Here is a 110,494-nt window from a genome sequence, read left to right as displayed (position 1 = left end):
AAGTCACGGAGCCTAACAGCCTTACGTAAATTACACTATGCGCCCACAGTACTCATTCTGTAGAGCACAGTCAAGTCATGACGCCCAGGGAAGACACCAGAAGGGGTGCCTGTGGGAAGGGGAGTGGGTTATGGGGATGAGAAGGAATCATTAGTTAATAGTTGAGAGTCTGAGTCAATGAGTTGAATATAAACACAGTGGGAGGATGGGTCATGGATGCTGGATCAACGGTGCATGAGCCAAGGAATACAGTTACCTCCGCCTCCTGCCCATGAGGCCCTCAAAAGACAGTGAATCAAGAGGGAACTCCATGGCCATCCTTCTCAGACACCACTGCAGGAAGCTTGGGCCGTCGCCTAGGGACAGGATCCACACTCGGAGATGTGGACTAGGGACAGAGCTGTTAGGGAGAGACCCCCACCCCCACGGGCGCAAGGGCAGCAACAGTGGCTGAAGAGCTCACTGTGGGATGTAAGTGCCAGCCGGACACCAGTGGTGATGCTGCTGGTGCCGACCCAGTCCGGCTCCGTGGTTGCTGAGTTCGGTTTGGTGAGCGTGAGGTCCTGGCTATGAGAATCTCGGTCCCCACCAAGGTTGTGCGGACCCAGCTGGATGTTGGAGTTGCCGCAGATGAGCACATCTCTCCCTGCCTCAGCACGCCCATGCGGCGGCAGGCTCCCCTCATCTGAGCTCCCACCCGAATGTCAGCCGCATCTCATTTCCACGGCAAATCCATCCAGTCTCATCCCCTCTTCAACTTCCGCTGGAAACCTTTCCGAGGAAAGACACTCCCCTTCTACTCAGGCACCACCCCATAGATGAAGCCCCGCCCCCAACTCAGGCCCCGCCCCTAAAGTCTATGTTCCGCTTCAAGAGCGCACACGGGGCGGGCAGTGGAGTCCCTCTCCTTGCAACATGGCCATGTTTGGGTGTGGTCTGCAGCCCCTGCCGTTAGTGATGGGGCTTTGGCCGGGCCCTGGCCTGGACGCCTAGAGGCTGGGTCAGAGCACAAAGTGTGGGAGTCAGGGTTCAGGGCGGGGCCAGAGCTCAGCGGGTGGGGTCAGGACCAAGGAAGGTTCAGGAAGGTGAGGCCTGGACACAGTCACCAGTCAAGAAAGCCATACGTTAGGACACCTCTTCTGCACCTCTCTCCCCCCACTCCTCGCCTATCCCCACCCTCAGACACAACAGTTGCAAAACCTGCCTGGGTGCACATGGCATCTCACATTCAATCCCTTTCCCTTGGCAACACGGGTCCTCACCATACAAGAGTCACGGGGGAGTCTCAGGCTCCACCGAGTCTTCAGGTGAGTGCGGGGCCTTTAGCTCAGGCCTGTCCACCCCCCCCCCCCCCATTCTTTCACTGTTTTCCAGGAGATCTCTGGGCTAGAAAATTTCTGTCACTTCAGAAAAGTTCTCTTACATCACTTCCCATTGTTTCTACACCTACTCCTTTCCACCCCATGATTAGTTTTGTCTGTTCTAGAATTTCATATATAAAAGGAACCATACAGGATGTCATATTTTGTGTCTGGCTTCTTTCACTCAGCATAATGAGTTTTGAGCTGCACCTCCATTGGTGGGTCTATCAACAGTTCATTTCTTTTCATTACAGAGTAGCATACCATTGAATGGCTATGTCCTAGTTTGTCCGTTCAGCCTTGTATATGGACATTTGGGTTGTTTCCAATTTGGCTATTATGAGGAACTTCTATTCTTCTATGAGGATGATGTTTCTCTGAGCATTCTTGACTAGTCTATTGTTTTTTTTTTCATTGCTCTTACATAAATACCTAGAAGCCAACCTGCTGGTCATGGGGTAGAGGTATGCTCATCTTTTTCAGACATGGCCAAACAGTTTTCCAAAGCAGTTGTACCATTTATGCCCCCTCAGCGAAGTATGAGAGTTACAGCTGCTCTACATGTTAACCAACACTTGGTGTTGTGATTCTTTTTTAATTCCAGACATTCTGGTAGATGTATCTTTTGGAAGGATGGTATATTCTTCAGATACTGGGTACAGGTTCTATATAGAAACATTAAATAGAGGTTTTTAAAATTAACATATAATATATTATTTGCTTCAGGGGCTCAGGTCTGTGAATCATCAGTCTTACACAGTTCACAGCACTCACCATAGCCCATACCCTCCCCAGTGTCCATAACCCAGCCATCCTGTCCCTCCCCCGTCCCCCCCCCCCCAGCTTGTTTCCTGAGATTAAGATTCTCTTTTTTTTTTCTCCCCAGATTTTTAAAAAAAAATTTTTATTTTTTATAAACATATATTTTTATCCGCAGGGGTACAGGTCTGTGAATCGCCAGGTTTACACACTTCACAGCACTCCTCCCCATAACCCCACCCCCCTTCTCCCAACCCCCCTCCCCCCAGCAACCCTCAATTTGTTTTGTGAGATTAAGAGTCACTTATGGTTTGTCTCCCTCCCAATCCCATCTTGTTTCATTGATTCTTCTCCTACCCACTTAAGCTCCCATGTTGCATCACCACTTCCTCATATCAGGGAGATCATATGATAGTTGTCTTTCTCTGCTTGACTTATTTCGCTAAGCATGATACACTCTAGTTCCATCCATGTTGTCGCAAATGGCAAGATTTCATTTCTTTTGATGGCTGCATAGTATTCCATTGTGTATATATACCACATCTTCTTGATCCATTCATCTGTTGATGGACATCTAGGTATCTAGGTTCTTTCCATAGTTTGGCTATTGTGGACATTGCTGCTATAAACATTCGGGTGCATGTGCCCCTTTGAATCACTACATTTGTTATCTTTAGGGCAAATACCCAGTAGTGCAATTGCTGGGTCATAGGGCAGTTCTATTTTCAACATTTTGAGGAACCTCCATGCTGTTTTCCAGAGTGGTTGCACCAGCTTGCATTCCCACCAACAGTGTAGGAGGGTTCCCCTTTCTCCTCATCTTCCCCAGCATCTGTCATCCCGAGATTAAGATTCTCTTATGGATTGTCTCCCTCCTGATCCCATCTTGTTTAGCCATTAAATAGAGGGTTTTTAAAAAAGATTTTATTTATTTAGTTGACAGAGAGAGAGATCACAAGCAGGCAGGCAGAGAGAGAGGGTTGGGGGAGCAGGCTCCCCACGAGCAGGGAGCCGATATGGGTCTCAATCCCAGGACACTGAGATCATGACCTGAGCTGAAGGCAGAGGCTTAACCCACTGAGCCACCCAGGTGCCCCTAAATAGAGTTTATTAATCCTATTCATCATCTATGTCCTTACACATCTTTATCTTTTTCATTCTATTGTTTTCTTTCTTTCTTTCTTTCTTTCTTTCTTTCTTTCTTTCTTTCTTTCTTTCTTGTAGGCTCCATGCCCAACTCAGGGCTCGAACTTACAACCCTGAGATCAAGAGTCACATGTTCTACCAACTGCACTAGCCAGGGGCTCCTCTTCTATTATTTTCTAAGAGCCATCTTTAAATCCTCTTTTATGAGTGGGAATTTGTTTACTTCACTTTTAGTTATTTCACTCCTTACTTTATGTATTTTGAGGAATATCTCCAGATGAATAGATTCCCAAATAATATATTTATTAACTCGTTCTTGAATAGACATTCTTAGCAGTGTATTCTTATGGATATAATATATCAACGAAGAGTATGATAACAATTCCAAATATTCTTTTTTTTTTAAATTCCAAATATTCCTGGGCCCTCAGTCTCCCACCATCTCTGCCCTCAGTCTCTATATCTCTCCGTGATCCTTCCCATCATGCCCCAGTTACAGCAGGAGGATTCTGAGGCAGATTCAAATGAAAAGTTCTTCGAATGCGTTTAAGAAGACAAAAACAAAACAGATTAACCAAAGTTAAAAACAACAACAACAACTAAGCAAGAAAATCTCATTAACTGGCCATTTGCTGACTTGGCTTTTTTGAAATTGGACATCCACAGAATCTCTTAACCTCTCAAGCGTATCTCCTCCCTTGGGAATCCAGTGGCTCTCCTGGTTCCCAAGAAGGAAAAGTTATTTGTTGGAATCCTTTGAATAGGATTGGAAGCAAGGAGGACAGTTCAAACAGAGCCTGAGATTCTTTTAAATTTTTATTTCTGGGCTTAAGAGAAGAGGACAAAAAAGATGAAAAACCAACCCCCTCTGCCACTGGTATGGCTGGGTCAACATTGTGCCACTAGGGGGCACTGTGTACAGGAAAAGATTCTTGTGGGACTGGATTCTTGGGGCTAAGGGAGTAGGGAGTTGGGAGTGTAGACTCCTGGGTCTCAGGCAGGAAAGCACTGGACACCCAGGGTTCTGAATCCCTTCCGCAACATATACTGGGGGCTCGGTTTCTTGGGTCCAAGTCCCAGGAGTTAACTGTCCTGGATGGTTTTCTGTATCCAGTCAGTGAACTTGCAGAGGTTGGTGTAGACGCCTGGCACGTAGGGTAGGCCACACTGGGCTTGTCCAAAGGACACGAGGCCCTGCAGGGACCCGTTGCAGACCAAGGGGCCCCCAGAGTCACCCTGGTTTTGGAGAGAGGAAGAAAGAGAGAATCCAAAACACAGAGACGTGGAGACATATTGAAACCAGAAAGGAACCCAAAGACACCAAGAGACAAAGAGGGAAATAAAAGACAGTGATGTACACCTTCAAGGCCCCTTCCAGGGCCCTGACTACATGGAATTCTGCTCCCTGAGGTTCAACGGCTGCTTGATTCTCCTGCATTTGTTGTTATTCTGTCTCTCACTCTTTTTTGTTTGTTTGTTTTATCTCCCCCTATGGCTTGTTTCTCGGTCTCTGACTCCCAAAGTCTCTGTGCCTCTCTGCATCTCTGGTATACTCTGTTTCCCTCCCCCTACTTCTCTTTGCGTTTCATTTCTGAGTCTCTGTTTCTCCCTGAGGTGTATCTCTGTGTGCGCCTGAGCTCATGTCTATTACTCTGTTCTCCATCCCTCTGTCTCCCGGGGTGGGTTTCTCCCTGCGTGCCCCTCCCTCCCTTCTCCATTGCCCCCTTCCCTCTCCTCCCCTCCCCCATCTCTCACGTTGCAGGAGTCCTTTCGGTCCTGTCCTCCGCCAGCGCAGAACATGCTATGGTGGTAGACGGGGGCGTAGAAGGCACTGCAGATCTCCTCGGGCACCACCGAGATATTCACGCACTGGAGCACTTGGGGCTGCCTGCCTGCGACGCAGAGCTCTGGGTTAGCCCCCTCTGGCTGGGACGAGAACCCTTCAGGGAGGGCGGCAAACGCACGCTCAGGAGCTCACCATTCACCAGCTGACCCCAGCCAGAAACGAGGCAAGAATCCCCAGCAGTCGGGCACTGGGAGGCGATGCTGATGTTCTGGATGGTGTCAGACCCGGACACCGACTCTTTCAACTTGATGAGCATGAGGTCGTTGGCGATAAAGGGTTTGTTGTACTCTGGGTGCTGTATGGAGAAGTTGGCCTCCACCATCCGGCTGCCTGGCTCTTCGTTGGCCTCGAGACTGTGCAGTCCCAGCCCGATTGTGTAGGAGCTGAGGGACACGGGCGACCGGTTAGTTTTGTGGCAACTACACCGTTATCTCCATGGCCACGCTCAAGCACAGCCCGATCTCCACCCACCGACCCCAACCTCATCCTCCTTGTTAAGCACGACGCTAAGAGATAGCCAGCCATGATCTCAAACCTTCATTCATACCATCAATAATCCAGCCATAAGAACTTGTCTTAATTCACTAGTGACTCAGCAGCTGAGATGGGATTTCGACCCGACTCTTTCCCCCACTTCCCGAGCAGAGCCTCGCTTCGCAGACGTTTCGGCTCTTAGCATGGAGGCCGAGCCTGATATTAGGACCCTCCCCTCAGCGACTGTACTGCCCGGTCCGGTCCGCCCCCCCACCCCCACCCCGCCCCGCACTCACTCCTGGAAACAGTGTGCCGCCGACAGCACCCATTGCGGATGCACCAGAACACCCCCGCAGAAGAATTCGTCTTCCGTGAACAGTGCCGCCTGCCAGGGCTGCGAGTGTGGGCTGCAGTCTTCGCCGTTGATGATGTGGCCGCCGCCACCCGAGGCCAAGGATCCTGAGGGCGGACGAGGGCTAGGGGCGGGCTCAGGGTGGGACCAAGGCTCCTGGGGGCGTGACCATGGGCTAGGGACGTGGTTAGGGCTTCGAGGGTGTGGGCAGGACTGGGGATGGTCTCAGGATGGAACCAGGGCTCCTAAGGGCAGGGATCGCTGCAGGGGCGTGGGCCAGGTTGGGGGGGGGGAGGGACAGGCTCAAAAAACAGGACTAGGGTCCTGAGGGCGGGGGTGGGGGAGGTCTCGGTGAGGGTGCGTGACCAGTACTTCGGGGGCTGCTATGGTGCCAAGGCGTGATCAGGGTCTCATGAGTGCAGTCAGGGACCCTGAGGGCAGAGTCTGGCTCCTAGGGGCGGAGTCAGGAATGCTAGGGTAAGAGCAGGAGGTGGGACCAGGCCTCCTGGGGGTGGGGTCCTGGCGCAGGGCTTTTATGGATCAGATGACGTTTCTTGTGGTGGGCTGGGAGTCCGGAAGACATCAGAGCAGAGGAGAGGGGTCTCTCGTCGAGAGGGATGTTGCAGCTTTGAGCGAGTCACGCCCACCTCCGAGACCCATTTGCTACCTTTGTCGGTCTTTCTCTCCCTCCCTCCCCGCGCGCGCCCCCCCCCCCCCCACGAAACACGCCAGGCTCGTGCACTACCCGGGCCACGGTCCCCCAGAACAGGGGACTCAAACCCTCAAACAGGGTGCAGAGACAAGGGTGACGCAGCCAGACGCTCAAGCAAGCAGTGTCGCTCTCTGTGACCCTGAATCCCGCCCCGCAGTCGCACCAGCAACAAGCCAGTTCCCAAAGAAACCCCATCACGCCGTCCTTGACGTGGGTCCCCGGGGATCCCTGGAACAGAGGCTCAAAAAAGTAGGCACCGATTCCCCGCAATGGGTGACACATCCAGAAGCACAACCTCCCTGTTCGCGGCCCCCTGGGCTTCTCCTGTCCTCACTGCATCGTCTGCCGCCCTTGTTACTCCGAATCCTCCGTCCCTAATGCACCGCCTTTCACTGGTTCGACCACAGAGCTCAGCACTCTGTGTCGCACAAAGAGGTGTGCAAAGCCACACACTCACAGTGCACCAGCAGCACACACACAAACTCCCTATGATACAAGGAATCACACGTGTTTAACCAGAGAGCATGGTCACGCGGCAGTCACACAGGCAGCTTTAGTCACACAGAGGAGGACTCTGAGTCATACCTGCATACCCCTAGGCACTGACAGACACACACATACACACTCAGATACCTGTGACACCAAGGATGAGGTACCCCAGGAAACAGCCCCAGGGGTTTCCTGCTGTGGTCATGACCTCGGCACCTGCACAAGACGGTCAGTTTCTGATGAGTCTGGGGAGACCTACAGCTCAAATCTCTCCCTCTGTCTCTGTCTCCCTCTTTTTCTGCCCCCTAGAATATTATGGTCAGACTAGGACCCCTACACCACCTCTGCCTCCCAACACACACATGGTAGGTCTGAGATCTTGGCTCAGAGCCCCAGAACCTAGAGAGACTTAGAGAGTGAGAGATAAAGGGAGAGGGAGAGAGAAGTGGAAGGAGAGAGAATTTCTAGGAGCATGGAGAGGACAGAGACAGCACTTTCAAGAGATAATCAGAGACAGACTGAGAGCCAGAGTCATGGACAGAGACGTTCAGAGAAACAGAGAGACCAGGGGAGCCAGAGAGAGAAAGGTAGAAACTCCTAACTAAATAGAGACCTCTTGGAGAGGAGACTGGGAGGCACAGGGTCCTGAGGCTGAAATTCACAGTGGTGTGGAGTTGTGGGGAGACTGTGCTCTTAGGGGGGAGGGTGGAGCGCGGAGACCACAGGGATGCTCACCTGGCTGCCTCTGGGCTCCGGGATCCTGCGCTGGGCTGCACTCCTACTGGATGCTTCCTGCAGGGGCCCCTGTGGGACTTATAAGCATTCGCAGCTGGGCCGGCCTACCCCCGGGGACACATTCCTGGGGTCAGGTGCTGCACAGTTCCAGCTCAGCCCTAGTGCCAGGCTACTAGCTGGCGGGGGGGGGGGGTGCACGCAGAGGTGCTGGGAGCAGTGACCCAGCGGGGACATCCTGGACTCAGGGTCCCACTTGTTTTTTGGTTCTCCCTCTCTCATCATCTTGTGTTCTTATTCTCTCTTGTTGTCTTTCATTTTCTCTCTCTTGTGTTCTCTTATTTTCTCTCTATTAAATCTTTCTCATTCTCCCTCTTTCCCTCTGTCTCCCTACTATGCTTCCCCAGCAAACCTTCCTGGGCTCAGAGACAAACTGAAAGCCAGAGTCATGGACAGAGACGTTCAGAGAAACAGAGAGACTAGGGGTCTACCCTAGTGGGGTACCTTTGGGATACCTGCTCTCTCAAGTTTCCTACCTTTGGAAACTTGGGGTGACTGCCTCTCTCTGAGCCTACCTTTTCCCATCCGTAAAACCAGGGAACTATTGTTCCTCACTCCAAAAATACCCATCCAAAAAGAGAATGCAGGGAAAGAGCCTTGGCGCAGTGTCAGGCATGTAGTAGGAGCCCAGTAAGTGGGAGCACGATGAAACCCTTGCTCAGAAAAAAGCAAGTACGCACCTGCCATGCTCCGAGCTCTGCTGTCTGCACTTGAGATGCAGGAAGAAACCAGCAAATTCCAGGGCTCATGGAGCTCACATCCCAGTAGGGGAGACAGACAAACAGAAAAACTGAAAGGGGGTGCCTGGGTGGCTCAGAGGGTTAAGCCTCTGCCTTCTGCTCAGGTCATGATCTCAGAGTCCAGGGATGGAGCCCTTCATAGCACGGGGCTCTCTTCTCAGCGGGGAGCCTGCTTCCTGCCCCCCACCCCGCCCTGCCTGCCTCTCTGCCTACTTGTGATGTCACTGCCTCTGTCAAATAAAATATTTAAAAAAAGAAAAACCGAAAGGAAATATCTGATAGTCACCTGTGTGAAGAGAACACAGGTGATGGTAGATTGACTGGAACAGTGGGGTTTCTGCAGACAAGGTGGTGGCTGGGGAGTCAGAGGAGGAGACATTTAGGCTGACAGCCACCATGCCCCATGAGCCTTGCAGGAAAAAGCGAGAACTTGGTGAGTGCAAGGCAGAATAAGGAGAAGGAACAAGACAGACTGTGCAGGGTTTTGTGCTGGGGAAGAAGTTTGGGTTTATTTAAGTGCAATAGATTTTAAGCATAGGGGTAGAGGGAGTAATATGATCTTATTTACTTTTAAGAGAATCTTGTGTGGAGAATGACTGGAGGGGGAGAAGGGAGCAGAGACTAATACAGAGGTGGGAGAGCAGCCCAGGTAGACAATGCTGTGGTCCAGGGAGAAGAGCCAACATACTCACCAAGGGGTGGCAAGTGGGGAGGGGGGGGAGGAGGCAAGGCTTGGCCTGACCATCTGTGGCACCCTTTGTGGAGGCAGGCAAGGAGATGTGGGGGCAAGGGCTGAGCTGGGGATGCCTGTTGGGAGCCAAGTGGTTGGGCGCATGGGCAATCAGAGGTGCAGACAGAGGTCAGCGCTGCTGAGAAGTGGTGGGGAGTCATAGAGGAGAGGTGGTGTTTAGAGCCATGGGGTTGGGTGAGATCACCTAAGGAGCAGGTTTGGATGGCTTGATGAGGGGTTGGGCGACAGATGACTGTGATGATGAAGCATGAATGTCTGTGCTTCTCTCTGCCTCTCTCTGGCCTCGTCTCTTTCTGACCCTGTCTCTCTTTGTAGCTCTCTTAGTGGCTGTCTGGTTCTCTAGCTCTGTCTCCGTTTATCTGCCTGCGTTCAGTCTCCTGGTGACACATGGACACCCGCCCCCCAACCCTGCCCTGGTCCTAGGACCAGCAGCTCTAATCACAAGGACAGATGAGGCATGGAGGAGGGGCGGGGGCTCAGGGTGGGCTCAGGTCTCCCAGCCGCCCAGACGTGACTAAGTCTGGACAGCGGCAGGAGGCAGGTTGGGGCCAGTGCTGGGGCCCAGGGCTGGGCAGCTGAAAGAAAAGAGAAGGAAGTAGACGTCACGCCTCTCTGTCCCTGTTTCATGGTCTCTCCTATGCCCTGTACTGTCCGAGGTAAAACAGAAGTGATCCTCTTATTAGGTTATGGGTCCAGGACAGAGCTGTGGGAGAGTTACGCCGTGGAGATGCTTCTGGCCTGGCAGGTGGGAATGGTTTGGAGTGTGGGCCAGGGAACCGGGCTCCCTGGCTCAGAACTCAGGCTGGGGTTGGGGGAGGGTGGACATAGAGACAAGGGGAGACAGAGATGAACAGAGAGAGAAATGGTCACAGAGCTGATGAGAGGGAGAGGAACAGAGACAAGGAGAGAGAACAGGGCGAAGAGATAAAGGCAGAGAGGGACAGAGACAAGAGAGCCGGAGACCGAAAATGAGACAGACAGACAGATTGGGACACAGACAGAGAAATTATCTCACATTCTGGAAGTCATTTTTTTTTTAAGATTTTATTTATTTGACAGACAGAGATCACAAGTAGGCAGAGAGGCAGGCAGAGGGTGGGGGGAAGCAGGCTTCCTGCTGAGCAGAGAGCCCCATGTGGGGCTCGATCCCAGGACTCTGGGATCATGACCGGAGTTGAAGGCAGAGGCTTAACCCACTGAGCCACCCAGGCACCCCTGGAAGTCATTTTAAAAATGTAGACAAGGGATACCTGGGTGACTCAGTCGATTAAGCGTCTGCCTTCAGCTCAGGTCATGATCCCAGGGTCCTGGGATTGAGCTCTGCATCGGACTCTCTGCTCAGCGGGGAGCCTGCTACTCTCACTGCCTCTGCCTGCCACGCTACCTGCTTATGCTCTCTCTCTGACAAATTAATTAATTAATTAATTAAACCTTAAAAAAAAAAAGTAGACAAAGGGAGTGTGAATTTCTCCCAGTGTGATCCATCCTAGGCCCAGAACCCATTCTGCATAAGCGGCACCCCATTCACGAGTCCCCTCTGGTTCTCTGCTCACCTGCAGGCCCCCCAGGCAGCACCTTCTCAGAAACATAATTCAGACCTAGCAGGTCACCTGCTTCGCCTCCAGACCCTCTTCACTCCTACTCGTGCCTGCTTCTGTCTATTCCCAGAGGGACGTGGCCCCAAGCCCTGTCTCAATTAATAACTAAATCTACATTGGGGCAGATTATATTACCTGAAGAGAAGTGAAGTGTTTTCCTCCTTTATTAAGAGCACAAGAAGGGGCACCTGAGTGGCTCAGCGGGTTAAAGCCTCTGCCTTCAGCTCAGGTCATCAATCCCAGGGTCCTGGGATTGAGCCCCACATTGGGCTCTCTGCTCAGCGGGGAGCCTGCTTCCTCCTCTCTCTCTGCCTGCCTCTCTGCCTACTTGTGATCTCTGTCTGTCAAATAAATTAATTTAAAAAAAAAGAGCACACAGGGAGGAGTACCTGGGTGGCTCCATTGGTTAAGTGTCTGCCTTCGGCTCAGGTCTTGATCCTAGGATCCAAAGCCATGCATCCTTGCTCAGTGGAGGTGGTGTGTGTGTATGTGTGTGTGTGTCTGCTTCTCCCTCTCTCTCTCTCTCTGCCTGCCGCTCCCCCAACTTGTGCTCTCCCACTCTCTCTCTCTGTCAAGTAAATAAATAAAATCTTAAAAACAAAACAAAACCAAAATGAGAAGCAATGGGGGATTCAGTAGGGAAAACCTCACAAAGGCTCATGGGAGCATCTCCCTTGCCTGTTCCTGTCCCAGGCAAGGGAGAGGCCAGAGCTGACCGGGCCAGTCCTAGGGTCTGCATGGACTGGAGGAGAATGGAGGGAGAGGGTTTTACTGGAGAGAGAGAGAGTTGTAGCTTACCCTAGCCTGGGGAGCGACAGAAAATGTACCCTGACCATATGTACGATGGGAGGATGGCAGGGACCACCATGGGAGGCACCTCCTGGCCCTCCTGTCCGTTCTGCAGCAACAGGGTTTGGGAAGGACCTCAGCAAACATCCAAGGGGCAGAAATTAAGATGGCGCCCCCCTGGACCAAAGGCCTGGACTTTCCTCCATGTTTCTAGCACCAGCCAAGCTGAGTTCTCTGTCACCACTTTGCAGAGCAGGATAGGGAACCCCAGAAGTGACTGAGACATTTCCTGCCTGGTGGACTCAGATCTGCTTCACCCAATACAACAGCCACCAGCTAAGCGTGGTTCCCGAGCCCTTGAAACAGGGCAAGTGTGGTTGAGGAACCAGCTTTTAACTTCTATTCAATTTTAACTAATTTAAATGTAAATACTGGATCTCCCTTCAGTTACTGGAAAGGTTTTAAGTACATTTGGGACAATCTGGGTACATGAATCTGCTTTTCCAAGTTGAAGTTTCATAGGCTGCATAGAGATCAGTTATGTCTGATGAAGATTTAGTGTTTGGGTGGGGATACCACTGTAGGTGTAAAATATTTGCTAGATTTTGAAGACTTGGTATAAAGGGAATGTAAGCTATCTTATTATTAATGTATACTGATTACATGTTGGAATGATCATTATTTGGATATGTTGGGATAAAATAAAATATCTCTAAAATTAAATTTTTACTTGCTTCCCACTCTTCTTTAGTGTGGCTACTAGAAAATTTTAAATTACGTATTTGCCTCATGTTAGATTTTCACTGGTTAGGGCTGATTTGGAGAAAATAGGAATCAAATCAAATGGGATCAAAGCTTAAGTGCTCAAGTGATCTTAAGTGGAAACTGCCAGGAGAACTTTTTTTTTTTTTTTAAGATTTTATTTATTTGTCAGAGACAGAGAGAGCACAAGCACGGGGAGTGTGCAGGCAGAGAGAGGGGGGAAGCAGGCTCCTCGCCAAGTGAGGAGCCCAATGTGGGACTCGATTCCAGGACCCTGGGCTCATGACCTGAGAGGAGGGCAGATGCTTAATGACTGAGCCACCCAGGAGTCCTTGTCAAAGCACTTTGTAAACTGGTTGTGGAGATGGGGGAGTGGGAGCAGAAAAAAAAAAAAAGCTCTAGAAACAGATCCTTGGCTGGGCTGATCTACAATGACCCTTAGCTATATGAGAAAATTATTTAACATGGTCCTAAAATCTTGTGATCACACTCAGAGTAGAAGCTAGAATTTTCACCTTGACCCAAAGGCCCACTCATGATCTCTCCCTTCTTATTCCTGCTTTGACTTCATCTTCCTCCTTCTCCACCTTGCTCACTCCAGCAGTACCTGCCTCCTTGCTGTGTCTTAAATATGTAAAGCATGTTCCCACCTCAGGATCTTTGCACTTGCTGCTGTTTCTACCCAGAATGCTCCTTGCCCACATATCTACTTGTCTCTGTCATTATTCAGGTTTCTTCTTAAATGTCCCCTCCCCAGAGGATCCTTCCCTGATGGCTCCCTGTCTAGCTCCACTCTAGTGGCTCCATTCTTCTACCCTTACTATCAGTATATATACCCTAATTATCAGTATAAAACTTATTTTTGGTTTTATAAATCTATATCAATTTCATATTGCTGCTGTAAGAAAATATCACAAATTTAGTGGCTCAACACAACCCAGATTTAATCTCTTATAGTTCAGAAGGCCAGAAGTCATAAGGCAATCTCATTGGACTGATTTCTTCTGGAGGCTCTAGGGGAGAACCCACTTCCTTGCTTTTTGTAGCTTCTAGAGGTACCTGCGTTCCTTGGCTGGTGGTCCCTTCCTCCATACTCAGAGCTAGCAATGCATCACTCTGACCTCTGCTTCCACTGTCACATTGTTTTGTCTAACTCTGATGCCCTTGCCTGTCTCTTAGAAGAGCCTTTGTGGGGGTGCCTGGTTGGCTCAGTGGGTTAAAGCCTCTGCCTTCGGCTCAGGTCATGATCCCAGGGTCCTGGGATGGAGCCCCGCATCGGGCTCTCTGCTCAGCAGGGAGCCTGCTTCCTCCTCTCTCTCTCTGCCTGCCTCTCTGCCTACTGGTGACCTCTGTCTGTCAAACAAATAAAATCTTAAAAAAAAAAAAAAAAAAAGAAGAGCCTTTGTGTAATCTGGGTTAATCATCCCATCTCAAGATCTTTAATTACATCTGCAAAGTCCCCAAGTAAGCTCATATATTCACAAGACATCTTTGCTGGTGGGCATTATTTTATCCACCATAAAATCACATGACACTTTAGTGATTCATTTGTTCCTGGTGTCTGTCTCCTCCACTGGAACATAAGCTCCTCCATGAGAACAAAACTTCCCAGCCAAGTTTGCCATTGTATGGCCAGGGCCAAGAGAAATGAATGCCTGGAACATGGTAGGTAGTCAATAAATATTCACTGAGTGAACAAATGCCCTCTGGGAGGGAAGAATTAATGCCCTTACTAACAACTAATTTACAGTAACAGAAACAACTTCCAAACTGATTTTACACTGATTAAGAGACAGACTCTGGAGCCCAGGCTGTCAGGGTTCAAATCCTGGCTCTGCATTTACTAGCCGAATGACCTTGGGGACATTACCAAGTCTCTCTGAGCCTCTCTTTTTTATCTGTGAAATGGGGACAAACATGTTACTTATCTCACAGAATACTGAGAAACTTCATTCAGTTCATACCTATAAAGCAGATAGTCCAGAGCCTGGCACACATGGGAAGTACTTTGTAAGTATTCACTCTTGTTAATATTAATATTACTTTGCAAATATCTGAAACAGTGTTTCACAAAATGTGATGCTAACCCAAAGATAGGAGGTTTCTGTGTAGATCAAAATGGAGACAAACAATTTCAGGGGGTGCCTGGGTGGCTCAGTCGGTTAAGCATCTGCCTTGTGCTCAAGTCCTGATCCCAGCATGCTGGGTTCTGTGTAAGACTCCCTGATCTGCAGGGAAACTGCTTCTCCCACTTTTTCTGCCCCTCCCCCATGCTTGCAAGAGCTCTCTCTCTCTCTCTCTCTTGCTCACTCTCTTTCTCTCAAATAAATAAAGTCTTAAAAAAAAAAAAAAACCTCACTAACATCTTGGAGGACCCTTATAGCACTCATCTTGGTCATCAGAAACTCACCAAGTGAGAAAATACAGTACATAGAACTCAATCAAAAACTGAATCTTGACTTCACAACCTAGCTTAGCGAACTCAGCTGCCAATTTATTTCCTATTAGGAACATGCGAAATCCACTCTTGAACAAAAAGTCTTGTTCAAGTGTGTGTTGGTGGTTAGCTATCCCATATAAGTGTAATTGTGCAGTATTTCTGGGACTGGCTTATTTCACTTAGTACAACATCCCTCAGGTCCATCCATGTTGTGACAATGTCAGGATTTCCTTTTTTAAAGCAGAATAATATTCTATTGTGTGGATGTGCTCTATTTTTCTAATCCATTCATCTGTTGGTGGACACTTGGGTTGTTTCCACACACAAATAAATGTCTCTTGGAGACTCTGATTTCACTTCCCTTGAATAAATAACCAGAGTGAGATTGCTGATCATATGGCTATACAGTACAATTCTATTTTTAATTTTTTGAGAAACCACCATACTGTATCCCGCAGCAGTAACACCATTCGTGTTCCCACCAAGAGTGAACAGGTGTTCCAATATCTCCACATCCTCACCAACCCTTCTCATCTCTGTTTTTGTTGTCTTTGCTTTAATAACCTCCATCCTAACAATTGTGAAGTGATATCTCCCTGTGTGTGTGTGTGTTTTTAAAGATTTTATTTATTTATCTGACAGAGAAAGAGATCACAAGTAGACAGAGAGGCGGGCAGAGAGAGAGCAGAGAGCCCCATGCAGGGCTTGATCCCAGGATGCTGGGATCATGACCTGAGCCAAAGGCAGAGGCTTAACCCCCTGAGCGATCCAGGTGCCCCGTCCCTGTGGTTTTGATCTCCATTTCCCTGATGATTAGTGATGTTGATCATTGTTTCATATACCTGGTTGTCATTTCTATGTCTCCTTTGGAGAAATGTCTATTCCTGTCCTTTGCCCATTTTTGCTGGAGAATTTTAAGGGCATTTTGTTTTTCAGAGCATTTTTACAATAATCATCTTGTATAATGTTCTCGTGTCCTTTTTAAAAATATTTTGTTTATATACTTATTTTACAGAGAGAGAGAGAGAGAACATAAGCAAGGAGACCTGTAGAGAGAGAGAGAAGCAGACTCTTTGCTGAACAGGGAACCTGATGCAGGACTAGATCCCAGGACCCCAGGATCATGACCGGAGCCGCAGGCAGACTCTTAACCAACTGAGCCATCCAGGTACCCCTACCTTTGCCCATTTTAAAATTAGGTTATTTGGGGTTTTTATTCTGTTTTGTCTTGTTTTGTTTTTGCTTTTTGTATGTTTTTTTTTGTTATTGAATTGAAGGAGTTTCTCATATAGTTTGGGTATTAACCCCTTATCAGTTGTATGGTCTGCCAGTGTTTGCTCAAACTCCATAGGTTACCTGTCACTGGGGATATTCCCTTTGCTGGGCAGAAATGTTTCAGTTTGATATGATCCCACCTGTCTATTTTTGGCTTGTGTTGCCTGTGTTTTGGTATCATATTCAAGAAATCATTACCAAGATCAATATCATGAAGATTCTTTCCACCCTTTTTTCTTCCAGGAGTTGGACAGTTTCAGGTCTTCTGTTTAAATCTTTAACCCATTTTTAAAAGATTTTATTTATTTATTTGAGACAGACAGAGAGAGAGAGAGAGCACAAGCAGAGAGGAGGATCAGAGGGAGAGGGAGAAGCAGACTCCCCTCTGAGCAGGGAGCTCAACTCCAGACTTGGTCCCAGTGTCCTGAGATCATGACCCGAGCCAAAGGCAGACGCTTGACCACCTGAGCCACCCAGTTGGCTCTCTTTAATCCATTTTGAATTGATTTTTATGTGGCATGTAAGATAGGGATCCAGTTTCATTCCTTTGCATGTGGATATCCAATTTTCCCCCACACCATTGGTTAGAAAGGCTGTCCCTTCCTCCTTGTCTATTCTTGGCACCCTGTCCAAGATTAGTTGACCACATATGGGTGAGTTTATTCTGGGCTCTGGATTCTGGGCATTTTTTTAAAAAAAAGATTTTATTTATTTATTTGAGAAAGAGATAGCTGGGGGCGCCTGGGTGGCTCAGTGGGTTAGGCCGCTGCCTTTGGCTCAGGTCATGATCTCAGGGTCCTGGGATCGAGTCCCACATCGGGTTCTCTGCTCACCTGCTTCCTCCTCTCTCTCTGCCTGCTTCTCTGCCTACTTGTGATCTCTCTCTGTCAAATAAATAAATAAAATCTTAAAAAAAAAAGAGAGAGAGATAGCTGGAGCAGGGGAGTGAAGGGCAGAGCCAGACGGGGAAGCAGGCTCCCGCGTGGGTAGGGAGCCCGATGTAGGACTCTATCCCAGGACCCTGAGATCATGACCTGAGCCAAAGGCAGGCACTTAACCCACTGAACCACCCAATCACCCCTGGGCATTTTTTTTTTTTTTAAATTGGCCACCAGCATTGATGGACCAGGAGATTTCAAGCTTCTCCTGAAAATCAACATTGTGTCTGCATTCCCACGGACATTATCCATCAGCAGCCGGCTCTGAGTGGCCAGCCCCCTGAGGGCAGGCTGCAGGGTTTCCTGACCCACACCCAGAAGCTTCCCGCATCTACATTACCCGCCTGGCCCTAGGAGGCAGCAGAGTTCATGACCCCAGTGAAGGAAAAAAGGAAACGTGGACGCAGAAAGACTCAAGACACAAAGCGATCAGAGAAAAACAAGCCACAAAAACCAGTAATGGTCATACACTGACATTATGGTTATGGAGAACCTACATATAAACCTCCCTATAGGTTGTACAGATAGTTCTCACCTTGCTTCCTTCCTCACAAATGTTAACTGGCGTAATCTCAACATCCTCTGAAATAGGAACTGTTAGATTCCCCTACTGTACAATGAAAAAAGCGAAGCACAGAGAAGCTGAGAGGCGTTTGTGGATCAAGTTGGTAAGTGGCAGAGCTGGGATCTGAGCCCTGGTCCCCACACCATCCCCACTGTGTGCTCCCAACCACTGGGCAACACTGACCCCTGGTGGAGCCGGAGACACACACAGGGAGACAGTCCCGTTGTGGAAGTAAGGAACAGAGAAGGGGCCCCAAGCTCCCCGGAGTGGGTCACTGTGGGCCTCAGCACCCAGTTATGGTGCTAGATAGGGGACAGAGTGGCAGGTGTAACCCAGGTAGCGACAGAAGGAGGTGGCCACCTGAGCTTTGCCCCTTGTGAGCTCCTGTCCTGACCTTGAGTCTCTAAGGTTTTAAAGGGAAGAGCCAAGAGTATGGCCTCTGGGGTCAGACCCTGGGCGAGAGACTGAGTATTCCTGCCTCAGAGCTCAGCCACTGGAACCTCCAAGGATGGCCAACAATGTAATGATTTAATAAGTTGGAGAAATCGGGCTCCCTTGGCTAAGCATCAGACTCTTGATTTCCGCTCAAGTCATGACCTCAGGGTTATGAGCTTGAGCTGTGAGGTGGGCTCCAAGCTCTCCATACCTCCCTACCCCCAGTCCTTTCCCCTTGAAGGACCTCAGTGTGAGAGACCTCTCTCTCTCTCTCTCTTAAATAAATAAATAAATAAATAAATAAATCTTAAAAAAAAATAAGTTGGAGACATCACTATCATTTGTTTATTCTTGGGTCATGGTGATCTTGGTTGTCTTCTAGAACCATCTCCTCTGTGCACCCGGATACCCAAATAATGATCTTGATAAGAATAATAGTAATAATAAGGAGTCAATCCCATTTACAAATGTACCCAAAACCATAAGATACCTAGGAATAAACCTAACCAAAGAGGCAAAATCTATACTCAGAAAACTATTACTCATGAAAGAAACTGAGGAAGACACAAAGAAATGGAAAAATGTTCCATGTTTATGAATTGGAAGAACAAATATTGTGAAAATGTCTATGCTACCTAAAGCAATCTATACATTTAATGCAATCCCTATCAAAATCCCATCCATTTTTTTCAAAGAAATGGAACAAATAATCCTAAAATTTATATGGAACCAGAAAAACACCTCGAATAGTCAGAGGAACATTGAAAAAGAAAGCCAAAGTTGGTGGCATCACAATTCCAGACTTCAAGCTCTATTACAAAGCTGTTACCATCAAGACAGTATGGTACTGGCACAAAAATAAACAAATAGATCAATGGAACAGAATAGAGATCCCAGAAACAGACCCTCAACTCTATGATCAACTAATCTTCGACAAAGCAGGAAAGAATGTCCAATGGAAAAAAAGACAGTCTCTTCAACAAATGGTGTTGGGAAAATTGGACAGCCACATGTAGAAAAATGAAACTGGACCATTTCCTTACATCACACACAAAAATAGACTCAAAATGGATGAAGGACCTCAGTGTGAGAAAGGAATCCATCAAAATCCTTGAGGAAAACACATGCAACAACCTCTTTGACCTCAGCCGCAGCAACTTCCTAGGAACATCGCCAAAGACAGGGGAAGCAAGGGCAACCATTGGGACTTCATCAAAATAAAAAGCTTTTGCACAGCAAAGGAAACAGTTAACAAAATCAAAAGACAACTGACAGAATGGAAGAAGATATTTGCAAATGACATATCAGATAAAGGGCTAGTATCCAAAATCTATAAAGAGTTTATCAAACTCAACACCCAAAGAACAAATAATCCAATCAAGAAGTGGGCAGAAGACATGAATAGACATTTCTGCAAAGAAGACATCCAGATGGCCAACAGAGACATGAGAAAGTGCTCCACATCACTCAGCATCATGTAGATACAAATCAAAACCACAATGAGATACGACCTCACACCAGTCAGAATGGCTAAAATTAACAAGTCAGGAAATGACAGATGCTGGCGAGCATGTGGAGAAAGGGGAACCCTCCTACACTGTTGGTGGAATGCAAGTTGGTGCAACCACTCTGGAAAATAGCATGGAAGTTCCTCAAAAAGTTGAAAATAGAGCTACCCTACAACCCAGTAATGGCCCTACTGGGTATTTACCCTAAAGATACAAATGTAGTGATCCAAAGGGGCACGTGCACCCGAATGTTTATAGCAGTAATGTCCACAATAGCCAAACTATGGAAAGAACCTAGATGTCCATCAATAGATGAATGGATCAAGAAGATGTGGTATATATCTACAATGGAATACTATGCAGCCATCAAAAGAAATGAAATCTTGCCATTTGCGACCACGTGGATGGAACTAGAAGGTAGTATGCTGAGCAAAGTAAGTCAATCGGAGAAAGAGAACTATCAGAAGACCTCCCTGATATGAGGAAGTGGAGATGCAATATGGGGGGGGGGTAGGAAAAGAATAAATGAAACAAGATGGGATTGGAAGGGAGACAAACCATAAGAGACTCTTAATCTCATGAAACAAACTGAGGGTTGCCAGGGGGAGGGAGGTATGGAGAGGGTGGTGGGGTTATGGACATTGGGGAAGGTATGTGGTATGGTGAGTGCTGTGAAATGTATAAGTCTGGCGATTCACAGACCTGTACCCTTGGGGCTAATCATACATTATAAGTTAATTTAAAAATTTTAAAAATTTTAAAAAAGAATAATAGTAATAATATAATAAACAGCTCATATACATCAAGCAATCACAGTCATTGTTTTACTTGTGTTGTTGTACTTAATCTCCTGGGATTAAATCATGAAACTGTCTTTAAAAAAAAAAAAAAAACCCAGAGAGATAAAGAAATATGAGGGGTGGCTGGGTGGCTCAGTGGGTTGAAGAAATATGACTTTCTCATTATAAATAGTAATAATTTTTTTTCTCAGTAGAATCTTCACTGGCCAGGTTCGTTAAGATGGCAGCGGAAGGTGAAAAGAAAGTACTTTTTTGTTTTTACTTATTCAGGGGGAAATGTTAAGACGATGGACCAAAGTCTGCTGAGCAAATGCTCTGTAAAATTGTTTTAAGGGCTTTGCATGAATTAGCATTTTTTATTTTTTATTTTAAGACTTTTTTTTTAAAGACTTTATTTATTTATTTGACAGAGATCACAAGTAGGCAGAGAGGCAGGCAGAGAGAGAGAGAGGTGGAGGAAGCAGGCTCTCTTCTCTGCAGAGCAGAGAGCCCGATGCGGGACTCGATTCCAGGACCCAGAGATCATGACCTGAGCTGCAGGCAGAGGCTTTAACCCACTGAGCCACCCAGGCGCCCTTAAGACTTTTTAAAAAGATTTATTTATTTGAGGTAGAGAAAGAGAGAGAGCAAATGCTGGCGCATGTGAGTGGGGAAGGGGGGAGGGAGAGGGAGAACAAGAATTTCAAGCACACCCTTCGTTGAGCTTGAAGCCTGGGCTGGGACTCAATGTCACCACCCTGAGATCATGACCTGAGCCAAAATCAAGAGTCGGACACTCAGTCAACTGAACCACTCAGGCACCCCCAGATTAACTTTTTTTATATTCCCATAAACCTTGCTGCTATTGCTATCCTCATTATAAGCAGGAAAAACTGAGGCCAAGTGACATTAAAATTATTTTCCAAGGTCACAGAATAAGAAATAACTGAGTTTGGGGGCATCTGGGTGGCTCAGGCATTAAGCGTCAGACTCTTGATTTTGGCTCAGGTCATGATCTCAAGGTCATGAGATTGAGTACCCCCCCCACACACACACCACCATCAGGCTCTGCACTGGCCATGGAGACTGCTTATTAGGACTCTCCCTCTCCCTTTGTCTCTCCCCTCCCTCTCTTTCTCTGAAAGAAAAAGAAATAGCCAGTGTTTGTTGTTGTTTTTATTTTTTTAAGATTTTATTTATTTATTTGACAGACAGAGATCACAGGTAGTCAGAGAGGCAGGCAGGGAGAGAGAGGAGGAAGCAGACTCTCTGCGGAGTAGAGAGCCCAACGTGGGGTTCAATCCCAGGACCCTGGGATCATGACCCGAGCTGAAGGCAGAGGCTTTAACCCACTGAGCCACCCAGGTGCCCCAGAAATAGCCAGCTTTAAAACCAGAGAGACTTGGATGAGAATCTATGTGTGTGTATGCAAAACATCATTTCTACTTAATTTTTTGAATAGGTACTATTCTCACATGTTACAAAAATGAAATATGTTTATTTAAAAACTATAGGGGCACTTGGGTGGCTCAACCATTAAGCTTCTGCCTTTGGCTCAGGTCATGATCCCGGAGTCCTGGGATGGAGTCCCATGTCAGAGTCTCTGCTTGGCAGGAAGCCTGCTTCTCCCTCTCCCACTCCCCTGTTTGTGTTCCCTCCCTGGTTGTCTCTCTCCATCAAATAAATAAATAAAATATTTTTTTAAAAAAGTATAGAGTGATAAATCATGACCATATCCCCCTTCTGTTCTGTCTTCACCGCTTCTTCAGCTAGAATATATTACTTGGGTCATTTTCAAGAGTTTCGTTGCACATAAACTGGCAAGTGCAAAGTTGGGTTCTTCTTTTTCCCTTGTCTTTAGCCTTTGGGCTGGGCTCCCAGCAAAGTAAGGCGTCTCCTGGTGTTCTAAACACTTGGTTAATTCTTTTTCCTGTTATAAGCATGGAAGACCTGCCATGCCTGGGTAGTTTCAAGGTTTGTGAAATACTGTTTAGATAATTACATAAGTTGTAAAACAATGACTGGTGTGAAATTTACAGATGAATCATAATTATATCTGTGACTATAAAACTTTAGGTTGGGAAGTCTTTCAGTCTGGGAGAATTTAGTGGGAGGCAACATTTTTTTCCCCTCCCCAAGGGAACTTGTTATTCATTTTGTCCAGCTTAGAGGTTGCCAGAAAAGAAAGAAAAGAAAGCAAATAAGACCGGATGAAAGGTGTACATAGGGAGATCTAGGACCATAATGACTAACGCTCATTGACCTCTTCCAGTGTGCCAGACACGGTTTTTAGTATAACATTTTATTTTGAAGTTGTTCAGGAGAAGTACAGAGAATTCTCACAGAACCCGCAGCCAGTTTCCCTCAATCACACCTCTCACAACCATAGTCCTTTGTCAGAGCCAGCACGCTGACTTTGCTACAACAATAGAAAGTGGGGGACAGATCTTACTTGAATTCCGTCATTTTTAACATCTCTCTCTGACTCTCTCACCACCACCCTCAGGATACACAGCTGTTGCATCATCAGGAAGAAAAGTGTCACGTGCTCTCCCTTAGGGACCACACCCTTCCCCCACCCTCTGGCCCCGACAACCACTGTGACTTTGAGAATGTTATATAAATGGGATCATATAATAGGTACCACTCTGAAATCGGGGTTTTCCCTACTCATCGTAATGCCCTGGAGATCCATCCAGGTTGTTACGTGTATCAATCATCTGTTCCTTTTATAAGCATTTAAAAAATATTTTGTGCATATCTAATCACTTACCTTCACAAAAGCCTGAAGGTTGTAGTTTCTAGTCAATATTCCTATTCGCAGATGGAAAAACTGAAGGCAGAGAAGTGAAGGAACTTGTCGAGGGGCACATAGCAGGTAAGAGGTAGGGCTGAGATTTGAACCCAGGCATCCTAACTCCAGGGACACTCATAGAAACAAAACAAAACACCCCCCCCACACTTAAAACTAATGAAACTTGATACCTCCTTTTCCTTTTTTATATAATCAAAGACCCCCTAATCCCACTTGTGGACTTCCGGTTATACATATTCGAAAGAACTGAGAGCAGGATCTGGGAAATATATTTGCACATTTCCTGTTCATAGCAGCATATGGACAACAGCCAGAAGGTGAAAATAACCTATTGATGGATGAATGGATAAACGAAATATGATGTATGCATAAAATGGAACATTATTCAGCCTTAAAAAAGGATATCCTCTCACATGCTATGTATGGATGAACCTTAAAGTACATTATGTGAAATGAGATAAGCCAGTCACAAAAAGACAAGTTCTTGCATGACACTTCTTAAGAGGAGGTGTCTAAAATAGTTAAAATTCAGACAAAATAGAACAGTGGCTTCTGGGAAGGAGCAAGGAGGGGGGATGGGGAAGTTATAATGTGCAATGGGTACAGAGTTTCAGTTTTGCAAGATGAAAAATTTCTGGAGACAATGTGAATGTACAAAAATATGAATGGACTTAACACTACTGAACTGTACTCTTAAAAAAGGATAAGATGAGGGATCCTGAGGGGCTCAGTCATTAAGTGTCTGCCTTTGGTTTGGGTCATGGTCCCAGGATCCTGGGATCCAGCCTTGCATTGGGCTCCCCGATCAGCAGGAAGCCTGCTTCTCCCTCTCCCTCTGCCTGCTTCTATTCCTTCTCTCGCTCTCTCTCCCTTTCTCTCTCTATGTCAAATAAATAAATAAAATCTTTTTAAAAATGGATAAAATGGGGGGAAAATGGATAAGATGGTAAATTTCATGTTCCATGTTCTCTACCACAGTTAAAAATAAAATCTTAACAAAAGACTCCCCTAATGCGTGAGTTGGTTATAAAGTTTGTGACACACCATTTAGTCAATTGTATAAGTTGTAAAACAATGACTAAGTGTGAAAATTAGTAATGACTCTCTTAATTGTTATCAGCGGAGGTAAATGATACAGCCCTGCAGCTCCCTGGCTTATTTCTTAAAGCACATTGTTTTAAAAACCTATTAAAACTCACCACAGACTCCTAATTGTGGAGATGAACAGTTTCACTCTTCTTTGTCTATGGCCCAGAGGAGTGTTGGGTTGAGGGATTTCCCGACAATTTTTTTCTTGAAACCCAAGCCCACACTCACAGCTTTGTTGGGTATTATGTTCAGTTATCCTTGAAATGACCCCTTGATATTGTACTGTTTTTTTGTGTGTGTATGGGTGGTTTTTTTGTTTTGTTTTGGTTTTTTTTTGTTGTGGTGGTGGTGGGTGTTTTTTGGGGGGGGGTTTGTTGTTGTTGTTTTTTGTTGTTTGTTTTCTTGCCATTTCACACACATTCAGTGCACAGTAGAGCTATGTTTAGGGTCAAGCAATTTGGCTCCTGCAAGGATTTGTGCTTACCATCCTGCTATCCTGCCTCATGGAGGAAACTGTCAACACTGGTTTTCTCTGGCTGGTGAGATCACAGGATGGTTTTGTTTCCTTCATGAGCCTTCCTTCATACAGTTCATACACTTCCTTTGTACACCTCAGTGTTCCTCAGGGTAACTGGTCAGTCTCTCGCACTCGCATAAGCCCCGCACAGGGAGACGCACAGGTCTCAGGGCCAAGGTCGGAGGGAACCTGCCCTTTCCTTCTGTACCATTTCCAGATGTGTCTGGAACGGCTCCTGCCCGGAATGTTCTCTTTCCTTTTGCTCCCAACAGAATAAAACATGATAAGCTCCAAAGGATCTAATCCAGGTTAAGCAGCAAAGAGAGAAAACCTAAAGCCATGTGCTGATGTGCACAATAGCACGTAATGAGAACATGTAGGAGAAAAAAGGTGCGCGAGTGCATTTGAGAACACAGAGCGCTGGTGTGGGCATTCTCCTTTGTAGAAAAGATGAAGTTAACAGTAGAAAAATATAGTCTGGGGTGCCTGGCTGGCTCAGTCGTGGAGCATGCTATTCTTGATCTCAAGGTCGTGAGTTCGAGCCCCACGTCGGGGCGGAGTTTACTTAATGAAAAAATTTAAAAAATATATATATATTCTGGTCAGCTCTGAAGGTTTGGAGAAAAAATAGCAGCAGCAGCAGCAGCAGAACAATAACAGTTTTACCTGGTGGGACAGTGAGATGTGTTCCTGGCTTGAGCTGAGTATATTGAAGGCAATAGCTCATCCTTGTAGAGCTAACTCCTGGATGGTTTATTTGCTTGAACTTCCCTGGTGACCACAGGTTTCTTACGATCATCTACAAAATGGGAACCATTAGAGAAGACGACGTTATGCAAACTTTGTTGACGTGTTTGTTCTAGATAAGTTGTAGCTGTTAGAGTGACTGTTTTAGAATATTTCGTGTTTTCTGAAAGTTAAGAGCTATGTTTCCAGATAGCGGACAAGTGAAGAGAGGCTCAGAATCATCAACAGTTCGAGACATGCAAGTCTAAGACGCAACGCAGGGTATTATTTCACACCGGTTAGATTGCTGGGGAAGCTGGGGAAGCTGGGTCATGTCCAGAAGCAGCAGTGACCTGAACTCCAGGGATCCTCGGGTTCTGCCCATGGAATGCGGAGGACAAAGCCACTCAAGAGAGTGACCTGGCCCTTCTTGCTCAGATTACTGTAGGCCCACGCTATCACCCAGTAGATCCACTCCTGGGTCTAGATGCTGGATAGCACCCATTGCTAGGTAGCAATTCATCCCAAATGTATCAGCTTAACACAACAAACTTAAGAAAAAAAATCTCACACAGTTTCTGAGGATCGGGAATCTAGGAGCAGCTACCTGGGTGGTTGTAGCTTAGGGTCTCCCACTAGATTTTAGTCAAGATGTCAACCAGGGCTGTAGTCACCTGAAGGTTCCACTGGTGCTGGACGGTCTACTTCCTGGATGGGTCACTCCAGGGGCTGTTGGCTGGAGGCCTTGGTTCTTCACCATGTGGGCTGAGGAGTGTCCTCAAAACATGGCGGTTAGCATCCCCCAGAGCAAGTGAGCTGAGAGGGGAAGGGAGACAGAGAGAAGGAGGGAGGGCAGGAGGGCAAGAGAGGGTGAGAGAGAGAAAGGGCGGGAGGGCAGGAGGAGAGGAGAGGGTGAGAGAAAGAGAGGAGGGAGAGAGGCAGTGCCTTTTACTAACATACAATATCACTTCTGCCACATTCTGTTCATGAGAAGTGAGTCAGTAAGTCCAACCTACACTCAAAGAGAGGGGAATTCAGTTCCAACTTTTGAAGAGAAGAGTGTCGAGAAGTTGTGGATATATTTTGAATCTCCACAGATCCCAAAGAAATTCTCACACAGATTCTAAGGAGACATAAAAAGCACTGCTCATGGAAGTGAGGAGTAGGAGGTAACTTCTGTATCCATCCCTGAGGTAGTGGAGGGTAGGATGCGATGGGTGCCCCCCCCATTCCATGGGGAACTGAGCACCGGTTAAAAACACGAGATTAGGGGGCACCTGGGTGGCTCAGTGGGTTAAAGCCTCTGCCTTCGGCTCAGGTCATGATCCCAGGGTCCTGGGATCGAGCCCCGCATCGGGCTGTCTGCTCCGCGGAGAGCCTGCTTCCTCCTCTCTCTCTCTCTCTCTCTCTCTGCCTGCTTCTCTGCCTACTTGTGATCTCTGTCTGTCAAATAAATAAATAAAATCTTTAAAAAAAAACCACGAGATTAGGTGTATACATATCAATCATGGACAGATTTTAAGGGCTCCGTCTTGAGTGGAAAAAAAATTAAGGTGTGATTTGGGGCCTATAACCAATATGTATATGCATTAAAAACATGCACAGGAGGGACACCAGGGTGGCTCAGTCGGTTAAGTGTCTGCCTTCGGCTCTTATCATGATCCCAGGGGCCAGGAATCAAGCCCCAGATCAAGATCCCTGCTCAATGGGGAGCCTGCTTCTCCCTCTCCTTCTGCAGCTCCCCCTGCTTGTGCTTTCTCTCTCTCTGTCAAATAAATAAATAACATCTCTTTTTTAAAAGATTTTTAAAAATAGTTCATTTATTTATTTGACAGAGAGAGAGAGAGAGATCACAAGTAGGCAGAGAGAGAGGGGGAAGCAGGATCCCTGCTGAGCGGAGAGCCCGATGCGGGGCTCGGTCCCAGGACCCTGGGATCATGACCTGAGTGGAAGGCGGGGGTTTAACCCACTGAGCCACCTAGGCACCCCAATAAATAAAATCTTAAAAAACAAACAAACAGGGACGCCTGAGTGGCTCAGTGGGTTAAAGCCTCTACCTTTGGCTCAGGTCATGGTCTCAGGATCCTGGGACGGAGCCCTATACTGGGCTCTCTGCTCAGCAGGGAGCCTGCTTCCCTTCCTCTCTCTCTGCCTGCCTCTCTGCCCATTTGTGATCTCTGTCTGTCAAATAAATAAATAAAATCTTTTAAAAAATGGTGACAATGATAAAAATTTAAAAACAAACAAACAGGGACGCCTGGGTGGCTCAGTTGGTTAAGCAGCTGCCTTCGGCTCAGGTCATGATCCCAGCGTCCTGGGATCGAGTCCCACATCGGGCTCCTTGCTTGGCAGGGAGCCTGCTTCTCCCTCTGCCTCTGTCCGCCTGTGCTCACTCTCTCCCCCACCTCTCTCTCTGATAAAAAAAAAAAAATCTTTAAAATAAAAAAATAAAAATAAAAATAAAAACAAACAAACAAACAAACAAACAAACCAAAACACATGCCCAAGTTGATGGAGCATCTGACTCCCGATTTTGGGGCTGTGAGTTCAAGCCCCACACTGTGTGTAGAGATTACTTAAAAATAAAATCTTAAAAAAAATAAAACATATGCACAACTCCAACATCCTTACACATTTTGTTAATGTGTAATAAATAGCATTGGGCTGGCATCTGTCTCCTGTTCTTGGGAAGGAAGCTCTGAACCTTTGGAGTGATAGAAGTGTCTTTATTACATATGGCAGGCCCCCAGGGCCTCACTTCAAAGACCAACCAAGTGTTTAGAAGGCTGGGGCTTTGGGCCACTTGGTATCAGCCTAGGGAGGAAAGAAGGCTGGACTGAATTCAATCGCATGGCCCATGATTCGATCAACCACATGTCTGTAATGAAACCCCAGTAAAAACTCTGCACTCCAGAGCTTGAGGGAGCGTCCCTGGTTGGCAATACTCTTTGGAAACTGTCACCTCTCTGATGCTGGGAAGCTAACACATCCCTGAGGTTGAGGAAGGCCTCACACTTGGAACAATCCCCTACTTCCCTCTATGCGTGTCTTCTACTTTCTGTCTTTTCGCTGTAATAAAACTGCACTTGGGGCGCCTGGGTGACTCAGTGGGTTAAGCCTCTGCCTTTGGCTCAGGTCATGGTCTTGGGGTCCTGGGATCGAGCCCCACATCGGGCTCTCTGCTCGGCAGGGATCCTGCTTCCTCTCCTCTCTCTCTGCCTGCCTCTCTGCCTACTTGTGATCTCTCTCTGTCAAAATAAATAAATTTTTTTTTAAAAAACTGCACTTGTAAGTATGGTGCTTTCCTGAGTCCTGTGGCTGTGATCTGTGAAACCTGAGGGCGTCCGTGGGGACTCCAAGTTTGTAGCTAGTTGGGCTCTCAGCGGGGGGTGGTGGTGACCCTGTGGATACCCCAAATTGCAGCTGGTGTCTGAGACAAGGGCAGTCTTGTGAAGAACTGTCCGCAGATCCAGTAGCTTGACACACTCACAGAAATAGAAACACGAAAAACACAAAGATACGAATGAAGCGTAAGAGGGTGGTTACCTTCAGGAAAGCTCCCAAGACCAGGAGTTGGGGGGAAAGAGGGTCTTGGGCATAAACATAAGCATGCACCAAAAGCCTCAGTAACCAAGGATAAGTACTATGCTAATGCAGTGTTTTAAAAACTCAAAATTAGGGGCGCCTGGGTGGCTCAGTGGGTTGGGCCACTGCCTTCGGCTCAGGTCATGATCTCAGGGGTCCTGGGATCGAGTCCCGCATGGGGCTCTCTGCTCAGCAGGGGGCCTGCTTCCCTTCCTCTCTCTCTGCCTGCCTCTCTGCCTGCTTGTGATCTCTCTCTGTCAAATAAATAAATAAAATCTTTAAAAAAAATAAACTCAAAATTAATGCAACAATCTAGGATGAACTGAACACCAAGATTTAAAATAAAGACCATATCCAGCGGGCTTGGGATTAGGGCGTGCCTTGCAGAGCCAGATCCCTGTGTGGACTTGTCTGTGTTCATTTTGACTTTTAAAAATATTGTTTGTCTTGATTTCTGAGGTTTTGGGCTACTCCCTAAACGTTGCTTCTGAGGCAAAATACCTCATTTGCCTCTAGTTTTGGTCCAGAGGAGGAAGGGAATAAGAACAGGGGATGTGTATGGGGGGGAATAGATTGGAGAAATTATATAATAAAATAAGATAATATAATAAAACAAGAAATAAGTCTTGATAATAAGGTGTCAGCAAAGGTGCCATATGATGAACACAACCTCTTTTACCTTTGGTCTAAAGTAAAAGCAAATAATAAACCATACTTAATAGAGAATATTGAGTTTGCTCTGGAATCCGAGAGAATCTGACTCAGGAATTTATGGACCCACTTGATTTACTCAATGTGTGTGTCTAGGAAGTGTTCTTTATTAGGATTTTTCATTTTTGCAAATTTTTTCTTTCTCCCCCCTCTTCTCCTCGTCCTTTGCAAGTGAAACCAAAAGCAATTATAAATAATTTATTATTTTTTTTAAAAAGCAAACACTCTTCATTTTCAGTTCTCCAAGGGATTCCCAACTCAGGTCTCAGCTGGGGCATGGGGCAGAGGAGTGCTGCCTGACAAGATTGGAAAGTGGGACACTAACAAGGGCCAGACCATGTCAGCCTTCATAGGCTCTGGTGACAAGTTTGGGCTATATCCTAAAAGTAGTGGGAAGTCATCATTGGTGTTTGAGGGGAAAAGGGACTTCAGCCAAGTTCTCCCCTGGTTCCCATGAGTAGTTTCAGCCCCATCATCTACAGTATCTCAGAATCCAGCTGTCACCAGAAGGGACACAATTTTGGATTTCCACACAGAAGCCTGGCCCAGGCAGTCCCAAGTTTAGGAAGCTTATAGGTGGTAGGGTTTGCCAAAAAGGGTCATCTTCCAAGTGAGGACTTCAGCCTTGAGCTTTCAGCATGCTGGTTCCTGAAAGACCCTCCAGATCTCCCATCCCTCTTCTAGCTGCACTGCTCGCTCCTCTTTACTCTTCCTTGTCACACCTCTCCTCCTCCACATTTACCTGCTAGACACCCACCCAGGGACCCTCAGTTCTTCTCACTATGAAGCCAAATAAATGATCCAGCTTCTTCCATCTTCCATCTTCCATCCACCATCAAACTCCACCACAAGCCCTACTCAGCCTCACAGTCCCCACCCCAACCTACAGAACAGAAGGAGCCTCCTTCCCTGTAAACAATCTAACCCTCCTCTGTTTTCTGTGGGAGAACAGACGAGGGGCAGAGCAGGGCAAATAAATGCAGAAACCAGTGCAGGGAAGTGGAGAGACTGTTTGCAACAGTCCAGTGTACCTGTGTCAGCCACACATCCTGGAGGATCCCCAATCACCCCCATGACTCCCTCCCTCGCTGCTTCTGGTCTGTGGTCTTAGTTACTTCCTAAAGAAGCCTCTCCTGACCAGCCAGTGGGAAATAACACCCCCACCCCTACGGCCAGCACCCTCTATCTTCTTACCCAGCTTGCCTTATTCATCTTCATAGTATCTAATGTTCCCAATATTACATAATTATTCATGTCTGTCCTTCTCCTCCTATAGGGAAAAAAAAAACCAGCTACACAAAAACAGACTTTCTCTGGCTTATTCTGTGCTATGATCTGGAAACCTAGAATAGTGCTTGAAAATAGTAGGTGCTCAGTAAGCGTTTGTTGAATGGATAAATGAATGTCTAGGGGAGAAAGAAGAGCAGCTCCAGCTAAGGTGATGACAATTAAGATGGAGAAGAAATCAGTTACTGCAATTCAGCTAGACACATGTCTGGTTTCCCCCTCAACACTTATATTAGGAACATTTTTAAACACACAGCAAAATCACAAGACTTTGCAGCATACCCATATACCTGATACCTACATTCCACCACTCACAATTTGCTATACTTGCTTTATCACATGTCTGTTGATCTTCCATCCAACCATCCATCCATCCATCCATCCATCCATCCATTTGTCCATCCGTCCGTCTGTCCATCCATCTATCCATCCATCCATCCAACCATCCATCCGTCTGCCCATCCATCTATCCATTTTACATCTGATGCATTTCAGAGTAGGTCACAGACTTCAGTATGCCTCATCTTAAACTCTCAAACACATGTGTCATGTACTACAACTCAAACTTCATGCTTCTTTTTTAAGGTAAAATTTACATACAATGAAATGCGCAAAATGTAAGAGTTACCTTTCAGTGAGTTTTGACCAACACACACACACACCAAACCCCTTGCAGAACACAGAACATCCACCATTACCAAGCAAGTTTCTTCACATCAGTTCTGTCCATCCTCCACCCCAAGAGGCAAGCAGCATTCTGATTTCTCTCCATCATAGAGAGAGCTTTGCTTGTTCTGGAACTTCCTGTAGATGGAGAAGTAAGTGTGTACTCTTTGTGTAAGACTCCTTTCATCTTGAGTTCCCTCAAATAGCAGCAATTCCCCCCTAGTGATTGCTGAGGCATATCCCATTGTTTGCATACACTATGATTGGTTTATCCTTTCTCCTGTTGATGGACACCTGGGTTGCTTCCAGTTTGGGGCTATTACACATAAAGCTTCTATGAACATTTGTGTTAAAGTCTTTGTATGGACATGTGCTTTCTTTTCTCCTGGAGGAATACCTACTGGGGGACTGCTTGGTAGAGTAGATAATGCATTGTAAGAAGCTGCCGGAGCTTTTTCCAAAGTGGTTATACCAATTTACACCACTAGCAACAATGTGTGGGAGTTCGAGTCGCTCTACATATCATCTGCTACATTTGGGAGTTTGGGGGGAGGATTTAAAAAATTCTTTTTTCCAGTCTGATGGGTGTGTACACATGTCTCATTGCAGTTTTAAGTTGCATTTCTCTTGTGACCAAAGACGCTGAGCATCTTTTTGTGTGTTTGTTGGCCGCTTGTATATCTTTGGTTGTAAAGTAGATCTGTGTTTAATTTCTTCCTCTCATGGAAAGGGTTCTTGAGATGTTCTAATATCCTTATCTGACTTACACAGAAGATCAACTTTCCCATGTGTAGTAGTTTCCTAGGGCTGCTGTAACAATGTTCCATAGACTGTGGGCTTAAAACAACAGAAATGTATTCTCTTACAGTTCTGGAGGCCAGAAGTCCAAGATCAAGGTGTCAGCAGAGCTGTGCTCCTTCTGGGACTCTGGGTAGAATCTTTCCTTGCTTCTTCCAGCTTCTGTCAATGGCTGTCAATCCTTGGCATTTCTTGGCTTGCAGCAGCATCACCCTGATCTCTGCCTCTGTCTTCACATGACCTTCTCCCCTGTGTGTATGTCTTCCCTCTTCTTATAAAGACACCAGTCATATTGTTTTAAGAGTTCACCCTATGCCAGTATGACCTCATGTTAACTAATTATATCTGCAATGACCTTATTTCCAAATAAGGTTACACTCTGAAGTCCCAGGGATGAGAACCTCAGCATACCTTTTTGGGGAATACAATTTAGCCCAAAACACTATGGATTCAGTGGTCTGCCCTCTAAATGATGCCCAGGCTTCTCAGAAACCGTGGTGCATTCTGATAGCGATAAGACATTTTTTTCAGCACCAACTCTGCAGCAGTCACCGTGCATGACGTGCTGTTGTGATCTCAGTATTACAGGTAAAAAGTGTCACTTAGCCATGGCTCAGAGAGATCAGGTAACTTGTCCAAAGTTCCAAAGTTAAGCAGCCTGAGAACCGGCACCCAGGGCTGTGGTATTCCAAGTCCACGACTTTCTGGAGTCGTGTCTTCAACAGGCCTCAAGGTGACGCCCTAGAGCAGGTGGTGGATTCTCACACCACGGGTTTAAAATTCCTTCTTCCTGGGACGCCTGGGTGGCTCAGTTGGTTTAGCCGCTGCCTTCAGCTCAGGTCATGATCCCAGGGTCCTGGGATCAAGTCCCACATCAGGCTCCTTGCTAGGCAGGGAGCCTGCTTCTCTCGCTGCCTCTGCCTGCCACTCCGTCTGCTTGTATGTACTCTCTCTCTCTGACAAATAAATAAAAAATCTTAAAAAAAAAAAATTCCTTCTTCCTAGGTGCTTAGGGGCGCATCTCAAACGCAAAAGTGCATACGAATCACCAGTAGATCTTGTTAAGATGCAACTGTTGATTCGGTTGGTCTGGGGGTGGGGTGGGGACAAGAATTTACACTAAACAAGCTGCGGATGTGGCACAACGGCTCTCTTTGCACCTGTGCGGGCTGCTCAAGAAACTCCAGGACAATAGTAATAATGTCATAATAATCACAGAAACTACTATTTTACACGCCCTTTCAATGGCAGGCTCTGTGCCCTGGCCTTTATGTGCATTCACTCCTTTAATGCTCAGAATTGGAAACAGACACAGATTTGAAGCCAGCCTGTCTGCTCTTTGGCACAGGAGGGACATTCTCTGGGGAAGGTTGGGGTGGTGGTGGGGAAGCTCAGACCAAGGCCTGAAGGAAAGGGCCTGAGGGTTCTCGAGGTCTAGCTGCAAAGCCTATGGGTGGGGTGGGGGCACTTAGGTGTCTAAAAGTTGGGGGAGAGTGAAATTAAGGGTCAATAAGGGAACCTGGGATTTCCCAACCATCCCCTTAAAACTGTCAGTGCAGGGATCCTTCCTTCCTTTCTTTCTGTCTCTCTGTTCCCATCTTCCTATCTATCTTACTGAGTCCCTCTCTCCATCTCCCCTAGGTCCTTCTTCAGAACCTTTCTCTATGGCTCTCTTTCAGGGCCCCTCCTTCCAAAGTTCCCCAAAGCTCCCTTGGTTTCTGAGTCACTTCACATCTGAACTTGTCTTTAAATCTCTTTTGCTCTCTTTCTGTAAAGCTCAGTCTCTCCCCCTCCTCTTCCCCACCCACTCTTTTCTTTTGTCTCCTCAGCCGCTCCCTCTCTTACCACTGTCATACTCAAGGCACCCTGGCTTTGGCCCAGTGCCCCTGTGTTTGCTTCTGTTGGCTGGAGCACAGTGTGGTTTCGGGCATAGGCTCAGGCCTCCTACTCCCTTGATTCATATCCCGGCTCCCACATGTAACAGCTACAGAAATTGAGCCAAATTCACCCAACTTGGCTGCCCCTCAGCTTCCTGATTCGTTGAGGGCCTCCCTCCTGAGGTTGCTGTCATAGCTGGGAGAGACGAGGCATGCAGTAAATGCAGTGAGGTGTCAGGCACTCAATAACTGGTTGCTGTTGTCATCATCATCATCATTATGATTACTAATAAAAGGTAAACCACAGCCAGCCTCTCTGTAGCCAACAATTAGATGCTTATCTGGTGTGTGGAATGCATGGGGAAGATCCTCCCACTGACAAAATTGGGGCCACTCCCTGACCTCGGTTTTTAGCCAGGACCAACCACCCCAAGAGCGAGGGCACCGGGTGGAGGACACACCAACTTTCCAAGCCACACCTGATGACAGTTTTGTACCTGAGTCGTACCCTCTCTGAGGTCCTGAGCCAATTCTGCGCATTGCAGGGGAGTGTGGAATCAAGCAGGCACCACTTAATGGGTTACATGAAGCGTCCGATTTAACAATTCAGGGATATAGAATAGTATCAGAAGGTGGCCACGGTGAGCCAAGACATGCAAAATGCACACAACTTTCCTAGCCCCACAGAGGGGCTCAGCTTCTAGACACCGTCCATGCAATTTAACAAACTTATTTTTTTACTCCCTTCAGACCTTAGGTGCAGAGGTTCAATGCTAAATGCATCATTATCATCACAGGTTTGTACAGAATCTTTCTTTTCTCTCTCCTCCCTCCCTTCCTCCCTGTGTCGCTCCTTCGCTTCCTTTCTTCCTTCTCTTCCCCCTTCCCACCCTCCCTCAGTCTTACAAAATGCATAGTGTGGTTCTTATGGCCTGTAATTTTAATTTATGCAATTGGGGTTGGATTATATATCTCATTCTATTCTAATTCGCTTTTCAAACAGCACTGTTTTGAAGACCCAACCACATTGCTGTGGTCACACGGCCCCATTGCATCAAACTCCACGATGGGCGTCCACACATTTAGTCAACAATCCCCCTTGGGGTGGACACATGGTGGCTGCCAACTGAGAACACCACTGAGAACACTGCAAGTCACATCCATGTGCATGTCCCCCTGTGTGTGTGGAAGAAATTCTTTGGGATGTATAGCCACTAGAGAAATTGCTGGGTCCTAGGGAGTATATATATTTCATTTAATGAAACAGTGCCAGATCCTTCCTCAGAACTGGAGGCCCCACACTAACCCCAACAGCACTTGAACATTCAGGGATGCTGGTACATCCCTGACAACACTAGACATTACCCATCCTTCTCATTTTCTCCAGCCTAATTAGTGTAAAGTGGTATCTCATTGTTGTTGAAATTTACATTTCTCTGACAATGAATGAATTTGAACATCCCCTCATATGCATGTCAGTTCTTGGATTCTGCTTCTGCAAATTACCTGTTCCTACCCTTTCCCTATTCTCCTCTAAGGGTGCCCATCTTTTTTCCTATTAATTTACAGGTGTTTCTTGCATATTATAGGTATTAGTCCCCTCCACATTATGAGTATCACAAATAACTTCTCCCATTCTGATAAATGTCTTAATGATCCATTTTACTCTCCTTTCAATTTTGACATAACCAAACTCATGAGTGTTCTGTTCTAGGATCTGTGCTTTTGAAGTCTTAAGAAGCTGTTCTCTGTCACAGAGATGTGAAGATAATTTCTGTGATTTCTTTCTGTTTGCTTTATAAGAGTATCTTTCACATCTGGAGCCCACCTTTGTGTGCGGTGTTAGATAGAAATCTAGGTATATTTTTGTCCACACAGGGAGCCGTTTACTGCTTCCCATCTTCCTCCCATTAATTTGGGTTGCTATTTTACCATGTTTTTTATTTTACTGTATTTTATAACTCCCCATATAGCATATCATATGGAGTTCTGCACTCTCTCTTCCGTCTCGCTGAACCATTCTTCTGTTCTTGTGCTAATAACACACTTTTAAAAAATACATTATTTTGTGTTGCAGCCTCTCTTAATATCTGGTAGGGCAAGAAGCTTATTTCTTGCATCAGCACCATCTCCTCACCACTTACATCACCATGCAGGAAGTACACTGGTCCTCTCCACCCTTGACAGGAACCATTTGCTGACATGTTTCCTCCTGGTTCTGGAGCAAGCCTTCATACTGAAAAAGCACATCCTCATCCAGGAAGAGAAAGCTGAACCTGCCCAGTAAAATCTGCACAGTATCTTAGCTCAGTTTTTGTTCCTAGAAACTTCATTTCTCCTCATAAGCATACTTAAAACCAACCACAGTGGCCCAGATACTGGAGGTTTTGTTCTCTCTTTCTCATGTCTCGATGTTGGTAGTGTGTGCCTGGAGCAGGGGCTTCAGCAAGTCACGAAGAGTGTGGGCTTCCGTTCGCTTCTTGCAGTCCCATAATTATCCTGTGGCTTCTATCCTTATAGTGCAAAGTGGCTGGTCCACTTCCAGGCAAGAGAGTAAGGTAAAACATAACGCCCACCCTTTTATCAGCAAAACTGAAACTTCCAGGGAAACCCAGCCACTAGGTTTCAGCTTATAATGTATGGTTAGAACTGGATCCCATGGCCACCCACAAGGAGGATAAACATCTTTATCCAGGTTGCTTGCCACCCTGAGCAATAGTTGGGTTTGTGAGGTAATCAACAGGTACATCTCAATTTTGCCCAAAATGCCCTGTGCTGAGTCAAACAAGATCACAACATGTCAACACATCTATCTCTGCCCCTGGTCCACACACCTACCTTCTGATCTCCTGTCCACCCTTGAGCCAAAACCTGACCCAGGATTCTTCCAGGTTCTGCCAACAGGAGGAAGAAGAAGGGGAGGGGGCAGTTTCGAAAGGCTGTGTCAAGCACAATGCTCCTGAATTTTCGCCATAGCTTTGGGAGCTGTTAGATCAGCAAACTGCCTTTAAAGTTGTTGAAGGAACTAGAAACTCCCAAATGCCCATTTATGGTAAAAGTGGGTCAGTAAATTGGAGTACCTTCACAGAAAAATATATGGTGCTGTAATGAGAAGGGGACATTTACAACTACAGACAAAATCTGAATGAAGCACACAAATACAATACAGAGCAAAACGAGCCAAACACAAGGTGATTGTGTGATTTTATTTATATACATTTATCATGTTTCCATAAATATATATAAATAAATTTACATTTATTCATATAAAGTTAATAAATGGGCAAAACCAAAGAATGGTAATAAAAGTCTGGAAAGTCACTACACTTGGTGGGGCTAGTGACTGCAGGGGGACCCCTAGAAGATCTTCTGGGGATCTTGTTAGATCGTGTGGCCACATCTGGGTGCTGGTTACAAGAGTGTCTTTATCGAGTTTGTAATATTTATGATAAGGGCACATTTCAGTTTGTACATTATACTTCACTGAAAATTTCATTTTAAATATTTCTAAGAGGATGCCTACCCACAGACACCCTTGGCTATTTACCCACCATCCATTTTTCTCTTCTTCTTGAATCTTCCTTTTACTCAGGGAGCAGCCCCTTTCCTCATGCCTACAGTACTCAGGAGACTTTCTGAGCTCAGTCTCAGAAAATAACCCTGACTGGTGCAAATCAATCATGTCAATCCATTTCTCCTGGCCTGTAATTGGTTTAGGAAAGAACATGTGACCCAATTCTGACTAATAAGAAAGAAGGGAATTCTGCTGGAGCCGTTTCTGGGAAAGTGTCATCCTTCTCTAGAACATGTTCACTACAGTCGTTGATCTTGAGGATGATGAACCCACATGAAGGAGAACCAAGAGAAGCAGAGGGAAGTGGAACTGGAGACACAACATTCTCTTGCCTAGAGTTGTCCTTACCTGTATTTCTTGGCACGCAAGGTCAAAACCCATTTAAGACAGTATGAATTTTCTCTTGTTGCCAAAAGCAGATTGACTAACAGCATCATTTTGGAGAATGTACTCAAGATTGCCCCTCAGATAGCATTCTGCTCTACTCTAGACTTTCCATAGTCTAGACTTTTAATATTCTTTTAATTATTTAATATTCTAACTTTGAACTGCCATTACGTCAGTATTATTTGTCCCACCACCCATCTTGTCCTTGCTTACAGAGAGCAGTTGAAGCTGAGCTAAGTGCACATTGGTCACTGCACACTGGATATTAATCTTAAGATTTATCTTAGACCACCAAGAAGAAGACATGAATCTTTGGCAAGGTCAATGGCCCCAACCCTAGCATCCCAACCCTTGTAGAATGTGCCCCCCAAATTGTTGTGAGGAGTTGAGCTAAAGAGAGATAATTATGATGAGTATCATTATATCAATAATTAGTATCTTCTTCCTTCACACCATTGACTGTCTACCCAAAGGCCAGTTCTCACCCTCTCCTCTTTCTGGACAAAGACAATAGACACAATAGAGACTGAAAATGCCAGAAAACAATTTTTCCAGTTTCTCTTGCAGCAGTGGGCATCTCTCTTCCATTGAGACCCAAAGAGAAGTCTGCAGAAGCAGGTGTGTGTGTGTGTGTGTGTGTGTGTGTGTGTGTGTGTGTGTATGTGTGAGAGAGAGAGAGAGAGGGAGAGAGAAAAAGAGAGAGAGAGGGAGAGATGGGGAAGTTAGAGAGGGACTCTAGAGAAGGACTTTCTTTCCTTATGAAGACAGCTCTGCTAGGAAAAGCTCTCCTTCCTGCCTTTTGTCATGGTTGTGACAGACTTGATGGCTGGAACAGTGGCAGTCATTTTTATATCCAAGAGGTTACAAGCCTGAAGAAAAAACAAGACATATTTTCTTCCCCTTTCTAAAATGTAAGCTGAAGGAAGGCAGAGATTTTTTAAAAATCTGTTTTGTTAATTACTCTATACCAAGTGACTAGAATATTACCTGACATAGTATATTATTAAGTGCATGAAAGAATGCAGAGAATATTACAGAAGATAGATAGAAAGAGCCTAGACTCCTAGTGACATCATGACATTTAAGACATCACACTGATCGTGTAACTGTTCTTGCTTTGAGTTTCTTGTTATGTGAAATACTAAAGGTCCTTATTATGTAAGTCACTTTTAATTTGGTGTTTTGTTACTGATAAAATTCCCTAATGTAATTCCTTTCCTAGAATGTTCCATTTCTGGGGCACTTGGCTGGCTCAGTCAGTAGAGCCATGTGACTCTTGATCTCAAAGTTGTTATTTCAAACACCACGTTGCTCCTAGAGCTTACCTAAAAAAAAAAAAAAATTAATAAAATGCTCTATTTCCAACATATTCCCTGGAGTGACTTTTCTGTGTCTACTCCTGACCACCAGGAGTAGGTATCTCTGGGGCTGAGTCCACGTGTGAAGATCTTTACATTGCAATCTTCTCATTTTATGGATGGAAAAACTGAGGTCCAGAAAGAGGACGACTGGTTAAGAGGTCACTCAGTCCTGTTTCATTGACTTCCATCCCCACAGCCTTATTAGGGGCACTGCCAGCCCACTGCAGCTGGTGAAAGGGGGGGTGAGAGGGATTCAGGGTGTACAATGTGGCCCCACCCTCCTTGGCTACAGCTGATTGGACCCAGAGTCAACACCTGACTCACAGGCAGCCAATCAGGACTGAAGAAATGCCAATAATTGGAGCTAGTTATGGGGAGCGCTATTGTAGGCCACATACCCCCAAATCTGAGGAGGAAATAGAAGATGCCCCTTGGAGAAAATGAGAAGAGGGAGGTGTGAAAGAAAGAACACTGCAGGAAAGCGAGCAAGAGAGATCCCACAGGCAGCCCAGCTGCTTCTGGGCTGACATCTGCCTGTCCCAAGTTTTGGATATTCTGTTGATAGCCGACCTCCCTTTTCTCCTCTGTCCAAAAAGCAGCTCTGCTGTGTCCTTCACCAGCAGGCAAATGATCTTCTTACACAGAAATTCCCAGTCTCTTAGGGAAAACCAAGAGTTTTGAGATACATTGGTCTTTCCATTCCTGGGAAATGCCCAGCTGGTCCCATATCAGAGCCTTTGCTTTGTCCTTCTGTTTGGAACACTGAGACCCCAGAAATTCACTGGGCTAGCCACTTGTTATTCTGTAGGACTCAGCTCAAATGTCACCTCCTCCCAGAGGCCCTTGATGTTAGTTTCTGCTGAAACAGATTATCACACTTGGTGTCTTAAAATAACATTAATTTACTCTCTTATTGTTCTGGAGGACGGAAGTTCCAAGTGTTGCCAAACTGGGCTAAAATAAAGACATAAACAGGCAGGGGTGAATTATTCTGGAGGCTAAGAGGGAGAATCCATTCTTGTGCCTTTTCTAGCTCCTGGAGACCACCTACATTCCTGGGTTCATGGCCCCTTCCTTCATCTTCAGAACCAGTTTAGCAGCATCTTCCGATCTCAATCTCATTTCCACTATCCACTCCCCAACTCTTTCTTTTTCTTTTTTTAAAAGATTTTATTCATTTATTTGAGTGAGAAGGTGGGGATAGCAACAGAGAGCACAGCAGGAAGGAGAGGGAGAGGGAAACTCCCCATTGAGCAGGGAGTGCAATGCCGGCTCAATCCCAGGACTCTGGAATCATGACCTGAGCCAAAGGCAGATGCTTAACTAACTGAGCCACATAAGTGCCCTCCACCCCAACTCCTTCTTATAAGGACCCTTTGGGTTATAATGGTTTCACCCAGAAAATCCAGGATCATCTCTCCATCTCAGTATCCTAAAATCACACCTGTGAAGTCTCATTGCTGTATAAAGCTACATATTCCTAGGTTCCAGGGATTAGGCTGTGGACATCTTGGGGGCACAGGTGAGGAGTCATACTGCCCTCCCACACCCTTCTTGACCATCCTATATAAATAGGCCTGTTTCTCCCCCCCCCCCCCGCCAACAGTCCTCTTTCCTCCTGCTCTGTGCTCATTTTATACATATTGTATGTAATGTATTCATCCACCTCTTTACTGTCTGCCTTCCCCTAGGATAATAGGAGGTCTGTGAGGCAGGAAATTGTTCTGTTTTGCCTGTTGTAGTGTCTCAGCATCTGGAAACTTCCTGGCACAAAATAATCAATATTTGTGAAGAAAATGGGGCGCCTGGGTGGCTCAGTGGGTTAAGACTTCTGTCTTCAGCTCAGGTCACGATCCCAGGGTCCTGGGATGGAGCTCTGCATTGGGCTCTCCGCTCAGTGGGGACCCTGCTTCCCCCTTCCCCCTCCTGCCTTTCTGTCTACTTGTGATCTCTGTCTGTCAAATAAATAAATCAAATCTTTAAAAAATATATTTGTGAAGAGAATGCAAAGCAGCTTGAGTAGATCTCTGTTTCCTGCAAGTGAAATACCCCCTAAGAGCAAACACAGTTTTGTAGAGGGAAGAAGTGACTTGTTCCTCGCTGCCTGGTCATTCAGTGAGTGGGGACACCACATACAGAGCTCACTTCTCCTCAGATGCTTTATTTCTGGGACCAAATTTTGGTCATAGCTGATGAACAAGGATAGCCCCTGGGCCTGAGGAAGGAAGCATGGGGGAGACTGAGGTGCAGCCCTCACCTTGGTCTTTCTGGGAAATTCTCTCTAGGACCTGACTGGAAAGACAGGGTCAGCCCAGGGCTAGGGAAGGGGGACCCAGATTCCAGGAGACTTGGGGAGGGACTGGAGAGATTAACAACCCCAACATCCTCAAGAAGGAACAGGGGTATGGAGGGAGTGTCATGGTCCCTGCAGGAGTGATGACGGCAGTGGGTGGGGCACACCAGAATGCTGGGTCCTGGGATGCCTCATGAGTTCGACTGAATGGTGTCCTTGATCCACTTAGTGAATTGGCAGAGGTTGGTGTAGACACCAGGTCTGTTTGGTTGGGCACAGGGAAAGTCTCCCCAGGACACAAGGCCCTGTAGGGAGCCATTGCAGACCACAGGTCCCCCGGAATCACCCTGTGGAGGAGAAAGGAGTTCAGAGAGGCGGAGTTGTGGGGAGGTGGAAGGAGGGAGACACACAGGTGAAGAAGGGCCAGGGTGGCAAGAGATAGAGACATAGAGATGGGAAAAGTAGAGAGATGAAGAGACACAAAGACAGAGAGGGAGAAACAGGCAAGACAGAGAAAGAGAGAGCGAGAGAGAGAGAGGAAATGTTAACATTTCCATGTAAGTCTCACCTTTAGAAGTTCCGTTTGCCCTCTCCACCCAATGCTACCTCTTATGTGTGTCTCCCTCACTGTGTCTCCCTGTCGCTATTTGTCTTTCTCTAGTCCAACCTTTGAACACTGCATTTCTCCTACTGAGCACACATGATTTACACCTCCCCTTTGCAGAGAGGCAGCTCTTGGCCCCTAAAAGATGGGGCTTTCTCATCCTGGGCACCACTGACACAGGGAGGGCCAGATCATTCTTTGCTGTGGCGGCCGTCGTACACATCGGAAGATGTTCAGCAGCATCCTTGACCCCTATGCATTATATGCCAGTCACTGCCTTCCTCCTCCAGGCACAGCTCACCAGGCATTGTCATATCTCCCCTGGGTGGCAGGAGGCAAGTTGAGGATTGCTTCTTTAGGTTGCCCACCCATGGCTCCCCAAACTCCTGCAGCTACCTATAATAACACTCACCACTCTTTACTGTCACTTCTTATGTATGTTTATGCAAGATACTAGTATCAGTTATAAAGAAATCCAGAGCCTGACTTCTTTCCCTGTTAGCAGGCACTACTTCAAGGCAAAAGAGCCTGACTGCCTGCACCTCTGAATTTCAGCTTTCTTGGAGTTTAATTTTTCTCATTATATTTTGTTTAATATCCCTGCAGAGTTTCCTTTGAGAGGCAGTTCATTAACTGCCCTGAGCTTGGCTCCTCGTCGGCAAATAGAGCTAATAATAATGGTGAGTCAATGAGCTGATATATGTGAACCACATAAAGCAGGGTCCCGTGTTATTACTATTATTGTATTAGTGTTATTACTTTTTGCTCTCAGTGGCCAAACCCTGGCCACATGCTGGTATGAAAAGCTAACTGGGGTCTGCAAACTGAAAAACAAGATGCAAAGCTTGGCTTCAGGAAAGTGAAATGGTTTTAAATGCTGACATTTGAGGGGCACCTGCCTGGCCCAGTCAGTGGACCGCCTGCCTCTTGATCTTGAGGTTGAGTTCAAGCCCCACGTGGAGGGTTGAAATCACTTAAACATAAAAATCTTTTTAAAAAGTGCTGACATTTGAATCAGGTGTGCTTTCTTCTGATAAAAATCCCTCCGCCCACTCCTCTGTCCAGATGTGTGTGTTTCCATATTGAGTGGGGACAGAAATGACGTTGGGAAGTTGCTATAATCCTCAGGTTTGTAAAATTTGGGGGGATGGGCCCTTTCCCAGCCATCAGAGTGGGATAGGAGTGCTGTCTGAGGCCAGAGCTTACTTCCTAACTGCCAATATTACTGAAGTGTTTGTCCTGCCAGCAGAGAACACCTTAATTTACATCCTTCTAGAACCCTTCAGGACCTGAATACAGGGGAGGGTCCTGATCCCTGCAAGAGTTTAATTTTAACCTCTGTCATCCTCAACAGATAGAGATTCCATGAGGACATAGAGAAGCTCTGTCTTGGGGGTCAAGGAATATTTGTTGAACATGGACCCCACCCATCTTCCCAGGCCCAACTCTTGCTGCGTCCACTCCCCCTACCCAGTCTCCCAAACACTCTGGCTTTTTCTCTTCTTTGAGCTACCAAACTCCTCCCTGCTGCAGGACCTTTGCAAGTGTTTTCTTTCCTTTAACCTTTGCAAGGATGGCTCCTTTATGTCATTCAGTGTCTACCCACCTCTTGGAGGAGGCCCTTCCAACCACCTTTTTGAATATTGTCCCTCATCACTCCCTATCATAAAACTATATTTTATTTTCTGCATAGTTTTTAATCATTCTCTGAAATTGCCTTATTTATTCATTTTCTTGACCATTGGGGTTTTTAAAATAATTTTAGTTTGTATTTCATTTTAAATAATCTCTATACCCAGCATGGGGCTTGAGTTCACAACCCTGGGATCATGAATCACACGTTCTTCTAACTGAGCCACCCAGACGTCCCTCTTTTTCACTTTTTAAAATGTAGCTACTAGGGACGCCTGGGTGGCTCAGTTGGTTAAGCATCTGCCTTCCACTCAGGTCATGATCCTAGCCAGGGTTCTGGGATTGAGCCCTGCATAGGGCTTTCTGCTCAGCAGGGAGTCTAATTCTCCTTCCTCCCCTCTCCGGGCTTATAGGGGCATGTGCACAAGCGCTCTCTCTCGTAAATAAATAAAATCTTTAAAATAATCAAATAAAATGTAGCACCTAGAAAATTTAAAATGACATGTATGACTCACATTATATTTCTACTGGACAGGGCTGTGTTCCCAGCACTTAGCAAGGTTTCAAGTTACACAGCTGGCACTGGTGTATATCTGCCTCATGAATGCCTGAGTCTTGAGCCTTACCTGGCAGGAGTCTCTTCCCGCCTCATCGCCAGCGCAGAACATCGTGGAATCTATCTGTCCTGGATAGGCCTTCCTGCACCTGTCAGCACTTAGCACAGTGATGTTCAAGCACTGGAGGACCTTGGGGAATTTAACTGTCAGAAACACACAGAGCAAGGCCACTGTGAGCAACGGAGAAAGATGGGGGACGGGCAGTGCTCAGAGGCAGAGAGGGGAAGGAGGCAGACAAGGGTGTGTGCATCAAGAGGGACCTGGACGCTCACCGTGGGGGCTGCTGGTTGTTCCCCAGCCAGAAACCAAGCAGCTGGTCCCAGCAGTGGGACAGTGAGGGGAGATGTTGATGGGTTTAACAGCCTGAGTCTCACGAATTTTTCTGTTCAGTTTGATGAGCATGAGGTCATTGGAGTGGCCAGGATGGGAATAGCCAGGATGGGGGATGGATTTGATCCCTTTGAACAACTGCTGTCCAGTTTCATAAACGGGTGACAGGGAATGGTGGCCAAGGCGAATTCTGTAAAATCTAAAGAAGGTAGTGCAGATTATTAGCAACCCCGATTCCTATGCCCATATTCAGTGCCGAGTACACCCCAATCCAGTCCCAACCGTGACTTCACCCCATCCCATCCCATCCCCACCCCAAATCCTTTCTCCACATAGAAACCACCACAGCTGCATTCCCAACCTTGATCTAACCACCCCAACCTCAAATCCAACCCCCTCCAACCTCCCATAATTCTAATCTCAACCCCATCCTCAATCCTACATCCATCCCCGCCCTCAGCCCTAACCCATCCCCATGTATCTGCACCCATCTCCAATTCTCCTAATGGTATCTCCATTCCAGACCGTCGGCAGACGCGTGCCCAGCTCCAGATCCAACCCATTCCCATCCCCGATCCTAGCCCTAATTCTTCACCCACACTCAAACCATCAATACATGCATTCCCGACTCCAAATCTAGCCATTTCCAGTGCCATTCATAAAGCTAACCCCAACCCCATCTTCAACCCCAGAGCTATTTCCAATCCCAATACCATTTCCATCTCCACCCTACCCCAAACTCTAAAGTCACTCTGAATCTCATCTCCATTCCAAACCACTCAACATATGCACTCCTCACGCCCAAATCCACCGCATCTCTAACTCCCACCCCTACCACAATTCTCTCCCCAGCCTAACCCCATTCTCCACCCAAACTCCATCTTTGATCCCATCTCAGCTGTACCCCTTTCTCACCCGCGCCCGACACTCACCTCCATGGCCTTCCCCCCGCCCCTGCCCTGTCCAGCCCTGTTCCTGGAGCCCCACTCACGGCTTCCGGCAGTGGGCTGCTGTGAGCAGCCACTGCGGATTCACCAGCACGGCCCCACAGTAGAGCTGGTTGGGCTGCAGCAACAGCGCACCCTGCCACGGCTGGGCGTGCATCTCGCAGTCGGACCCATTCACGATGCGGCTGCTGCTGCCTTCGTCTGCCCTGGTGTCCTCCTTGGCCCCACCTCCAATGTCCCGAGTGCTTCCAGAGGGCCCGGTGTCAGAGGGGTTGTCGCAGGAGGTAGCATCATTTGCAAGAAGAGGTTCTGGGGGCAGAAAACGGGCGGGGCTTGGGCTCAGGGCGGAGCTTGGGCTCAGCTGTTGGGTCTTAGATCCAAGAGGTGGGACCAGCCAGAGTCTTACCCCCTGAAACACTCTTATATTGAGGAGGGGGTCAGCCCAGGACTTTAGGGGCGGGGTCTGGAATCTAAGGTTGAAACCTATGAAGAAGGGCAAGGCTTAGAACTCAAGAACAGGGCAACTGGGTGGTTCGGTGGGTTAAAGCCTCTGCCTTCAGCTCAGGCCGCGATCTCAGGGTCCTGGGATCAAGCCCCACATCAGGCTCTCTGCTCAGCGGGGAGCCTGCTTCCTCCTCTGTCTCTGCCTGCCTCTCAGCCTACTTGTGATCTCTGTCTGTCAAATAAATAAAATATTAAAAAGAAAGAAAGAAAGAATGAACTCAAGGACAGAGTCCAGGATGAGGTGGTTTACTGGTCTCTGACTGTACCTCAAGGTTCCTGGGAGTGGCTAGAGCTCAGTGGGTGGGGCCAAGAAGGTAAAGTTGGACAATCCCAGAGGCAAAGCCAAAGTTCAGGGGGCGGAGCCTGAGAATGGACCGGTGAGCAGAGCTTTCGTGGTGGACCCTTGGTTCAAGAAGTGTGGTCAGTCCTCAGAGAATGAGGTCAGGGCTGGAAGGGGCAGTTTGAGAGGCCAGGGTCATGTGGAGAGATGGAGTCTAGAAAGATCCCTGACTTTGGGCAAGGAGGTAGGGGCTCAGTTTTAGGAGCTGCAGACAGAATTGGAAGGGGCCGTGGCCCCAAACCTGAAGAGCCATCTAGGTGGGGCCTGGCTTGCAGGGTGGGGGGGTGCATGCCCAAGGGGACCCTGTCTGTGGATAAAGTCTGGACTCGCATGTGGAGGACGAAAGGGGGTCAGAGTCAGAGCCCCTGGGCGGAGGGAGATTTGGGGGAACAAAACCAGGGAAGTGCTCAGCTAGAGGGACCTGGTGGCGGCAGAAAGTAGGACCGATTTTGAATTCTCCAACAAGGACTTGCCTCCTGAATCCTCCTGGCAATACCCTCAGACAGACACAGATACCCCACTCCATCGCCAGTCCCCCATAGTCAGTCCACTACCTCATACTCTTGCTGATGACCCACAGATGCCAAGCCCTGGCGCGCACATCCAGGAAACACGCACACAACTGTTGTTACAGATAAGCACGCACAGAGTTGCATGAGAGATGCACATCATCTCCACCGGAGTAGCTACAGGCACGGTTGGGTCTTATGGTGCACACACTTCCCAAGCCCCTGCACTGGGCGGCAGCCTTACAAGGTTTCGCGCACCCATGCAGTGTCTCAGGCACGTGTATGCATCCCTGTAGAGACCAGCACAGACTCTCCTGCACACAGACACGTTGGCATGGTGATAACACTACACTCCAAAAGCCCAGCAATAAATGACCTGGTATCATCCAACCTCACACAGTCACCATCTCGAAGTGATAGACACTTCAGCCCTTAGGGGAGGGATGAAAACCCCACCCACGCAGCCGCCCCATCTCACAGACAGTCCCCTATAAACACACAGTCAACAACACCTGGACACAGAACCTCAAGCGGTCTCACAGCCCGAGTTGAGGCATACATAATCCCACACTCAGCCGCAATCTCACAGCCCCAAACCGTTACCTGCACGCACCTGGCCATGCATTTTCACCGTAAAAAGCACTTTTGTGACACACAATCTGGTGACACAGGGACAAGGACTCCAGATACCTTCAGCCACACAGAGCCACACACATAATGTTCATACAATTACCTGCACAGACATTGAGCCACACATGATCCTAAATGCACACATGCCCAGTCACACAATCAGACACACAGCCTCCAAGCTAGTGCACCTGTTGCAGGCAGTCACTTGATATGGGGAAAGGCACCCCACCCACACACACACACACAGTGACAGGCACACAGCCACACACAATCACCTGAACATGAATAAGGACACCGACTCACAGTCACCCAGTCCTAGAGCCATACCCCATCACACAGAGTCCCCTTGGAACCAACACTCCAGTGTCCCTCAGAGAGTCACCCATAGCCCACCCAGTTAGTCTACAGGCACACAACAGGGCTTCTGGTTACCTGTCACTCCCATCATCAGGGCTGTGATCAGGGCACCGGCCATCCACATCCAGGGGTGTCCTGCTGGAGCCATGGCCACTGCACCTTGTGGGGAGGACAGAGGGCAGGGAGGCCGGGATGATTCTGGGAAGCCCTTACCCCACCTCCTTTTCTTCCTTGCCCCATTTCCTAAGGCAGAAAGGAACCACAAGGGGATTGCCCCCAAGCCAGAGACTATAGACTTCAGAGGAGCAGACATCCAGCCCCCTCCAGTCACGCAATGAGGGAGGATAAAGAGAGAGTAGGGGTGCATCCAAGATGCAGACCCCTGTCCCTGTGGTCTTCCCCAGGCCTCACCTGCCGAGTCCCCCAGGTAGGGGGTGGGGAACGGGCTCCCAGCTCAGCCACAGACTTCTCAGGTCTGTGCCGTCCTGCAGCCACCTCCTCCTCGGCTCTGGGCACTCAGCCTGAGTTATAACCACCCACTGATCCCCGGGGCACATTCCCAGGGAGTGAGGCGCCCTGCCAGGCCTCAACAATCACTCCTCCTGCTTCCCCCGACCTCCGCCCCCAGAGCACCCCCCACCCAGTCCTGAAGGCCACTCCCTACTTCCCTGGCGGGGAGGGGGACTGGGGGGGTGAGTTAGGAAGGGGTCTCTGCAGGGCTGGCCTACCCAGCCCTGAACCCCATTCCCCTCAGCGTTGAGCTCATGCTTCTCACCAGCTCTCACCAGGTCTTCTTGATACCTGGATTTTTCCTTATTTTCTGTGTTCTTCATTCCTTCTGCATCTCTCCGTCCCACTTTATCATCTTCCCATCTTTGTCTGTTTTTTCAAACTCTTACAGCCTTCTTTCTCTGTGTTTGCTTCCCTCGGAATCTTTCGAAGTCTCTCTCAACATGAGACATGCCCACCAAGTATCTTGCTTTGGGTCTCTCTCCCCACCTTTGTCATGTCACTCTCCCTGCGTCTCAATGCCTGTCTCTCTGCCCCTCCCTCTCTGTTTTTCTGTGTCTCTAGCCCTTGCCCTTTATCTGTGTCTTCTGATTCTCTTTCTTTTTAATGGTTCTGAATGGTGCATATATCAAATATACCTTAGGATTCTGGTCTTATTTTCTTTTACTTCTCCTCTGCCTTTTTTTTTTTTTTTTACAGCTTTGAGGTGGAATTGGGGTACAATAAACTGTGCACATTTAATGTGTAGGATTTGATGAGTTCTGACACACATCACCACCGATAGGAAGCATACCCATCACTCCCTTTACGTGTCTGTGATTCTCGATCTCTGTCTCTATGCCTCAGAGAATCTCTTGTATCTTTCCTCCTCTGTTACCTCTCTTTCCCCTGTGACTCTGTCCTTCCCAGTCTCCCTCTGTTTCTGTATCTGCATCTGTACCATTCTGCCCCTCTGTCCCTCCTCCCACCCCCATCACAGGCTCCAAGTATCTGCATCTCTGCATCATTGTGTCTCTCTGTCTCCCTTGTCTTGCATTGCGGGTAGAGGAGACTCAGGCCACTTTGCCAAAGGGATCCCATCATCCTCCCTCCTGCACTTCACCCTGGGACTGGGGCCACAGAGCATAAAGGGGTAGGGATCCAGTCTGGGGGCCCCCTGCCAAGGACTTGGCTGGGCTGATGCAGTCAGGCGTGGGTGAGAGGGTTGGGCAGGCCACCTGTTGATGGGGAAAGAGGCCAAGAGGCCAGGATAGGGGGTGGGTGGCTCCTGGCCCTTTGGGAAATGGGGCACTGGGTGGGGATCCCAAAAGGGCTTCCGTCTCACCAGCCCTGGGCCATCTGGAGCTGCCTCTCCCAACCTCTTCTCCATTTGAGTTCTTTCTGTCTGGCTTCGACTCTCTGAGTTCATCTCTACCCGTGTCTTCAAGTTTCTAACCCTCTGGGACATTGAGCCAAATACTCACTCAGCCCCTGTCTCCTGAGCAGCCCCTGCGTGCCAGACTGAGGTCCACCCATGAACAAAACGGACAAGGACTCCTGGCAATGCTGCAGTCCTCATAGAACTCATATTCCTTGAGGGCAGAACTGAGCTGAATTGCTCACTTCTGTAACCTGGCACCTGACGAACCAGAGGTTTTGGAGCCCTTAGGCTGGTTTCAGGGTACAGGGGGAAAACAGCGTTCTGAGGCTTATTTTGATTATTTGCTTTTTGTATTGCACACATGGATGTGATATATATGGCAACGCACTTCTTCTGCAATCTTTCAAGGTTGGCTTACAACCCTTTTAATTCTAGATATGCCTCTTTACTCCGGATAGGTCTTTACTGTAGTGTTTGGTCCCTTTTACAAACTAGATTAATTAAGTCTCTTCAAACATTTTCAATCTACATTTCTATTTCTTAAAGGATTTTATTTATTTATTTGAGAGAGAGAGCAAGAGATCGCACAAGGAGGAGTAGGGGCAGAGGGAAAAGGAGATTCACTGCTAAGTAGGGAGCTCAACATGGGGCTCAACCTCAGAACCCTGGGAAGATGACCTGAGTCAAAGGCAGATGCTTAACCAGAGCCACCCAGTTGCCCCTGACACATTCATTCTCTTCTGGAAGCCCTTCAGTTTTTAGACAGACCTCCCAGAACATTTAGGTAAATTTATGCATCTAGACATACTACATTTGTAAATATGATCAACATGATATTCTTTTAAGTACCTCAACACGGACTATAAATTTGGTATGATGTCAACTTAAAAACCTTCAACAGGGGCGTCTGGGTGGCTCAGCGGGTTAAAGCCTCTGCCTTCGGCTCAGGTCATGATCCCAGGGTCCTGGGATCGAGCCCCGCATCGGGCTCTCTGCTCAGCAGGGAGCCTGCTTCCTCCTCTCTCTCTGCCTGCCCCTCTGCCTACTTGTGATCTCTGCCTGTCAAATAAATAAATAAAATCTTAAAAAAAAAACAATAAAAAAAACCTTCAGCATTTCAAGCTGAAGTCAGGAGATGGTCTCTGTAATGCGTAAAATTCTCTTAGACATACAAGCACCTTAACATGCAGACAGTCTGCTTAAAAAAAAAAAAGATTTGGGGTACCTGGATGGCTCAGTCTTTAGGCGTCTGCCTTCGACTCAGGTCATGATCCCAGGGTCCTGGGATCGAGCCCCGCATCGGGCTCTCTGCTCAGCAGGGAGCCTGCTTCCTCCTCTCTCTCTGCCTGCCTCTCTGCCTACTTGTGATCTCTGCCTGTCAAATAAATAAATAAAATCTTAAAAAAAAAAAACAATAAAAAAAACCTTCAGCATTTCAAGCTGAAGTCAGGAGATGGTCTCTGTAATGCGTAAAATTCTCTTAGACATACAAGCACCTTAACATGCAGACAGTCTGCTTAAAAAAAAAAAAGATTTGGGGTACCTGGATGGCTCAGTCTTTAGGCGTCTGCCTTCGACTCAGGTCATGATCCCAGGGTCCTGGGATCGAGCCCCGCATCGGGCTCTCTGCTCAGCAGGGAGCCTGCTTCCTCCTCTCTCTCTGCCTGCCTCTCTGCTTACTTGTGATCTCTGTCTGTCAAATGAATAAATAAATAATTCTTCAAAAAATAAAAAATTTAAAAAATAAAAAATCTGTAAAAAAAAAAAGATTCATGTTAAGCCTTTAAACATGTTTATGCTCAACTTGGGAAGGTACCAGAATTGAACTAAAGCTACCCTATAGCCAAGCAGTCAGGAACTGAGACTCTGGCACCAATCCCCTAACATTCAACCTCCAGCTTGGCCATCTGCTCTCTGTGAAACTTTGGGCAAACCATGGAGCCTCTCTGTGTCTTGGTTTCCCCATCCCTAACATCAGAACAATAATGGTACTTAGTTCACAGGTGTGCTATGAGATTAAATGAGTTAATAGATAAAACCCTTAGCACCTATGAGATTAAATGAGTTAATAGATAAAACCCTTAGACCAGTGCCTGTCATGTACTAAGTAAGTGTTACTCATTGTATCCATTGAAGAAGGTAATTCTCTCTTAATGAATTGAAGTTGATTTTGCTCTGGACATTCATTGACTGGTTCCTCCTGGTGACTCTGGTGCATTTCATGGCCCTATTTATCATTCAAAATCTTTAGAAGGGATTGGTCAAGGCGGGCCATTCACATGACTGAGTATTTCCACATACACATAAAGATCCGCCACTCCCTCCCATCATGTGTCTTGATTAACTTTCACCTTGCTTTGGTTCTTAAGACATGTGCTTTTTCTCCAAATCTGAAGATCTTTGCAACCGAGGGACTTTGTTCTTTTAAAATGCTCCCTCTGGGGACGCCTGGGTGGCTCAGTTGGTTAAGCAGCTGCCTTCGGCTCAGGTCATGATCCCAGCGTCCTGGGATCGAGTCCCACATCGGGCTCCTTGCTCAGCAGGGAGCCTGCTTCTCCCTCTGCCTCTGCCTGCCATTCTGTCTGCCTGTGCTCGCTCTCCCCCCCCCCCGATAAATAAATAAAATCTTAAAAAAAAAAAAAAAGAATAGTAAAATGCTCCCTCTGTCTTCAGACCACATAACTCTCCCATCACAGAATGACACACCATTGACTTTGAACATCTAGCTGTTTCTCTGTTTAATGAAGTCCGATTTCATTCTAAGCTGTGCTGGGCAAAATAAGGTTGCAATAAATATCAAAACAAATGAATTGTTGTTTCTGATTCTCCCTCTGTTCCTGAATATTTCTCTGTTCTTAAATCCAACCTCCATGTAGGGCCATCTTTTCCCTCTCTCTCTCTCTCTCTCTCTTTCTGGGAGCTCCTAACTGTCCCACTTGCTTTGCTGGGAGGACCCCTGGCTTAGAGGTTATTTTGCCTTCCTCACAGAAGATGCAGGAAAGGTTGTAGAGAAAAAGGCTTCTCTGAGGACAGGGACAGTCCTGGGACTTGAGATAGAGGCATGTACATCAGTTAGGGATCATGCGTGGTGCTCGTCTGTGGAAGCAGCCCAGAAAGCATGCAGAAGCCTAACCCACATTTCTCTGGGGACATCCCATCTCTCCTCTTTCCTACCCATTGCTGTCCCCCTCAAATGGGCTGCAGCAAGATCTTTCTAGTGTGCAGATCTGAGCCTGTAGCTCTTTCTAGGCCACATGTTTCTTCCTGGCACTCAAGGTCAACATGATCTTCCAGTAACCTACGCTTCCAGCCATGCCACCCACCTCTCCCACCTCAAACTCCAGCTTCACCATTCTGGATGATTCACCATCTCTGGGGCACACCAGGTGTTCTCACACCCCCATGACTTTCTATAGGTTGTCCCTTCTATGACAATGAACATCATCCACCCAACCCTCTCCATACAGTGACCTCCAATGCAGCCTCCTTCTCCAGACTGCCTGGCCCCAGCTCATCCCTCTTCTTGTCCTGCACCATCACTTTGACCTCCTCTCTGGCCTCCGGTCTCTCTCCTCTGGTCCATCCCCTACAAGGTCTCAGTGCTGCTCTTGTTCACAAGCCTTCCATGGTTCCCCACTGACCTCAGGAGAAAGTTTTATTCTCTCAATCTGGGGTCTGCGGTCCTTTGGGATCTGGCCCCAGCTCTGCTCTCCCACCTTCTCTCCCACCCCCTACCCACATACAGTGGTCTCCCAGCCCTCTCCCCTCACTTCTTTCACTGCTACAAAAGGAGTTTGAGGGAAAGAGCCACCAAGAAGTCTAGTCCAAGGTGGAGTACTCACAGATGTCTTCCTGGAGGGGAGGAGAAATGAAATTGGGCTATAAAAGGGAACAAAGAACATCTAGACTTGAGAGAGGCTGAAGTGGGATAAAAGCAAAAAAGCACTTCTAAGAATAAAATCCACTCTTTATTGCTTAAGCAAGTGTGCCAGGCACCGTTGTATGTGTTTCACGTTTTGGAAATCTTGAATCCTCCCCCAAAACAACCACTGCCCTGTGAGGAATATACTCTTATTATCCTTACTTTACAGATGAGATCTGCACAGTGAAGGGAGGCCCTTCCCAAGGGTACCCAACTAGCAGAGGGCAGAGCTGGGATTCCAACTCAGGTTTTACCTGACTCGTGACCACTCCTCTGTAGGAAGAAGTCGAACCCACTGAATAACCAAGGAGGGAGAGATGCTTGGAAGGGGTATTCCTGTATTCTCCTACCGGTGGGGTAAGACTTTAGCCCACATCCTCACTTGTCCCCAGTGATGCAAGGATGGGGCTGGGGTAAAACCAGGGTGAATTTGTACTGTCATGTCACTGCTTTTATTAAGCATTAAGGGTTGGGTCTAGGCAGGTGGGGGGAAGGCAAAGTCTTGGTCAGGGATATTCTGGAGCCAGCAAGTGGGGGCCACAGGTCAAGAGTTGGATGTCACATGTCAGGGTTAGTTGCCCTGAATGGTTTTTCGGATCCAGAGGCCATATCTGCAGACGTCGGTGTAGACCCCTGGCTTCTCCTTGGATCCACAAGGAACATTACCCCATGACACAAGGCCTCGGAGACGGTCTCCACACACCAGCGGACCCCCGGAATCACCCTGTGGGAAACAGGGAGAGAATCAGATACAGAAATACACAGAGAGAAAAAGACAGAATGACAGGGCCGCCTAGCCGGCTCACTCCGTAGAGCATGTGACCTTGATCTTGGGGTTGTAGGGTGTAGAAATTACTTAAAAATGAAATCTTTGAGAAAGAAAGAAACACAGACAGGGAAACAGAAGGACACACAGAGACATGTAGAGAAGGAGAGGGAGAGAAACTCAGAGATGGATAGCCTTGGGGACAGAGAGGCAGATAGACACACACACAGTCACAGACAGGGAAATGGAGAGTGTGAGGGAGACTCAGAAATGTGGAGAAATAGAGAGAACATCAAGATCCAGAAAGGCAGGGAGAAAAGAAGAGAAAAAGAATAGAGATTAGGAACAGAGACTGAGAGCTCTGTCTTGGTCACCCTGCTTGGTGGGGAGCCTGCCTCTCCCTCTCCTGCTGCTGCTCCCACTGCTTGTGCTTTCTCTCTGTCAAATAAATTGATAAAATCTTTAAAAGAAGAAGAAGGAGGAGGAAGAGGAGGAGGGAGACTGAGAGGTATGGAGAGAGGTGGAAGTGCAGAGTGAAGAGGAGACAGAGAGAAATATATATGTATATTATACACATAATATATATATACATACATACATACAATAAAATATATTGTGCATGGTTTTACATTTCATTACTTATGCATTATTTCTATAAATCTATTCATATAATAGTTATGTTTATATATGTAAATATACATATAAAGAGGCAAGAGTAGAGAGAAAGGCATCTAAAGAGAGAACGGCACTCCAGTTACAAGATGGGTAAGTGCCAGGGGTGTAATGCACAGCATAGTGACTATCGTCGACACCGCTGTGTGATGTCTAGGAAGCTTGTTAAGATAGTGCATCCTAAGAGCTCTCATCACAAAGAAGCAAAATTTTTCTTTTCAGTTTCTTTGCTTTGCTCCCCCTTCTTATTGAATCCACAGGTGATGTTGGGTGCTAACTAGGCTGACCATGGTGATCATTCCACACCTACGGAATTACATCCTGCTCTATACCTGAAACTTCTACACTGATGTATGTGTGCTGACTGTATCTCCACAAAACTGGGGAGAGAAAAGATAGCTTCAGAAATGGGACTTGTCTGCTAGTCTTTTCTCTGTGTCCAAGTTGCTCTATAACACTGTTCTGAGCTCCGTCTTGAGCTCTGTTCTCCCTTTTGACTGGTCTCTTCATGTCCCTCAGTGGACTGGAGTAAATTTGGGCATAAATAGGAGACACCCAGTGGATGAAGTGGAAACAAAAAAAACAAAAACAAAAACAAAAACAAAAACAAAACCAAGATAAAGGAGGCATTTGGGAGTGGGGATGGAGCCCTGTCTCTCCCCAGCTGTGGTCCCCCTACCTCCAAAACTTGGTCAGGTCTAAACAGGACAGCCCCTGTTTGAGGAAGGATGGTCCCCTCACACCGTCTGCCTCCTTACAGTGTCTCTCTGGTTCTTGATCTCTGTATCACCCTCCTTGTCTCTGCATGTCCTGTCTCTGCTGGCTGGCTTTATATCTCTGCCTGTTCCTTGCTGTGTCTCCAAGTGGCCAGCTGAGACTCTCTCCCTGGGATTCTCTCCCAGCATGTCTCTGCAAAGCTCTGTTTTGGTCTGTGAGTTTCTCTCTCCCCGTCTCTGACCTCGGCTATGTAGCCCGAAGGTCCTGGTGGCCTCACCTGGCAGGAATCCTTCCCGTACTTCTCATCCCCGGCACACACCATGTTCTGGGTGATCTGGTTGGGGTAGGCACGCTCACACTCCTCACGGGACACCAGATGGATGTATGCACATTGGATGGTGTTAGGGAAACCACCTAAAGAGAGAGAAGGGCCAGGCTCACTTCACAGTCTGTCCTTCCCAGGTCCTCCCCAGCGATCTTCCAATCTCGTTAAGTCCTCTCTCCCCTACTGGTCTCTATTCCCCACTGGTTTCCTTCTTCTTATTTGTCTTTCATTCATAAAAACCCATTTCCATTGGCCCTGGCTCCTGATTGGTCCCTCTTTACATTATCCTTTCCTCCCATTGGCCTGCCTTCCTCATTAATTGTCCCTTCTCCACTAGGCCTCGTTTCTTATTGGTTTGCCCTTTCTCTTAGGTCCTGCCTCTACTTGTCTTTTTCACTAGTCCCACCTTCTTCAGTAGTCGCAGCTCACCTCTAGTCTCTCTTCAATTAGTCCCTCCTCCACCCTTTCATTCTGCATTGGACCCTTCTTTTCTGTTGGTTCATCCTGATAGGTCAACACTTGATCATTGGTTCTTTTCTAACCGGTCGCATTATCCCCCATTGGCCCTCCCTTCTTATTGGTCCTTAATCCAAAGGTCCACCTCCCCCTCATTGGTCCTATCCTAAATGAACCCACCCTCCACTATACATTCTCCCTTCCTATTGGCCCTTCATTCAATAGTCCATCTTCCTTTTTTGGCCCTTCACTCACCGACCTATCTTCCGGGGTTCCTACTGACCTTCTAGACTTGTTCTTACCCCAGTCCTTCTTCTACTGACTCCTGTTGATCACTGATCTTTCCTCAATTGGTTCCTTCCCATTATCTCACTCCACTCCACTTGTACTCACAATTTGTATCTTTCAGCTGGCTTCCCTGTTTTATTGATTTCTCTTCTTCCATTAGTCCCTCCTCCATTATTGCTTTTTAGTCGTCTGTGCATACTGATTGGTCCGCTTCCATCACTGGCCTCCCCCCACCCCCGCTTTTTTGGGCCTCCTTCTTGATTAGCATCTCCCCACTGACACTCCCTCTTCACTGATCCTTCATCTTACGGCCTATCTCTCCATACCATTCACCTGTGGGGCTACTTTCTCCACTGGCTGTTCACTCCTTCACTCAACTCCCATATTTGCCAACCCTCCCCACTGACACACTGCCCCACTGGCCCTCACCATTAGCCCACCTAATGGGCTAAGCTTCGGCCTGCTTCCCCATCACCCTCCCCCTACTGACCGTCTGCTGTCTTGCCCCAGCCTAGGATGTGGCAGCTGGCATGGTTGGCCCAGCAGTCTTCCTCCAGGGGGAGGGGCTGGATGCGTTCAGAGAATCTGGCGGGTCTAGCCAGGCGCAACAGCATGATGTCCTGGTCATGAGTGGCAGCATTGTAGCCAGGGTGGACCACAGCCCGGACAACAGAGCTCTGCTCTTGGAAACTCTCCCTTTGCTGAAGGTTGTGCTTTCCCAGGTAAACCTGAAGATTCCTGGGAAAGAAGAGAGCTGGGTCTTACCTGGAGTCCTTGGGCTGCCACTGAGACTCGGGAAAGGGCTGTGATGGGAGATGGGGGTAGCCTGGTGGTACCACAAGCTATCTGGTCTGTTCCTCTCACAGTCTTCCCAGCTCAGGAAAGGACAACTCCATCCTTGCAGAATAACCTTGGAGACCATTCTTGACTCTCTTTGTTTCAAGCTGTGCAGAAGTCTTTTTTGGCTCTCCAAGGTATATCCAGGATGTGATCACTTCTCACCTCCCTCACTGCTACCATTTTGGTCTGGAGCCATCATCTCTTACTGGGATTATGGCAGTAGGCACCCCACCAGACTCCTTTTTCTGTGTTTGCCCCTCCACAATTTACCCTCCACAAAACAACCAGAGAAATTTTAACAACATAAAATATCCCACCTCCTCCTGTCTCTCCTCGGCTCAGAACCCTCCAATGACTCTCATCTTACTCAGAGTAAAAGTTGAAGTTTTCACTCTGGCCCACAAGGTCCTGCACATCCTACCCCCATCACCTCTCAAATATTACCTTCTCCCACTCTCTCCTTCTCTCCTTCTGCTCCAGGCACACTGGCTACCCTGCCTTTCCTTGAAACAACAGTCATCCTCTCATCTCAGGGCCCTTGCTCTGGCTCTTCCCTCTGCCAGCAACTCTTTCTCCCACATATCTGCATGACTTCCTCCCCCACCTCCTTCAAGATGTCACCTTCTCTGTGAGGCCTTCTCTGATGATCAAATTAAAATGCAAATACCTACCCTAACAGGCAAGTCCTTTCTTCCTGTTGTTGTTGTTGTTTTTTTTTTTTTTGTCATCCAAGAATCTACCATCACCATCAGATATACTATCTATGTATTGTTAAATATTTACTGATTTTATTGTCTCTCTTCCTACCATAGCAACACTGTCCAATAGAACTTCCTCAGTCATGCAGCTGTTTGATACAGTGGACACTAGACACTACTGCTACTGAGCACTTGTCCTTTGGCTCCTGGATTTGTCATCTCATTGTATTTTCCTTAATGTAAATTTAATTGGCCATTTTTGTCTATCATATTAGGTGGCACAGCTCTAGAATATCAAGGTGGGATTTTTGTTTTGTTCAGATACAGCATCCTCAGTGTCTCATCTATGTCTATCATATTTACAATAAATGTCCAACAAATATTTGTGAAATGGATCAAAGAGTCAGTCCCTTGCTCAAAATTCTCCCATGGCTCCCCGTTGCCCTTGGAATAAAACTCGTTCCACCATCCCCTGTCTCATTGTCAACAGGTAACTTTCTTAGAACACTCCAAACAGTTTCATCCTCAGGGACTTTGTCTTTGCATTTCTTCTGCTGTGAATGTTTGTCCCCCTTCTTCATTTGTCTACCCTTTCTCATTTTCCATGCTTCAGCTTGGACTTCATCTCATCAGAAGGTCCCTCCTGACACTCTCCTCCATTCAAAGTAGGTATCTCTGTTCTTTTCTCTCAGGGAGCCATCCCTATTCTTTTCCTTCACTGGACTTGGGGTAATTCGTAATTATATGATTTTTCGAGGGCTTGTTTGTTAAAGAATTATCGTTCTGTGCCTTTTTGCTTCTGTGCTCCTAAGGTCAGAGGCTCTGTGTATTTCTCTCACCTACTACAGAATCCCCACTGCCCACCTCAAATCTGGCAGATGCTTTGATCAATGTGCACCAGATGGACGAATGAGAGAATGTCGGGAGTGATGTCAAGTGTGGGGGAGACCATCCTGGGGTCCTTGAGTCCATACCCTTGCAGGATTAACCCCTCCTCCCACAGTAGGAAGTGGCACCTGTTGGTTTCCAAACACTTCAATTGCCCCTTACTGCTTCCCTGAGCCTCAGTATCCTCATCTGCAAAATGGGACCAGGATTCCCTTGTTGTGAAGTTTCCAGGAAATGTATATTAACTGCTTAACTCAGCACCTGGCTGGTAGTTAGCACTGAACAAAATGGCAACTGTTAACCTAACTAGTGATCATTAGTTCTCTGAGGGTTAGTCCTAGTCCCTCTATCCTTTTCAACCTATGCTTGCTTTTTGGATGATCTCATCCCATCCTGTGTTTAAATACCACTTATTTGTGGATGACCCCTTAATGTTTCCCTCCAGGTCTGACTTCTCCTCTGAGCACCAGGAGCTTACTCTCATGCTTCATTGACATCTCCCTGGTATCTCAGACTCACCTTGGCCAGAACAAAATGTCTGACCCTCCTCCACCCATGTCCATACTGGTTCTATTTCCCTTTCCTTTGGATCAGAAAGACACAACAGAACATCCATTTGTTTGAGTCAAATACCCAGAGGTTGGTCAGCTCTGCTTCTTCCATCCCACATCACTGAATCCCGCTGGTCTCAAAATATCTCCCAAGGTTTTCAACTATCCTCCATCTCCTGGTCCAAACCATCATCCTAGGTCAATCTTCGTGCATCCCTTCCTTCATCTCCCCTTGCCCAGCCCACTTTCCACGTGGTGGTCAAGATGCTCTTAAAGACTGGGTGGCTCAGTCATTAAGCATCTGCCTTCAGCTCAGGCCATGATCCCAGGGTCTTGGGATCGTGTCCCACATCAGGTTCCATGCTCAACGAGAAGCCTGCTTCTCTCTCTGCCTGCCATTCCCCCTGCTTGTGTTCTGTTTCTGTCTCTGTCTCTGTCTTTATCTCTCTCTCCCTCTCTCTCTCTCTCTGACAAATAAATAAATAAATAAAATCTTTTTAAAAATGTAAGTCAGATCCTGCTGCTTCCCTGACTGAAATTTTCCACTGGCTCCCTACCTCACTTAGATTGAAATCCATCACTCCATTCCTGTCTACAGGGTCCTGCCCCATCTGATTCCCCAGTTACAAGGTCAGTCCATAAAAGCAGAAATTGTGTTTGTTTTCTTCACTGCTGTATCTGCAGGGTCTCAAACAGGGCCTGGCAGATAGGTAATGCTCAGTTAAGTACTGGCCAGGTGAACCTCGTTATCAGATGGCCTTGGGTTGGGACAGAGGGATGTAGGTGTCTCTTTGTGCCTGAAATCTGTAAGACACCCCCAGGGTCTCATTGCAATCAGGCCTCATTCATGGAGTGGAGACTCACGGTTTTTTGCAGTGGGCAGCAGTGAGGACCCATAGCGGGTGAATGAGGACCCCTCCGCAGAGCAAGTGGCCTGACATGTAGAGGGCAGCTTGGTAGGGGTGAGACGTCTGCTCACAGGGTCCACCATGCAACACCTTATTCTGCTCCTCGGCCCAGGCTGAGAGAGGAAGGGTCTGAGTCAGGGAGAAGGAGACACCAGGCGAATCCCCCAAGGTGAACCCCAATGCCATCCCAGTGTTCTAGGTCATCTCCACTCCACCCCATCCTCAATTTTTTCCCCACCTTCTAGACTCCCTCACACCTCCTTTCTGTCTGCACCCCCATCCCTAAACTAGCCTCCTGCTTCCTCCTCACTCCAAGTCCACCCTGCCTCCATACCTGTGTGAATCCCTACCCCAAGGTCCAAAGTTTCCCATCAGCAGCCCCTACCCGCCCCCCACCCAACCACCCCATTCCATCCCATCCCCTGTCTTCCCACCTGCAGCCATCAGGACCAGCGCCACAATCAGCGTCTTCATGCCCATTCCTGAGAAGGGAAACCAAATGCTCCTCAGTCCCCCTCTCAAGTCCCCACCTCCTTCATTTCCCCCCTCTCCCCACCTGCATGCTTTCCTGACCCTTGACCTCCATCCTTCCCCTGGCCTCCTGTCACTCTAACCACATCTTCCATTCTGGGGTCCCATGAAGGCAGGTTAAGTAAGAACCCAGAACCTCTCATGGTGCTCTGTGGCTCACATTATGCGTCTCTTATTTCTCTGGGCTCCAGCATGCCCGCCTGCCAACAAGAGGGGATGGCCCAGGAAGAGTCCTGACCTTCTTCTCTCCCCATGGGATTTTTCTTCTGTGCTCACTGTGTTGCTTTCCCCACATCTGGAGGTTCTGGGGTGCAGCATGATCTTACCTGCTGGGGGCCAGCTGCCTGAGGGTCCAGAGGACTCCTGGCCGAGGGGCTCTTGGGTTGGGATAGGGATAGCACGTGTCACAGGCAGAGAGACAAAGGAGCAAAGAGAATCAGAAAGGCAGGGAGTTATGGGGAGAGACCAGAAACTGAAAGCAGAGAGGATGCCCAGGAGCCAGAGCCACAGAGACAGACAGCAGAAGATGTATGGGCTGTGGGGCCCAGGCAGACACCTGGGCTTCCTGGCCTCCCTGGAAGAGGCTGCTCTCCGTCCACAGACACTCCTGGTTCTTCCTTTTAACCCCTATCTCCCCAGGTCCCTGAGGCAGGAGGCTGCCCCACCCTTTCCTCCTCACCCAGACCTCCCACACACATTCCTTACTTCCGCATCTCCCCATGGTTTTACTCTTGGTGACCCCTGACTGGGCTTCCAGGGAGGGGAGCACTAGTCCCTGAGTGCACTGGGGATCTGGACTCCCGGGCCTGAAGAGAGGCGAGGCTAGGGGTCCAGAATCCAGGGTCTGAAGGAGGAGTCTAGAATTCTAGATCTTCAGGAGAAGGACCTGGGCACCTGCACTTTTGAGTCTAAAGAAAAGATGGGGGCTTGTTCTCAGTCCCTAGACTTCTACGTCCTTGAGCAAGGTGTCTGAAGACCAATACCCAGGCAAGTGACCAGTGCCCTCTGGCATGCAGGAATCCCCCCCCCCCCACCTCTGTCTGTGAGCGCTTTAGGCCTGCAGACTCTCACTCCTGGATGTGCTGCCTTCAGACACTGAAAACCAGGCAGCATGGGTCAGTGGGGTTGGGGTGATTCACGCACCTGCCCGTAAGTCCCTCTGTGGTTGCTGACGACCTCCGTGTCCCCACTGTAGACAGCAAGCCAGTGAGAAAGCATGTGTCACCAAGCTGGCTCCCGCCCCTGCCCTGGGCTGGGGCGCAGGCCCAGCGCTATGGGGAAAGGGGCCTCAGACAATCGGGCTTTGTCCGCCCCCAGGACCCAGTGCCATGCTCCCAGCAGCTCCGTTTCTCAACTTCTCTTCCGGGCAGGCAGGCGGCTATGTCAATAGCTTCCCTTTGTCCCTGTCTGACAGTCCTGTTGCTGTCCTTTCATTGTCCACCCACTTCTGCCAGATATCAGGACATTTGACCCTCCTGGTTCCCCTGCTCCTAGCCTGCCCACCTGTGAGATCTCACTGTCCCCCTCTCTCCCTGGCGGTGGTGGAGCTGTCTCCATGTCTCCTCCCACCGCCCCTCCTGTTTTCCTGTGCTCATCTCAGGTTCTATTTGTGTCTCTGTCCCTCTTTCCCCATCTTTTTCTCTGTATCTCTCTCTGCTTTTCTTCCAGTTCTCTGAGTCTCTTGACATTCTCTACATCTTGGTTTGCTTATCCTCCCCTGGCTTCCCCTGCATTTCCATCAGAAGCCTGTGCCTCTGCCCAGAAGCAAGATAGTTCCCTAGGGAGCCAGAGGGTTGATATGAGGAGCAGTGGGGAAGCCAGTGGGACACAGGAGGGTTTCCAATGAGATTCAACACCTAGGGAGAGGCTTGGAAATAAGCAGGAATACAAGAACACTTGAGAGTGATGTGGGAGTATGAGATGGGGGCCCCAGCAGCTGTGGAGGGACCCAGGAGGATTTGAGGAGGTGCTTGTGAAGTTGGACCTTGAAAGCTGTGCCCAGTGTTGGGCGTTGGTTAGGAGAAGTGGGGCAAGAAAGCCTGGCATGTGGCAGCCGTGGGGAGGGAGAAGAGGATGGATGTGATGAGCATGGGGCATGAGGAGGAAAATGTGAGGAAGTCACTGAAGATAAGGACAACTGATATCAGTAATGTCCATCTCAGCACCAGCTCAGGCCTGGCACTGGGGAATGAAAATCAATATTTGGCATTCGACATACTCTCCGGTTGTTCCTCTGTCCCCAACTTCCCCCAGGCCCTTCATACCCATGTTCCCATTGAACTGGGCATCTTCTCAGAGCCCACCATCCTCCTGGACACCTAGCTGGATCCCTTACAGCCTGGCCCAGCCCTTCCTCTCCATCGCCATGACCCTAGCGCCAGCCCAGACCTGCTCCTCTCCCACCTGGACCATCACCTTGGGCTCTTCCCCTTTCTCTGTATCCTTCACCTGACCCCAGAGGGCCCTTCCTGTACCCAGAGCTGACTGTGCCCCTCTCCTGCTTGTAACACTGCCCTGGCTCCCCCATTACCCCTGCGACAAAGTCCCATCCCCTCAGCTGGCTGTTGGAAGACCTTCAGCATCCACAACATAGAAATATATTGCCAAATACAAATGCACTTTAAAATTTTCTAGTAGCCATTTTTTTAAATAGTAAAAGGATGGGATGCCTGGGTGGCTCAGTTGGTTAAGCGTCTAACTCTTGATCTCACGACTCTTGATCTCAGGGTCGTGAGTTCAAATCCCATGTTGAGCTAACCCTAACCCTACTTAAAAAATAAGAAGAAAAAGGGAGAAAACCATAAATAAAAACATTGTAATGAGAAAAAAATATAAGAAGAAAATAGTAAAAACAGAGACAGAAGTTCATCTTAGTATTTAATTTAGTCCAATACATCCAAAATTGCAATGTGAAGCCAAAATAAGAACATATTAAAGATAGTTTGTCTTCTTATTTTGTGTGCAGTGAATGTTTGGAATCTGATATGCCTTCCCCTCACAGCACGTGTCAGTTGGAACTTGCCACATTCCACAAGTTAGGAGCCACCAAGGTGAGCAGCTGCCGCAGTGCACAGCCCAGCTCTGCCCACGGGTCTCGTGTTCCAGCTGGGAAAATTGCTTTCTCACCTCTGGGCCTCATCCATGCTATTCCCCCTCTCCAAATGCACTTCTCACCTTCTCCTGACCACAACTTGTCCTTCAAGTCTTTGCTTAGACATCATCTCCTTCTGGAAACCTTCCCTTGAACACCACCCAACTCCCACCCCCTGCAGTTGGGTTAGTCACTCTCTCACCCAAGTTCCCACAGCAGGTGCAACCCTCAAGTCACCCTGGACCGTGAGCATGTGGATTCATATCTATCTCTCCCACTGGGTGGTGAGCTCCTTGAGGATAGGCACTGAAGCTGACTCACCCTCCTGTGTCCCAGGTGCCCTCACGGGACCTGGCCCAGAGGAAGCCTTAGGAAATGTTGGCCAAATGACGAAAATGTCTTCATTACACCCACTCCCATTTTACAAAAAAAGAACACTGAGATTCAGAGAAGGAAGTTAATTGCTCAATGTCCAACACCAGGAAATGGTGGGATCTTTTGGATTGGAACTCAGCTTCCAACATGGAGATGGACGTGGCCCATCTTTTGGCACTGCAGCTGGATGTCCCTTAGCATAATAGAGGATGGGAGGGTTTGGGAGGAGTTGTTGAGAGCCTCGTGGGAAAGGAGGGAGGTGATAGATGGCGAGGAGCTCCACCTCTAAGAGCCTCTTAAGAGAGAATAAAGTGCCTAACTGCAGGCTTTTGTCAGTGTCCTTTTAGGTTTTGCTCCTGCCATGTACCACACATTATTATTTAAGGGATTTTCCCCCAAACTGACATGCTCCACAAAAGACTTCAATAAAGAAAATGTGTTATAAGAAAACTTTATGAGAGTGTAAGCAGGAAATAGTGCTGGAAATCACAGATGAAAAGAACCAATACTCACTGAAAGCTTATTCTATGTCAGGCAATGTTCTAGTACTCTCTGAATATTAAATTTATTTAACCTTCATAACAGACCTGGGAAATAGGTGTTATTTCTCTCACTTCAAGGATGAAGGAAGGGGAAAGGGGAAGTGATGTGCAAGTAGCTGACAGGTACCCGAAGTGAGGCTAGAATCCAAGAAGCCTAGTTCTGGAGTCAGTGTCTTTGACTACTATGTTGTACTGTCTGCCCAAAAAGAAAGGAAGTTATTTTTAAAAATCCAACAGAAGTGCTATCCCAAGTCATTGCAAACCAACCCACCTCCAGACTTGTATGCAGTAGCTGCCAAGAGGAAGGGCCAGGTGTCTCCAGGCTGATTTAGTACAATTGCATTGTACTAAAAGTAATTTGATTACTTTTTCGAACTTCAGATGAATATTGATTTGAGGTTGTTTGCTGGGCGAAGGGGAAGTTGATGGATCTTCACAGGGACAGATGGCTAAAACCCCTTGACATTCCTTGACACTGATCTAGAGGCAAGAAGAGTCAAGGGTCTGGACCCATGAGTCTGAGGGGGGAGGTACTGGAGGCAGGAAAGTTAGGTATGAGGGAGGAGGGTCTAGGGTGTAGATTCCTATGTTTTGTACCAGGAAGGGGCTTAGCCTCCTGTGTGCAGGGAGTTTGTGGCTGCAGGTTTTATGCAATATGTGAAGGGATGGAGGAATGGAGGGCTAGGAGAAACTTCTCAGGGAGATGAGATGAGGAGTGGAAGGATCTGGAGGACACTGGCTGAGAATTCTGAGGGAGAAACTGGAAAGACAGGCAGGAGGGTGATCCCTGGGCTGGAGAGGATCCCTCTGTCAGCAGCGTCTGAGGTGTGACTGCCCAGGGAGCCTTTGATGGCAGGAAGCCAAGAACATGGCTAGGCTCTGAGTCACAGGGGACTCCTCCTTCCTCCCTTCCAGAAGTCCCCTTCCCTGCCTTCTTTGAGAATAGGAGCCCACCGACCCAGATTTCCACCCCCATCTTCCCCTAGCACCCAGGATGCTGTTTTCTCATTCTGGGTGGGCTCCTGTGGGATCCTGGTGTCCCATCCACCTGCCAGTCCTATCCTTCCTTAAAATATCCCTCTCTCCTGGTTTGCCACCTGTGAAAATCTCAGGAACACTTTCGTATCCCTTTCCACCCCAATGAAACAGACTTATTTTCTCCTCCCTCACTCTTCCTTCTTCCCTTTTGACCTGCTCTTCCACTCTCCAACCCATTTTACAGATGAAGAAAACTGAAATCTGGGAAATGGATAGAAACAGGTCACTAGGCAGGAGATTCCTCCTCCCCAGCCTTAGATCTTCAGAGATTTTCCACTTTTGTTTTCAAGTTACAAAAGTACACATCTACAGAAACATAAATGAAAGGAAGGAGGCACCCCCAACTACCACCAAATGCAGTTCATATGTGTTAGTATTTCAGATTTTATTCTGTAAACATTTCATTTTGCACAGCAAGAGTTACACACACATTTGTATCTTTCTTTTTTCATGTTCCATGATATAACAAACATTCTTGCATAACACTAACAATTCTGCAGTTATTATCCTTAACAGTTTCCTAATATCCCTGTCCCAAACAGGCCTATTGTTTACATAAACAATCCACTAATCTGGGACATGTTGAGTGTTTCCACTGTTTTGCTATGATAAATAATGTGATGAATTCAAACCTTACTCTACACTTTGGATTTTTTCCCAAACCTTGCTCTACACTTTGGATTTTTGGATTTTTTTGAGTAGTATCTTCCTCAACTAGAGTCACAGGATCAACAAGTGTCTCAATCCACCTTGCAAAACGGCCTTCCGCAAAAATGGCACGATTTACAGTTCCATCAGTTGAGAGTGCTGGTTTCACTGCATCTCTACCAGCACTGAGGTTTTTGTGTTTCATGCTGGTTTTAAGTCTTTGCTAACTTGATTGGTTTACACACGTGTCGTATTGCTGAGGTTTAAATTTGTCTTTGAGGAAAGGTAAAGTCAAATATGACTACAGTTCATCACGTCCTTATTTCTGTGAATTTCTTGTTGAGGGTGTATGGTTGGAGAGGTGGGAGGCAGGCAGAGATCAGCGATGCTTTCTCATGGTCTCCTTTATCCATTTGACATACTTGCAGACTTGGGTATAGACACCTGGGTCATTGGGTTGGCCACAAGGAAAAGTTCCCCAGGACACCAAGCCTTGCAGGGTACCTTTGCACATCAGTGGTCCTCCTGAGTCACCCTGGAGAAAAAAGAGCAAATTAGTTTCAGTTTCAGAGCAAGCACCACAGACAGACCTGTCTACGGTCGGAAGTTAATCACGTCTTTGTGGGCAGACCATGGACTTCCACCCTGGCCAATGGGAAAGACTCATGGTCTCCTGGGGCCAATGGGAGAACAGGAGTTGGTGTTGTCATGGAGAGAACAAACCTGCTCTCTGAAGAGTTGGGCTTGAGCCCGGGTCAATGGGACCAATCACTGGGAAGGAGGTGGAGCTTCTGGGGGGATCAGAGCCCCATTTACTTTTCACCTTTAAGGACTTGGCGCCAAGCCAGAGGGAGAAGGAGTGTTATCTCCAGAGACTGGGTACATGACCTTTGCACATGAAAGGTGGGGAAAGACTGGCCCTGGAAAGCTGGCAGGACAGGATATAATTCAAAAACCACAATGCAAAATGAATATGCAGCCACTGTGTTCAAAAATTATTAAGAGATTCAAGACAGCAACAGAAGTGCGCTAACTCCTTTGTGTGGGACTCCCCGAGTGTGAAGTCCTATGCCACTGCGCAGCTTGCATATTCATGAAGCCGGCCCTCACCAGGGAAAAAAGGGGAGCCGCACCGCCCATTCTCTAGAACGGACATCCCTGTCCCATTCCGCCCCAATATCTCACACACACCATCCCACCTCCCCTGAAGGCTGGAGGGGTACATGTGAGCAAAGAGAGTGGGATACTGAAAGAAGGGTGGAGAGGAGAAGGCAAAAGGAAGAGGGCGACAGAGAAGCAGAAAAGCAGGGGGCGAAGAAGGAGCAGAGTTGGACACAGGCGGAGACCGGGCAGAGAGAGAGAGAGAGAGATCGATCCCACACAATGGGATTCAGATACAGAGAGAAGGTTAAAAAGATGAGGAAAGGGGGAACAACGAGAAGGGGGAGAGATAGTTCCTTCCCTAAAACCAGGACTGGGATGAAGTGGAGGAGACATTAGTTCCAGGCACAAAGATTCAATAATTGCAGTAAATAATATTTTAATGCAATGATTGAGAAAACTTGGATTTAGTATGAGAAAGTCCATGATGAGCATGGTATCTCAACTTCAGATAAAGACAGTGTCAGGCCAGTGCTGTGCTGCACCATTACTGTAGCCTGAGGTAAAAGAACAATTCAGTAAGACTGATGGCTCTTCATCGAAAATTCTGGCATTTTGTTCATCATGGACTTTTCACATGGATTTAATTTTTTTTAATGTTTCATTAGTAGAATGTGATTTATCTTGGATCTACTTGAAGTTTGGGCTTGAAGCCAGTACCTCACTCACCTTCTGCCTGTTCTAACCCCATCTTTTCTGCCACCATTCTGCCCCATCCCCAGGGTCATGCCAGCCTCCTGGGCTCCCACTACTGCCCCAGAAAGAGAGCAGAGTAGAGAGAGTTAGGAAAACTGGCCTTGGGATGCAATGGGGGTACAAAAGAATTGCTCAGCACCAAGGTCAGGGGCCCAGATTGTTGATGGAGGGAAAGGCAGGGGATCTGGGGCTAGGGATGGGTGGAGTCTCACGTTGCAGGTGTTGGTCTTGGAGTTGGGGATGCCAGCACACAGCATGGATTTTCCCAGTAGGTCCTTGTAAACCTTCTTGCAATCCTGGGAGGAGATGAGCTTGACATCCGTGCACATGAGCTTTGATGGAAAGGTCACTGGGGGCGGGGAGGGGAGGTCAGTCAGAGGCCTGGGCCAGCAGCCCCTTGAGTGCTGATGGACAGAGGAAGAGACTTGGACCCCAAAGTGAGAGGGGACTGGAGGCTCAACACTCAAGTCATGATATGGGGTCTGACTCCTGGTCTCCAGGGTCTGAGGGGGGGAAGCTGGGAGCCAGGGTCCCAGAGGCAGCCTCACCATCAGGGCTGGTGGTGGTGCCCCAGCCAGAAACAGTGCATGTGGTCCCAGGGGGTTCACAGCGAGAGGGCAGGTTGACTTTCCTCACATTCGATGATAGCCTGGCTCGTCTACTTAGCTTCACAAGCATGAGGTCATTAACATGAGTCTGAGTGGAGTAGCCGGGGTGGCGGAATGACTTTGTGGCACGGATCTTCTGGGATCTATTGTCACCCAGCTGATCACTGCCTATGTGCACGTTGTATTCACTGGAAGAACAGAGTGACATTTAGAGAGAAACACTATGATTGGGAGAAGGGACAGGGACCTCGAGGGAGGAGGACAGAGACCCAGAGAGAGGGCTGTAGTGTCCCTGCCACATACCTCATCAGGCAGTGGGCGGCAGTGAGCACCCACTGTTCATTGACCAGCACACCTCCACAGTGGAGCTGATCGCCCTTGAGCAGGGCCACCTGCCAGGGGTGAGAGCCTCTTGTACATGGGACTCCATCAATAATCTTCTCCCCACTCTTGTCACCTTGGGTTGGATAGAGATAAGGAAGAAAACATGGGTAGCAAGCATCAAGCGGGCTGAAGAAGCAGTCAATGGATTTGGTGACTAAGATGGAAAGAGACAGAGAGGCTTGAGAAATGCAGAGGCAGAAGCGAGGAACAGTGCAGAGAAAGTGGGACATGGAGATGGAGAGAGACAGAGGGAGCCTGGTCATAAACCAGGAGGAATATCGTGCCTGAAGGCAACTCCAGAAGCTGATAGGAATGACAATGAGTGCAGGAGATGGTCTGGAGGCCAGATGACCCCGGGAGTCAGAAGGAAGCAGGAAGAAAGGGGGCAGGAAGTAGAAGAGTCTTGCCTTCCCTGGGAGGAAGCTGCTGCAGGAGGAGGGTCCTGACCCAGGAAGTCCTTGGAGAGAGGGGGCTCTGGCAAGGGTCAGTGTGGACAATGGGAGGCCCCAGGGGTGAAGTCAGACCTCCCAGTCCAGCCCTCACCTTCTTGGCCAGCAGATCGCAGGACTAAGGTCAGTAGCAGGAACTGCAGGGACAAGAGAAGGGATCCTGCCATGGTGACCTCTCTGAGCCTCTCCTGGGGCTGCCAGGCAGAGCAAGGGTCTCTCCTGCGTGGGCTGGTAAGGACAAAGAGTTCAGGAAGCAGGAGTCCAAGCCCCCATCCCTCCTCCACCAGACCCAAGGGTCTGGGCCCCAGCCCAGACCAGCAGACCTAAAAGTCCAAATCCTCAGTTCCTCCCCCACTTAGACCCAGGAGGCCAGGCCTCCAGACCTCCTTTTCCCTTGGGACTCAGAAATGTGGGTTCCCATCTCTCCTCATCCACAAGTCTAGATTCTCAGTTCCTTTCTCCCTAACAGACCTCAAATTCCTGACCTCCAGTCCCTCATCTCTCACAACCAGAATTCCAACGCCTCTCTCTCCTTTCAGAAGCAGGAGCAAGCTTCATCCCCCACCGAATAAGGCCCCTTCTCACCTCCGGAGGGTCTGATGTGATCTCGGCTCCACTCTCAATTGGGAGCCAAGCGTGTCCAGCCCTGTGGAGGGCGGCCCTCTTATACAACCCCCGCCCCCACGCCCGCCCCCAGCGCCCTCGGGTGCGGGAGGAGCCGGCTCTGAGACGCCCCCAACCTGCACTCGCAGTTATCTCGAAGCCCTGAGGCAGCGAAAGCAATTGGCCGCACTCAATTCTTGCTCCACCCTTCCTCTCTAGGCCGGGGTCGGGCGGTACCCAGCTAGTTCGCTCCGCCCACTCTGGCCCTAAGTCTGGTGGCTGCTGCAGATGAAACCAGGTGTTGGCTCCTAGGGGGGCCGTGGGAGCAAGAGTCAAGGAACTGCAGAGCTCAGGGAATGGCCTTGTCTGGGGCCATTTTCTTGTCCTCATTCCCTCTCAGGGGTGGCCTACACCCTATACCCTAATTCAGACCGGCTTGTGGGAATTTGTCCAGGCTGGATCCCCACAGTGTCTTTGAGCCTGAACCCACTCCCAGCCCTAATATAGGGATATGAATTAAAAAGAGAGCGCTTTCCCTAATCCCACTGTACCAAACGCTCACTATTATCAATTTAGTCTGCATTCTCATATTATACACAGATTTTTACCATGTTATGTTTATAACAAAGAACTCTCTACTTAAGCATTATGTAACAGAACTTTTTTTCTCTGTAAAATACCTTTGACAATTTTTCCTCCTAGTATCTTTAGAAAATTTCCCCTTCCTTCCCAAGGATTACATAGTATTCCATTCTATGGTTGAACCATGCTTTGTGTACTGTGTTTCAAACTGGTGTATTTTGGATAGTTTTCATTGTAATAAAGCTGGAATGAACGTCTTTGTACATTCCTCTTTGTTCCTCTGCTTTTTTCAAGTATTCACTGAGCATTTACTCTGCCAGAAACTGTTCTACTCCTGGGGACACAGCAAGCAGTCAATAAAGCAGACAAAAATTCCTTCACAGAGGCTCTCCTACTGGGTGGAGGCCATGAAATACAAAAATAAGTACATAAAATATATTGTTTGTTAGGTGGTGGGAAGTGCTATGGAGAAAAATAAAAGCGGGAATAGAGATAGGGAGTTATTGGGTTCTTCGACTCTCAGAGATCCCTGAGGTTATAATATTTGGAATGATGACTGGAAGGACTCCACATGAAGGCAACATTTGAGCAAAATCTTGAAGGAGGTGGCAAATGGATCCATGTAATTATCTGGGTCGTGAGTTCCAGGCAAAGCAAACGGCAGGTAAATTAGGCAAGGGGTGTGACTAGAATGTTCTAACAGGGAGGAAATTTGAGTGGAGATGAATGAGCAAGGGAAACAAAGGCGGGCCATGAGATCAGAGACATAACAGGACTCCAAGAACAAAGAGTCTTGAAGATCAGTGTAGGACTTCAGCTTTTAGTAAGATGGGACATTGTCTGATTATTATTTGGAGGCAAATTCCTAAAAGTGGAATTGACCCCCACTTCTAAATCAGATCTCCAAAATGTAATAGGTTCCTCAGCTATCAGCCCAAATCTTATCTCAAGGCTGACCCAAACCCAGTTCTACCTTTGTTCCATAATCTGACCCATAATAGGCATTATTGTTGCTTGCCCAGGCATTCACTCCTTCTGCCTTTCTATGAACACCCTGGTTTTGCTTGGATGATCTTTTGTCCTTATCTTGATGATAAATTTTATTGCCCCAAACAGGAAACCCATATTCTTCTTGCCAGTGATTGGTTTAGAAATGGACATGAGGGACAATAAGGAGTGAGAGAAAGATCACTGGGGCACTTCTGGGAAATACTGTCTTGTTTTCAAAAGAGACACCTGAAGAATTCTTTTTTCTTCTGTCCGATGATGTCCCTAATGTAAATTATGGAGCTGTGGCAACCCTCCAGGAACCATGGAGCAAAGTGGCTGGCAGACAAAGCCAAAACAGTGAAGGTGGCCAGAGACATGGAGGTAATTGGGGTCTTTGGTGAGGTCTCTGAGCTAGCGAATTAACCAACTATAGATGCCTATTCATCTCAAGACTTCTTTGGGTTTCCTATCTGATTCAGAGTATTTGGTTCCTAGAGCCAAAATCTTCCTTACTAAGACCTCAATAGTTAAATTCAAATCTGATCCTAAACCATGAATCCAAACCAATTCTAACTTGAATCTGTATCTTGAAACCACAGTAATCAACAAACCACTCCAATCCAACTAGAGAACTACTCTCCCCAGACTCCCTCCCACACCGTCTTTCAGATCCAATCCTTTATATACTTAAGAAATACATATTGAGCACCAGCTATATGCCAGGCTGGGCTAGATGCTGAGGATACAATGGTACACAAACCTGGACAGAATCCCTTCTCTCAGGGCGCTGACAGGGCAGGGCAAAAGATAGGTAAATAATTCATAAGCAAATGTAAAATTACAATATAATGTGTGCTGTAAGGATAGGCACAGGGTATTATGAAAGCACTTCCCGGAGAGTTGGACCCAGGAGTTGACAACAGGATAAGAGCTGAAAGAGCAGTAAATATTAACTAGAATAAAATGGGAGGGGACTGGAGAGTATATCTTTTAGAAGAAATAGCCTGTACAAAAGTCCTGAAATGGGGCTTATGGATAGAGCTCAGAGACTGAGGATTGACTAGAACCAGACAATGAAGAACTATGTGAGTTTGACTTTATCCTGTGGATGATGGTGAACCACTTGAACTCTAGTCAGAAGAGTGACATAACAAGATTTGTATCTGCAAAATGTCACACTACATGCTATATGAAGGGTAGATTTTAAGGGGTTTTGGACCCATAAGGAGACCATTTCTAGGTCACTTAGATAAGGCCATTTAGGATGTGGAGATAGCAGTAAGGGATGGATTCAGTATGTGCTTAGGAAAGAGAATCAACAGGCCTTGGGATGGATTAAATGTAGGATGTGGTAAGGGAGTCAGATGTTAAAAGACTTCAAGGTCTGTTGAGGATGGTGGTGCCATGGTGGTGCCATTCATTGAGAAGACCTGTTCAGATATGATCAAGTGCTTGTGAGGGGTGAGAAAGACCTCAGTCTCTGGCTTCAAGCATAATTCTAACTCTAGTCCTTACTGTGACACAGTTCTCAACACCAGTCTTGACACAAGTCCAAGTCTTAACCTGAAACCTCAATTCATACCCAAACCTAACTCTTAACTCTGCTTTATCCTTGCCCAAGTCTAATTTATACCTCAGCTTGGAACCTATTTCTTGACTAAGTCTTTGACTCCAAATGTCAGCTCGAGCTATAACTCACACCTCAACCAACATTAAACCTTGACCCAAACCCTGAATCCCTAAATATAAATCAAACTCATTCTTGACCCAAAAGTGAATGTCACCATAGCCTCAGTCCCAAACTTGACCTATGCACAACTCAAACCATAGTGTCCATCACAAACTATAATAATATTCCAGGAAGCCCACACTGACATCCTCCCTATGAGTTCTCCACAACTCACCCCAATCCTAACATTCTGACTCCAGTTCCAGCTCTATCTCATCTCCAACACAATTTCTACCTGAAATTTCATATTCACTTCTAGGTCCTACTCTTTCCCCATCCCATCTTCATTTTCCCAACTCCACACCCCACCTTGACCCTTCACTTCACACAAACTCTAAAATAAATTCTACCAAATGACACCATACTAACATTGACCGCATACTGACTAAATCCAAGCTAAGTTTCCAAAATTTACTCTCATTAAATCCAAAATGAGACCCCAGAACTCAGGCTCCTGACTGCACCAATTCCACAGGAAGACCCTGGCCTTGAGGGGTGTCAATCTTCCTGACTTGGGCTCCCAAATGAAGTAGAGGTAGACCCCAGTTTACCTGACTTCATAGCCTCCCGAGTCAGTAATCTGTATCTTTCCCTCTCAGCTTCCTAAAGAGAGGAATTTTAGCAAGACTTCCAGTTTGTTATCTTCTGCCTGAATCTCTATCCCTGGACTCTCTCTTCAGCCCCCTGCCTCATCAGCCTTCTATCAGAAAGAGGAAGGGAGCTATACTCCTCGGGAGCCTTGTTGTTCATTCTAACAAACCCAGAACTTCTCCTCTGCTGTGTTCTGCATATCTATCTCTCTGTGTTCTTAATTATTTAATCTGATTTTGTTGCTAAACACTTCTTTATGAGCAGAAGGAACGAGTCTGGTGTTCATTGGTGTTTTCTTTAACACCCAGCCCAGACCAGGGAACACAGGAGGTACTTAAATAAATACTAGTTTGCAAACCACTGTCATCCACAGATTTGGCAACCTTAGACTCGGTCTTTCCTTGATCTCTGCACCAATCAGCCATGGGGTGTGAGCAAAAGAACTTGGTCTCACAAGTCAGACCAACCCAGGTGTGAATCCTAATTGCTCACCCTGTGATTTCAGGTTAAGTGACTTCATTTTTCTGAGCTTCATTTTGCCCCTCTTTAAAGTGAGTAATGGGGCATCTTGGTGGCTCAGTTGGTTGGGTGTCTGCCTTTGGCTCAGGTCATGATCTTGAGGTTCTGGGAGCAGACACCACATTGATATTCCTGCTTGGGGGGGGGGAATCTGCTTCTTCCTTGCCCTCTGCCACTTCCCCCAACTTGTGTGCGTGCTCTCTTTCTCTCTCTCCCTCTAATAAATAAAATCTTTAAAAAAATAAAGTAGGGGAGAGAAAAATTTACTCCTGAAGGTAAATGGGAGATAAAATAAAATTATGAAAATAAAGTGAATGTACACATAGCATACCATGAATTAATATTAGCTCCCCTTACCCCATCACCCAGAATGAAGCAGCTTCCATTTCTTGTATGGCTGCTGTGTGATGTGTAAGGCGCTTCTCAGAACTCATCTCTTTTCCTCATATGGGTCCAAGTAAGGACTGTCTTCCCCATTATATAGATAAGAAAATGGAGTTTTAAAAGAGGTGCGATCACTTGAGCAAAGTCATATAGCTAAGGAATCAGAAGAGGCAGAATTCAAATGCTGAGGATTGCCCTTGTTATCATGGTTTTACAGATTCACACCCTGAGAAGAAAATTTCCCAGGGACACTGCCACACATCCTTGAAGTCCCATATGGCTCAGAATAGACTTGGAACCCTCTGGGCCTATTAACGATGCATACCCCCTTATTGGTGAGACTGCCAAACACCAGCCCTCCTGTGCCCTTTGAGTTTAGCACCAGCACCTGTTCTGAAGTCCCACACAGATACCCAGCCTCATAACTCCCTCGCCCTCAAACCTGTGTCCTGAACCATTGCCTGATGACTCATCCTCCACCTCATGATCACACCTGAGAACTGGCATCTGGTTATCCTGCCAGCTGTGCCTTGCCCTGAGGGATCCTGGACACTCTGACCCTGGAACCTCCTGACTCTGCCCCTTGGGTTCTGAAGGCCCATTGTTTCTAACTTCCTGGATTCCCTTCCCTCTTCTTTCAAGAACAGCTCTCCACTTCTGGGAAGCTGCTCTTTCATTTTGCGTAGTTCTGGTGAAAATGTCAATCATACTTCTCCAGTCCCTCCCACCTGGACACCCAACCATTGGGACTGACCCAGGCCAAGCCAACAAAAGCATTGCTTCCTCCTTGACAACAAAGATTGAACCAAGCAGGGGGCGGGGCTCAGTTCACACTGAACCAATCACAGTTCTTCTCTGGGAGTAATATCAAGATGCCAGGAGAATGGAGATCTTTGTTTCTGCTGTGTTTGTTTAATTGGGTGTGTCAGTAGCTGCTATGTTCCTTCCATCTGAAAAAGTCTGTTTACAGAGGCTAGAATGAGATCCATAGAAGAGGGAAAGAAACAAGCAAAATGAGAAACAACTCACACACATCAAAAAGAAAAACAGAGGCAGAGAGAAGTAGGCAGAGTGACAGAAAGTGTCAGCAGAGAGAGAGAGCAAGAGCATGTGTGAGAGCTGATTGGCTTAAGTCACCATTTCAAGTACTTGAGACTCTGGTACCTGTGTCATATCCTGACATCAGGAACCATCCCCATAACCTTCCTAGGCACCTAAGCCAGCCATCCCCTCTTGCATATAAGCCAGCTCTAACTGGGGCTCTGACATTGCTGTCCAAAAGTTCCCTAAGTAGATTCTTCCAGCTTTTGTCCATGCCTGGTGTTGTGATTTCCTCCCAGATTCCATAGACAACAATCCTATCCCTGAATTTCTGGTTGACTTTGGACCAGTCTCTTCCCCCACCTTGACCTCAGCCACATCCATCCTTAATACTATAACTCAATCTTCAAGTGTTCTCTGTTTTTTTTTTCCCAATTGGGGACATTTAAAAATCACCTGGATATTGAATGATATTAAGGAATTATTGCTAACTCTGTAAGGTGTTGATAATGTAAGGTGTTTATGTCTTAAAATAACCTATATTTTAGAATTGGAGTTGGCAAAATTTTCTCAAAGAAGAGCCAAATAGGAGGGCACATATTGCATGGAGCACTGGGTGTGATGCATAAACAATGAATTCTGGAACACTGAAAAGAAATTTTAAAAAAGAAAAAAAGAAAAAGAAAAATCAAATAATTCACGGGTGCCTGGTTGGCTCAATAGGTGGAGCAAGGAACTCTTGATCTCAGAGTTGTGGGTTCAAGCCCCATGTTGGATGTAAAGATTACTTAAAAATAAAATAATTGAAAAAAATTTAAAAATCAGGAAATAAAGAGCCAAGTAGCATATACTTTAGGCTTTGCAGACCATGAGATAAAATTGAGGATATTATGTACTTACAACACAGAGAAAAACTGGAAAATAAATTTCCAATTTTAATTGATGAAACCTAAAATACAGTAATAATTGTTTGTTACCAATTTTTGTCCTACAGGTCTATTAATGACAGAATGGAATTATTTTTGAGGGATAACATCTTGCTTAATTAGAGTTCAAGATTTATGCTCCCTATCATCAAATCAAGTAGTAAAATCTATTTTTAGCTCTTGGGAGTTGGCCCCTTGGCTTTAATTTGACATACCCTGTTTTAGACACATAAAACAAAATATTTAGGAACAATAGAATGGTCAACATCTTTTTCAAAATATTCTGACATTAGGGAAGTGTGTAGTATAGGTGAAAGGATTGGTTTTGATTGAGTTGGATGGTGGTATAGGAGGGCTCCCATACTATTTAACCTATGTTGAAATTGTTTGTAGTAAAAATTCTAGAACAATTCTTTAGAGTGAGATGACCCTTGAGTATATCTCCAGAAATGCTTCCAAAGTTCCAGGAGTTTACTATCAGACATGAAAGACTTCCTTAGGATTTCTAGTATTCAGGGACTTTCACTGAGGACAGAGACTGACGCATGAGACGCCTCTTGCATACCCACACAGCTGGTGGAGAACTGCCACCGCCCACAGCCCAGGACTGAGAGAGGTCTCCTGTCAGGTGACTCTAACTACCTACTGATTGGATGGGACTGGTCACCTGACCAGAATGCAGTCAAACCACTGGCCATTCAATAACCTATTGTGTGGTCGGCTGAAGGAGAACCATTGACCTGGACCAATTGGGTTCTCTTGCATGACAATATAATCTGGGAAATCCTGGGACAGTGATGTAGTTGGTGGTAGTTGAAGGTGAAGTTCGGAGGTGGTGAAGCAAGGAGAAAGACTGGAATAGTGCAAGAGGGAGCCAACACCTCGAAAATGCAGAAGCATGGAGGAGAGAAGGGCGTCAAAGAGTCAAATGAGTTAGAAGTTTGGTAGCAAGAAAGGATTGAAACATAGGTGGAAAGAAAAGAGACAGACAGAGGGGAGCCAGGATCCATCCTGTTGTGATTCATTAATATCCTTACAATAACTGCCCCCTCCAAACGCATCTTCCCCCAGACTTCAAGCCTCTGTTCTGTTGAAAAAGCTCCCAAACCTTTTTTTCTCCACACTTCAGTTTGGACAGTGACTCATTTCCTTCCACTAGACCAGAAAAGCTCTGAGCTGTGAGAAAGATTTCTGTCGCTAAGAGTTTTGCGGGTAGCCAATGTTCCATTTCTTCATCTGGGTGGTGGTTCCACGGGTGTATATTTAGGCTGCTCATGTATTTCCTGCCCCCCTCCACTCTGCATATTTCATAACGGGGGAGGGGAACTCCCCCTCAAGACTCAGATGCACTTCGGCTGCTCAGAAAAATGAAACAGAAGTTCTTTCAAATCTGTCTTTTGCAGGCCAGCCCATTTGGACACTTGGAAATCCTTGTGTGTCTTCTCCCCTGAAATTAACCTTCCATTCCTCCAAGCCCTTCTAGAAAAAGGGGATCACTGCAGGCAGTGGTGATAGCCAGAGTGGCCATAGGGGCTCTGGTCTATATAGACCTCCCAGCAAGGCGCAGACCCCCGTCCTCCCATTCCTCCCCGCAGGGCCAAAGCACAGACAGGCAAGGAGCCAGAGTGGGTTGTGTTTTATTGAAGAGGGTCCAAAGTTTGTCCTAGAATCAACCCCTTCTGCCTATGGTCTTCTTGATCCAGTCCAAGTAGCGGCAAATGTTGGTGTAGACACCAGGTCTCTCGGGCCGCCCACAGGGGTCTGATCCCCAGGATGTGATGCCCTGGAGAACACCACCACACACCAGCGGACCCCCGGAATCTCCCTGGATGGGGAGAGTAGAATACTTTTACCTAAGATGCCTTGTTGAACCCAGCAGTTAGTACTAGTTCTGTAGCATGATTGGTTCCCTCTAGCCAATAGGGATGAGAGCATTGTGCCCTGGGCCTAGTTGTGAGAGAGAGGGGTGGGGCTTCATGTACAGGGACATGGACCGGATGTCCTAGGGCAATGGGGAACATCCTGACCAAGGAGGGAACAGAATGGTGTCTCAAAGATCCAATCCAGAAAGAAGATAGTGATGATTACATGGAAGGAACTGAGCTGATATCTCCATTGCTAGTCAATGGTGAAAAGATCTTTGCATCCAGTTAGGAAACATAGGAGGAAGGAGCAGAATTCTTGTGGATGCACGCATGCGCATGCAAGGGACAAAAGCAGGAGTCTTTTGAGAAGAGATCATTGTCTCTATGGAACCGAAACCATCCTGAAAGATTAGATTTCATGGAAGGACACTGATGGAAATGACTTCATTCCTGGTCAATGGGAAGAAAGCACCAAAGCATTGTCTTCAGAGACCAATCATTAGCAAAGGGGTGGGGCTTCCATGGGGCAGAGGGCAAACCTGGGGGAGCCCTGTGGACCCAAACTGCAGTCAATATGAACAAGAGTGTTATATCTATGGCAAATCCCAAGATTTATTATCTTGGGTATGGGGAGCTCTTCGAGGGACCATTAAAGTCAATGGCCCCATTCCCTAGCCAGCTGGCAAGAGAACATTGTTCCCCAAGGGACCAATCAAGGCAGCCATGCTAGGGAACCCAGTCAGGTCCTAAAGAAAAGTGGTGGACTACCTAGTCAGTGGTAGAATTCGTACAAAGGGCTGAGGAAGGAAGCAGGGGAGCTTGCATACCCTCTAGCCTCAGAGTCTTTCCCTCATGGATAACTCATCTTACCCCCTTATTTCCTCCCCTTTCTTCCCCCAATCCTGAAGACAAGGGTTCCCAGGAAAATGATAGCAACAATTCAATGTTCCTGAATCCTGTGCTGCACACCCTGCAGAGAGAGTGTGGCCTTCTCTGAACTTGCTCCCCACTCTAGAAATAGGAGTAACCTCTATGGGTACTAACTATTTGAGGTCACCCTGCTGCCAAACCTTGAGCTTCTACTGTGGGGGTGAGGGACAAGGGAAGAAGGGGGTTTCAGAAGTCACTCACCTGGCATGAGTCGGCCCCATTGCTGTCGCCTGCACAAATCATAGCATCTGTGACTTCCCCGGGGTAGACATCCTTACACTTCTTCTGGGGAAAGATTTCTACTTCTGCGCAGTTGAGGGTGTCAGGAAAATTCTCTGAGGGGGTAGAGGTTGTAAGTTCCCAGAGAGGGCAACCATTTCCCCCTCAATCCCTGTCTGAATCTAATCTCCCTTCTGTATATCCATGGCTGCCCAGGAGAGTTTTCTGACACATTTCACAGGACACATCACTTCTCACCACATTAAACAAAGCCATGGACCCTGCTGTTTTCTTTCCAACATCTAAAGAAAGGCTGTTGGACCCTACCTTCTATTTCTTGTCCTGTCATTTTCAAATTAAGTATCGGGTGATTGGGAGACATGGAGGTGCCCCCGTACGACAGTTCTGACCTTGTCTCTCCAATCTTCCCAAACCCAGACCACCAGGCCCCCAATTTCAGCTAAAGCCTTCTTCCAAATTCACCTCATCATAGAAGCCTTCCATGACCACTCTAATGAAGACACCATCCCTCCATCACTGCCTATCCTCTTACTCTCCATATTTCATTATAGCACTTAACTCTACCTAATAATTCATTTTATACGTGTTTGTTTATTGTTTATTTTCCCACCTAGCATGCAACTCCATAAGATAGAGACTTCAAACTGTAAAGCAGCTGGGGCATACCAGATGCTCACAAATAAATGTTGAATTAATGACTAAACGTGGAATTAATCACGTAAGATACACCACAGGGAATATAATCAATAATATTGTTACAACTTTGTATGGTGACAGATGGGAACTAGACTTATTGTGGTGATTAGTTTGCAGTGTCTACAAATGTCCAATGATTATATTTACAGACAAAACTAATAGAATGTTGTGGCAACTATACTTCAATTAAAAAAAGAAAGAAAATGGAATTAATCTTTCTTATTAAACTTTGAGCAATAGACTTGAGGGGGGGAAAACTTCTATCTATGTTCCAGAAGCTGTATACTCACAATCTCATTGATTGTGAGAAGACTGAACTCACAATAGCTTTTTGAAAGAGGGATGCAGAGACACCTGGGTGGCTCAGTTGGTTAAGCATCTGACTGTTGGTTTTGGCTCAGGTCATGGCCTCAGGGTCATAGGATCGAACCCCACATTGGGCTCTGAGCTGAGTGGGATCCTGCTTGAGATTCTCTTTCTCCCTCTCCTGCTGCCCCTCCCCCTGCTCTCTTTCTCAAATAAATTGAGAATTTTTTTTTTTTTAAGAAATTGGGGTAGGGACGCCTGGGTGGCTCAGTGGTTAAGCAGCTGCCTTCGGCTCAGGTCATGATCCCAGCGTCCTGGGATCGAGTCCCACATCGGGCTCCTTGCTCTGCAGGGAGCCTGCTTCTTCCTCTGACTCTGCCTGCCACTCTGTCTGCCTGTGCTCACTCTCTCGCTTGCTCTCTCTCTGACAAATAAGTAAATAAAATCTTTAAAAAAAAAAAAAGAAATTGGGGTATGTTCATTTGCTCCATCATTCATTCATCCATGCATTCATTCAAAAAATATTTATAAAGCACCTACTATGTACCAGGAACCATCCTGAGCACTAGGGACATACAACGAAGAAAATAGATTTAAGAGCCCTTTTGGAGCTTAAAAATCTATGATCTATCTATTACCTAAAATCTATGATCTAACCTTAAAAATCTATCATTTTGCAGATGAGGCAAATGGGACAAGAGATGGGAAGGGGCTTGCCCAGAGGAAAGGGTTTGAACTGACCTGACCGATTTATGAGCAGTTGGGTTTCCACAGCATTCCACTGTCCCCTTAGAAGTACGTTCTGACAGCTAGGGATCTGAATCCTGTCTTTTCTTGGAAAATCCTGGATTTCCTGGTGAATCACATGCCTCTCTGAGCTGAGCCTCAGTTCTCGCTGTGAAGGAGGGTGAGGGTCTTCTGGACTCCAAAGCCCCAAAAGGAGGACCTCAACGGAGGTCAAGACTTTGGGTCCAGAGTGAGGAGGGGGCTGGAGACCTAGACTCTGGGTCTTGGGAGGGGAAGGGACTGGATTTTGGGTTGTGAAGGAAGAGAGTCTCTGGCACCAGGAATCATAGGTTCAAAAGGGAGAAGATGCTTAGGAGCTTGTTTTCTTGGGCCACTGAGGAGCCCACATATCCCAAGTCTGTTAAGAAGATTATAGAAAATCCTGTGCAAGGAAAGATTTCATAACATGGTTCTCTCCATGGGATGCCTGGGTGGCTCAATTGGTTAAGCATCTTCTTTCGGCTCAGGCCATGATCCCAGGGTTCTGGAACTGAGCCCTGAGTTGGGAATCCCTGCTCAATGAGGAGTCTCCTCTCTCTTCCTCTGCTTCTCCTCCCTGATCTCATACTCTCTCTCTTGTTGTCTCTCAAATAAATAAAATCTTTTAAAAAAAGATAAAGGGGGTGCCTGGGTGGCTCAGTGGGTTAAGGCTCTGCCTTCGGCTCAGGTCATGATCTCAGGGTTCTGGGATCAAGCCCCACATCGGGCTCTCTGCTCAGCAGTGACCCTGCTTCCCCCTCTCTCTGCCTGCCTCTCTGCCTACTTGTGATCTCTCTCTCTCTATCAAATAAATAAATAAAATCTTAAAAAAAAAAAGAAAGAAAGAAAAAGAACATGGTAGTCTCCACCATGAAGGAGGCATGCATGCATTCTTTTTTTTTTTTTTTTTTTTTTTTTTAAGCTGGGTGTGGAGCCCAAGTTGAGGCCTGAAGTCAGGCTGTTGAGATCGACCTGAACTGAGATCAAGAGTCAGACACTGAACCAATGGAGCCATGCAGGCATCCCAAGGAGGCATGCATCCTTTACCCACTCATTCATGCATCCATTTTTGGGGGAACCTGGTTTAACGATCTGCTCTTTTGCTTCCTTTCTCCCACCACTCCTGTTAATATTCTGGCCTTCCAGGTTTCCAACATGGGCCACTTGTGCATCTCAACCACACAATCACTGTCCCTTCTCTATCTCCTTCTGGAGGCAAAGCTTTGCCAATGGCTTGAGGTCCACTGGGCCGGCCAGCTCCTCTGCTCCCTCCTACTACCTCGGGGGCTGGTGACAGTGCCCCAGCCTGAGATGGTGCACTTCTGGCCAACTTCAGGGCAGTGATCCGTCAGGCTGATGGGCTTCACTGTGGGCCCCAGTGATGCCCGACCACGTAGTCGGATGAGCATGAGATCATGGCTGTGGTCCTCATTGCTGCCGTTGTAGCAGGGGTGTTGGATGGACTGAGCCACAGCCATTTCTTGCTCTGATCTGTCCTTATTCTTCAGGCTGTGATCCCCCAGGCGTACTGTGTACTTCCTGTAATGGTGGAGAGTAATTTGGGACCCAGGCAGGAGTCTGGGACCCCAGTCCCCTCCTCCCTTGGCCCTCTGCATTCAGAGGCGCAGTCTCCAGCTCTTTTCTCTCCCCCTATCCCCAGGTCCCAGCCCACCTCTGCCCCAGGCATCCACTCACTGTTTTTTACAGTGGGCTGCTGTAAGGACCCAGTTGTCATCGATGAGGACACCCCCGCATAGCAGCCGGATACCCTGGAACAAGGCTGTCTGCCAAGGCTGCGAATGGGGCTTACACTCCTGGCCGCCCAGCACCTTGGATTCCTGTGCCCTCAAGTGTCCTGCAGCAGGAGGGAGAGGGTTTGGATCGTCACCCCCCTGGGACAGGGCAGAGGCCAGGAAAACCCACTGTGGGTTCCAAAGGACATTGAGCAAGTTCTCCACCTGCCTCCTCACATGTCCACACCGGGACTGTGAGGCTCCCAGGTTGCACAGGCTGTCACACACAGAGGCACATGTCCACTCATTGATGCCCATGAGTCACACCAAGTCACACACCCGAGCATGCTTCCACATGTTCCCACATGCGTCTGCACGCCCTGAATACTGTGCATATCTGCACCCCTCAGCAAGCAGCCCTGCCGGCTTGGTGTGCTCCTGCAATATGCAGCATAACCTGACACACTCCTGCCCACTGCCATGTGTGCATGCCTCCATCCACCCAGGAAAGCCCAAAGGAGTTCCCACATATGATAGCATGTTTCACATCTCCCCGCATGCCATCACCAGCACCTACCACGGCATTCCTATAGGCTCCCGCCAGGCCCCCTCACCTGCCCAGGCTTCCAACAGCAAGAGCAGGAACATCCAGGTCCAGACCGCAGCAGGTGAGGGATGTCCCATGGTGGGATCTGGCAGAGGGAGAAGTCAGGGCTGAGAAATGAGGAGGGAGGAGCCCTAAATCCTAGGAGAAACTTGAAGTAAGGGAGCAGAGCATCTGGAGCCGTTCTTCTGCGTCCTGCAGGTGGAGGGGACTGGGGACCCAGCTTCTTAGGTCTGAGGGAAAAGGGACAGACTCCAGGTTTCTGAATCTGAGGAAAGGTGGTGGGGGCTGGATTCCTATATTCCCAGGAATGGGAGAGTAAAGAGTCCCAGACCCCTGGATATGAAGGAAGAAGGAACTTGGAGTTAAGATTCCTAAGCCTTGGGGAGGAGGGGGCCAGGGGCTAGATTCCTAAACCTTGAGGAAGGAAGGGGTCTGAGATTGGGGGTCCTGAGCCCTGGAGGAGCAGGGGTCCCGGGGCCTGATGCCTGTGTCTAGGAACTTTGGCATCTCACCTTGCAGAATCCAGGGGGCGGGGTCACCGACTGATTCAGACCCAAAGGAAGAGGCCCCAATACTTCAGCTCTGTCTGCCTGGTACTAGGTTCTGGAGGCTTTTAACTGGGAATCCCCGCCTCCTGCTCCGCCTCCTCCCGCACTGGAGCCGACAGAGCATCAGGGCACTGGAACCCTGTGTAAGAGTGAGGAGGGGCTGAGGGGCTGAAAAGGAAACACTGAGGTGGGGAGTGGTGGCTAGGATCTGGAACTCCTCAGGCTTGGGAAAGAAGGACATCAGTGCTGTGACTTCTGGGCCTGAAACAGAAAGGGCCAGGGACCCGGACAGCTGGATCGAAGGGAAGAGGGGCCTGGGGACCTGAATTCAGGGTCCAGGGGAGGTAGGGATTGGGGGGTCTGAACTCCTGGGTCTGAGGGAGTAGGGAGCTGGAACCCGGAATCCTGGGTCTGAGAGAGGAGGGGGGCTGGGGACCTGCACTCTGGGTCTGGAGGAGGGGGCTGGGGGAAGAGAAACTGGGGGCCCAGAGCCCTGAATTGAGGGAAGGGAGGTTAAGTCTGGACTTCTGGACCTGGGACGGGAAGGAATGGGGTTCTGGGCTCCTGAGTCCGACGGTGGATGGGGTTGGGACCTGAACATTTGCGTCTGGGGTGGAGGGAGAATAGGCCTGAATTTTTGGTCTGAGGAAGAAGGAGGCTAGGGACTAAATTCTTAAGTCTTTTTAGGAGTGACTTGGAGCCTGGGTTTTTGTGGGAGCAGGGGATTGCTGCCACTAACTGGAAGTGGAAACAAGGTGAGTCTTCTGAGGGAGGATCGGGCCCCGCCCGCTGCCCCCTGAGAGGTTCAGGATCTGGGAAGGCAGGTTTGGGAGGCACCGTGACCTGGTTTCCCCTTCCCCTGGGGGCGACGGGACCAGCCCAAGCAGAACCCAGCGGCCTTGCTGCAATAGAACCTGATGGAGACAGACTTTAGGCAGGACCTACAAGGGGTAAAGGGGGATTTGCTGTAGGGTGGCGGTTCCCTGTCTACCCACCGCCGCCCACCCGTTCTTCCTTCATCCCACAACATAGGCAGACGGAAGGCGCGGCTCCGCGCGTTTATTGTAAAATCATCCATTGACTCTGGATGAATTGAGACCCTCCCTCAATTTCTCTCAGTCGGGTCCCCGCCAGGATTCAAACGCCCAGGGGGCGCGGGCACAAGGGGCGGAGCCCGACCACGCCTCGGAGCCTTGTACCGGACGCTACAGCGCCCCTGACGTCACGGGGGCGGGCTCTCCCGCGGAGGAGGCGGGGTTACAAGAGATGGGGCCCAGAGGGGAAGTCTCATTGGGCAAAGTTCCGAGGGGAGGAGCAGTCTGCTGGAGGTGCTCCTGGCGCGGAGCCACAGGTGAAGCTGCTCCACCGGGTTGATGCCCGCTCCGATGACATCACAGAGGCGGGGCTACAGGGCCGGAAGTGTCTCCCCGCTGCTTTCCGACGGGGCGGGCCCTGAGGGCGCAGAGCCTCAAGATCCGAGGCGTCTGGGGGCCGCTGAGACCTCTGCGGCTGGAGTTCGGTTGTTTCCCGCTACCCTGAGCCCACCCTCCTCTCTTGGTCGCCCAAGGCATGAGGGCTCAGTTGTCCTCCATGGTTTTGCGGATCCAGTCCACGTAGTGGCACACGCTGGTGTACACCGCGGGGCGCCAGGGTCTAGAGCAGGGCTCGGCACCCCCAGATACCACACCCGCCAGGGTCCCGTCGCAAACCAAGGGGCCCCCAGAGTCACCCTGTGAGCGGCAGAAGAGGAAAGAAACTGTTAAGCAGGTGTTCATATTACACTGGCCACTTCCTCTCAGGAGGCCCCGTGTCCTCCTCTCCTGACACCTTGGCCTCTAGACATCTAGGGCTAGTCCCTCCTCCCTCATACCCAGGAGTATGAGCTCATAGCCCTCACCTCACCCCTGCACTTAGCACTCTGGGATCCTAGTCCCCTCTGTTCCCCCAAGAACTTAAAGTCTGTATTCCCAGTCCTCTCCTTTAGATTCTGGAGTCTGGGCCTCCAGGAATCCTGGCCCCAGTCCCATCCTCTCCCAGAACCCAGGTGTGCTGGGTCCCTCCGTGCTTTCATCCATGAATTCTAGGGGCCCCCAACTCCCTAATTCCCTAGGACCCAGGAATCCGGCAGGATATCCATTCTGCTCCTTCCCAGAGTAGCTCTCACCTGGCAGGAGCCCCGGCCCCCCTCCCAGAGGCCGGCACAGAGCATACTGTCCGAGATGTGGCCCGGATATGCCCAACGGCAGAGGTTGTGATCCAGGATGCTGATGTTGGCACACTGTAGCGTCAATGGGTACTGCACTGTTAGCAAAAGAGATCCACCCATAGTATCAACAGTTGTGACCATCACACTCAGAGTCCCTCCACCCAGACCCTCGGACCCACAGAGTCACAGTAAAAGACTCTCAAAGATAGAAACAAGACACAGCGACAGAGAGAATCATACTGTGAAAGAGAAACAGATGGTTGAGGAGATGGGGAGAGCCAAAGAGAGAAACAGGGAAACAGAAAGATGCAGAGAGCAGAGCCAAGAAGAGATACATACATAACGTACAGAGAGAAATAGAGACCATGGCAGCAGATAGACCTCTTAAGGGGAAAGAGATTCTCAGAGGAAACATGAAGAAAGAGAAAAGAGAAAGAAATAGGCCCCGAGATGCCAAGGGAGAAGGCAGTGAGAAAGACAGGAGACATTCATGGTCATTGACAGAGATAGAGATAAAGACTTAAGAGATAAGAGAAACAGACAGGGAGAAGCAACATGTAGAAAATAGATATGGACATAGATAGGCACAGACCCATGTGTATAATCCAGGGGCACAGATTCAGGTGGGCTTGACCGGCAAATAGAAATGGGTGGAGAGGGGGAACCTAGGTGGCTCAGTCAGTTAAATGCTCCCTTAGACTCAGGTCATGATCCCGGGGTCCTAGGATGGAGTCCCACATCGGGCTCCCTGCTCTGCCTGCTGCTCCCCATGCTTGCGCTCACTCCATCTCTCAGTCTGTCAAATAAATAAATAAAATCTTAAAAAAAAAAAAAAAAAAAAGTGGGTGAAGGGGACCAGACAGGCACAGCAGCCAGTAGGGGGCACTGTAGCGGCCCAGAAAACCCACATCTGGTCTGGAGGCGGCAACCACCACTGATTCTGCCCGATGGTCGGTGTTTGGGAAATGTGGGTCCTGCATTGTCAGCTCTTTGGATTTTCTCAGTAACTGCAGAAATTTGGCTTTTATGTAAAATCTCTCAAGCTCAAACTATTTTTTCAAGGCATTTTGAAAGCCAGGACTGATGTGGGAGGCTCAGTGTGGTTAATGAGTGGCTGATTTGTGACTCTGAGAGACTCAGGCCTCATTTCAATTCTATGAAGTCTATATTTTCATATTTAAACATCTCTGAAATGAGGGCGTGTCTTCCAGCAAAAGGTGTCATACAAGGATTCACAGGAACTGTATCCCCTATTCTTAGTGGTTGTAAATAATGCATCTTGTAACTTACAGCATCTTGGATTTTTTCCTTATCTATCTATCCTATCTATCTATCTATCAGATGAAAAGACAGAGACAGAGAAATAGGGGGGATTCAGACCCTCAGCATGAGCCACAAGGGATTGAGTTCTGGGCAAGGTTGTACCCTTAGGACTGGACACAGCCCCCCAGCCTGAGATGAGGCACTGGGTGCCTGGGGAGACGCAGGTCTGGCTGAGGTTGAGGGGTTGCACTGCAGGTCCCAGGTGTGCCTTCCTGGGCAGACGGATCAGCATGATGTCATCACTGTGGTCGTGAGCCCTGAGGTCCTTGTTGAACCCAGGGTGGGGAAAGAAGTCCGTGGCCCGGAACAGTTGCTCTGGACCCTCCCATTGCCAGAGGTGGTGCTCCCCAAGACGGACCCACAGATACCTGTTGGGACAGGCCTCAGAGGTCAAGCTGGGTGTCCACCAGGATGATAGGTGCTCCACAAGCCACATGTTCTCTCTGGGGCCCTGTCATTTCTGTATGACCCAGAGTGCTGTGTGATTTTAAGCAAGGCACACACCCTCTCTGGGCTTCAGCTTCTCACTCCAACACTTTGTGCGCCTCTACCTTTGTAGCTTTCCCCTAAAGGCTCACACCTCTTCCTAGTCCCATACTAAGTAAACCACCTTCCTTCCTGCTCCACCTGGAGCCTTGATGGTGACCTGGGTCCCCTGGAACGATGCAAGCACACGGGGGCTCCACCTACCACACAAGAACAGCCCCACCCCCCCACCCCTACAGGTCTGGTGGCTTCTGTGGGGAGTGGCTCTGTGTGTGTGTCCATGTTTGTGTGTGCATGGAGGGGGATGAGAAATGGAAAATCTCCAAGTTTGGGGTCAACTATGGCCTCAGGCTTTTCTTGTCAGCCATATCCCTCACCCTCAATGCATGTCTTCCGACTCAAGCTCTCAGTACACTTGTTCTGCTCTGGGTCTCTGCCCTGGACAGCTGGGGGCTCTCTGGGGATGCGCATGTCCATTCCTTAGCTTCTGACCTCTGACATTAGAAACCCAACTTACGACTAAGAATTCGGGATTTGAAGAGTATGAGACATTATTTCTATCTCTGTCTCCTCATTGCCTGGGCTCCATATCTGGAAAACAGTCTTCCCCAACTTGTTCTCAAGCCCGAATCTTTTCTACCTCTATATCTCTGCTTAGTCTTTGGAGCTGAAATCTGAGTATTCTAGCCTTCTGTACAGACCTGAGCTGAAAGAGGTCCTGTCATGGAGCAATGCATGATGGGAAATTCCCACACAGCATTCTGGGCTTCATTCCTGGAGGGAAAAACATCACAGCAAGATGGGCTACCCCTTTCCAGAGGTAATATAGAAATTCAGGATTTCTGCATCAGGTAGATTCTAAGATTCTAACACCCTAGGAATCCACGATTCTAGAATTCTACATCCTAGAATGTTATGAATCCAATATTCTATGAGACTGATGTGCTGCCTACTGCACTAAGGAGGCAGGTATAAATCCAACATTCTAACATTCTAGATTTCTCTAGGTCAAAAGCCTAGGGTTTTAAAATTATCTGAATGAAATCAAGGACCTAAAGAGCCTGGAATTCTAGTATTCTGAGACTATAAAATGTATCTCATCAATCTAGAATTCTATAGTTCTTTTTCAAAATTTTTTATTAAAGATTTTATTTACTCATTTATTTGTCAGAGAGAGAGAGAGAGGGAGAGTGACAGGCAGAGGGAGAAGCAGGCTCCCTGCCTAGCAAGGACCCTGACACGGGACTCTATCCCAGGACCCCAGAATCATGACCTGAGCCAAAGGCAGATGCTCAATCAACTGAGGCACCCAACTATCCCTAGAATTCTGTAATTCTATGATTTTGGAAATTTAAGAATCTAGGTTCAAATAGTTTGAGACTCTAGAATTCTCTCAATGTAAATTTTAGGGATTTTAAGAATCTGAAATGATAGCTTTCTAAGATTTAAGATTCTAAGATTTGTTTAATTCACCAGATTCAAGACATTTATGCATATAAACTTCTAGAATTCTATTGATTCAAGATTCTAGAATTCTGCAAGTGACAGTATTCTAGGATACTGTGAATCAAAAATTCTAGGACCATGAGCTTCTATATTCAACGGACCTAGCTAGGATACTGAGCCTAAGATTCTAGGATTGTGCTCTCCCATACAACTATTGAGCATTTGACATTGAGACATGCAATATGTGTAAAATGCACATCTGATTTCAGAAGTGTAGTATTAAACAAAAAGACTGATCTATATCATTAATAAGTATTTAAAAATGGATTGCATACTAAAATAATGGTTTGACCATGACAGACTGTTGACTCTGGGAAACAGACTGAGGGTTATGGAAACGAGGGAGGGAGTTGGGGGATGGGATAACTGGGTGATGGGCATTGAGGAGGGCACATGAGCTGATGAGCACTGGGTGTTATACTATACGCAACCAATGAATCACTGAACATTACATCAAAAACGAATGATGTACTATATGTTGGCTAATTGAATTAAAATTTGAAAAAATTAAAATAAAGTAAAATAATGGTTTGAGCATGTCAAATTAAATCTATTATTAAAATTAATGTTAATTCTTTTTTTAAACTATTGTAGTATGTCTATTAGAAAATTTAAACTTGGGGCATCTGGGTGGCTCACTGGGTTAAGCGTCTGCCTTTGGCTCAGGTCATGATCCCAGGGTCCTGGGATTGCCCAGGGTTCTCTGCTTGGGTTAGGAGTCTGCTTCTACCTCTGCCCTTCCCCCACTCTTGCACACACACTTTCTCTCTCTCTCCCCATCACTCTGCTCCCTCAAATAAATAAATAAAATCTTAGAAAAAAAAAAGAAAATTTAAACTTAACTATGTGGCTGGAGATATATACCCACGGAGCTGCCCTGCTCTAGACTCCTAAGATTCTACCAGTTTGAGTCTCAATTCTAGAATTTACTGAAACTGATGTCGAATCTCACAGATCTGAGATTTTAGGAGTTTGTGACTCTGGATTTTTCTGGGTCTGAGCCTAGGTTTCTAAGAATTTTGAATTTTAGATTCTAATAATCAGATTATTTGGGACTCTGGAATTTGGAGGGTCAACTCTAATTCTAAGAGTTGAACTTTTGGGAACAGAAATGAAGGCCAAATCCTTCCCAACCACAGCTCCCTCCCTCCTCTACTGAAGGCCCCTTGCCCCCCCCACCCCCCCTTACCTTCAGCACTGTCCCTCTCCCTCACCCCAGTGGTGCCCAGGTCACTCACGGCTTGTGGCAGTGGGCAGCTGTGAGAAGCCAGCGGTCACTGATGAGGGAAGCCCCGCAGAAGAGGTGGGTGAGGTAGAAGAGCCCGGCCTGCCAGGGCTGCGAGTTGGGGCGGCATTCCTCAGCCCCGATGGCTCGGGTGTCTGCCCAGCCATGCCCTGGGGTGGGGTGGAGGCAAAGGGGTCAATGAAAAGCATGGTAGGAGGGCTGGGGGAGACCTGCTAGATGCCTACCAGGAAGGACCTGAAGTCTGGCAGGTCAAGGGCAAGCTGGCTGGCGGGGGCACAGGGATCGTGGAGAGGCAGCAGGATGGATGGCTGGAGCCTCACCTGCCAGGAGAGAAAACAGAGCACAGACGAATCCCAGCCTCATCACCTTGGGGCGCCTGGGTCTTGAGCATGTGTTCAGGCTGCCGGCCGTGCTTCTTGAAGGTAAGCCATGCCATCTCCTTCCTCCTCTCTGGGGCCGCCCCAGTGATTAATCTGGGTTGGGAAACGTCCCAGGGGGAGGGGGAAGCCCTGGGGCCTTGACTGGGGGCCTTGGAAATGGAGGCAATGCAGGGGAACCCTCCCCACCAGTCGGATGAGCTGGTGGCCTGCTGGGCCAGGGATGAGCTGAATGAGGGAGGAGCCCTGGGATGTGGAGTCTTCCTGAGATCTCCAGAGAGGGGAAACCTCATTCCCATGACGTCAGGATGCAGGACCTGGATGCAGGATATTCTGGGGTCTGGAGGAGGAAGAGGGAGAGAGGGGCGCCTGGGTGGCTCAGTGGGTTAAGCCTCTGCCTTTGGCTCAGGTCATGATCTCAGGGTCCTGGGATCGAGCCCCTCGTCGGGCTCTCTGCTCAGCAGGGAGCTTGCTTCCCCCTCTCTCTCTGCCTACCTCTCTGCCTACTTGTGATCTCTGTCCGCCAAATAAATGAATGAAATCTTTAAAAAAAAAAAAAAAGGAAGGAAGGAAAGAAAAGGGAGAGAAAGGTGATCCCTAAGGCTGGGTCCTGAAACAGAAGCAGATTTATCTTGAATGAAGCTGTGGTGAGCTAGGATCTGTGCCTGGGGATACGTAGGAGGACCCCCCACCCCCACCCCCACAAAAGCAGGTGAGGATTGGGAGAAAGAACAGAGACTCAGTAGGAAGGCAGGCCTGATTGGGCAAGACAGGGAAAGAGAGCAAATTAAGAAAAGAGAAAAGGACAGAGGTACAGAAGGATTCAGGGTGAGGGAAGGAGAGAGAGGGAGAGACACAGACTGAGCAAGCCAGAGACCACAAGAAACCACGCACGTGTGCACCCCCTACAGAGCCCTCCCTGTTCTGGGCATTTGGGCCCCTTCCTGCAAGGACAAAGGCCTCTCCTAGAAGGTTGAGGAAATATGGTTCAAACCGGATTGACTCACTCTTCTCATAAACTACCCTACGCCTTTCTTCATATCCTTATCACCCAAGACCCACATGCTCAGCCTGCGTGGAACTAAGCACTTTCCTTTTTTCTTAACACCACGAGATCTGGGCCAAGTTCTGAGAATATTGCCCTGTTTTTTCATCTCCTCGCCTCCACTGTCCTCTCCATCAGTCCATCCCCCCTGCCTCTCTCCCCATCCCTCCTCCTCATCAGGTAGGCAGCCCTGCAGGGCCAAGCCCAGATATGATTCAACTCTATGTCCCCAGATCACCCATTTGGAGCTGAGCTCTCAGGAAGCCTCAGGAGATGTTAATTAAATGAGTGAATGTCTTTCTCCATATTCTTTTCCTGGTACACTCCTACTCATCCTTCAAGATTCAACCTAAATGCACCCTCCTCCAGGAGGTCTCCTCTGATTTCTTGAGGAAGAATGTATCTTTTACTGCCCTGGACACTCACAGGCTCCTCCACTTTCTATTGATGTAAACCTGATTATCACTCTGGGTCTGGGCTCCCCTGGAATGTGTCACTTGGTTTAGAGCATGGACTCTGAAACTGGACCACGTGGGTCCAGATCTCAGTGCTGGCAATTATGAAGTGTGTGACTTTGGGCAAGTCACTGGACCTCTCTCAGTTGACCTATATATTAAGAAGTAATAGTAATCCAGGTTGGGGTGGGGGGGCGGTGATTGAGTTAAATAACCCACATGAAGTACTTACAACAGCGCCCAGCACATAGTCAGAATTCAACACATGTGTTAAGTCTATCCCTCTCCTCTAGAGCCCTGCACTGCCTCAATTACAATATATATTACTCGTGGTTATACAGCGTCTTGTTCTCTCTCTGGACAGGGATGAAAGAGTAGAGACTGAAACTGAAGAGACACTATGTGTCATACGAACTGCTTCTGATAACATCTCCATAGCTACCTTTTTTAAAAAAATTATTTATTTTTTAAAGTAGGCTCCATATCAATGCCAGGCTCAAACTCAGGACTCTGAGAGCAAGACCTGAGTTGAGACCAAGAGTCTGATGCCCCCCCCCCCCACTGAGCCACCTAGGTGACCCTTGATAGCTACATTTATTTTTTCTTAAAGATTTTGTTTATTTAGGGGCGCCTGGGTGGCTCAGTGGGTTGAGCCGCTGCCTTTGGCTCAGGTCGTGATCTCAGGGTCCTGGGATAGAGCCCCTCGTTGGGCTCTCTGCTCAGCAGGGAGCCTGCTTCCTCCTCTCTCTCTGCCTGCCTCTCTGCCTACTTGTGATCTCTGTCTGTCAAATGGATGAATAAAATCTTTTAAAAAAATTTTGTTTATTTAATTGACAGAAAGAAAGATCACAAGTAGGCAGAGAGGCAGGCAGAGAGAGAGGGGAAGCAGGCTCCCTGCTGAGCAGAGATCCCAATGCAGGGCTTGATCCCAGGACCCTGAGATCATGACCTGGGCGGAAGGCAGAGGCTTAACCCATTGAGCCACCCAGGTGCCCCGATAGCTACATTTATTGACCATACTCTGTGCCTGGCAGGTTTCATATATACTATCTCATTTAATTCTCACTCTTCAACCCTACTCCACAGAGGGGAAAACTGAGATCAAGAGAACATTCCAGTAATTTTCTCAAGGTCACAAAGTGACAGAAATACATTTCCTTCTCTACCCAGTACACTCCTACTTATCCTTTTAAACCCCATGCAAATGTCTCCTGATCTGAGAAGCCTTCCCTGAGTCCTTCAGAAAGAGTCCATGGCCTCTCCTTAGGGCACCCCATGCCTCCTCCTGGTACAGCACTGATCAATTTGTGTTGTTAATCCATTGATGCATTGAGTGGCTTCTGTGTGCCAGGCTCTGTACCAGGTATTTAAAGAACAATCACTAGTGCGGCACCTGGGTGGCTCCGTCAGTTAAGCTTCTTCCTTCGGCTCGGGTTGTGATCACAGGGTCCTGGGATTGAGCCCCATGTCCGGGTCCTTGCTTGGCAGAGCCTGCTTCTTCCTCTGTCTGCCGCTCCCCCTGCTTGTGCTGGCTCTCTCTCTCTCTGACAAGTAAATAATTTAAATAATTTTTTTTTTTAAAAAGAAAAATCTCTAGTGAATAAATCAGAGTCCCTGCTTTCATGGACTGAGTCGGGAGAGACAGGTGACAGACCATTATGCAGTAAACAAACAAATGAGGTCATTCCAGCTCTAACAAGTGCTGCAAAAGAAATAAGCCCAGCAATGGACTGTTTTCCTGGTGACACAGGGGACCCCTTTAGCCATGGCAATCCTGGAAGGCCTGAGGAGGTGACATTTGCATAGAAACCTGAATGACAAGAATGGAGGTCTTGCCTGTCTCCCTGACCTGACTAGCAGCTCCTTGAGGGTAGAACTCCGGTTGATTCATCTCCAGGACCTAGAGTAGGACACAGCTCAGTAAACACTTGTAGTATGATGACTAAAAGGACGGGTGATGTGCCTTTAAAAACGAATCAAGTTCCCACCTCTTCAAGTGTTGCATGACAAACTTAGCTGATATGTCTGATTGGCGTTTCCTGGGTGTGCTAATGGGGGCAGAGGAAGGGAGCTGGAGACTATGTGCCAGTCTTCCATGGGCTCTGTAGGGGCAAAGACCTCGTGGTGGTGGTCACCACTATGTTCTCAGTGCCCAGCATCCTGCCTGCCGTATAACAGGTACTCAGAAATGGAACATCTCTGTTGTGCATATATTCAGCTGATATTACATCTCCAGAGTCCAGGCTAAATGGAGGTACCCAAACATCAGTTAGCTCTGCCTGGATTCTGTGTAGAATACACCCCAGCGTAGGAATATTTACATGGCGACACTTTCCGAGAAAGGTAAAGAACCCTTCTCCTTCCATATTTCCAGGCTGAAATTTCCAAGCCAATTTGGGATAGGGTGGGGACGGCGGTGGACTGGGGGTTGTGAGTGTTGGATCAGAGGAGACTTGGGATATGGTGGAGCTGGGACTGGGGCTTGTGGTTGGTGAGAGAATGGAGAGGGATCTCCATTCCCCTAAATCTCAGAGGACTTTTTTCCTTGAACTTAGCAACTAAGGCAGGGCGGGTTCCTCTGGTCTTGGAGGCTGAGGTGGATCTGTGGTGAGGTCCCTTGGGTTCTAGTGGCCCCAGGAAGGCAGAGAAGGGACCAGATGACTCAGAAGTGGCCCAGCTCCTGCTGGGACAGGAGGAACTGGTGCTGGGTGGACCAGACGTGGGTAACAGTGGGAGGGAGGAAGGAAGTGGTTAAGGGGTGCTTCATGGACCTTGAGGGGAGGGTGGGGAGTGTGATTCTCCCATCAGCCCTGAGGGATGGGGGTGCAGAGGATGGGGCTCGGGGGCTTAGGACAGGGGTGCTACTCCTGTGCTTCTCTCCCCAGGACACGAAGTTACATACGTTCATCCTCACCAGGACCTGCTCACAGATCATGACAACAGGGAATATTCAGTCAGGGCTCGCCACCCCCTATGTTAATGCTTTACTGACAGTTACCATAGCAATCTATGCACTTGTGCTATATGATCGTGTTGTATGATCGTCTCTTCACAATGCCTCTGAGGCAGGCACTCCATTGTCCCCATCTTCCAGACAAAGAAACAGAGGCCCAGACAGGTTACTCTGCTTGCCCGAGGTCACACAGCAGGGAGTAGCAGAGGGAGGCAGGCTGAGTGAGTGACGACTTCTCTCAGATGCTGGGTGACCACCAGCTTCCTTGCTTTTCTTGAATTAAACATTTAAACTTGACCACCTCTATTGACACTTTGGCTTCAAAGTGCGGAAAGAGCAGCAGTAGCAGTAGGCAGGGGGAGATGAGGAGAGATGTTAGCAGGTGTTGGGCAGCAGAGGTTCGAACAGAACAGGGGGAGAATTCAGCCCCCACAACTGTGAAGGAAGGAGCAAGACGGCAGCTGGTGGAGTGGCAGGGCCTCTGGGTCAGTTGGAGCGTATGGTTTTCTCTATCCAGGAGCTGTATTTGCAGATCTGGGTGTAGACAGCTGGATGCTGAGCTGAGCCGCAGGGGTAAACGCCCCATGAAAGGATGCCCTGCAGGGTCTCATCACAGACCAGAGGGCCACCGGAGTCACTCTGGGGGGTGGGGGGAGAGATCCATTAAATACAGCGATCCAAGGGCTGTCACTTGGGGGTCTGGGATAGTGATAGGGAAGGAAGGGGTTTGAGCAGGGTTGGAGTTATGTTTGGGTAAAGATGAGCTTGGGGTGGGGTTGGAATTAAGTATGAGCTGGGTTGGAATGGGGCTGGACTGGTGGCTGTGGCTATCGGATGGGGGATGAGAATGGAAGTGTGATGCCGCTGGGATTACAGCTTGTGACAAGTGAGGGGATGAAGACAGATGGAGAGGTAGGGATGGGGTCGGGGTTTAGGAATAGCCAGAAGGTGGAAATGCAGTTGAGGATGGGGTGGGAAGTAGGTAGGGCCAGGCACAAACAGGTGAGCAGAGCAGATAGAGTCAGAGACGGGAATGAAGTTGGGGTAGGGACGGGATAGTGTTGGACACGGGGATGACTCTGTGCTGGGGTTGGGGACAGCGATGGGGCCTTCTGATTTCTCATAACTTCCCTATCCTAGCTCCCATGCGTCAGAGACCCACCCCAGCCAGTCCCTACCTGGCAGGGGTCCTGACCCTGGTCCAGTCCTGCACACATCATGTTGTTGGTGACGACACCAGGGTAGAAGACCTCGCACTCTTTAGGGCTCAGGACAGTGACCCTGGAGCAACTCAGGCCCTTGTTGTACTTCACTGATGGGAGGAAACAGTAGGTAAACCAGCGGCCAGCCCTTAATCCTCCAGGACCCAGGAGTTCACGCCCCCAACCCCCTCCTCCCTCAGACCCATCGTACTGGCCTTCAAGGTATTCCCCGGGATACAGGCCTCAGGGAACCCCGCTCTTGCCTCTTCGGGTAGCCGTGGTACCCCAGCCAGCGACCTGGCACTCGTCTCCGGGCTGGGCACAGCGGTAGGGCAGGCGCAGGGTCTGGATGCGAGGTCCCAGCACAGCAGGCCTGGCCAGCTTCAGCAGCATGAGGTCATGCTCGTCTGTCCGCCTTGGCAGGATGGGGCCTGAGCCCTGGTGGTACTTGGGGTGGATGACATGGCGAGTGGTCCGGCGGAGCTGCTCGCCCTGGAGGAGGAGCAGGTGGTCGTCCCCAACGCGAGCCCATAGAGGACTAGGGAGGGAAGAGATATATAGGGACAAAGCCTTGTTAGGAATTGGGACCAGACTCTGAGTCCCTGGGAAGGAGGGTACTAGTAGCAGGGTAGGAGTCTAGACTCTGGGGTCTGAGGGAGGAGGGGTTTGAGGGTGAGGACTCTGGGTCTGAGGGAGGAGGGGGGTAGGGGTGGAGCTGGAGGCTTGAGTTCTTGGGAAACAGAGAAGAATGATTAGGCATTTGGGTCTCTGAGCGCTGCAAGAATTGAGTGCTGGGGTAAGCCTCTCTTCCTTCCTCCCTCAGTGACAGCTCACGAGGTGAACAATTTCCTTAGTTAGAAATTACTAACCACACCAGATCCTGACTTCTGTCTGTGGCGTACAACTATCTACACTTCAACAGAACCCAAGGAGTTTTCAGGAAGACAGGGGTGGCCGAAGGCCCAGAAGCGCTCAGAAGGACCACACCGCCCCCTGGCGGCCACAGCACAACCCCACCTCTCCTCCTACGGGAAGTCCTCCAGCACTAACTCGCACAGGGACTCAAGTGCCCCAGCCCTTCCCGCCCCCTCCCAGGGACCTGCCTCCACAGCCCTTCCGTAGCTGCCCCGAGGATCTCCCCTTACTTGTTGTTCCGGCAGTGCGCGGCTGTGAGCACCCAACTCTTGTCCACCAGGACGCCCGCGCAGTGGAACGAGAGGCCACTGAAGAGGGAGACCTGCCAAGGCTGCGAACCGCGTGCGCAAGGAGCGCCGGAGGCCACAAGGTCCACGCCAGTGTCGTTTCTGGGGAGCAGCACCGCCTCCGCGGCTGGAGAAAGAAAATGGGTGGAGATCAGAGCAGGCAGGACAAGGGCTGGGTTTAGGGCCGGAGCTGGGGGGCCCGCAGCCAAAACCAGGGAAGCTGGGGGCGTGCAAATTGGGGGTCCTGCAGGAACCGAATGGAAGTGGCAGGAGAAGAACAGCGGGAAAGGGGAAGGAGGACCTTCCCCTTCAGAGCGGACTAGGGTTAGGAGAGCGAACTGGGTGAGTCTGGAGGGAGAGGGACAGGGAAAGGGACAGAGGGCAGCGCCCGGAGCAGAGCGGGAATGGAACGCGACGGGGCCACCAGGGGGCGACGACAGAACGCGACGGAGCTTGCGGAGCAGGGGCGGGAGGTGCGCAGCAGGTGGAGAGAGGGGCGAGGGCAGAGCAGTAGAGCAAGACTGGGGAGAAACGGGAGGAGTAAGAAGGGGTGGGGACAGAATGGGACTGAGAGAGGGGCCGGGGTTAGTAAGGGGCCGGGAAAGTAAGCCGCGGGGAGAAAGGAGTCGGGATCCAGGCTGAGGGCTGGGGTCGGGATCCCCTGGCGAGGAGCTCGGAATTAGGCCCGAGCCTCCTCTGGATCCGCTGGTGGGCGCTGGGGTCCCCAGAGGAGGCGCAGTGCGCGAGGGCTGGTGATGAGAGCGCACTCTCCCGGGGACCTCCCGCCAAGCCCTGTTCCCCGCCTCACCCCACAGTTGCGTCACGAGCAGCGGCAACAGCAGCCTCGACAGGGCCCGGGCGCTAGAGGCGGTGCACAGGTGGCGGTGCGGGAGTCCCATGGCCAGGACTGAGACTGGGGGGGGGTGGGGGGTGGGCAGGGAGAATTAAAACAGATGCCTCGTCAGAGACACCCCCACACCCACCCCAACTCGCCCTTCTGCCCGACCTGGGCCAAGCCAGCCCTCGCGGACCCGCTGAAAACTTCGGCCCACAACCTCAGGGGCGGACCGACAGACAGGCGATTGGGGCCCGGAACACCCAATACAGGCACAATTACCCTAATGACGCCTCTTGTGGCGTCCTCCTGACCTCCCTACGCCCGAAGGGGGAGCGAGGTCCCAGCCCGAGCTTTCCCGGACTGTCTGCCCAGCAGCCTTTGGGGTCCTCCCTCCTTCACAGGTGGACGGGGGTACGAGGTTCAGAGGCGCATGCCATAGATAGGGAAACTGAGGCTCAACCAGGGCTGCCCGCGACCCGAAGGTCCCCACCCATACTCTCATAACACTCCCCTACTAAGGTGAAGTGCATCCCACCTCACCTGGGAGTCGATGCTGGGAAGAAAGGAGGAGACCCAGAAGTGGCTCTGCCCTGCCCAGTGGGCTGCTGAAATCCTGTGGCCTGGGACCCCTGGCCTGGCCTTCCCTTTTAACCTCAAAGAGCCCGGAAATTTCCCCACCCTCCCCCGAGGGATTCACTCCCTCCTTTCCCTCTCCCTAATTATACCGTGGGTGGGACTGGCACCCAACCTGGGCCCCAGATTCCTGCTCTGGGAGGGGCCCCGGGAATACAGGCTTCTTCTAGAGCCGCAAACACCCTTTTTGGAGCTAGACTGCGTGGGGATTCCCCAGGTCTCCTGTTCCAAAATGCCTTCTCAGGTGGGGAGAGAGGATGCCTTGTCCCTGGGTAGCCTCAGGGTCTCAGAGATAGCATTGGAGAGAGGTGATTACCACCAAGAGAGAGGAAAATAAACAAGGAAATGCCTACCTAATGACTGAGAAAAGCAGAATGCCCGCCAGGAAAGAGGGAGCCCAGAGATAAGAGAGATGGAGGGAAAGGGTAGAAGACTTAAAGACTGAGACACACAGAGACAAGGAAAAGAAGAAATCACAGAGGGGTACCTGGGCAGCTCAGTGGGTTTAAACCTCTGCCTTCAGCTCAGGTCATGATCCCAGGGTTCTGGGATCAAGTCCCACTGGGATGGAGCCCCACATCAAGCTCTCTGCTCAGCGGGGAGCCTGCGTCCTTCTCTCTCTCTGCCTGCCTCTCTGCCTACTTGTGATCTCTGTCTGTCAAATAAATAAATAAAATCTTTAAAAAGAAGAAGAAGGAGGAGGAGGAGGAGAGGAAGAAATCACAGAGATGGAAGGGGAGCAGAGAGGGAGGTGGAGCCCCAGAGCCAGTGTGGAGCTCTGTGCTGAGCCCTGAGCAGTGGGCTCACTGTGGGTCCCAGTGACTAGCGCCCCTCTTCCTTCTCCTGCAGGGGGCGGGTTGGGGGGGGGGAGGGCAGTGGATCACACCCAAGTGTGGTCCCATCAGATCCTTCCTGCCATCGGTGTGCCTTCATATGACACACGGGCCGTGAATCACAGGAGGCCAAGGCCATAGAGGAGCGTCAGTATCACCTGGACCAACTCCCTCCTTTCAGGTGAGGAATTGAGGCTCAGAGAAGGCAGTGACTCACAGAAGGTCACACAGCAAGTCTACCTAACAACCAGGAGGCCCCAGTTCCAGCTCCAGGCTCCTACTCCTCATGGCAGCAACCTCCCCTGAAAGGCGCGCAGGGCGTCAAAAAAAGATCCTGAGTTCTGGACTAGTGGGGCATCTTCTCCAGTGGGAACTGAGTTCACTGCAGAGGTTGTCCAGCTCTGTGCTATCCAGGTGAACTCTCTACACCAGGGGAAGTACCCTCTATGTGCTATTCAGTACAGCAGCCAGATGGCTATAGAGCATCTGATATGTGGCAAGCGTGACCAAAGAATTCCTTTTCTGATTTTAGGTTTTTTTGTTTTTTTTTTTGTTTTTTGTTTTTTTTATTTGATTTTAGGTCATTTTAATTTAGAAGGCCCCACATGGTTAACAGTGGCTGTCCTACAGACCAGCACAAGTCTGGGGAAACTACCTCGCCTGAAGGTTGGAAAGAAAAACAATTGGGAGCTCCTTTTCTTAATTATGGGCAGGCTGACTTACCTACTGTGCTATCATTCCTTTAAGTGCACAATTTTACAAATAAGAAAACTGAGCCTCAGTCAAGGCAGTTTCGCTTGGTAGTTAAGAAATCACTTCGCTTTAAAAAAAGAAAAAAGTCCAGGCACCTGGGTGGCTCAGTGGGTTAAGTCTCTGCCTTTGGCTCAGGTCATGATCCCAGGGTCCTGGGGTCGAGCCCCACATCTGGCTCTCTGCACAACAGGGACCCTGCTTCCCCCTCTCTTTCTGCCTGCCTCTCTGCCTACTTGTGATCTCTGTCTGTCAAATAAACAAATAAAATCTTAAAAAAAAAAAAAGAATAAAAGAAAAAAGAAAAGGAAGAAAGAAAGAAAAGAAAAGAATGAAAAGAGGAGACGTTGCTTTAGATTCCTTGCTTTTCTCCTTACTGGCTGTGTGACTATGAGCAAGTGGCTAGTTTCTCTGTGCTCAGTTTCCTCATCTGCAAAATGGGCATAATAATGGCACTGAATTTTTGTGAAGATTAAGTTAGTTGATATGTTTAAAAGCCCTTAGATCAGGGTCTGGCATATAAAGCACTCCAAAGATTCCTTTGTTCACTATTTATTGAAACCTTAGTGCATGCCAGAAGTTGTCTTTGGGGCTCAAGGACACAACAGTGAATGAAACAACTATTATCTCTTCCAGATCACAAATTAATACAAGACAAGATTTGAACCCGGGCCTCACTGATTCCAAACCCCAAGCAGATTATTAAGCCACAGCCTCTCTCATGGTTCAGGAAGCTGAAAAGAAAATACATAAAAGTGTCCTCGTTCAGGCTTGACTATTAACAGAATGAGTAAGAACCACATCGCCAAGTAGAGATCAGGGGTGTTGGGCTGGTCCTGGCTAGTTATTATCCATAGTCTTCTGGATCCAGTCTACATATTTGCAGACCTTTGTATAGACACCAGGCTTTCTGGTGACAGCACATGGATCCTGGCCCCAGGAGATAATGCCTTGAAGAGACCCATCACACACCAGAGGGCCCCCAGAGTCACCCTAGGTATGGAGAGAGAGAAAACCAGTCAGAAAAGTGGCTTGGTCATGGAAGGGGGTCAGGGTTGGGCATTGTGTTAGGGAGGAGGTGGTGCTGGGATGGTGTTAGGAGTGGGGTGGAGATTGAGGATGGGGTTTGCGAGATGCTAGGGGATGAGGCTGAAGCTATGGTGGCAATAAAGATGGGGTTAGGGTTGATTAGGGGATGTTGGGGCTGGAAATAGGGGTGGGAATGGGGATGGAGCTGGGGATCCTGTGGAGGTTAGGAATGGGAACTAGGGGTGGACACAGAGTTGGGGTGGCAGGGTGAGACAGGGTCAGGGTTGGGAATGAGGTTGTGGCTGCAGATGAAGAGATGGTTGAGGTAGGAGACGGGAACGGGGAAGCGGCTGGAGACCCAGGCCCTGTCCCCTGACCTGGCAGGAGTCCTTGCCCTCTTCCCGAACACTGGCACACACCATGGTGTCTGTGATGTTGCCGGGGTAGGCCTTCTCACACTCCTCGTGCTTAATGATGGTGATGTTGGCGCATCTTAACGTATGGGGCAGGTGCACTGTGGAAACGGCATGAAGGGATGTGGAAAACGAGGGACCCTGGCCCCGTTCCCCATGCTGCAGTGCCTGCTCTGCCCACACACTACAGCCAGTCCCCATCCGTCTTGCTTGCACCCAACTCATCTCTGTGCTCCTAGCAACAGCACGGGTAATGCTAGTGAGTAAATGTATTATGGCAGTCGTTCTATATACACTATCTCTGATCCAGCCCTGGTAGGTGGGTGAGATCATCCTGATTTTACAGAGAAAAAAACCAGGGTTCAGAGATGCAAAGCCACGTGCCTGAGGTCCTGCAATGAGCACATGCCTGGCACATCATGTCTGTCTGACCCCCAGGCTAAGACTTTAGTCTCTACCCTACGTGGCTCTTACGATTTCCCTCTTCTTTTTGACTTATCCCAGCACTGACACCCCCAGGGAACCCCCTCTTGTACTCTTGTACTCTGGGAATCTCCCCTCTGAAGTCTCCTCTGGTTCCCTCTGTCCTTCCACCATCGGGATCACCCACCCCTGCCCTCCATGTCCCCTATCTGGAGCCCCTACACTGGGGGCTGGACGTGGTGCCCCAGCCAGAAATGAGGCAGCGGGTGCCCGCAGTGACACAGCGCGATGACAGGGTGAGTGGTCGCACGGCCCTAGTGATGAAGGCTGCGGTTGCCATCTTCACCAGCATGATGTCATTGCGGTGGTCTTTGTTGGGGAGGCTGTTGTTGAAGTCTGGGTGGGGGAAGGACTCGGTGGCCGTTCGGGTCTGCTCACAGCCATCCCGCCGCTGGAGGTTGTGTTCCCCCAGATGAACTACATATCGGCTGAGGTGGGAGAGATGGCGGTCAGAGATGGAAGGCAGGGGAGAGGCAGGAGAGGGGAGGAGGGGCGAGACATGGGGCAGGGGGAAGGGATGAGAGCACCTAAGAGAACAAAGCAACATAGCTTCACTTCTGACCTCACTCATTCCCACTTCCCACAGAAGCCTCCTTCCCAACCGTATCCCCATCCCAGCACCCGACCCCCTTCCCAGAGCCATCCCAGGTCCGACGCCTTCCGTCCTTCCATCCCGGCTCAGTGTCCATCATCCATGTCCATGTTGGACCCCACCACGTCCTCCCCATCCCCAAACCCCTCTCCATCCATCTCTCCATCTCCAGCCCCCTGCTGGCCCGCCCCAGCCCCCGCACCCACGGCTTGCGGCAGTGAGCTGCTGTCAGGAGCCATTTGGGAGCGATGAGGGTTGCCCCACAGAGCAGCCGAGTCTTCTGGAACAGAGCCACCTGCCAGGGCTGGGAATGAGGAGAGCACTGGTACCCCTTGATGATCCTGGTCTCTCCCCCTACATGCCCTGGAGGGGAGTGAGGGCAAAAGAGGGGGCTCAGGCATGAGACAACTCCCAGAAGTGGGGGTGGGGAGAACAGAGAAGGGGTGGGTGGCCTGGGCCCCAGCCTGGTGTCCCGCTGAAATACATCATCTGGCTGGACCAGGTATTAAATGACTGAAATCCTTCGCTGCTGGTTGGTCCGTAGCGACCGTTCAGTGCTGTCTGTATTCTGCCACACAACAGTTGCCCCAGCCCCTCCCTTGGGACCCTCCTTGACCTCTCTCCATTCTAGCATCTAAAGGGATTATGCTTGGCCCAGCAAGGGGCATTCAGGACCTTATCATGGCTCCTATATCCATTTGGATGCCCTGTGGGTTATTCTGTATCTTCAGCATTGGCTCGGTCACCATCCAGACATAGAGGGTTGAGGGACCCTAGAGACCAGAGAGGGAGGCCCTTGCCCTCCCGCATCTCCCATCATACCTGTCACCAGAGCAAGCATGATTAACTGAAGAATCATCATGGCCTGGAGAGGGGAAGGGCAGGCCCCAGGTTCTTCTGGGAACAAGAAGGGACAAGGGACACAATCACTTTATGGGGAGACTGGGGAGGGACTGGTTCATGCCCTCTCCTCCCTCCCCTGCCTGCTCTGGCTCTCCCCAGGGAGAAAAAACAGGGTTGGAGGAACGCCCAAGGTCTCACCACGTCCCAGCCTCCAAAGCTTTAAAAAAAAATCTGGTATCAAGGTGGCCTTGGAGGGGCCGATCTCAGCTAAAAGCTTCTCTGTAGCAATAGCCAGGGAGGATGTGGCTGATGCTGGGAGGGTCTTTAGCTGGGGCAAGGGTTTGGCTGGCCCTGTTTTAAGCCAGCCATAGTACCTGTGAGATGCATCTGGGAGAATGTTTTCCTTCTTGCCCACCTGAGACCTAGCCAGCACCCCCCAGCGCCATTCCGCATCCACCCCAGGGTGCTATAGGCCCTTTAAGAGCTGCCAGGGTGTGCAGTAGGGGGCTCAGCCTACTAAGGACAGTGCTCGGGCCCTGTCCTTCTGAAACCCTGCCCCTATGAAGGACAGACAGATGGAACTGGGTGGGGCTGGTCCAGGGAAGAGCCAGTGCCCTCAGCTGCCCTGGCCTGCAGGGGGGTGGGGTGGAGGGCTGGAGTCAGCTATCAAAGCAGGGATCGCAGGTCACTGAAGTTGGGGGCAGGGCAGCCAGTAGGAGAGACAGAGAAGCAGAGAGCACCTGCCCAAGCCAGGAAGGACAGAGCAGAGGAAGAAATGGCACAGAGGCAGAGGAGGCCTGGCTGGCTCTGGGAGCGCAGGCCCCTGCAAGAGGGTCTTCCCTTCCCTCCCCAACTCACAGGCTCTGGGACTGGGGCTCTGGGTGCCGGCTGGTGGCGGCGGCGGCGGCAGCTGCGGCGGTTTGGGTCAGAGGCAGATTGGGTCAGAGCATCAGGCGGAAGGCAGGTGCGGGTGGCCCGGATGACTGGGCCTCCTCGCCCTGCCTTACTGCCCTGGGGGTGGGGTGTGTGCGCCTGCCCGCCTGCCTCTGTCACCTCTCCAAGCCCCTCTTCTCTCTGCTTCTCCTCTCGCCTGCATCCTTCTGGGTCTGTCTCTCTTCATCTTTGGCGGTTGCTTCCTTTCTGTAACTCTGTGGCCATATTTCTCCTTGCCTCTCTGTGCCTCTGCCTTTCTGTCTTTCTATCTGTGTCTCTCTCAGTCTCTCTCTGAAGGACTCTTTTAATTCTTTATCTTTGTGTCTCTGTCTCTGCCTCCCTCCACCTCCTTCTCTCTCTCTCTCCCTCCGCCTTGTTCTCCAGGCTCTGTGTCTCTCCTCCTGTCCCTCCTCCTCCCTCCTCACAGCCCAAGCCCAGGTGGGCCCCTGGCTTCCTCTGGGCCCTCCCTTCTCCATTCCAAGGAGGGGGGAAACTGGGGCGTCACAGAGGTGGGGCTGCTGCCAGCCGAAGGGGCAGGACCAGAGGGTGGGGGAGGCAGGTCGGGGCCTGTGGGAGTCAAGGCCCGGGAAAGGGAGTCAGCCCTCAGCAAGGCCCCAACCCCTTGTGCTCCTCTGGGGCTTCGCTTCTGTCCCCCTTCCCTCCACTCCCTTCTCCTGCCTCTGCCTCCCTGGGGAACCCTGGGGCCCCTCAAACCCAGCTGTGGCACTTACTCGCTGTGAGACTCAGGTCCGATGACTTCCAAATCTGAGAGCCACCTCAATTTCCTGTCTGCCGATCCCTCTATCTCCAGGCCTGCTTGTTATCAGAGAGATCTCCTGCCTCTCTGTCTGGCCCTCCTCTCTCCCCTAACCAGAAGTGGGGCAAGACGACCAGGTATGGGTTCCTCAGGCAGCCACCCTGGCCTCAAACCCCGGCTCTGGCTCTTCCTACCACAGTGACGTGAGCCGAGGAACTCCACCCCGTGAGGCTCAGTTTCTTCATCTGCGAGATGGTGGGGGACAGCCCTGCCTTCAGGTGTTTGGGATGAAGACTCCAGGAGAGCCCAGCACAGCAGGCACCCAAGAATTCCCACGCTGTCACCATCATCTGTCACTCTCCCATCCCAAATTTCCCTTCCATTCACTGGGGAGAAGCTCCCTTGGCATCTTCTGGATGGTGGTGAAGACAGAGAACCCAAGGGGTGGGCAGGACTATTTTAAGACCTAGGCTGGGTGCTCTTGCTTTCCAAGGCTACACCTCGCCTTCCATCATCACAGACATATTAAAACAAACCCACATCCCACATTAAATATAATGTGTGCTCAACAACTCCAGCAAAGCCAAGTTGAAATTGGGAAGGTGGAAGAATGTTACATTTTATAAACATTTAATTAAATGGTCGTGAATTTTTATTTTGCAATTTTCATTTGGTATTTTGGGGCCAATAATTTCCCCCCTTGGAACCTTCATGGACACTGTTCCCAAACTGCTGGTTGGAGAAAAAAATGGGACCTATTTTTGTTATAAGTAACCTTTTCTACTCCACTTCCTGTGTGACCCCTAAGGGAAAACTCTCGACCTGTGGTCTCTATTCCTACACCTGTGGGCAGGGGAACCCATGAGCCTCCCTCCTGCGTCCACCAGCAGGGGGATACCAAAGAGACAAGACAGAGCTATAGTTACATTTATTCCAGGAAGAATTTAATTCCTTCCTCCCCCAACCATGGGACTTAGAAGGGCTGGCTGGAGTTGGAGTTCTTGGAAGAAGATCCACAGCCCAAGAAGAGTGGGAGCCAGGCATGATAACAGAGGTGGCATTGGTGCTCTGAGGATCAGTTAGTGTGGCCCCCAAGCTGAGCGGTGGAGATGGAGGGAGGTTAGTTGTTCCTCAGGACCATCCGGATCCAGTCCACATATTTGCAAATATTGGTGTAGACCCCTGGGATGCCTTTTTGCCCACAAGGCTCCACAGTCCCCCAGGACACCAGGCCCTGAAGGACTCCCCCGCACACCAGGGGGCCCCCAGAGTCGCCCTGGAATGCAGAAAGAGAAGAAACACCCAATGAGTAAGGGAGAAATCCTATGCCCATTGTCCTTTCCCCAACCCCCACACCCATTCCCAGGCCTTGAAGACAGAGGTTCCAAGGCTGGTTAGCAGAGAAGAGCACTGCTGTGCTCCCCGTCTTTTCTCCACAACAGTGACTGAGCAACCGGGAAGAACGCTCTGCACACCATTCCCAGGTGGCCAAACCCAGGGAAAGCAGGACTCCAAGGAAGGTGGGGGAGGGGGGTCTCTCAAGGACAATGCCTAGAGCTCTGGCCAATGAGTGAAGACACTATTTTCAGTGACCAATCCCAGCAAAGGAGGTGAGGAACAGGAGTTCTGTAGAAGACGACTGGCTGGTGTCCTGACCAATGAGGGAAAGAGTACTGCCATCAGTGACCAATACCAGCAAATCGGGAGCTATACATGTTCTCTCAGGCACAAAGGCTGGAGCCTTAGCCAGTGGGGTGGGGCAGCCTCCAACCAGCCTCCAGCCTGGAGGACCCCAGGGAGAAAAGTAGCAGAACTCGAGCGCAGAAGAGTCCACCAGCCTCCTTTCCGGCCTCCATCCTAGATCCTCTCACTTTCGCCTGGGCCGACATTAGTTAGAGGACGGTATGGGGAGAGACAACTGGTTACACACCTCAGTTCCAAGTCCCTGCCACCTTAGGCCTTCCCGTGTCTTCTCTTCCTCTCTCTCTCCTGGTGCCCCTCCCATCTTTCCTTCTCTGTTCCCTCCCTCCGTTTTCCACCACCCACCCCTCCTCTCTGACCTCCATTTCCTTGCTCTCCCTGCCTTATCCTGCGCCTCCCCTTTCTGACCACCTCTGTCTGCCCCCCATCCTCCCTGCTTTGCCCCAAATGTCCTCCCTTGAGTGACCACGGATTGCCTACATTCACTCACCTGGCAGGCGTCCGCCCCTTCCGTGCCTATGGCACACACCATGTTGTCCGTG

At 48.7% G+C, this 110,494-nt stretch overlaps 9 protein-coding genes across 16 annotated transcripts in view; all 9 read right to left on the bottom strand.

The window, feature by feature from the left end:
* Positions 1-4,064: 4,064 nt before the first annotated feature.
* KLK4 (kallikrein related peptidase 4) lies at positions 4,065-7,344 on the bottom strand (the record flags this gene model as incomplete). The annotated part of the gene is made up of 5 exons (XM_082710128.1): positions 4,065-4,502; positions 5,022-5,158; positions 5,245-5,495; positions 5,883-6,045; positions 7,284-7,344. The coding sequence occupies 5 exons, from the start codon at positions 7,342-7,344 to the stop codon at positions 4,350-4,352; spliced, it is 765 nt and encodes a 254-aa protein (XP_082566254.1). The 3' UTR covers positions 4,065-4,349.
* A 35,044-nt stretch (positions 7,345-42,388) lies between these two features.
* On the bottom strand, positions 42,389-48,815 carry KLK5 (kallikrein related peptidase 5; the record flags this gene model as incomplete). The annotated part of the gene is made up of 5 exons (XM_082710115.1): positions 42,389-42,544; positions 45,060-45,193; positions 45,323-45,579; positions 46,372-46,636; positions 48,743-48,815. 5 exons carry the CDS (start codon positions 48,813-48,815, stop codon positions 42,389-42,391), a joined length of 885 nt encoding a protein of 294 aa, XP_082566241.1.
* Positions 48,816-54,884: 6,069 nt separating this feature from the next.
* On the bottom strand, positions 54,885-63,361 carry KLK6 (kallikrein related peptidase 6). Of its 3 annotated transcripts, XM_082710132.1 has the most exons (7): positions 63,243-63,273; positions 62,426-62,476; positions 62,003-62,050; positions 61,525-61,681; positions 58,174-58,421; positions 56,892-57,028; positions 54,885-55,183 (listed from the first exon to the last, which is right to left on the bottom strand). In XM_082710132.1, exons 3-7 carry the CDS (start codon positions 62,046-62,048, stop codon positions 55,031-55,033), a joined length of 741 nt encoding a protein of 246 aa, XP_082566258.1. In that variant the 5' UTR covers positions 62,049-62,050; positions 62,426-62,476; positions 63,243-63,273; the 3' UTR covers positions 54,885-55,030. The 3 variants fall into 3 exon arrangements, with proteins under 3 accessions (XP_082566258.1, XP_082566257.1, XP_082566256.1); XM_082710131.1 differs by lacking the exon at positions 62,426-62,476 and having other exon boundaries at positions 63,243-63,361; XM_082710130.1 differs by lacking the exon at positions 62,426-62,476 and having other exon boundaries at positions 63,247-63,345.
* A 4,148-nt stretch (positions 63,362-67,509) lies between these two features.
* On the bottom strand, positions 67,510-81,539 carry KLK7 (kallikrein related peptidase 7). Of its 4 annotated transcripts, XR_014305388.1 has the most exons (8): positions 76,932-77,021; positions 76,463-76,573; positions 71,186-71,319; positions 70,562-70,715; positions 70,199-70,446; positions 69,863-69,999; positions 67,809-68,328; positions 67,510-67,777 (listed from the first exon to the last, which is right to left on the bottom strand). XR_014305388.1 is itself a non-coding variant. In XM_082710096.1 (7 exons), exons 2-7 carry the CDS (start codon positions 76,537-76,539, stop codon positions 68,173-68,175), a joined length of 906 nt encoding a protein of 301 aa, XP_082566222.1. In that variant the 5' UTR covers positions 76,540-76,569; positions 76,932-77,021; the 3' UTR covers positions 67,510-68,172. The 4 variants fall into 4 exon arrangements, 3 of the variants coding, with proteins under 3 accessions (XP_082566222.1, XP_082566223.1, XP_082566224.1); XM_082710096.1 differs by having other exon boundaries at positions 67,510-68,328; positions 76,463-76,569; XM_082710097.1 differs by lacking the exons at positions 76,463-76,573; positions 76,932-77,021 and adding an exon at positions 81,453-81,539 and having other exon boundaries at positions 67,510-68,328.
* On the bottom strand, positions 80,078-86,198 carry KLK8 (kallikrein related peptidase 8). Of its 2 annotated transcripts, XM_082710123.1 has the most exons (6): positions 86,111-86,198; positions 85,606-85,683; positions 84,954-85,113; positions 84,538-84,797; positions 81,453-81,586; positions 80,078-80,281 (listed from the first exon to the last, which is right to left on the bottom strand). In XM_082710123.1, exons 2-6 carry the CDS (start codon positions 85,673-85,675, stop codon positions 80,126-80,128), a joined length of 780 nt encoding a protein of 259 aa, XP_082566249.1. In that variant the 5' UTR covers positions 85,676-85,683; positions 86,111-86,198; the 3' UTR covers positions 80,078-80,125. The 2 variants fall into 2 exon arrangements, with proteins under 2 accessions (XP_082566249.1, XP_082566250.1); XM_082710124.1 differs by lacking the exons at positions 84,538-84,797; positions 84,954-85,113.
* Positions 86,199-87,250: 1,052 nt separating this feature from the next.
* KLK9 (kallikrein related peptidase 9) lies at positions 87,251-93,291 on the bottom strand. The gene is made up of 5 exons (XM_082710125.1): positions 93,234-93,291; positions 92,906-93,062; positions 89,778-90,043; positions 88,311-88,447; positions 87,251-87,876 (listed from the first exon to the last, which is right to left on the bottom strand). Exons 1-5 carry the CDS (start codon positions 93,274-93,276, stop codon positions 87,724-87,726), a joined length of 756 nt encoding a protein of 251 aa, XP_082566251.1. The 5' UTR covers positions 93,277-93,291; the 3' UTR covers positions 87,251-87,723.
* A 4,448-nt stretch (positions 93,292-97,739) lies between these two features.
* On the bottom strand, positions 97,740-101,601 carry KLK10 (kallikrein related peptidase 10). Its single transcript, XM_082710112.1, has 6 exons — positions 101,526-101,601; positions 100,956-101,060; positions 100,091-100,274; positions 99,209-99,483; positions 98,922-99,055; positions 97,740-98,382 (listed from the first exon to the last, which is right to left on the bottom strand). Exons 2-6 carry the CDS (start codon positions 101,044-101,046, stop codon positions 98,230-98,232), a joined length of 837 nt encoding a protein of 278 aa, XP_082566238.1. The 5' UTR covers positions 101,047-101,060; positions 101,526-101,601; the 3' UTR covers positions 97,740-98,229.
* A 2,440-nt stretch (positions 101,602-104,041) lies between these two features.
* On the bottom strand, positions 104,042-106,580 carry LOC309852799 (kallikrein-11; the record flags this gene model as incomplete). 2 transcript variants are annotated; one of them, XM_082710126.1, is made up of 5 exons in its annotated part: positions 104,042-104,194; positions 104,608-104,744; positions 105,289-105,625; positions 105,921-106,081; positions 106,541-106,580. In XM_082710126.1, the coding sequence occupies 5 exons, from the start codon at positions 106,578-106,580 to the stop codon at positions 104,042-104,044; spliced, it is 828 nt and encodes a 275-aa protein (XP_082566252.1). The 2 variants fall into 2 exon arrangements, with proteins under 2 accessions (XP_082566252.1, XP_082566253.1); XM_082710127.1 differs by having other exon boundaries at positions 105,289-105,554; positions 105,925-106,081.
* A 2,316-nt stretch (positions 106,581-108,896) lies between these two features.
* Positions 108,897-110,494, bottom strand: part of KLK12 (kallikrein related peptidase 12) — a gene marked incomplete at its 5' end in the record, with an annotated part of 6,910 nt that continues 5,312 nt past the window's right edge. The window contains 2 exons of the mRNA XM_082711145.1: positions 108,897-109,527; positions 110,443-110,494. The exon at positions 110,443-110,494 is cut by the window's right edge and continues 82 nt beyond it. Coding sequence (XP_082567271.1) covers positions 109,372-109,527; positions 110,443-110,494 — 208 coding nt within the window. The 3' untranslated portion in view covers positions 108,897-109,371. The remainder of the gene's footprint in view (positions 109,528-110,442) is intronic.

This window comes from Mustela nivalis, assembly GCF_964662115.1.
Source record: "Mustela nivalis genome assembly, chromosome: 18".
NCBI lineage: Eukaryota > Metazoa > Chordata > Mammalia > Carnivora > Mustelidae > Mustela > Mustela nivalis.
Note: the sequence above shows the minus strand (reverse complement) of the source record. Positions and strands in the feature narration are given on the sequence as shown.

Excerpts from the sequence above, each read along its gene's own strand:
- KLK6 (XM_082710131.1), bottom strand. The coding sequence starts at position 62,048 with ATGGGCATGAAGACGCTGATTGTGGCGCTGGTCCTGATGGCTGCAG. Across the intron at positions 61,682-62,002 it reads GCTGGTCCTGATGGCTGCAG|CCTGGGCCGAGGAGCAGAAT; the intron begins GTGGGAAGACAG and ends TTCCTCTCTCAG. Across the intron at positions 58,422-61,524 it reads GCTGCCCACTGCAAAAAACC|GAATCTTCAGGTTTACCTGG; the intron begins GTGAGTCTCCAC and ends CTTCTTTCCCAG.
- KLK7 (XM_082710096.1), bottom strand. The coding sequence starts at position 76,539 with ATGAGTTCTGAGAAGCGCCTTACACATCACACAGCAGCCATACAAGAA. Across the intron at positions 71,320-76,462 it reads GCTTCATTCTGGGTGATGGG|CCCACGCAGGAGAGACCCTT; the intron begins GTAAGGGGAGCT and ends TGTCCTTACCAG. Across the intron at positions 68,329-69,862 it reads CCAAGACCAACACCTGCAAC|GGTGACTCAGGAGGACCACT; the intron begins GTGAGACTCCAC and ends TTTTTTCTCCAG.
- KLK8 (XM_082710123.1), bottom strand. The coding sequence starts at position 85,675 with ATGGGACATCCCTCACCTGCTGCGGTCTGGACCTGGATGTTCCTGCTC. Across the intron at positions 81,587-84,537 it reads CACTGTCACCAGCCCCCGAG|AGAATTTTCCTGACACCCTC; the intron begins GTAGTAGGAGGG and ends CTACCCCCTCAG. Across the intron at positions 80,282-81,452 it reads ATGGGGCCGACTCATGCCAG|GGAGATTCCGGGGGTCCGCT; the intron begins GTGAGTGACTTC and ends CTCCCCATCCAG.
- KLK9 (XM_082710125.1), bottom strand. The coding sequence starts at position 93,276 with ATGAGGCTGGGATTCGTCTGTGCTCTGTTTTCTCTCCTGGCAG. Across the intron at positions 93,063-93,233 it reads TCTGTTTTCTCTCCTGGCAG|GGCATGGCTGGGCAGACACC; the intron begins GTGAGGCTCCAG and ends ACCCCACCCCAG. Across the intron at positions 88,448-89,777 it reads GGCTGTGTCCAGTCCTAAGG|TGCAGTACCCATTGACGCTA; the intron begins GTACAACCTTGC and ends TTTTGCTAACAG.
- KLK10 (XM_082710112.1), bottom strand. The coding sequence starts at position 101,046 with ATGGGACTCCCGCACCGCCACCTGTGCACCGCCTCTAGCGCCCGGGCC. Across the intron at positions 99,484-100,090 it reads GCGCACTGCCGGAACAACAA|TCCTCTATGGGCTCGCGTTG; the intron begins GTAAGGGGAGAT and ends TTCCCTCCCTAG. Across the intron at positions 98,383-98,921 it reads AGGGTCAGGACCCCTGCCAG|AGTGACTCCGGTGGCCCTCT; the intron begins GTAGGGACTGGC and ends CCCACCCCCCAG.